Source organism: Coloeus monedula (assembly GCF_965178545.1).
Source record: "Coloeus monedula genome assembly, chromosome: 3".
Taxonomy (NCBI): domain Eukaryota; kingdom Metazoa; phylum Chordata; class Aves; order Passeriformes; family Corvidae; genus Coloeus; species Coloeus monedula.
In genome coordinates, this window is record NC_138783.1 from 88,279,600 (window position 1) to 88,423,778 (window position 144,179).

At 39.8% G+C, this 144,179-nt stretch overlaps 4 protein-coding genes across 5 annotated transcripts; 1 reads left to right on the forward strand and 3 right to left on the reverse strand.

Moving 5' to 3' along the window:
• Positions 1-6,199: 6,199 nt before the first annotated feature.
• COA5 (cytochrome c oxidase assembly factor 5) lies at positions 6,200-9,317 on the reverse strand. The gene is made up of 3 exons (XM_082277938.1): positions 9,109-9,317; positions 8,616-8,699; positions 6,200-6,491 (listed from the first exon to the last, which is right to left on the reverse strand). The coding sequence occupies exons 1-3, from the start codon at positions 9,208-9,210 to the stop codon at positions 6,450-6,452; spliced, it is 228 nt and encodes a 75-aa protein (XP_082134064.1). The 5' UTR covers positions 9,211-9,317; the 3' UTR covers positions 6,200-6,449.
• UNC50 (unc-50 inner nuclear membrane RNA binding protein) lies at positions 9,271-29,453 on the forward strand. Of its 2 annotated transcripts, none has more exons than XM_082277936.1 (6): positions 9,271-9,439; positions 10,151-10,434; positions 11,296-11,416; positions 13,254-13,393; positions 13,468-13,569; positions 28,971-29,453. In XM_082277936.1, exons 2-6 carry the CDS (start codon positions 10,155-10,157, stop codon positions 29,177-29,179), a joined length of 852 nt encoding a protein of 283 aa, XP_082134062.1. In that variant the 5' UTR covers positions 9,271-9,439; positions 10,151-10,154; the 3' UTR covers positions 29,180-29,453. The 2 variants fall into 2 exon arrangements, with proteins under 2 accessions (XP_082134062.1, XP_082134063.1); XM_082277937.1 differs by lacking the exon at positions 28,971-29,453 and adding an exon at positions 14,084-14,354 and having other exon boundaries at positions 9,303-9,439.
• Positions 19,924-89,787, reverse strand: MGAT4A (alpha-1,3-mannosyl-glycoprotein 4-beta-N-acetylglucosaminyltransferase A). The gene is made up of 16 exons (XM_082277935.1): positions 89,682-89,787; positions 85,684-85,998; positions 64,203-64,370; positions 61,435-61,575; positions 58,758-58,891; positions 47,679-47,725; positions 46,998-47,111; positions 46,309-46,384; positions 44,800-44,914; positions 36,754-36,884; positions 36,045-36,152; positions 35,443-35,636; positions 23,618-23,696; positions 21,349-21,415; positions 20,218-20,330; positions 19,924-20,060 (listed from the first exon to the last, which is right to left on the reverse strand). Exons 2-16 carry the CDS (start codon positions 85,775-85,777, stop codon positions 20,034-20,036), a joined length of 1,608 nt encoding a protein of 535 aa, XP_082134061.1. The 5' UTR covers positions 85,778-85,998; positions 89,682-89,787; the 3' UTR covers positions 19,924-20,033.
• A 17,339-nt stretch (positions 89,788-107,126) lies between these two features.
• On the reverse strand, positions 107,127-132,571 carry CRACDL (CRACD like; the record flags this gene model as incomplete). Its single annotated transcript, XM_082277743.1, has 10 exons — positions 107,127-107,272; positions 108,104-108,236; positions 109,866-110,065; positions 119,844-121,422; positions 123,649-123,879; positions 127,052-127,120; positions 127,744-127,908; positions 128,274-128,409; positions 131,379-131,544; positions 132,505-132,571. 10 exons carry the CDS (start codon positions 132,569-132,571, stop codon positions 107,127-107,129), a joined length of 2,892 nt encoding a protein of 963 aa, XP_082133869.1.
• Between the last annotated feature and the right edge of the window lie 11,608 nt (positions 132,572-144,179).

Consider the following 144,179-nt stretch of genomic DNA (forward strand, 5'->3'; position numbering starts at 1 on the left):
CCCTCCTCTGGACATGCTCCAGCACCTCATTGTTTTTCCTGAACTGAGAGGCCCAAAACTTGACACAGCACTCAAGGTGTGGCCTTGCCCATGTGGAATACAAGGGGAGAATCACTTCCCTAGTCCTGCTGCTCACACTGATACATGTTAGCATGTTCTTTCCATCCATCCATCCATCCATCCATCCATCCATCCATCCATCCATCCATCCATCCCTCTCCACACTTGAAGTTGCTCAATAGCCTGTCTCACTCACGTGCATGTGCTGAAATTGCTGTGTAGCTGGAACCAGAGCTCCATTTCTTAACCAATTTCTCTGCCATGCTGTTACGAGAGATTTATCATGCTTGAGCAGTGTTAAGAAACATTTGAAAGAATGTAGGAAGAGGTCACAGTCCAGCTCTGGCTTATTCTATTATCTTTACATGGTGCACAAAAGCCAAGGAGAACACAGGTTACCCAGAAATTATCTTGTGGGAACTCCCAGGAGGGAGGTGAGGGGCTCCTGCATGGAGGAAAGATGCTGAAGTGGGGAATTACGCACACACACTTGTCTGGATGCCTCCAGCCAACCGTGCATGACCTGGAGGACCACTGCCAAGAACCAGCTAAATCAGTCCCAACACTGCTCTAGTGTAAGAATTTTAATTTGCCTGTTGCAGTTCCCTCGTGCTGGAAGCTGCCAGCTGAAGTTCCCAGTACAATCTGAATTGGGATAGAGAAGCCAGGAGAGGCAGCTTGAATTTTTCATTTTTCTTTCTGCATGTCATTGGTGAAATTCCATTAAGGACTCCCTGCTTCAAAATCACACAGAACTTAGAGAGAAGAGGTGTTTTCAATCCATAATTAAAACATGCGGAATTTTTCACATTTACCTTTGCACATAGTTTAGCACAAAGCTAATGAATCCTGCCGCGTTTTTTAACAAAGAGACAGAAAATAAGAGTTCCTCTGCATACCATGCAAACTTAAAGCCATCCTCGCATAAAAATATTAAATATACTTGGTGAGAACAGGCTAGAAAGCAAGTAGAAATTGTGAGTGCCCTTCAATTTAAATACAGATCTGACAGCATTAAGAAGCAAAAAAATCATAGTTTATTTGCAGCTGATGACATTTTCAGTCATCATCAACCAAAATACAACCTTTGTAAACAGCAGCCTTGGACAGCTCCCCACCAAGGACTCTGGAAGAACAATGTTTACTACTGATATTAATTTAGTATTAGGGAACCGAAACAGCACTAAAGCCCAAGGGATCAGAAGGGCCTTATGTTGCACTAGTGTTGAAGGAGAATGTGGAGAATTACCATGTTATTTGTAGGCAGAGCAGTCTGAATTACCCAGGGCAAAATACAAGAAAACCCAGCCGGGTAGGAATGGATAGGCTAGAAAGGTTTCCCATTTACCTCATTTTTTTGTTAAGATTATGTTTTCTTCATCTGAGAAATCCGTAAGTAACAAATCTCACAAATAGAGGGGAGTTGTATTTCAGTAGAGTACCTAGAGAGCTGAGACCATTACCAGGTTTAAGATTATTTCACATTTTCTTCAAAGGCGTGTAAGTATGTATAAACTCACTGACAATTTTATTTGTGGACAACTCAACAGCTGATTCTGTGATAAACAAAAGAACTAGGCTATCACATAAAAGTTCTGGAACAGATGATAAAGCATACTGTTCAAAACTTTTACTATTTTTTAATAGCCAAATCTCAGGTTATACATCCAGGAAAAGAACACAATGCTATACCTTGGAGAAACAAGCCATACACTGGGAAAACATCACAGTGAAAAGCTACTGACTGAAAAAGGCATCAGGGTCATAAGGGACAGGGAACTGAACACAAGATACCAACTCAACATAGTGTGTTAAGCGACAAAATGTGACACTCACCTCGGAAGCACAATCAATAGTGTACAAAGAAAGCAGGGGATTTACCTGTATGTAGATCAATGAACAAATCTGTAATAAAAGTTTATCTCCTTCCTAGAAGAAGATTGCAAATCTGAGAGGGGACTAAGGAAGGCAGGTATAACACAAGATTTTAGGAAGTCAATCCATGCACTTCATTGCAGAATATTAAAGGCTTTTTTTTTCTTTTACTTTCAAATGCATTCCAGCAGGAAAACATAAGATACTACTAACTTCTTTGTAGAGCCATCCCCTCTTATTCTCCCAGATGTGAAAACTGAAGTCAAATTCTATCCACCAAACAGACATGCTCTTTCTGCAGAGGGTATACTGGCTATTGAAATATTCTATCAAAACATAATTAGATTTTATGCCCTTTTCAAGAGCTGATGCCTTTCTCTGGCATATAAACCTTCACAGGTCAGACTACATGAAAGATGTCAAATTCTTACCTTAACTACTACTATAAAGCAGGAAGGGACCTGAACGTCCAGTCTCAGCTGAAAAAGGGCTTTACGGATTTTCTGCCTTTATATTGAACAACACAAATTTATATACATCCGATAATCAATCGCCTCACCACACTACTTACCCTCATCTTCCTCAGCATGCCAGCAGTCCAACAGCCTGTAACAAATTTCTTCCTGCTCAGAATCCCAGAAATCATCCTGCTATGACTGTTAGTGACGTATGGCTGCTACAGAACCAAAAGCCTGAGACAATAGCTAACGCATCTTAGACCTTTGTGACCTCAGAAAGACTTCAAAACTTTCCCCACCAAAAAAGCCTCAAAAATTCCTGTCACAAATTGACTTGGAAAAGTTCATATTCCTCTTCCTTTGGGTGGTAATGAAGGACAACACAATACAATTTTACAGTAGCACAGTTTATCATTAGCACTTACTAACTGCAAGACAATTTCTGCTTTGCTATTTTTCCATAGCTCCTTTTAAAGCAATAGTAGCAATATTGCAGATTTTTAATATCTTGTTCTAGGTCACAGAGATTTACTTGTATCATTTCCTCTGTTACTAAAAATCTTTAGGGAAATCATTCTGTTTCATTTCACTGCAGCCCATTAGTACCTACAGGCCAGGCAAAAAAGAATATTGCACAGGAAAACCTCTGTCAGGACACACCAACCTCAGCTTGAAATAAAAATATATTTTTAATGTTTAGCTATGAGAATACATTACTACTTGAAATTTATTACCTTCTACTAACCTGATTAAGCAACTATTAAAGTTGCTTCTTCCACTTTCAGTGTTCAAGAGCATTATTAATGAATCTACTGTAAATCCTGAAAATAAAGCACAGACCTCTTCAAGAAGCTCTCTGCATTTACAGAATTTTCTTCCTACAGACTGTCAACCAAGTCATTGAGGAGTGTGCCACTTAAAGAAATAACTGGTTAATTATTTTCTGAAGATAATAAAACTATGCCAGAGACAGAAAATTCAGCAGGCAGATTTGGAAAAAGAAAAATGAGGAAGGATCTTAAGGTTTCTGGCTATTATTCTGTCAACTACAATTTATGACTGGAATTATGGTGTTGTGTTCTTCAGCTTTAGACAAGACACATATTTACAATAAATACATGTATTCTAAATGATCACATATCAAGGCAGCATAAAATTCATCATGTTAACAAAGCTGCTACAGCTCTGTATTTATAAGTTTTCTAACCACAAGCTTAAACAACAGATACTGTTTACCACCTACATACTGTGGCTGCATTTTTAGATTATGACTTCATTTAATGCTCTTCTTATGAGTAAAAGGTGTCAATCTAGTTTGTTCCAGGCTTTCACTGAAAATATATTATTTTAAATGTTTTCTTTGGAAAAAAGCATCTCATCCAATCTGCTACTCTCCAGAAACTTTAAAAGTGAAGAGAGATTTATGCCACCCAGTGAATAATGAAGCTCTTTGTAATACAAATGCACCCATTCTGAAGCAGAAAATATTTCAAAATTGAGAGTTTTTAAAAGATGCTTTGTTTTCCTTTTGAGATGCACAACTGAAATACTAAGTGTGTGATACTTTTTAAACACCAACCCCTTTTCTTTCACTTTTCAACATATGTACACATGGGCCTTCATTAAACAGACTCATATGCCTATTGCTCTGTACTAACTTGAAAGAACAGTTAACGGCATAAAAGATTTTCAGAGTAAATTACCGTAGCCTATTTTTTATTATCATAAACATGTGAGCAGGTCTGCAATATGTGTTAGCTCTGTAAATACAACTGTGTTTGCAGGATTGGACCACAGAGAGAACATTTTAATTGTTGAAACGAGATGTTGTAACACAGAGATGTCCTAACACTGATAGAGCCACAGCCTGTGAAGTCAGTCTCAACAGCATTTAGGACTCTGACTCTCCATCATGGAAAACAAATGGGAGGAACAAGAGCAGCAGTGAAAGGTCTTTGCAAACTGTGCTCTTTACTTATTCAATACAAATTATTAGCACTACTTATATTTGTGGTTCTAAAACCAGTACGAGCCTTTCGGTACCATGTCAACCATTTCTCCTCAACAACCCAATTTCACAGATTCCATCTTGAAAAATCTACCAAAAAATAGAAAAGTGCATTTTTTTTTAGTAAAAGCCAGTAGTGTAGCACAAGGCACAAGACAAAAACATCAATATGTTTAAATAAAAACATTTTGTGTATTAGGGAAAAAGCTGTAATCAAATGCATAGGACTTACGGCATTAGTGAAACAAATTATTTTTCCCAAAGGAAGCATTAATATCTCTCAAGTAGGACAGCACTCAAAGTCCAAAGATAATTATATAATTACTTATCTTAGACAGAGTATTATGTTACACTACATTGGAATTGAACAATAGTCCCTTGAGCAAATCAGTATTTTGATACCTTTACAGTATTTTCACACTGTCCTAGGTAGTTTAATGAACCATTAGGAAGTTTTGACATTAACATTCTATTGGATCAAATAATACACATGTTCTGTTAATTATTACATCCTTAAATATCCAGTAGATTTCATTTTAACGCTTGATCTCCACTGGACCAAGCCAATTGCTAAAAATAACTACGTGCTGTCTATGATGTAGCAATCTTCCGGCTCCCTTCCAAAAGGAGTTGATGCAGCACCATTACCTGAGGCTTAGTGATTGTGGCTGAGAAAGGAATACTGATCACTTGAACCATCAACCTACAAACCCCCGCAGTAGGGCAGACCATGGAAGAGTCCTTGACTACCAAACCCCTGTATCATTTCCACTCTTCTAACTGACATTTAAATACCTGCCATGTGGCTTTATATTTATTTTTAGTTCCTTTTAATTTTTTTTTCCCCATGGAAAAGGCTTGTGAGTAATACTTTGGAATTAGAGTGTAAAGTTAAAGAGACTCTTATAGACATCAATTATCATTTTAATGTATGTAAAGAGATAATATGGTAACTAGGTTGTGGAAAACAAAGGATGCTTACAGCACTTGAAGAAATGAACTAGCTTCCATATGATCAAGAGAACACAAAAATGTGAAATCAGAGTTATTTAGATGGCAAAAATAAAGTCCTATACATACAAGGAATATAAACATTCTCTGACAGTTGCTTAAGACAGACAGAACTAAACGTGTGCTCATTCACTGAAGTAATCAGTTTTAGAAACAATAAGTGTTGTATGCATCTGTTCAAACTGAATGTAAATCAGACACTTGACTATAAGCTTCAGCCAAGAAAAGAAGTTACTACAGCTCTCTCCCCTCTCAGTATTTCCTCATCTTCTTTCTAATCAGCTTGTCTGAAGTTATTTGAGTTTCCATGTGTAAGAGTTACACTAGCATTTATTTCTTAAAGGCTTGTAGAGGCAGGGACACTGGAGGAAGAAAAAGGCAATGTTCCTCTGGAAAAACAGTTCTTAAACAGAACCAGTTAACATTGACCACAGTCATGGTCTAAGCACTACATAATGCTTCTTACTCCCATAAATCCCACTTCCTTGCCAGTGGGGGACTGAAAAACATTACCATTCCCATCTATTACAGATTAATTGGGTAGAAAACCTACTGGAGAGGAAGCAGCTTGCACACACATTTTACAACCTTGGTCAACTCCTCATCTCTGAAAACAGTTCTGTTCTGAGGAACTGTTTGAGATACCCATCTACTAACGAAACTCTGCCTCAACACATCAAGTGAACTCTCAGTTCCATACCTTGTATTATTTCTAATAGTAAAAGATGATCAGAATTTACAGTAAAGTCACAAAAGACCACTCCAAAACAGAATGACACTCTGCAGCTTGTTCTGGATTTCACATTTTTATTGTAAGTACATGACAAGTACCCAGAACTTGCAGCTTTATGCTTGCCTTCTTTTTAACATTTAAATGCACATTGAGGTCAATCTGTTGGAATACTCAGGAGTAGATACCTTCCACGAAAACACTGCATGAAAGGATGCAGCAGGTACCATTTCTTACTTTAATCTCTGGTTTGTGTAGAGAGTTGATGAACCCCGAATTCCCATGGCTAGGTCTCTTGATGAGGACTTCAGTATCCCTTCCTTCCTCTGAATCTTGCCCTGGTATCCAACTGAAAATTGAAGTCAATATATTAAAAGCAGGTATTTTCCAAAAGAAGTATTGAGTGTTTGTGCTACGTTGGAACTTTGTACCATCAGAACAAAGGCCAGAAGAAAGATGAAGAAAACTAGTGATACAGCCAACAAGCTACAGGGGATTCCAATGAAAGAGAGATTATATGATCTTAAACCTCACACAAAATGAAAATTATGTGATAAGCTTCCTGTGCATTCTGAAATAAACAATCTAACAACATAAATGACAGAGCAGCAAAGTAGGATAGAAAGGAATACATAAAAAACAAAGTAGTGTAACTCTGCTTAGATCAGCTTTGCAAATGTAACTGATAAACTGAAGGAGGAAAATTCAGATTTGGTTTAAGTGGGAGTCACTGTAAATGTCCGTGAGGAGAGGGATAACTTAAATATACAAAGTTTCTGGAAAAAATAGAAATAAATCAGTAAAAACAGAAATAATATTCAGCTTGTAAAATCTGCAAGTTTATTCTTGGCAATTACAGGAAAAGCATTTCATGAAAGGCTGAAGATGAATGTAAAGCTAAAATAAAAGCCACAGAACTTACAGAAGCTAAACTGCAAGTTCTTTCTCAATGCAGCAGAAAAACACACTTTGATCTTGGGAGAAATCTTCTGAATTTAGATAGCCAGTCTTGAAGATGGCAGTAACAGATTGCAACTCAGCCATATTCTGATATTAGACTGAGGAGGTTTCTTCTACCACCATTAACCAACCTTCCAGAATTCCGAAGTGCAGCAAAATTTGTAAAGAGCTAGACTCATGATGACACAGCTTGTCCAATAACCAAGCAGCTTTCACTTTAAACCTTGGCCCTACTTCGACATAAAGTTTACTCCTCCGATAAGACTTTCTCCTTCCTTGAAAAGAAAACAGCATCTAGGCAAAACCCCTGATGATTTTAGCATACTGTAAATTGTACCTGCTTTTAGTGTCTAACATGGTTTTGCACACTCTTTAAGTTTCACTATTATAACAAATAACAAATTTGACTGAGCATGATTATTGAAATTTACAGAATTAACAGGACAAGAAGAACATCACTCATCAGCCTTAAAGTTTGGGAGAGTTAAATAAAATCATTTAAGAGCCAGGCTTCTTCCTGCATGACTGGAGACATGTAGCTAGAAACTTAGTTTCATTAGGCTCCCTTAACAATCCATAGACAGCAAAATACAGGCACATCACCGGCAGATACATATGTTGCTACTGCAGCTTTATGGAGGTATTTCAAACTTTGAATACACAGCATTTTCCCATCCACAGAAATAATAATTTGTCACTATGTGGATTATTATGGTTCATATAGGAGAGGTACAAAAGCTGCTATGACTAATACAAAATGGAAGAAAAATTTAAGGTACCATTTCAGCTGTACATTCTTCATTATGTATCACACCAGCTAAAAATATAAATAAGCCCTGCACTTCCCATGCTTAGAAAGTTTTAATACCATCTTTACCGCATCTTAAATATGTTTTAAATGTTATGGAAACACACGCAAAAAAACTCTGGACAAGAAACTCCTATCAAAATAGGGAAAACTTTACCTAATTACAATTTTAAAAATTACCTGTCATTACCCTATGGGATAGTTCATCATATAAAAACACAAACTGTTATTTATCATGAATTCTAGGACTCCAAGAAAATTAATGATTAAATATGAACTCAATGCAAGATCCTGTTTCAATAGTAAAAGTCTCACTTCATTTCACTGAAACGTTCTCTATATAGATGCTTTTCAATGACCTTACAGACAAGAAATAATTTGTTGATATTCTTCCAATTACCTGATCTACTATTACTTTTTAACACAAAACTTTACTAAAAACAATAGTGAAAATACCTACCTCACAGTTACCTGTGACATTCTAAGCCTAAGCCAATCTAAACATGCCTTTTTTTCAATTTCTCCTACTCTCCAGCTTCTTCTTCACGAGAACTGAGTACAATATCCATAGTTTAATCAGGATTCAAAGGCAAGAGCTGTTCTGCTTAATGACACCTGCCTTACTGAAATTGTGTTTTTCTTCAAAAGAGGGGGGAAAAGGACAGGAAACATCCAGGCCAGTAGCAGAAGATGCATCACACTTACCATTGATCTTTTGCATGCAAAGAATGTCACTTGCAAACTCCTACAGTGTCCTTCCCTCAAGCATTGTTTAGGGCTTTTGTTTTCCTAGTAGATGAAAAAAGAAGGGATTAAAATTTTGATTTTTGCAGCTCGTCAAAGAGACATCAAAATACTTCACAGAATGATAGAACAGAGTTGCCGAATATTCTGAGTTGGAAGGCACCCACAAGGATCATCTAGTCCAACTCTTAAGGGAAGGCCAATACAGGGATCGGACCCACGACCTTGGCGTTATTAGCACCACGCTCTGGCCAACTGAGCTGATTTGGGTTGGAAGGGGCCTTTGAGGATCGTTTAGCTCCAACTTCAGAAAAGTTCACTGGGGATTTCGCTTCGGTACGGTGACTTGCACTCTCCTCGCAGCTGTAATTCCCTAAGCTGCTGCAAAAACGAGGTAAGAGGCCGTAAAAAAGCGACCTGCGGGTGCCTGCCCCGGGAGGGCAACCGCGCTCACCTGCAGGACGCAGGGGCTCTCCAGGAGGCACTGCCGCAGGTCCTCCCTCACGCCGCCGCAGGCGCGCCCGTCCTCCTCCTTATCCTCGTAGTACTTGGGCATGGCGGCGAGCCCGGCGCTACGCCCCGCTGCCGCTCGCCCTGCGGCCACCGCCAACCGCGGCCTCCATCCCCAGCGCTGCGGCCGCTTCCGGCGGGGGCAGGAAGGGCCGGGGCGGCTCCGGGAAGGATCCCCAGCGCCTGCGCCGCGGACGGTGCCGGAAGGCTGCGGGACGCGGCCGTGGTGGCGGTGCCGGGCGGGGCGGGGGTCGCGCTGCGGACCGGGGCAGCAGGTGAGACCCTTAGCGCGGGGCGGGGCTCGGGGCTGCGGCGCTGCCCGGCCCGGCGCTGAACGCGGGCCCCGCTGAGGGGGGGCGGGTGTTTGTCAGCAGCGACGGCCGGGCCGCTCCTAAGTCACGGAATCGTACACTGTTAAGGACTGGAAGGTACCGTAAAGATCATCTGGTTCCAATCCCCCCACCATGGGCAGGGATGCCTCCCACTAGACCAGGTTGTTCTAAGCCCCATCTAAACTGGCCTTGAACGCTGCCAGGGTTGGGGCATCCACAGCCTCCTGGGCAGCCTATGCCAGTGCCTCACCACCCCCACAGTAAAGAATTTCTTCCTTATATCTAACCTAAACTTCCCCTGTTTCAGTTTGTACCCGTTACTCCTTGTCCTATCGCTACAGTTCCTGATGAAGTATCCCAGGTTCCCTGTTTTACCCCTTCAGATACTGGAAGGTGCTAGGAGGCCTCCACGCAACCTTCTCTTCTCTCTCTAGGGCTGAACTGCCCCAACTTTCTCAGCCTGTCTTCATAAGGGAGGTTGTCCAGGCCTCCCGTCAACTCCATGGCCTCCTCTGGACTTGCTCCAGCAAATGTCATTGTTTATACTTGTGCTCAGTTTTTGTCACTTCAGCATTGTGGCCTTCATCACGTGATTTTATTTGTAGCCTTTATTATGTGCAAAATCAAATACATCTTCTGAAATTCCTTCTTTAGCAAGATGCTGCCAACCACGCTGGTTAATTCTGGGAGCCAGGGCAATGGTGTGCTGAGCCCCCGAGATGCTGCGAGGCACACGGCCGGAGCAAAACGCTACAAGTACCTCCGGAGGCTCTTCCACTTCCGGCAGATGGACTTTGAGTTTGCGCTTTGGCAGATGCTTTACCTGTTCACGTCGCCCCAGAGGGTGTACAGGAACTTTCACTACAGAAAACAGACAAAGGACCAATGGGCGAGAGATGATCCTGCTTTCCTAGTGCTGCTCAGTATCTGGCTCTGTGGTGAGTGCAGGAGAACAGACAGCATAAGGAAGAGGGAGGGAAAGTTTAGGGATGAATGTTTATTTTCCTTCTAGTAACACACACAGAGAAAAGGCCAGTTTTTATGGATGATCTTTTAATCAAAGTAGAACAGAAGAAAAAGGCCTAGCCTTTTTAAAGTTAAGGTGGGAAGTAGAAATCAGAGTAGGCTTAAGTAGTACTCTGCAGTTTTGAATTGATCTCTCTGTTGCAACTCATTTTTTGTTGCATTTAAAACTGCGTAGTTCACTGTAACTTTACAGACAGTAAGAAAACCCTATGCCACACGGCAGTGTTTTTGTTAAAAAATACTGAATATTTGGTTTACCTGAATATTATGGATAAAACACTGTTTTTACCATAAAGGCCCTGATGAGATTCTGTATATTGCAGAATAAAGCAATAAAAAAAGGAGCTCATATAAATGACTGAACTGCAAATTAAATAAGTATTGTCTCAGTTGCCTTCTATTAAATAGTGTATTGCTGTTCGTAATAGAAAAACTCTTAACTGAAATAGAATTACACATGTGGTTTGGGTTAACAAGGAACTTTTATAAAACAAAGAATGTTCTATTGTAGCATTGTGTGAATTTAAAAAAAAATAGTTTGGGTGGAGCATTACAATTAAACCCAAGTACAGATGAGCATTCATATTATGAATAAATTGCATTATGTCTAGTTTTTGGTGGAAAAAAGTGAGCTGTTGGACTGAAAATCTCAGGGGAAAAGTAAAAAGGAAACTGGAGATTTTGTAACAGGATGCTCAAAAAAAACCCTATCAGTTTAAGATCTGATGCTTTCTTTTCCACAGCTGACTTTAATAATCTTTCTCTGCTTTCAGTGTCTACTGTAGGATTTGGATTTGTGCTGGACATGGGTTTTTTTGAAACAATAAAACTGCTACTTTGGGTTGTATTCATTGACTGCGTAGGCGTTGGGCTCCTGATTGCAACTCTAATGTGGTAAGTAGTGATTTCTGAAGCCAAATTCACTATTGCTGTTCAGACACAGAGAGTCCTCTGCTGTTTGTGAGACACTTGGTTCTTTCTTGGGGTAAACTTATACACAGGTATTGACCATAGGTTTTATGCTGTTGTAGTAATTGTTTCAAAATGATACCTTAAAAAAGAACACACCTCTTTCTTTACTATTTCCTTCAAAGATAAATGGTCAGAAGGTCTGTATTATAATGAACATTCCAGCTTTTTTTCTTTCTTCTTGAGCTGGTTCAGTAGTAATGCCAATTAAAAAAAAAGGTGGTTAAAAAAAAAAAAAAGCTGTTTAATCGAAATAATGAGTGAAAAAGTCACATAGCATGAGCCTGAGGATGATTCTGTTTATGTAGGGTGATATACACATGGCCCGTGCTTCTTGCTGAAGATTGTAGCTAGTGCCACTACAGCCACATCTGTTCTGTCTTGTGCTTGGCAGCTTTTTGCTTTGTTGGTAGTTGCTGCTAGTTTTATCCTCTACTGTCCAGACTTTCAGAAGTAGAGAGGCAGGAGCAGGTCATTTCACAACTCAGGCCTCGTCAGCACCATAGATGTGTCCTGCAGCAGTGAGGGAACCATGAAGTGACAGGAAGCCTGTGTTTCTGGGGCAAGGGGAGGGCACCAAAGAAAGAATTTTTATTTTACAAGGAACTTCAGAAAGCAAGGGCATTTAAGAGTTCTTAGTGATGGAGCTGACATCTTAAAGTGATGATAGTTGGAAAAGGGATAAATCCTGACAGTGGCCTCAGGAACTCCTGCTTGTAATTGCAAAATTGAGAATGAGGCACATAAAAGAAATATAACTGATAGACGAAAGGTCCACTTGACCTATGCTCCTGTCTGGGACAGCAACCCATAAATTGCTTGGGCTAGAGCTTATAGTGATGCTCCCTGCCACCATCCTCAGCAATTTGTGCTTCAGGATGCAGTCTCCTAAGCCAGGAAGACTTCAGCATCTGCTAATTTTCCTCTGTCTTTTGATCAGCCTCAATACCAGTCACCTGGCTCAAGTTTGGTTCAAGTCCTTTCTTCCAGTGCAGGCTCACCTTTTTTCCCAAAAGCTCCCCCCATTCCTAATGAGTCTAAACCCCTTCTTGCCTCACCTCTCCTCACCTTGCACCCAGGCTCTGCCTCTTTGCAACCCCACCCTTGGCACAAAGAGTAGGTCAGAGGAAGCTTCCATGAAAACTCTGGTCTCTTATTTCTGAGCATCTATTGACTTCTTGTTCCTCTTCTAAATGGGATAAATATTTTGATGTCAGCAGAATTTAAGCTGAAGGAAAGAGCCTTGAGGTCCATTCAGTAGCCTGTAATACTGGGCAGTGCACATTGCATTTTGCACTTCTTTTCAGTAAGAACAGGCACGTTATGACCACTCTCCTGGCCTCCTCCTGTCCTTGCAGTGCATCAGTTCTGTAGAGATGAAATAAACCATCTCTGTGTGAGGTGTGCTGATCCTGTACAAGCACTTCACTGGTCATCTCCCTGTGTGTACAGAGAGAATGAGCTTGTGGCTGCACTGATAAATTGTAGCACTGATCTCTTCTTTATAAAGAAGTTTTGTTTCTGTATTACCCGCAGGGTATTTCAGCTGCCTGTAGCATGCAGGGGATGTGATGATAGTTTTAACAAAACCATTTTAACCGTAGTCTGGTCTGCATGATTCTTGCATGTTTTTTCTCCCAGACAGCAGAAACTTTGTGGTGGAGAGTTGGGATCACATACAACTTACTACATCAAACCTATGTTTTGTCAGTCAGCTTTATAGCTTCATATTAACAACAGTCTCAAATATCTTTTCATGTAGGTTCATTTCAAATAAGTACTTAGTGAAGCAGCAGAACAGAGATTATGATGTGGAGTGGGGATATGCCTTTGATGTACATCTGAATGCTTTTTACCCACTTCTAGTCATTCTGCATTTTATCCAGCTGTTCTTCATCAACTGTAAGTAGAATACTTTGAGCTCTGCTTCAAAATGGTACACTATCAAAACAGCTGAAAGCAGTTATCTCTTGCAGATGTCATCATATCTGATTCTGTCATTGGGTATTTTGTTGGGAATACGTTATGGCTGATTGCAATCGGCTATTACATCTACGTGACATTCCTAGGATACAGTGGTGAGTAACATCAACTTATTTTGTATTTGTTTGACTAAAAAGAAGAGCATGTTTTCAGGCTATTGATTTGATCTTAGCATATTATTTGTAAAGCAGAGGCTTAGCTAAATGTTGAAGTAATTATTTCTTTGTGGTAAATGAAGTTTGACAGAAATGGACCAATCCATGGTTGCAGCTGGGTGGACATATTAACCAAAGAATTTATATTCTCCACCTCACCTTCTTTTGTTAGACCTGTAGCACCACAACTTGGTTTTCTTGTTCCTCTGTAAATCCACTTGAAGATGTTTGCATTAGATAAAAATTCTGTGATGAGTTTAAGACCATAGTTTTAGGTAAAACAGTTCCCCAAAGCATTTCGTGATAACAATAGGACTTGCAGGGCAGAGATGTCTGAGGAGGACAACAGAGCAGAACTATTTTTTATTGCTGCCTTGCCCCAAGGCTACTCTACATGAAGCACATTTTTAAAGAGCACTACTTTATACTTGCTTCAATATTGCTTCTGTTTCAGCATTGCCCTTTTTGAAGAACACAGCCATTCTTTTGTATCCATTTGCACTTCTCATCATGCTCTATTTGATCTCATTAGCATGTGGATGGAACTTCACCAAGATGCTTTGTTCCTTTTATAAATACAGAGTGAAATAAAACCAGGACTTCATGTATCTAATGTTTATTTTGTTTCTACCTTAGCCATTTTGACAGTAAAGAAAAAATTAGGAACATTTTGTAAATGGTTGTAAATTTCTCTTTATTGTAGATAACTGTGTAAAAAAGTTTGAAGTGTCCTTTTTTATTAAAATATTTACAACAGTAAACATGTTAGCAATTTTATTCAAATACTTTCGCAGTACATTCCTAAAAACAAGTTACTTGTACGTTTCTGTAGCTTAAATTTAACTGCAACAAGTCTATGTAGCATAACTCTTACTGCAGATACTTTGCACATACTGGCATAAGCTCTACATTATGAGGGGTTTAAGTGACATCAAATAGCAGTTTTATTGAAGAGTAATACTGGAATACCTTGCCCTGGGACTGTGTGAAAGTATAGATCTTAATACTGTTGCGATGGTAAAGCAACAACTGTCTCTAGATACAGATCTGTCCTCTCCTTGTATGAAAATTTGTGAGAACAGATTCACTTTAGTGACTACTTCAAATATACATGGACAATTCTGGCACACAGAAAAAACAGTGATGAAAGGCACAATTAACATGACCCTTATCAGGTTTCCAAAGATAGCAGCAAGTTTTTAAACCCAATCTCTAGCAGTCCGGTGGGTATTACTACATCCACCATTCGGAGTGGCAGGTCAATGAACATGGAAGGGAAGTACAAGTTGGTTTGGCTACAAGGGTGGGCTCATGGCAATGCCTGCAGCTGTGAAGTCCACAAGGCAGAAGTATAAACTGACCATTACAAACAATACCTTATGGAAAGTGAAGATGACAGCTTTCCAATGCAGTGTTCAGCATGAAACATGAGCACTAGGATTCAGTTTCCAAAACAACACAAGAGTAAACTGGTTACAGTAAGACAATTTCAATACTAGAATCTGATCTCTAAGGAAAAACTATAATTTATCTTAAAATACCAAATATGCTGGCAGTGCATCTTACAGTACTGTGTGTTTCAGCCACTGTTAAGGCTTGAAGAGATTCATGTTTCCCTCTCAGCAGATGCTGAGCAATGTTCTCCTTTAAACAAGGAAAGCCACTGAACTGCTGATCCATGGAAGGTGAAGGATTCCAGTCAGGATCTGCTCCGTCCCTGGCTAACAGCACAAGCTCCCGTCCTGCAGGCAGCTGCAGCTTAACTGTACATCTTTTCCCTAACAGGAATCCTAGCATCAGTGATCACCCACTTCAGTTCAACAGTAAAAAATACTTCATATTTAGTGCCCTGTGGTGTGATACCATTGAAGGACTCAGGGCCTGTGTACCTTCCCTTTAGAAATATCGAAGTTTTTCCCATGGAAAGAAGGTTACATCATTCTCAAGATTAAGCTACTTTAACTTCCAGTAGCTCACTGTTCACAGCAGAAATCAGCAAAACCCTTTAGTGACCACTAAGGTCGGAAAGGTGACACTCAAGGACTAATTCACCAGGTCTCCATGGGCTGTGTGTTTTACATCAGCAATCCATGCTAGCCTGAAAACACCAGTTGTTTAATAGCTTTTCAGCCTTATGCTGGTGATTGTAAAGATGATTTAAAAACACAAGGACTTCTTTTTTCCCCTTTCTAGCTATAGTTACTTGTTCTAGCTTTTTCAGAATACATCCTTCCTAGTAAGAACAAATATAGAACCTTGGATTCCTGTATTTTAGGGGAGCAAGGTTGGAAAAGATTCCATTTTTCTTTTCCCCCACAAGACTAAAATAATACTTTCCAAGTTGGAGGCGAACTACAAATTACTAGGATACTTCATCTGGAGGAAATATTTCCAACAAAATACAGAGATTACTGAAATTATAATATATTTGGGGAAAAAAAAAAAAGAAGGAAACTGTTACACAGTTGTTTAATTTTTCCAAAGACTAATTAACTTCAGGTCATTCAAGGAACTGTGTTTCACACAGGCAAAGTATAAATTGCTTTGCTCTAATCTGACTCAAGGTATTTAAAAACTGCTTTGAAACAGCTAGACAAGCAGTGATACAACAGAAGACTCCAGTCTTTTCTTGGTCCATGAATCACATCTATCTGAATTTTTCTAAGCCATCATTAAGTACAGAAAAAATGAATATATCTATAGGAATTTTTTCCATCAATGAAAACACACAGTTGAGATGCCTGCAAAAGCTCAAAGCCTTATACAGTGCTTTAGAAACACTCTTTAATTATCACATCCTGTTCACATTATTTACAAAGTTTTCAGTAGGATGACCCACTGAATGAGCAAAGCAAGATTATACTGACAGTCTTGTGTTTCCTTGGTGCCAAGCAATCCTTATCAGCTCAGAAAAGCAAGTGTTAGCATCAGCCAGTCTGTTTGGCATCCAGTGTAAGAAGTTCATTTGCCCAGATAATGAAGGTTTCTGGCTATGCCTTTGGTTTCACAAAAATTTGCTTTTTCTGAAGCTTTAACAGCATCAGAATGAGCTAACAGGAGCATAGGATAGTGCAGTTCATTTTGAAACATTTTCCATTATTGGATAACTGTAAGATTCAGCGGTCTCAAGGGGATTTTTAAGGTCACAACAAAAATAACTTGAAACTGAATACATGTACGGAAAAACTCCCCCAAAACAGTAATAGGCTTAAGATGCTGTTTAAGATCTCTTCTGGTAATACTGTCCCTTACAATGGAGACGTGCAGGAGACACCGGCCCCACTGGTGCAGGCCCAGTCACAAAGAGTGCCCGAGCTAGAGGCTGATGAGCCAAACAGCCCAAGTGTTCTTATTTCACTATACTTCCAGGAAGGAGACTTGCACTACTTTAGCCTGACTCGGGAATTGGAATTTAAAGGTACAAAGCCCAAAATAGCTGTCTGCAGAAATAATTAAGATAGAAAATATTTTCCTTGCTTTTTCTATTTCTCAGCAAAATTTCCAAGCAAATTTGCAGAAGTACCTGATTACACCAGCTCTGAATTTACCTGGATCTATGAAATATAATTTTTACTAATGTGGCACATTTATCCAGAGAGCCTATAAGCTCAGGAACATTGAAAATATTAAAGCAGCCCAGAGTATTTTCAACTCTTGCTACTACGACGTAATAAAAATGCACCAATCTTTAGAAAACAACCCACATTTTACCATGCACTAGTTAATTTGTTATCTTGGATAAATTTCTTCTCAACGTTTTTGAAAACTAAATATACTACTAACCAGAGTCTTGCAGTCAATGTGGTACAGATTCTATGTATTTAAATATATTAGCAGTGATTAATCTTAACTGCTGTGAAATACCAGGAACAGTGATGCTTTGAGAATAAGCACACAGTGTTCTTAAACAAGTGGTACCAGTAAACTTCTGGACTCATGCAAAAATGGAAAAGGTCACTGTCAGCAAAACTAATTATATTAAGAAACTGCAGTATCTAATGTATTTCTGCAGTCTGGATTGTAATAAATAACCCTCGTTTAAGTAACTTGCAGCATTCATTCACAGACTCAGCTGAGAAGAAAACCTAAATACTTCTCTCAGACCTTTGCTAGTTAATGTGTGATAAAAAGCCATTGCATGTTGATAATTTGATGGCAGGGCATTATACAGGGAACAGACAGGGCTGCAGCACCACAACAGGCTAAAAGTCACACAGGATTCAGAGCCTCGTGACCCACATTCCAAAATCCAAGAATAAGCTCCATTTATGTGACCAGTGCTTAGCTTATGCCCACAGTCTTTATGGGCAACACAAGCTTTCCAAGCAGCATTTTATTTACATCACCTGATGCAATCAGGAAAAGTAAACAAGGTCTGCCTGGTATCTAACTTTACTTGAACTTACACCAGTCGGTCTAAAGAGAAGGTCTTGTACAAATCTTGACTTCCTGTGTCCCCAGACAACACAGCTAATCTGTACAACAATCTGTAGAAGAAGTTAAGTTCTTCAACTTGAATATTGCTAAACTGTCAAAGCTATGGCACAATTCTCCAACAAGGCAGAAGAGAAGACAGGTTGATGCTATAACCCAGTGAAGGCTTGCAGTGCTAGAGAGGCAGGTTTAGGCTCCTGCTCCTTATAAACATATCATGAAAGAGGCCAAATCTATCAGCTGAACTTTAATGGGGAATTCAAGACCCCTGCTCTAGATCAGGGAGCATGCAACAGGTTTCGTGCATCTGTGCCCTGATCACAAAGACATTAAAGGTCTTTTCCAACTTAACTGATTCTGTGTTGGGGGTAGCAGAGTGTTGTTTTTTCCACAGAGAAAGCTGGCCAGGTTTTGAAATGTCAATTCCAGTAGGCTGGTTCACAGCACAACTGAGAGTACCCTAAGCCAGCGTGGATGCCTTCCTCCAATGACAGTCAGGTACTTCATTCCTATTAAAGAAAGGAATTCCTGCCTCTTTTTCCAGGCCATTTCTGACTAATTGAAATCTTCCCATGCCTGAGTCCTTACACATAAGCACCTAAGCAGAAGGACTCTTAAGAAAAGCAGCAGCATTAGTACTGCAACAATTCCACTCTGATTGTAGTCCAGATCATGTTCTGTTCCTGACTGAATTTCTGATTCATTTAAGATCACTTCTGTTTCCCTTGAAACAAAAAGGCAGGGTACTAACTTGAGGCCAAATTCAGTTCCTACTATAAAGTTAGTGCAAGTTATCATACTGATCCATAAAGGAGTCAAACTAAGACCTTGTTCTTGAACAAAGGAAGAAAAAAAACTGTAACTACTCACTAATGTGTCCAAAGTAAACACTGCAATAACAGAACTTTTTAAAAGGAGACTTCGGTAGGTCAAATGTATCTACTGTTCATTCTTTTGATAAAAGGTAACCTCTTGTCACTCCAAAGCAAAGCTGGAGAATGATTTTCTTCAGTACAGAAAATGAATTTGTTTAGCCTAGGAAATGTTTACAAATATTTTTAGAAAGAACTGATTTGGAGTAAAAAAAAATTATTCTAAAATGCAATGGAATCAATCTAAAATCACTGCAGATTTAGTACATAATATGAAACAAGACATTTCAACATGCTTTTTATGTGGCTACAAACTGTACATACTGGAATTTCATAGCCCCAAAGAATAATGCTCTTCAGAACTCTGTTTATGCCTCTGAACATCATTCAGATTCTGTGTATAAAACTACATAATTTAGAAACTTAATCTTGTTTTTTTTAAACATGGCAGTATATTTGAAACATGGTATTAATTTATGTTTGCATCTCCAAAGAAAAATGTAGAAAGATAACTTAAACTAGAGAATTCATAAAAAAACTATATCAATTTAAAATTTTACTGCATAAAAATATGTACTTTTCAAATTATTTTAATAAATTAAATATCCCTAACATTTTTAATATATATCCCTGACAGTCTATAAAAGAGGGTTCTTGTTATAGAAAATAAATGGAACTCCGAAAGGACCCCCTTCATAAAACTTATTTAACAATAATTATATTTTTTTCTTCTTCAAGGAATGTAATAATATGTACAACTCTATATTACTATACTATCAAAATAGTACAGGTTAAGCGTAGCAGGGTTCTGTAATCATAAGATGGTAAAGTCACATTACAGTGGAGGACAACTTGGGCCTCGGACGAACGTTATCAGTGTGGAGCATCAGTTTCTGGATGGATCAGATAAGAAGGGGTAAATACAATCTTCTCATCTACAGTAGATTTCACAAGAGGTAGAGTTCAAGTGAAAAAGAATGACATTTGGAATAAGGTGCATGCTCAGTATTTTCAATGTGTGACTTGCTAAGGATGTCAGATTTCATAGGAAGAGTTTTCAAGGATTCTTTTTTTTTCCTCTAAAGCAGATTTCCATGATCAGTTTGTAATCTTTTTAATATGAATCTGAAATAGAAATCAGAAAACATAAATCATGGTTTAGTGTATTACATTTCTGAGTAATAAGAAGTAACTAGTGTTAGCCAAAAGTCTGAGCTTCAAAACAGAATGAAGAAATCTCCCATTCACCAGTTATGTTTTCAAATGTTCTACCACTTCTTACCTCATTCAGAATTGCCCACACAGCTGAATTTTGTATCACTGAAAGCCGGAATGATGAAATAGGATTTAGGCTGGGGTCAACTGTTCCTTCAGCTACACCATTCTCAAACTTCCCTACAAAAGAAGCAAAAGTACATTCAGTTCAGTCCTGTTCAACAAACTGAAGTATGAAATCCAGAAGATGTATCTGTAGTATCATAATTCACAGGTGAAACCAGTATCATTCCTGAAACAAAAGGCAGTGAGTGATTTTGACATCAGATCCAGTTGTGCAGCAGCAAACAATATGGGGCACATCATCAGCACACACCAATCTGAACAGGATTGCACAAGAATAAAAGCTTTGAAACTGTCTAAAGGCATTGACACCTCAAACTCTGTGAAGATTTTGGCACAGGTATTCATTTAATATCATGGAACTAAACATGACGCCTTTGGTTTATGGGTTTTCAAGGAGGATTAAGGACAAGGAATATCATTAATGTGTAACATATTCCTATTTAAAGCATCTTCAATTATATTAGGGTGAGTAAGAATTCAATTTAAAAGCCCAGTTAGACTTTACAGTGAAACCATATATACAACAACTGTAATTTATTATGACCAAAAAAATGTGCTTCCAATATAACAGGATTGCCCAAGCTGTGTCCAGCAACTAATTAAAATCCATGAGTAAAATTTCTCTTCCTTGACAACATGTATCCAGGCACCTTCCCCAACAGCCACTTGGCTGTTGAAATGACAGTCTCATCCTATGATGAGACAGCTGATTGTCTGTAGGGTGGATTCACATCCAGGCCAAGCACACAGCTCACACCTAAGTACTTGTGCAGTCACAGGACAGAGGAGGTGATCTTACACAACCTGGAAATGCCTCTACCATAATCCAGGTGATCAGTCCTGGCAGAAAAGTTGGATGTAGCTGCACTACAACTAAGAGTCACAAGAGATCTCTGTTTAGTACATCAGTCTCTGAAAAGAAATAGTGGACACAATACTAAGTGAAGCCTACAGGGTCACATACCCAAAAATGAGTGATCAAAACTCAGGTTTAGGTTTGTTTTACTTTTAATGAAGATGTCTTTAACAGTTGCAATAGTAAGAATACACTTTTTTTTCTACTGTTACATACCTATCCTGAAGTAACCATCCTCTAAGCGTTTGTCTTTGGTTTCTTTGCTTAATACCAGTTCTTCATTCTGGAACAACAAAGCATAAATGAGATAATTTATTTTGACATATGACTTTGCCAGAGAAAGACAAATGTGTGTGCACTTTTCTTATATATTCAGCATCCATTTTTTCCAAATAATTAAAGAACAACGTGGAATATAGTTATTTATAGCCTTAGACAAGCCAACACAAAAAAATTAAGAAAGAGCAGCAGTGTTCCAGAACTGAACAATACTTGGCTTCAAGGGAGAAAAAAGAAGCACTCCAAGTGCCTCATGTAACTTGCATGGTAAGTGCCCTGTGAACAGAATACTTAGCAGATACTGGCATACACAGTAGGAGAAAAGCAAAGGCAGGATCCTGCCTTGTTTTTCTATGACTTAACAAGAGCTTTCTCTCAGACAAATGAAAACTTGCAGCTTACTTTTTGATCTAAGACTTTGGGTGAGATGGAAAGCATCAGACCAGTGAGGGAAGCACTGCAATTATCACTGCCTTACTAATATGGATAGGGATTTTTTTAATAAGCACAAAAAAAAAAAAGTAGAGTAGAGCTTGAGACACAGCTTGAAAATTACAACCATGATCCAATACTGAAAGACCCACTCCAAGAATTGCCCAGGAATTAACTAAAAATGCTTGACAAAACAGAGATTAAATTGATCCGCTTTTTTTTTTTTTATTCCTGTTCTGAAGTGAGGCAGCTGAAAAAGTGGTCGGGATTTTTTTTTTTTATTTATTTGGAGGACAAGTGTTTTAGTTTTCTTTTGTTGTTGTTGTTGTTTGGGTGTTTGGGGAAGTTTTTTCTTACAGGTTATCTTGAGGGTTTTTTAGTGTGCTGCTTGAGTCCCAGGCAAATCCAGTCTGGGGGCACTCTGGTTTCTAAGGGTTGCTTTTTGTTTTTCTGAATTCTACTCAAGGAAGATCAGGGTTAAAATACCTGAATGGACTTCTAGCTCTACTGATGTCCAGGGAGGAGAAACAGGGCCCTCAGGAGCTGCTGTCCTCCCACTGACAATATTTTCTGCTGTCATCAGTGGCTTAGGAACAGGCCAGCTGCAGAAATTTCTGTTTACCTTTTCCACAAATTGCATCAATAGCAATACAACCTCTGTAGCATTACTTCCTTAAGGGATGCTCCAGGTTGATGGACATTTAACAGCCAAGTAAAGCCAAAAACGATGATGCCTGATGCACATTTTTGCTCATTACCTTGTGCATTCTTGTATCTTGGGCTTAAATGAAGTGAGGGCTGCTGCTGTTTTTGTGGTTGAATGTATTTCCAAAGGTCTTGGGAAACAAACCCCTCAGATCTTATAATATCACACGTCATGTTGTATGATTACAATTAAACTAACAAATTTCTTTTTAAGTCTGGGAATACTAAGAATTTCCTATTTTTGCCTGCTTCAAGGAAGGCAGACTGGGAAAATGGAGATGTGAACTTCTCCATGATTCTTTACTTTAAAAAAATAAATAAAAAGGAAGTGGAAAAAAAAAAAGATTCAACACATGGCAATTTTGGCATAGATTTCACGATTCCTATACCACATATATGGGAGAAGATAGAAATACTTTGCTGTTTTAATACTAAATAAAATAAACTTGTCTGAAGTAGTATCATAATCCTCTCAGACTTTTGTGATATATATAGTTAGCTGTAATACCTAGCTGACGAAGAAGAACCCATACCATCTGACTTCAAACAAGAATATACTTTAGATAGTGTAGTGCTATCTTGTGGTAAAACTGACTGATTTATGGGGGAAAAAATCAGAAATCAGAGGAAAGGTACAAATTCTATTTAACAATCTACATATTTCAGTATCTAATGGGTTTGGATGTGTGTCAATCCCTGAACTAAGACTTTCTTACTAAATCAAAAAGCAGATTGATTTAGGTTTCCCATTTCCCAAAATACACAGGAGAGGGAAGACTATTTTTTTTTTTAAATAGTAGCAATGAACTAGAAGAAAATTACCTTTTTCACCTCCAAATTACCAACAGCACTTGTGCAGACTGCACCCTGAATGAACATCTGAATAGTTACAATAGTGTTCTGTGAACATACCCACTTAGAAGAAGGAAAAGTATGAGACCATCAAAACATCAAGTTCATACAGTTAAAAGAAGCATTTATGTCTCCTCACCCTGTTAAAAAAAAAAATCAATAAAGAGACTTTGCTTTTATCCTGTAATGGAGAAGACACTAATCAAAAAATTCATACCTGAAAAGGCAAAACTTCTACAGTTGTGTTTAGAAGTATGTCTCCTGGATGCTCTGGATTGCCACTGTGAAACAAGTACCTATAAATGAAAAGGGAAAAAAAGACAGTCTACACACATCAGTCAGAATCAGCTGTGTTACTGTCTTGCATGTTAATTGTCACATACAGATGTTACAAGGATAAACATTATTTTTATACTGGGCCTACCTCAGCTGGGGCTAAGATGGTTTCACATGTTACTGTAATTGGAAGGGGTCAGGTTTTTCAGTTGCTAAAGAATAGTTGGGCAATGTTGTACAGAGGAAGGGAGTTTGCATCATCTGCTCTTCCCAGATTGCATTACACAAAGCTGTAGTCATTACTGCCTGGCACACACTGGTATCAACTCCAGAAGCAGGAGGCCTGCCTTCCTTCAGCCTCTCCCCAGCACACGTCACCTTCTCCCTGTGCCCACAGGATGAACTCTGCAGATCCATTCTGAACCAGTTCTGGGAACTTAGCCAAGTCAATATTTTGCCAGGTGAGTGTTCCCCAAGTGCATCTCTCCACCATAGTTCATTGCAAAATCCCATTGATGATTGTGCCAGGAATTCCCAACCCACATCCACACCCTTCATGTTACCTGAATTCAAACTTCTATTCCAAAGACAGATTTAAGAAAAAAAAATTCCTCAAAAAAACAAACCAAACAAAAAAAACCCAAACCACAAAAGCCTGTTTTTGACATGTATACATACATAAAAAGGACTTTCTAAAACCTGTACAAAGACCCTCACTCAGTTGTACAATTAATTTTTTTTTTTAATTGGACAGAGTAAGTATGTTTGAACCATTATCTAAACCATCCCTGTCAGTATCAATCAGTGAAGTGTTCAAATTCTAGCTGCCTACTCTGAACAGCTTTTGCAGGACTGCACATGTGTAGATAATTTTACAAAAGAGACAGTTTAATTCCTCTTTTTTTATATATAACAGGAACTTCATGTTATTCTAAACACATAGTATGTAAACCAGTAATAATTTTTTTTACCACTAGGTGGAATCAATGCTTGAAAATTTTTCACTGCTTACCATTTTTTCTAGTGGACTAGAGTTAATTCAGATTACTGTCATAAACTAATTAGATCCTACACCTACTCAGATACCACTTTTAAGAAGCCTATTTTACTTTTATTATGTTTAAATGAATATTTAAAAATCTATCAACACATTTCAAACCTTTCTTCAATTGGAACTTAGATGGTGCTTACTGTTAATTTCTCTTTGACATTAAATATGTCACCAGCCAGAGACAAAATTAGTTCAGAAATTATAACTTGATTAAAATTACAAACATTAGCTCAATTTGGAATTTATTAAGATGCAGTTAGAGATGTAAATTCCAGTTTGTCTTTATCCAATATATCTGAAGCCAGGTTAAGTACCTACCATTAATCCATACTCCATACCTACAAGACAAGTAGAAGAAAACTGTGCTCTAACCCTGCCTCAGAAATGTCTGTGATGATAGAAGTATTTTAAGAAACTGCACACACACGTAGAACATTTTTTTTATCAAGGCTCAGGAAAGGAGTAACACCCCACATTGTGATACAAGAAAGCCACACTGATTTCTATTGCATGGGTTTCAGCAGAACCACACAATTGTACTGCAAAACAGAACTGGACTGAATAAGCCTCAGCAAAGTATGTGTTTCAAGAAAAACAATTTCCACACTGTAGGGTAATGTAAAGGTTAGTCAATTCCAAAGTACACAAGCTACCTAAAACATCCACAGTTCTTCCAAGACAAATCTTGTGACCTTTTCTAGACATTAAAGACATCCAGAAAACCCCAATGCATTATTTTTTCTAGGAACAAGTGTTAACTGTACATTTCAATAGTAAGCAAAACAAAACTCTCAGGAAAGCTGACCGGAAAACTAAAAGTACATTCTACTGTCTTTTGACCTAATAGATCTAACCAGTCATTCCTTAGTCTGTCAGTTATCCTAAGCAGTACTGGACATTTTTTCTCTTGAAAACACTGAAAATTCTAAGGAGACTTAATTTAAAATGAAAAGTGATCAAACATTCACCGTCTAAGGTATTCCCATCAAATGCTCCACCCAAACCACAGACATGCTGCTTTTCCTTAGCACTTCGTTCTGAGAAGACACACCTAAAAATCCACAAAGAAACTCCCTGTGATCACTGTGCTCTCTATGAACAGTAATTGGTTTTGAAGGTTTGGATGGGTTTTTTTGGGGGAAGGTGGGCAGAAGGGAGGCAGTAGCAGTGGGGGCTTCATTTGTTTGTTTGTGAGGGGTTGTCATTTATTTATTTGGGTTTGCTTGTTTTTAAAAACAACCCTGCAAGCACACAACCACAGCCAACCATTTTTCCTACTGTGCTATCTTGAGACTGAGACACAGCTTCCTCCCCTCAGCAGTTGTCACTCCATTAGAGCAATGCACTCATGAGTTGGCACAATGCCAAAACAATTTACAGCAGTAATTAATCAAACCCAATTTCCAGATTTCCATGTAATCAAACCTGCTATTTTAGTGTGTTTTCTATAGCTATCTGTTAATCCATATGCAAACACAAATGTAACACATGCACATGTCACTTTTTAAATTATGTTTAGAAAGGAAGGGATATTTTTATATCTGAGTCTTGCTTCAACACTTGACAGATAACACCTCCTTAGACATTAAAAGTTACACAGATTGAAAACAGAAGCCTAAATACACATACACAGTCAATCCACAGCTATGATAAATATTTTGTTTAGAGATAAAATTTACCAATTAGAAAATTTAATTTAAAATAAAATGTACCTTACAATCAAACAGATATTGTACAGCTCCTAAAGTAAGTGTCATTGGCTATTCTGTTGTAAAACTTGCTTTCCTGACAGGGGAGATTTTCCATGGAGATTCATTGGAAATGGGTTGAGAGAGTAAAACTCATTTTGAAACAAAGGTCAGTTAAACCTCCCATCCCCAAATCCTTGAAATGGCTTTTACGGAATCTGTCTTTACCTCCCTAAACCTTCTGAGTTTGCACTCTATATATTCCAAGACCACTTTTACATGACTTGCTGTCATGCTAGATATTTAACTAGAGAAGAGAGTATTATGGGTTTCTCCCTCCCAGGTGGGGGAAAGACTCTTATGTCCTTTAACTAATGAACTGATTTATTCATCTGACATTTCTTAAGTAAAACAGACTTTTCTAAAAACCACAGAGTCATTTGCAGGACATTTATGGTCCTCATTAAATCACTAATGTAGAGTAATCCAGTTGATAGCCATAGTATTACAAGGTTGGGGTTGTTTATTTAATTCCTGCACCAGTAGTAAGATGTCTGGCCCATTCCTTTTTTCTTTCAAGAGAAACACTGGTTTATAATTGGACTGAATGATCTTAAATGCCTTTTCCAACCTAAATGATTCTCTGAGTCTAAGGTTTTCAGACTATGATAGGTATTTCTCAATACAGATACTGAAAGACTTGGAAATAGCTTTGCTTTCAACTGTTGAATTATTTTGACACCTGTCCTGGGATTTACACATGACAGTCCATGTAAACAGTAAAAACATGCTTTTTTTCTTCCTAATTACTTGACATTTTTCTTTGGGTAGAGTCATTAAGATTTCCTTGTCTATCTGCTGCTTAAACGTAACACCTTCTGAACTATTCCTTCAAATAAAAATTCTGAAAGCCATGGATCTCTACATATAGTAATTCCAACCAAACACAAATTCACCTCAAGTTAAAAGAAACAAACCATACTATTGCCTTATGGAATATTACTTCACTGCTTTCTTAATTACAAAATACAAACATGAACACAATTGAACATTTTTGATCAAAGTCATCAGAGAAAACTAACTTACAACTTTTACGTATAATACTAATGTATCTGAATCTAACAGAACCTTTTCTGCTGGCAGGTTCTTTTTGAAGAGTCACAGGTCAAAGATAATAACCAGCTACTCTAGATATTCAAACACAGACAAACCTCCCCTCTACCACAAAATAATTAAATGTATGAACTCACATACATTCTGCTCGTGACCTCAATGTGGTTTGAGAGTAAGAGGATGCTAAGCATTAATATTTCATGTAGCATAAAAAAATACACAAAATTTCAAGAGCACTGAAGGTTTAAAAACAAACAAACACACAAACAGAAAAAAACAACACCAATCACCAAACTAAATGGAGCAAAGTCAAAGCCGCAAAGAAAACTTCTGTTTCCATACTCAGTGACTTCAGTATTTATCCAAGTTGAGAGGTTGACTTGTTGCCATGGAGCTAGATACACATACAAAATCAAGACAAATAGAGGGGGAAAACCCCCCAGCCAATAACCTGAAACAAATATTCATACCTTCCACGCACGTCCTAACACACAAAGGGAGGGGAAGGCAGAAATGTGATTATCATTAATACACTGACAGAAGATCCCATTAGTTTGCCAATGCAGTTAACTCTTAGGGTGCTTCAAAAGCCTACACTGAGGTTCAGAACTCCTCCAATAGTGAGCATCCAGAGAGATTCTCACCTTTTGTAACATGTCCCAGAAAACGTATAAATTAATATTACTAATCTGATCTGTTATCTTTAATATACTTTTAATAGCTAAATTTTTTCATTACTTGGGCTTTCAAAAAAACAAAACCAAAATAACCATACCCATTTCTACCCTTCTCCTATTTTGCTTATAAAGGGATGTATATGTATCTCTCTTCTTTCTGTCACATTGAAGCATATTTAGGCCTAAAAAACTATTATTCTCTCTATTACCCAGTTTTATTTTTTTCAGGTGTTAAAAAAACTTTAATATTTTATTTAAATAAAGTGACAATTATTTTTTAATCTATAGAAAGTGTTTTAATTAAGTGTTCTAATTAAAAAATAGAACTCAATACACAATAATTTTCTTAGTAAATTATGGCCGCTTTATAAAAGGAAATAGTATACAAAAATTCTATAAACAGCATAATTCACATCCACTGTCAATATATCTGCATTTTGTTTTGAAGGAAACAAGTTATCTCACCTGATACTAAACACAAATATTCTAAGAATATAAGAATGCAGGTCTTTGTGCTCTGTAAACATTAGGAATCAAATTCTTTGCTTTACATTTCCTCCTTACATCTCTTTTTAGCAATCTGATGTATTTTAGTATATCCCATTTTCAGAAAAGGAAAATAGGTAGGAAGGCAGAGAGGAAATGTTTCCTTCCACATTTGAACAAATTATCCATAGCAACATGCAGCCTAAGAGTTTTTAATTCTGCACAACATGAATTTCTATAAAAGCAATATTAAGTCAGCAATTTTTTTGCTCTCTACAGATGCCATCATCCACTGTAAGAGTCATTATTCACCAATTCTATCCAGCATTTTTGATCACTGGATGCAAATGTGGAAAAAGAAAACTAATCTACCTCCCTTGTCTCACTTTCTCAGAATCCTAATTAGGAAGTGTTATTCTACTGTCACTGGAAACCAGTATGAACCATTCACTATGTCCTCATGCAAAATACAAACAGAAGATGAATAATTTCTTGTCCTTGTCTCAAGCTCAATTTATTCTCCTATTCTTCACCTCTTACTGAGTCATTTGAAAAAATTGCTTATAATTCCAAAAAAAGTGTAATTCCTCCAGTCTATGTATATATATGCATCTGCCAAATACTCACAGTAGGTAAGCAACATAGCGGGAGCTTTTCCATCTTGTTATAATTCCCAATTTGGGAAAAACTTTTCTGTGTTTGTTTGGGTTTTTTGCTGGGGGTGATTGTTTTTTTACAAGGTTATTTCTGCTGAATTTTTAACCCAGTAAGATGTAGAAAGGCTTTGTTGGGGTTTTGGGTTTAGTATGTGTGCGAGTTTATATGTGGGTGTATGTATGTGAACATCTTGTACCCGTCCAGCTTGGCTGGGGAAGCACAGATAACTCCATTCAATTTTATTACACAGAGGCATTTGCCACCATTTGAGATTGCACTTGGGTGTGTGACCTCATCACAGGCCAGAAAGATGCAGTTATGACATCTCAGAGACTCCAGTCCTTCTGGAAGTCACGTGAAGTATTTTAGAGTATCTCAAGTGGCATTAGGGAGCTAACATTTTGGCAACAGCATTAAGCCTCCAAGATTTCTGACTAAGAACTATAAAGCCAGGAACACTGCCAAATACACAAATCTTGGATATTAGTACCATTAAGGAAGAAGCAGCATGTCCTTGGCTTAGGCAGCTCTTTTCTTCTGTCTCTGATCCATACTTTGAGGTTTTTTTCCCTTTTCATATGAAGTCCTTGCCTCATTGTTATGGGCAGAATTCCATGCCCAGAGCAAACAACATCAGTGCCTGGGAGCTTGCCTGCCAAATCCCTGCTGTCAGTGCATCCATTTGAGGATGCTCTACTCATTAGTACAGAAGTTTATGTAAACAGAGAAACCAAAGTCCTCAAATTCTCTTTTATGTACACTAAAAATATTATCCCGCCTGAAATGTACTGACAAACAGCAAAACATTTAAACAGAGATTTTCAAATATTTCCTATCAGCTGACATGACCATTACAAGCTTAATAAAATGGCATTGCACTTTAATAGCATATATATTTAGAATCAGAATTAAAGATTACTTCTAAATCATACACTCTGTGTATGTGCACTTCTATGCTTCTTGAGCTAAAACTGCCCCTAAAAGGTTTAATGTATTGCACTGAAGGGGAGATTCTACACTGAATAGGGATTATGAACGAAGAACAGCTTATACATCAGTCAAGTCACTGCTGTACTCATCTAAAACCAAAACAATTTTGCAGTTTCCTAGGTTTTGAGTGGTTGTTACTGCAAAAGCAAATGATGAGGAAGTTCCATTTCCAGTTTTGGAAAGCTGTTAGAAAGCCTTTTTTTGGTTGTAATGCATTTGACCTTTTATCTCTCTAGCCACAGGAGGACTTGCATCCCATAGGATGGATAATTTATTACATTTTGGATACATACAAGACTGACTGCTATAATACTTATTTTGTAACTTTTTTTATACTTAAAAAAGTTCTTTTTATTTTTCACTGCTAGAGAACCTGTTTAAAAAGCCACCTTTATTTTCCTTTCCAAAATATCAGCTGCGCATCTGTCACTTTTTATGCAGCTGTTTTTCAGCACTGTCACAATAATTTCAAAGCAGGCAAAATAATGTACATGTTTAGTTACCAGTAGCCCAACAAGACACTCAATATATTGATTTTCTAGCTTAAATAGTCAAATATATATTTTCTTGCATGACTATTAATTTTGTGTTGTGAGAAGATGCCATATAATATAAGTGAGGTTAACATCATGTATTCCTTGCGATTCTAATGCCAACAATATAGAAAATTAGATGAATAGTCTCAAATACTGCACATCCAGTATCTATGCCAATATCAGAGCAGAAGCTAGTAAATGTAATCTACAAGCTGGTTTGTCAAGGTATTAAGTTTTCACTTTAAAACTGACATTCCAGTCAGCAAGTTGTACCTTATAAAATCACTTTATTAATAGTCAATGTCACATTAGGATGACTACTCAGTAAGTTGCTAAAAGAAGAGACCAACCAAAGATGGGGCAACTACAGAGTTCAAAGCAGTGATGGGGGAGAAGGGGAAGGAAAAAAACCCAACACCACAAACAAAACCACATGGCCCCTCCCCTAAAAAAAGCAAACTGCTAATCCTTTTGAAAATATTCAAAGTAACACTACAAAGCAGTATTGCAGAAGAGTCTGGAGCACGAGTCCCGTGAGGAGCAGCTGAGGAGCTGGGGGTGTTTAGCCTGGAGAAAAGGAGGCTCAAACTCTCTGCAAATGCCTGAAAGGTGATTGGAGCCAGGTGAGGGTCAGTCTCTTCTACCATGTCTCAGTGGAAAGAACATGAGGAAACAGCCTTGAGTTGCATCAGAGGAGGTTCAGATTAGATACTAGAAATACTCTCTTCACTGAAAGAACAGTCAGGCATTGGAATAATGCCCAGAGAGGTGATGGAGTCACCATATCTGGAAATTTCCAAGAGGCAACTGTATGTGGCACTTAGGAATATGGTTGAAGGGGTGCTGGGTTGATGGTTGGACGAGATGACCTTGAAGGTCTCTTCTAACCTTGATGATTCTGTGAAGCAGTTACATACAAGAAACAATGAGCCTTATATTTTAAAAATATAAAGCAAATTTATATACGTGTACTAGTGAGGTTGGGGTGAGTTTTGGTTTTTAGTGATTCTTTTTTTTCCACAGTATAAAATACATGCTTGTCTTTTCCTGCAGCTTTTTTCTTTTAAAATAAAGATCAGCATTTGAAATCCATTTATACTGAAGCAAACCTGAAGCTCTTTTTAAACATATCCATTCTAAATTCCTATTGCAGAAAAGCTGACAAGTGTAAACATAGTCTAATTGAAACAGCCATAGGTTATGCACTTCCAAGGGCTTTCTCAAAGTAATTAGTGCATATGTTCTTTGAAAACAACATCAGATTTGTGTCAGTCATACCTATAGAGAAACTTAGTCAAAAAAGAAATGACTGTGATGATGATGGACACCAGTACACTTAACTGCTGCAATGGAATGTCTTTCTCACATGTGCTTTGACTGGTCCATAAAGAAACTCTTAAATATAACTGTCAGTTTTAATAGTTAAATCTGTGCTTGGAACAGCAGTGTACATACCAAAACAGCAAAGTGGATTTCAGTAATTATGTAACAACCTGAGGAAACAGAAATTCATATTTCTTATCTTTACAATGTAGGCTGTTCTGAGCATTTAGAGAACACTCCATCCCTTTATTTTAAAAAAAGCCCAAACAAACCAAAACCAAACCATACCTTCAACACTGTTGTGCAATTTGTTTTTAAGAGGAATATCCTTCAATCTACTTTCCTTCCCAAGGATCTTCTACTGAAAGAAATGTATGTATTTTCTTATTGCAAAGGATGAGACCCTAGATTACTTTTCAGGGACTTTAGTGTTTTGGCTGGAGAACTTTTGCTTGGAAAAAACCTAGAAAGCTTCAGTACAAGAGCTGTTACTAAAGTAAGCATTAGAATGTTTCAATTTACACATCCCTGTTCTCCAGGTATTATTCAGAACAAGCACCATCTATTTCACTGTTCAATATTCAGCAGGAATCTGCCAGCCAGGTCTTGCATGAAATAGGCACAAATGTACTTTCTGCTCAGTGAAGTGAGTTCAGTTCTCACTTTAAGTTATTAAGAGATCCTTGCCAGTGTTACCCCTGACAATATTCTCAGATCTCAAAAATTAAATATCTAAAGACTTAATGAAAGCTAATTACTGAACTGCAGAAAACTCAAATTCAGTTCATCAAAACATTTGGTGTGGAAAAATAAACTACAGGAACAAGTCAGTGCTCTGTCACAGTGTAATAGATGTGCCATTTATTCAGTCAGAGCTGTGGTCAGTATTTCCATTAAAAACCTTCTTCATCAAGAATTTATTATGGGAGTTACTAAGCAGTTACACCTCAAACCGACTTGGCAGACAAAATTTCCTTTAAATTCAAAGAGCTTTTCTTTTACTTAAAAGAGAAAAAAAAAGAAAAAAGCTTGTTGCATCTTTTCACAGACACAAGATCACTATGAAAAGTGTATTTTCTACTATTAATTCCCACCATCAGATGCATTTCCCCACCAGATTAGTCTTCCTAATGCTCAGTCCATTTTCCCTTTTCTGTGTTACAACCTGCCACTCAGTTTTATTTTTGACTGCCTCAGGAAGCATCCTTGAAATATCAGGAAGCTCTACTGCTCTGCTAGACCTCCACTTGCCAAATTCTGCAGCTGCTGCTCAATTTACACAAACAAAAACAAGTCCCCAACAATTTGAAATTGAAACATCTGTAAATCTAATCAGTCACTGACTTCAGAAAGGCAAAATACTGTATTTTTGAGGACCCTGTGGCAACAAAAGCTAAAATTCACAATAAACTTTGAAATGGCTTACAATGATAGCTGAATAGGTAGCATCATTCTAACTTGTGGACTTCCCTTGAGGAAGCAACAGAATGCAAGATGTTTCCTTACTTCTAAAATTAATATGTATTTCTTCAATAAATAAAAATAACAAAACAAAACAAAGAAGGAAAAACCAAGAACAAAAAAAAACCAAACAACCACGCAAAAAAACAAACCAAACAAAAAATCCCCAAACAACAAAGAAAAAAAATCCCACAAAACCAAAAAACCTCCACAAAAAACACACAATCACAAAACCCTCCAAAACAACAAACAAACAAACAAAAAAAACCCTAAAAACCAACATTCCCCCCCAAAAAACAAAACAAACCCCCACAAACAAAAAAACCCACACCAAACAAGATCTTGAAAACCCCCACTTCTTCCCCCAAAAAACCCAAACATATAATCTGTTACTGCTGAGACTATTAACACAGCAGGTAGACATAACTACCTTAGGCCTGGTCACAGTTTTCCAGGGCACAACAGTGAACATTATTTTCCCACCTTTTACACAGATAATTAGTACTTTCTCATTCCCCTAGTTCCCTTCAGCATTAAGGCAACAGGTATCAAAAAATGTATTTTTTAAACTATTGGCACAGAATAAGTATTTTGCCTTTAATCTAAATAAATATGGCAGTTATGTTCCTCAACACATACACCTCGGGAAGCTAACCAGGAAAGTCTTAAAGCATAGCAATCAACTGAAAGAGTAATCTAACATGTGTAACAACAGCCTTAAGTTTCATAGGTCAGACTAGTTTGGAACAACATAGTAATAAGGGAACTACTGATCCTCACTGTTGTGCTAAGCCAAGGTGAAGACTTAGCCTTTGATTATGTACCAAGGTACATGAGTTGACTTATTGGATTCAGTTCAGGACAGCAAAACGGGCTCCTTCACAAGAAAAACATCCAGTCAAACTAATTCAAAGAAACTTTGTTCTACCGGGCTATAGGTACTGGCCTAAAAAGAACACATAAGGTGTGTGAAGTAAGGAGAAAAGGAATCCACTAGCATAACAACACTTAAACAGACATTAAATAAACCATGTATTTTATACATCTTGGATTACTATGTTGGCAAGACAGTAGCCAGCAAAGCAGCAAATGAGTCTCATTAAAACTAAAGGATGACTACTGTCTACAGTGCTAACTCTATTATCTTTAATTAATCTGACCAGTAGTTAAAAAGAAGTCACCTTTAGTCCTCCAACAGATCCCAGATATTTGTATTTTGAAAGCACGCACCCCCCCTTTCTTTTTTGTTGCATTTTAATATCTTTTAAATAGGTCAACTTGGAATCTTAGCACAGTGACTTTTTTCAAGCCCTAAAGCTACATCTTAAAATTATTACCCTTCAGAGTTCCCAGCTTTCAGGTCTGGAGACATCCTTACATGCTCCAGCAAGATTTCCAATATGGACAACCAAGGGACCAAGGCCCCAGGGTCACAACATACTGTACCACATACCATGCTGTACAACTGCTCTGTAATTAGAAGCAGACTAACCAAATACAAATAGAATCAAACTGGCTTATTTTAAGTTCTCTGTGTCAGAGAAGCACCGGTTTTCCACTGCATTTTTCAAAAAGGCTCCAGATTAAATGAAAAGAAAATTTAAAAAGCAAGACAAAATTTACCATAGTAAGAGAATTAGAGGAAGTAATGATCACAGTTTCAGCTGAACTCCAAAGGTCCTACACCGTTTCACTTTAGGTTATAATGACAGCCCCAAATTCTGTCTTCAAGCATTCTTGGCACAAGCAACTTCATATGAGACCAACAGCAAGTATTTACTAACCTTTCTACATTGACTGGCTTGTCAAATTTAAAGAGAATATAATCTCCAGCAACTGGTGTGACAGCCCAGAAAAAATCTTCCCCTACGTAGGTTTTTTCTAGCGTATGCCCCTGGTAGACTTTTAAAGATGTCGAAACCTCTGCAGGTGGATTCACGTGGATTTTATGCAGTAATGGTTTCAGGAAGTCTTTATCCTAATTGAAAGACAGACAAACATGATGCTGGTCAGAAAACCTTGTTTATTATGTTCTTTTCCTAAGTGGTTACACTTAAAACAAACATTGGCATAAAATGGAAAATGAATGCATTACTCATTTTAGGTGCACCAGATCTTGTACTGATTAGTAAGATGGACATGCCATTAAAGTAAAAAAAATAATAAAAAATATCCCCTAGCAAAAATCCACATAAATAAGCTTGACTAGCACTTCTTCTACTTTATAGTAACCAGTCTGTATTAGATTTAATTCCAGCTGGAGAAAGGTACATCATGCTTGAAAATGCACGACAACAAGAAAAGGCAGGCCTGTTTTCTTCACTGCCACAATGTTTTTCATTTAATCAGCCTGCTCTGTAAAGGAAGGGAAATACTGTCTACTAACTGTGAGTTTCTGGATCTTCCCTGCTAGAGAAGAGTGGAGGCCAACATGCTGGAAAAGAGAAGGCCTGAAGCGTATCCGTAGGTTAGATTTCTGTCGATCACAATGCTTCTGAAATAGTGGGGGGAAGAGGTAAGGGTGGGATAAAAAACAAAAACAAAACAACACATTAGTATAAACCAACACAAGGTAAGAACCTAGGCCTATTTATCCAGTTTTTCTTGTTTTCATTCCAGAAATCTACCAAGATTGCTGTACAAATATAATACCGTTCAGGGTTCTTGCACAGAATCCATTTATTCAGTCTTTCAGCAATAGTGTTACTTGAGAAATGAAGGACCAAAATCTGAAGTTTATTCCCCATTTGGAACCTTCTCCAAGACTGCTATCCAAGCAGTGGCATTTTGCAAACCTCACTGGTGATTACATGTGTAAGTTTATTTTAGGACTGTTACACACAGAATCTAACTAGACTTTTGCTTTTCATCCTTACTGCACCCATCTCCAAAATCTTAAGCAATAACAGTTATGATGCACCTGAGAATTGTCTCTCTAAAGTTCTTTTTAAGATAAAAATCTTGGCAGGAAGAAAGACTCTTCCAGAACATGCAGTAACCATAATGTACACTTATGCTGGCTTTCAGCTCACAAAAATCAACTCAGTCATCATCGTGAAAACATTTTAGAAGCTTTATAATAAAAACAAACTTACAGCATCTTTCTCAGGGTTACACACTTTCACCCAGAGAATATGGTCCAGAAGCCAATCAATAGGTTTCTCCTTATAAAACATAAATATGAACTCTACAATAAGAGTGATATCTGGAGACTGGAACATTTTACCTGTGGGTGACATTAAGAATAACTGGAGTTACTTTAGATTAGAGATAACATTGTCTTTTGAAATCAATGAGATAGCAGATGATACCTTTGTGCCAAGGCAAGAAATGTTAGCAATCAACAACTTGAAATTTCAATGTTATTAGAAGTTCCATACCTTTCAATTAAATAAAACAACTACTCGAACAGAACTTGTTGTCATATATCTTGATGCTATCAAAATATTCAGTGTATATTCAATGTACCACAACACAGTCTCCTTAAGAATAGAAATTATCAGTTTGAAAAAATAGAGAAAGAAGAGTTATAGATTGGCATCTATTATTCCCCATGTCATGTGTAAGCTCAACCACCTGAGATGAGGAGCTGTTGCAAGTGTTATCTGCCCAATCATACAATTTCAGCTTCTGCAGGTACAAAAAGCAGGGATGGAACACCTACCACTAATTTCAGATTCTTTTGGGCAGAAAATCAAAGGGAAAGAAGGAAGGTACCAGAACATATACAGAGACAATGCAACTCAAAAGGAGACATCCCAGAGTGACCAGAGTTTTTTTCTGCAGTGCACAGGCCATCAGCAGGACTTCTGTGCGGCACTGTGCAAAAGGATTCTTGGGAATCCTGCAGACTGTGAGGCTTAAAGGAGGCCTTTGCAAAAGAAGGAAACTGACTGTTGATGAAGAGAGTCCATTTAATATCAACATGAGCAATCACCTACATGGTTGTGGAATACACTTCTCTACCAGTTGAGGTCTCTAAAGAGAAAGGTGGCCAATACACCAGGCTATTGTGTCAAATTGAATGCAGCACTTGAAAAAGGTGCCTTGTATGAAGACACGGTTACCAGGAGCAACACAGCTGGGAGTGGGGCAGTCCAGGGCTGAAGATAGACTGACAAGTGCTTGTACCAGGGACTGCACTGAAGCACTGAAACAGGCTGCTGGGGGGAATGCTTAAGGCACCATCCCTGGAGGTATTTAAAAGACGTGTAGATGTGGCACTTGGGGACATTGTTTAGCAGTAGATTTGGCAGCGCCGAGTTAGTGGTTTGACTCGATAATCTTTGAGGTCTTTTCCAACCAAACTGATTCTATGGCCACATGCCAGCTAAAATCCCAAAGGCAGTTGCAGATTTCAAGGCAGATGCAGAAAACACCAGGTTTGCAGATGAAGTCTGAAGTCTTTGGGGGGTTACAAGGGAGAAGGCAAGGAAGAAAGACATTATGTAACAATGGATCTCTCAGGAAGACACTGGCTGAAGTGATTCAGTTCTGCAGATGTTGCTGAGATGTGAGCAGCACTGGACTAAACAGGGATGGGTTCTTTGGGCATGTGTGCATCAATGGATCCGAGTCCAACAGAAGCTCTTCTCCAATGCAAGTCTTCAGTCCTTCCACGTTTTGGAGTCCTGTACAACACACTAACACACAGCACTCAGGCACAGGAAATGTTTTGGGGTTTTTTTCCCACTTGTGAAGAGGCCTTCATAGGCTTTCTAAATAACAAGTTCCACAAGTGGTAGATGTTCTAATCTTTTCTCCTACTCTTAGGAAAACCAGCTGGAGTAGACGTTAAGAGGAGATCACTTAAAGAACCTTGATAAGAACAAAGCCAGTGAAAGAATACTCAATGGGAATTCTGAGATGAGTTTGGAGGTGTCTGAGTGAGACTACATCATTATGCCATGCAACAAATATGGAAGAAGCATCTCATTAAAGTAGCAATTATTTCACCCATTAGAATGATGCTAATACTCATTATAGTAGACCATTTACACACTGGGACGGAAAAGTAAATGTGGTAAAACATTAACTGATTTGACATTACTATATCAAAGTTGTTCCTTACAGAAACTTTTCATCCAGCTCTTTATAAAGCAAAAATATCATCATCACTTTTAAGTGGCTGTTGCAATGAGGTCCTCAAATGGGTATCTCCACATGAAAATACTCAGTAACTAAAATTCGAAACTCCCACTACTAAAGGGACAACTCCTACTAAGCTAGGGATCATTTCAAAGCTTTATTCTTAAAAAACACAAGAAAGATGTTATTATTTTTATTAGTACATTGTTAGTATTTACACGCTATATTGCCACATTGTTTAACATTATTTGTAGAAGTAAATATTTAAAAATGGGTAGGAAACAATCATATGATTAGTTAAATGTTGTGTAAAATAGTCATGCAGAATAACAGCTTTCAGCTTGTCACACTTGGAACTAAACAGACCCCAATTTTCCTGATGATTCATCTCTGCCTACTGCTTTCAGTGGCATAGGGCAGGAGAAGAGAAAAATATGGTAAACCCTAATAAAAGACCAGCTAAAAATGGGACTAATCAGATGTTTCTGGGACTTTTATGGGACTGAAACCATCATTCATAGGTGACACCTGCTGAGGCAGTCTGTCAGTCACATCTGTTTCCATAGGAAGTGCACTTTTCCATGTGGTGTCAGAGAGAGGCACAATACGGTGAGAGTCAAAAGACAAATATTCCCACAGTATTTCTCTAATCTCAGTGCAAGCAGACTGAAGAGACAGTTTATCCTCTTCCAGGATGTATACACAGCCATGATGCTCTAGAATCCTTTTCCTTTTCTACTCAAAGACAGAGCAGAAGAATCACACTGACATTTCTTCCTTTGACTAACTCATCTTCTGAAGAACACAAGGATTATCATCTTTACTTGTTCCCACTCACAGACCATGTCACTTAGAACTTGGCACGAAGATACAGGATCCTACAATTAAGTAAGCTGAGAACAAGACTGAAAGTAAGAGTAAGAATCTACTCTTATCCCTAATTTAAGTTATCCTAATTTTATCTAAAATAGAAACAGGATATCAACAAATTATTTACTTCCACATGGCAGACTTGTCTAGGCCCAGAGGCAGTTTCCTCTAGGCCGGCACTCTACTGTCCACCATGCAGTCAACCACCCCAGACTTGGGAAATAGTCTAATTTCCATGTCACAGGGCACACCAAGGAAAAACAAGCAAACAAAACCCAATCAAAACCCAAGCCACGCTGATACATCCAACTGCAGCTCGTCAGCATAAGTGAGGTAAGCCGGCTGTACCTGCACTGGCATCTTTGGACCCAAGTGGCCTCTCTGCATTACGCTGCCCAGCACCATGGAAGTGTTCAACAGTGGAGACAAAGTCTTCTCACATTAATTCTAATGAACACTGGAGCAAAGATGAACAGGAAACACCCTGATCCCAAGACAAGCCCTTGTGTTCCTTCAGTAACCAAGGACAGACACCCACACAATCGCTTTCTGAAATGCTGTCACCACCTTCCACACACAGCTTGGCACAGTTTGGCCCCAGCCCCTTGTTCCTCTGTATAACACTGCCTCACTCATCTGTCATTTCTGTCTCAGGACACCACCAGCATAGCAGTTCTGCTGTGGATCCATGTCCTCCTTTTTTCCATCAGAACAGTCTTCCTACAGCAACTCCAAACCAGAGCTCTGCAGTGAAGTCTCTGGTAAAACAGATCTTCAAAGCTCTGGATCCCTGACTGTCCACACCTCACCCTTGTAATGGATACCAACTCCTGCTGCACTGATCCAACACCCAGCCCCTCTGAAACCAAATCAGTCAAGTCCTTGCCTAGTCTCTCCTAAGCAAGAGCAGCAGCAGCAGCCTGGTTTCCCTAGGGCACAGCCACAGCCCAAGAAGTGGCAGCATTTGCCAAGGTCCTTCTGTCCTGCAGCTCCCATGCAGCAGCATATGAGGAAAGTGCTGTGAGCCACAGAACTACTGAGATGCTGCCTAAATCCAGCCTACAGATTGCCTACTGGCCATCCCCAATATGCACTCAAAAATTGTCAAGCCAAAGAGACCTAAGCAAAAAGCTGCACTCAACACACACTGCCGCAAACTGAAAACTCTGAAAGAACTGAAGCAATGGCTCATCTTGCACCATGTTCATGCACTTGGTACAGTACATGGGAACAGACATAAAACAGACATAATTTGCTGCCAAAACTTCAGAGCTTTCAGATTCTGGGTGCATACAACCTACCATTGTGAAGAAACTTCAAAATCTGAAAGAATTAAGAGTCAAGAAGCAAAGCAAAATCTTGCTCCATAAAACTCCAGAGATACAAAATGTAGACTTTCTCCATATTATAGATCTATATTGATAAAATTGAAAGTCAGCACTGAAAAAAAACAACCCACCTGTGGAACACTTTCTGCTATGTCCTGTGCCCTGCCAAGACTTCTATTCATTTTTCAGTCCTTTTAAAAACCATCCTTAGTGAATCACTCTGGCCCTCTCAGTATTTTGCTGGCAAATACAGGGCACACACAAAATGAAACATTTTGTTTTCTAGTTCTTTGAACTGCAAATATCTGAATCATTCATTTTAATTCTTCCACATGAGCATCACTAATACTGAGTCTACACCAACAATAATTTTACACCTGCAAGCACATATTCTAGCTATAGTTGATGTTTTCAATGCTTTCCCTGTTAATGATATGCAAATTACTGGCATTAAAACCAGAACCTCTTTGAAGTTATTTAAAGCTCAAATGTTTGACTTGATCTACTCTTTCCCAAACTTCAACTATGTGCACCGCTTGAGCAAAACTGCAATCAGAACAACTTAAATAATCAGAACAACAGGCCTTAAAACATCAGGGCACAATAAGACTCAGAGAAACTGTATAAGTCAACCAAAAGGCCATTTCAGACCACTCCATTAAATGTTTGTGACAGCTGGCATTATAGCTACAGTGCAAGGATTGCAGTTCCTCTGGAAAACACTTCAGCTCACAGGCAGCTGGAAGACAAATCATTATTCCTCATGAAAAGCTAGTAGGACTTTCCTACATTATGTCACAGGGCTCGCAGTGCAAACCAGAATCCACAAGAGCGAAAGATACATCTCCTTCCAGAGAGCTTCTTAAGGAAACAGCATACATCTCACCCATTATTTATTAGATACTTGACAGCACTTAAGACTATGCTTTCAGTATTAAAAAAAACCCAAAGGAACAACGTCTGTTCTGTGGCAGAGGTGACAGAATTCTATAATCCTGCTGTCAGCCTAAATAGCTACATTTGCCACTTCCTCATGTAGCACTTGCATAAATTAAATTTTCAGTTCAGAAATACACTACAACAAAAAATCCCACATTTTTACCTCACAAACTTTCAAGCTAATCAAGGTTTCCAACAGCTAACAGTGAATCAGCCACATCTCTCTTTTTATTAATAATTTAATAATTAGAGATTATTTCTAAATTAGTAGCATCTAGACAATAGTTGCCCAGGGAAGCTGTGGATGTCCCACCCCTGGAACTGTTCAAAGCCAGGTTGGACAGAGCTCTGAGCAACCTGGTCTTGTGGAAAGTATCCCTACCCTTGGCAGGGGAGTTGGAACTGGATGATCTTTAAGGTCCTTTCCAAACCAGGCCATTCTATGATTCTGTGAATTGAGTGTTCTAGATTCTCTCTTGGACATCTACACATAAAACTCACCCTCAGTTACAAACTCTTGTTGCTCTTCCCAAAGCTGTCTGCATTACCAAATTACCACACTATCAGTCTGCATCAAGATCCATAAAGGGATAGCAGAGACAAGGCAAATCTGCATTACTTGCATAAAATTTCCATGCAATATATGGTTATAGCACAACAATGTGTCTCAGAGCCAAAAGTTTTAGTTGCTTTCATGAATACTAATTTTTCTCTCAAAATTTAAGAACAGGATAAGTAGCTAAATTGGGAGAAGAAAAAAAAATCTAATTTAATTTTCTAGGTAGAAAAGCAACATAAAGATGTGTAGCCATAGCAAAATGCATCTGAAATTCCACTGATTTCATCTAGTTAAAATGAGGCAAACAAATATGATACAAGAAACAAAGAACAGACATGCAAGCAGCAGGAGCTAACAACTAAATTTAACTACAGCTACTTTCAGAGCCCACACTGACCAGAAGTACACAGACAGTATAGAAAAACAAGATATTTTTAAACAGTTGTGCTTTTGATTAAGCGACGTCTCAGTATTAAGAACTATCTACCTACCCCACCAGGCTTAAACACTATGCCCTCTATAACAGCACAGAGAACACAAAATGGAGGGTGAAATACACAAATACTAAAATACACAAATAAGCAAGTTAAGTGACCTGAAATACAACTGCACTGCGTAGACAGTGTTTGTCCTAAAGTGTAAGTTGGTTTTATGCACATTTGATGTGTCATTCTTACAAAGTGGCAATTTGTGAGCACACTCTACTACTAAATCAGGCAAACGTAGAATAAATGTAAATTCTGTAGCCCCAGAAATGTCATACAGAATTTACACTTAACGTGCAATTAGACTGGAGCTAAAACTCAAATTGTGGGCTTAGTCTGGGTTAGTGTTTAACTGTTCAACAGTAGAAACAAAGTCTTATCAGATGCTTTATTCAACCGGTCCCTGTTAACATACAATGTTGTGAGGGGTTCCCCAACCAAAGAGACAAGTTTACTTAGGGCAAGATGTCAGTAAACTACTTAAATTCTTATTTTTCCATGATAGGCAGCACAATTTCCTATTTCTCCCCCCTCTGAGGCCACAGAACCAATCCCATAATGATTTCAGCAACAGTGTATCTCTGACAGTAGCCCAAAGCAGTTACACGATGGCCAAGTGTATAAGGAGACTTCACTCAGCCCACTTCCTTTTCTCCTCCCCATTGTTTCCGTAGGTTAAACTGGCAGACAAGTCTATGAAGTACCATTCTGTACCGTAACACAGCATGTATGGGGGATAATTACTGTCTGCCTTTCTACTCCAGGAACCTCTGAGACCCCGAAAGTCAGGGAACTATTGCACACCTGATGCTGAGCTGGAAATGGGATAGCACTTAATCGAGTAGTGCCAACATTCTCAGTTCTCAGTACGACCATTATGGGTGACTGAGCTAAAAATGAAGCCATTCTCTGGCAAGTAGATCCAAAGGAAAGAGAACAACAAGAATTTCCAAGAGAATGATAGCATTCAGGGCTGCACTTTTATCCATTACACATAGGATTTCCTTTCTGTTCTGAACTCAACTTACAGCCTTCATACTGGAATCGTTTGTGTTGACCACAGGAATCTCCAAAGTCTGGCCCAGCTTTTGATTTTTCCTTGCATATCTCCAGCTTGTCACTTTTAAAAAGATCATGACACATCACTGCAGCAATGAAATAACCTTTTGATTTGTAAAATCCCTTCAGAACTTCTCTTTCATTGCTTTTCTGTTAAGTCTAGTATCTCTCAATGAAAAGATATTAGTGTAAGAGCAAAGAATTGTAATTTCCACAGCACCCTGGCAGTCAATCCACAACAACCCGAGATCCTGTATTAACTCCTCTCACTGTTGCTCACTGCAAATGAGAGACTCTGACTGCATCTAGGAAGGAGCTGATTGTCATAACTTCTTCATGAAGTAGAAAGATGGAGATAGAATAGGCTTTGCAACAAACTGATGCCTGCTAATTCTTGGAAATTTTGGCACAAACACCAATGAATTTATTTTAGGTGGAGTTAATTTTCATGGTTTTTCTTTACTTCAGTCAGCTGTGTTTTAATTACATTTTCGTTTTAACAGCAGCTAAATAAAAATAAGACATGCCTTGCAGTTTGATTGCTAGTATTTTTATAAATTAACTTTTGGTTATAAAAATGCCCTCTTTTCCAACAGTTTGAGTTTGCTTCAGTCATACAAAATTATATTAAACAAATGAGGGGCAAAAGCAACAACCATAAGCTAAACCAGAGTTCCTAAAAAAAGGCCATTAATTTCTACTTCTTGGCCTATTTCCAGTACAAAGAAGACCGCTTTGAAGTCAGATCACTATTAATTCACAGTCTGAGGATGAATGTATTCTTTCAAACTGCAAAAGTGAACATTTTCTTACCAATGAAACCCAGCTGAGAAAATTCTAGAATCATCCAATCTTCAGAAGCGAGCTGAAGTGCAAAATTTTTTATTGTGCTGAAATAATTCTGCTTGACAACAATGTCATCTTCCAGCTAGAGGAAAGTAGAAGTGATATCAAAACAAATAAATAAATAAATAAAAGCACTAGCAAAGCAATAGAAAAAAGTATAGCTAGGAAGTACTGACTTATAATATATTGCTAAGATATAGCCATATATTTCTAATGCTAGCACGGATATAAAACATAGATGTCATAGCCTGGAATAACTATTGTAGGGATCAGTCTATTTGTGGAGAACTAATAGAGTACTTCTGTAGTAAGACTCCACAAACATATCTCAACTTCTTACTTTAGAATATTGCTTTTCCAGCTTCTTTCTTCAGAGGGAAATCATCCATGAAATAATGTTAGTCTAAGTGACATCATCAGAACAAGTACAATATCTGCATTATTTGTACACAAACATGTCTGTTTACTCACAAAAGAAAGAGCACTGAAAGAGTTTCTCCTCTGAGACAAGAGGCTAAGAGACACAATGTCTGCAGAGGTGGGATTCATTTCATCTGTCCAGCAAAAGCACAGGTGCATAGTCCATAACCACCGAGTCCAGGCAGCAGAACTGCCAACATGGGGTGCTACAATCCCTTTAATTCATAGTAAGTGCAGGCCATTGCTGCATTAAGGATCCTGCTTCTCCTGTCGCTTCTAACAATGCATTCATGCCTTCCCCCTTGTGCTGACACTAATATTTGTGCAACTTCCTGGTATCAACCAGACTGTCACATGTTATTGGCTCTGCAGCTTCCCAGAGAGCTGAGACTCCAATACTCTCAGAGAGGAGTCAGCATAGCTTTGTGAAAACTAGATGAGATGTGTGGGACTTTACACCCCAAGGACACAGGCACAAAATCTAAATAAAGATCATTAGCGCAGTTACTAAAATCTGCAATACCTGTAGGTAAGACTTCTACTTCAAAGCAGAAACACATGGTAGGAACAATTCTGAACTAAACTAAAGAAGAACTGCTTAACTCTGTAGTTGAAAACCTCTTCTAAAAAAAAGAAAAAAATACGACGTCTATACACAACAGTCATATTAAAGTGACACTGCACTTTCAAAAGAAAATAGATTTTAGCTTCATTTCCACTCAAGATTAAGCTGGCTTTTTTTGTCAAGGCAACTCAACAATAATTAATTTGGGGGACAAGGAAAAAACAGTAGTTAAGCTGCTTGGATTCCTTCACTTTTTTTGCTAAGCATCTTAAGATATGTGACATAAGACAAATTACTTTCTACTTCAGAGACAGTGAGAGTGTCCTGCTCAAATTACTTCCCAATATACCATAACCACCATATTTAATGCTCCCTTTAAATTATGGGATCAAGTTATCTCTGTTCTGTGTAGGTCCTTTGGATGTGTCCAACAACATAATTTCTGGAGACTCATTTGAAAACTTGTCTCAAAATAAAGAAGAGAAATTTACCTGAATGTAATAAACCCCCTTTTTCTGGGCATACATCATAAGAAAACAATAATCCAAGTTTTGTTTTGTTCTCCATCTGAAATTAAATTGAAAGCTTAAGGTTTATGAAAAAAGGTTATTTCAATACATGCTGGCAATATAAAGTAAATTTTACTATGAAGAATGATGCATATTAGTGAAATGTTAGAACAGCTGCTTTTGGCACTGTTCCCTCAGGAAATCCACTGTCTGAAAAAAAAAGGAACAAAGCTTTCACCTTAGGCTTTAATACAAACATGAAACTGGTTTAATTTGAACCTGACTTTGTTACAACTACCTGACATTTCAATAAAAACACGTGGGCATTTAAAATGCTAATTGAAGAAGAACTAGTTGGTTTTACCCCGTATTTCATGAAGAAAAACAGTAAACAAAAGAGTCCACATACAAGAATAAAAGTATATCAAGTCTCAGTTCTCCTCCCAAAATTTAACCCTAAATGGATTCAACCAAGCATAGGTGCTGATCATGCACAGACCAGCATGTAGCTAGGAATGAGATGGATTCACAGAGCACTTTTAGCATCCCCACACTTGCAAGAATTACAGTACGAAAACATTTCAAGAATTCACATCCCACTTGCTGTTTTATAAACAACAAAAGTGTGGGTGTGGGAGGAGATGGGAAAAGATCTGGGGGAATAAACCTACCTCACTCTCTCTTTTGAGTCTCCAAATGTTTCTTTCAAGTTTGTCAAGTCGGGATAATAAGTTGCAGGAGGGGCTATTACTTCCACCAAGCCAGAATTGATCTCTGTAGAAAACCTGTCAAGAGAAACATCCTGAAGTCACATGAGAGATTCTGAGTTCTGTAGACTTCCTGCTCGCTTGCTGTTGGAACAGTTATTGTGTCTGGTTATGAGGACTTGTTCAAATGAGGCATATAAAAGAATAGTAGTATAGAAAAAAGTATTGTTTTCCTTAGCATGTCCTTCAGAGCATTGTTGCCTCTTGCCAATCAGAATCAAACTAGATTCTAAACATTTTTTTGCCTTTTTCCCAGAACCTAGTGATTTTTTTCTGCAGTTCTCTTTGAACATACAGAATACAAGGCGCTAACACAGATGTCACAAATTTCCGTTCATGTTTAAACAATTCCATCTGTTTATGTTGCATCAAATAATTTAATCCCACTTACTGTTTTACAGTTTAACTGACTGAATCACTGCCTCTTAATTTGTCATCTCTTACTTTTTTGTTCGAAAGTCCAAAGCCCCAGGAAACAAAAAGGCATGATCTCTTATTTCCAAAATATTTTTTAATTGCTTATTGCAACCTGATTTAGTTTATCATCAATAAAAAAAGAAATCCCCAGTTAAAACTACAACTTACTCTCTTTCCAGGCTTGCAACAACACTGTTAACATAATCAAGATCAGTCTGCAAAAAAAAGAAACAAACAGAAAAAATTAATAGACAGTTCTGGACTTACATGTCAATAGAACGATGTAAAATAAACATCACAGGTGGCTGTCCTTGAAAATCACTTTCATTGCATAAGGTATTGGAGCAATACAAGAACGCATCACACATGTAACTATGTCTTACCTCTAATATGATAATTTTTTGGGAAATAATTATCTCAAGATATGCACTTAACAGAAAATTGTTAAAACTCATGCTCTTGATGACGAAATGATCACTGAGTGTTTGTGTAGGAAGAACTTATTATTATACAATAATAATAATATGTAAGAAAATATTACCAAAGAAAGCTTTCTGGAAAACAGTGCATTGAACACACACACACACACACACACACACACACTCTCTTCTTTCAAAAGTACATCTCCTAAACTTTGGATTTAAAGCAAATTCCCTAACCACGGACAGCAGTGAACCTGCTGCCTTTCTGACCAGGGTTGCTTTTTTGCATCAGAGACTAAACTTGAGGGACTACCAATCCTATCAATCACTCAGCTCTCATAGATGCAATGATTCTAAAAATTACTTGTTGGTGAAAATACAAATAGTGACATTCTGGAAAAGTCTAGATAATCTAAATTGCCAGCACTGGACAATTATTCAACCTGGCTGTACACACGCATTCCAAGAAAAGAGTCTGTGAACTCATAAATGACTGAAAACCCTGGTCTTTGTTGTACTTATTAATCTAATGATTTGACATACTGTTTACATTTTTGAAAAGAATAGTCTATAAATCAACCCAGATTCTGGCTCATAAGGATTCTGGAGAAAGAGTTGTCTTTGAAATGCCGGAAACAAAGGAACAGTTCATATTTTTCCTGATGAATTTGTAACTTAGGATATCATTAAAGGATTATACACAGAGTAAATCCCTCCCAAGCATTTCTATAGAACTGTTAATCTTGTTTGATAAAGGTGCTTACCCTTTGATCTTAAAAAATCACCATTTCTATTTTTTAAAGACTTATTTTTATGAAATCAAACATAATGCCAGTGATGCACGCTTTTCAAAAAGGACACCAACAGAAGTGGATTTCTTCCAAAAGCAGGTTTTAAATACCACAAGAACATGCGAGTAGAAAGTATTTCTCATAATTTTGTCTTGTATTTTCTTCCTAAGTGCTATGCCTAGTGCTGGGCAGAAGTTCTGGTAAGCTGGTAAGGTGTTCACAATTTAAAACTCATCTTGCACTGAGTTCCACACAAGGAGACTCACAAGTCCATATGGACCTTGATATATCATCGTTTAAATACTTTTATGGATTGTTCATACACATTTAATTAATAGAATGGAGTTAGACATAACTTTTTCTGGTTTGTGTAACAGTTGCAAATCACAGTAACCTAGTGACTACCTAAAAATAATTTTAGTATATCCCTCTTTAACTGAAGCATCTTTTTCTCTTTTCAAAACCCTTTAAACATCAAAAATACAGAAACTGCAATTCAATCATCATGTGAAAAGACAAAAATTTGCATTTCAGTTGGCATGCCAAACTTCAATTACCCAGTTCAGCATTAAGAACTCCAACACATCCAACAGAGTCCATACCGTAATTGCATAGAAAGATACAGGATTTATATATATCTACATACACACACTCAGCAGAAACACAGCTAGTTTCTATTCAGTTTTCCAGAGATTAAAATAAATGCCAAACTTCATGCCAACTGGAATCATATATTTGATCACAAGCCTGTGCCTCAGTGCACATCTCCTTAGCAGGAACATAGTTTTGACCTATTTTCCACACTACCATGAAGCCTTGCTACTGCTTGTAAAACCTTACACTCTTACACAGAAAACCATCACCATCAGAAAAAAAAGTCTGGAATAAGGGTTTTTTCCCTACTTCCCACTATTTGTTTGTGTGCTTCACATGAAAGGCTGGCAGTTTCCCAGACAGAGCCGCACTCACAATAGAATGACATTAAAAAGATGCAGCTTGTAGTCTTCCAGCCTCATACTGTAGTCTTGGCTGCTGTCACACAAAGTCAAGAAGGTCTGGTCTAGCTGCTATGAACATGAAATACAGCAAATACCACTGCTGCTTAGTAGGTAACCTCTCCTTCTCAATCAGCAATCACTGCATCACTGCAATGCAAAAGCAGATGACACTTTTAGAATGAAAAAGAACATGTAGATTAGAAGAGTTGATGCCATTTTTCACATGATCAAATGCATTAAAACACTGGTATTCTGCCGTCATTTTTAAATAAGCAGTTGTATTTATATCTACCAGCAGCATACAAGATTCAGAACCAGGATTTCAACACAAAACCCCCTTCCCCTCAGGACAGCAGGTTGACTGTCCTCTTTCCACATCAGAACTTCAAGAGACAACTCCTCTCATTGCCCAGTCTAACACTAAGTAGGATCTTTGCCAACACCCTTTGCTATGGACATGTCCCAGAAAGATGGCAATTCTAAGTTAATTCACACCACATCATGAAATAAGCATGAGAATATGCAGTTAATGTGATCAAGCTGTGACTACACCCAAGGGAAGAGTTAAGTAGACAGAAGACTTTGCAGGATAGCAATGGAAGGAAATCTGGAATAGCTGAATTAAATCTAAGGATCTTTCAAGCAGTATCAACAAATTTAGTCAGTAATTTAAAAGCAACAGAAAAAAAATCCATTATTAATCAAAATCTATTCCCCATTTTCGAGGAATAAAGTGCTTACTGCCTTGACAAAATAAGACACAGGGTCCTCTTTATCAGTCTGAAGGACACAAGACTGCTTGCCTCCAAGAACCTTAAACTGGACAAGATAAAGCCAGATTAATAAAAAGAAGTCACCCGTGAAAGAAAATGTGTAACTGTTCTTTGGGCTTCCAGCGAAAATCATCTGGTAGATACTAGATCAACTTTGGAGTACACATGATGAACTTAAAATCTGTTTCATGGTATCGGTGCTGCTTGTAACTACTGAAATGAAATGTTGCTGGTGATCCCAATGATACAGTTATGAATGCTTTTTGTCTATCAAATCCAAAGCCATTACTAAAACTATAATTTTTCTTACTAAAACTCCTAAGGTTGAAGATCCAAAAAAATCCCTAGGAATTTTGGACCCATAAAAAAGAAGCACAAATGAATATTTTAAGAACAAATCCCTTTAAAGCAATTAAGTGCAAAATTGCGTTAGGCCCCAACCAAAGCGTTAGCACCGCCAGCCACAAAGATGCATCTTATCAATGAATTACATGAAGCCTTACAAACAACTTTGTCCTGGTGAGTGGACCTCTGACAACTTCATAATGAAAGGCATAAGTAGGGATGGTTATTTTAGTATCAGCAGTTCAAATCTTTCGGTCTGTTCTTTCTTCCTAGTCATATGAAATTACTGATCTTCAACAGAATGCAAAACACTTGAAGTGAGACATCTTCCTTTAACTATTCATACCAGATCAAGGATTGATCCCCATCAGCATCTTGCTTCCAGCAGAAGCAGCCATGAAAAGATACATAGCAAAGAATAAGAACAAGACACATAACACTCCCCCCCGCTATCATCCACGTTCCAACTACCTTCAGTTCAGGTTGCTTCCTGAGACAGATGCAATTTTGTGTATTTAATATTCCTCAGTAGACTCATGTTCAAGGTACCTCATTAGCATCCCCCTGAGCCTATGTAAACTTTCAACAAGAAAAGAAGATTTTTAGCTTATGAGATCTATGGAGTTTCATAAGCCTGTGAACATGGCTGTATCTAAGGTTTAATTCTGCATCAACAATTTTGATGACAAATGCATATATAGTGCTTTGATGAATCTCTCTTTAAAAAAAGCCTCACAGTCTGTTGCAGAACAAACTAAAGTTGCAGATTGTCAGTGAAATAAGTTTTACATTTCCTCTGTTTTTGTAAAATGCTGTACTCCAATTCTCTAAAGCACTTTTCTGTAGTGCAGGTGAGGCTGCACATCAAGTTTGTGATTATTCCAACATCTGTCTGAACAGACATCGTTATTCACAACAAACACAGAAAGAACCAGAGAAGCAGTGAAATTTCCAATCTTCTTTACTGACTTTTAGGAGTGTGTGCACAGCAGAGCAGCAGAATACATTAGCTATCAGACAAAACAAGAGGTTAGAAAGTTCTGATGAACAGCTAGCCAAACATCATACAAAAACAAGATTTCTACTTTTAAGAATCAACCCTTTCATATTGTTAAATCCTAACTTCATACCCTCAAAAATGACAGAAGGTAGACTGTTTCTCAAAATGTAAGAAAAACCATGGCATTTAAGACCAAAGGTTTATTTACTGTCCTAAGTGGCAGATGCATAGAAAAAAAAAATGCAATCATAGAAACTCTCAAGCTAAAAAGGATCCAAAAGGATCATCAGGATCAACACCCAGCTCCTCACAGGACTACCTAAAACTAAACCATATGACTAAAGCATCACCCAAATGCTTCTTGAACTCTGACAAGCATGGGGCCATGACCACTTCCACAGGGAGCCTATTCCCATCACTGACCAGTCAGTGAAGAATGTTTTCCTAATGTCCAGTCTGAACTTCCCCAGTTCACACAGCTTCACACCATTTCCATGTGTCCTGTCACTGGTCACCAGAGAAAGGACATCAGCATCTCCTTCTCCACTGAACACCTCAAGGAAGCTGTCACCTGATGAAGTCACCTCTCAGTCTTCTCTTCTAAGTTTAACAAACCAAGTGACCTCAGCTGCTCCTCCAAAGTCTTGCCCTTGAGGTTTTTCACCATCTTGGGAATTCATCTAGTCTGTTAGATTATCCAGATCTCAATTCTTAAATTAAATCTATTAGAAGTAAGTCAAAGTTCAAGAACACCTTTCAAAGAATGAAAAAAGTATCTGAGAAACAAGCATGCTAATCTACATAGTGTGGTCATTTCATTGCTTACTAATTACCATTTTATTTGATCTTTCATCATCCCCATAGAATAGGAGTGGGATAATTTTATCACATATTTCATATAATGACAAGCAATATAAAATTACAGCCTTCAGAAAAGGCAAAGTAAATGTTTATTTGCCTTGAAAGAGTGAAAGTACATATGAGTATCATTACCTATATACAAGGCATTAAAATTTACATAGGAAAAATCAGCCACTAATGTGGCATTTGGACCTATTTTGGGATATTTATGCAGTGAAGACAAAGCCCTAGGGAATAAAAGTGCAGCAGTGGCTTCAGTGGTTGCAGTAGTGTGTGTATATAAACAAAGCCTGTGGAAAAAGGCAGTATCATCTTTTAGAGTTCAACAAATGCAGCTGAAAAAAAAATTATTTTCAGGAATACAGTGCCTTCTTTCAAATCTGAAGCAGTGAGTTCAAGTTAAATACAGAGAACATGAGACCAAGATGCAAAGCAAAGAACTGGAATGAGAATACTGTCATAACATAACCAGCTAATGTTACATAAGCAAAATGCAGCCTGTGTCCTACATGAGTTAATTACTTCATCTCTCCCTTACTGAAATTCCCCCCTCTACCACATAGGCAAGAAATTTCTTTCTGTCTCCAGTAATTTCTAATATTAACCCAACTCAATTCAGGACAGGGTTTCACGACACAAGTCTTTGGCAGCAATAGCAGGAATACAAGTATAGTCTTGTACCACTCCACTCTTGTTTCTCCCTACCCTTGTGCCCTGCCTGTCAGATTCTCAACCATGAGGGCACACGTCCATATGGATTGTGCTGTGAACCACAAAGTTGTGTCAAAGAACAAGCTGAGTTTTTAAGAAGGCCAGCCAGAGAAGAAAAACATCACGGGACAGTTCAAAACCAGACATTCAGATGCAAGTTATGCTAGTGTCATGTAGCCACTACTAGTTTTGTGCATGTTGCAGATGAAGTCTGGTTTGTGGAGACTGAAAGAAAGCAGCATATACTGCCTTGAAGAATGGGAAACCTTTTGTTGTCCTTGGGGAAGCCTGTAAATTGTTGAAATGGTCTAGATAGCTTATCTTCCAGAAGACAGGCAGTTGCTGTGTACAGTCTGAAGCACCCTTCTACAATTTGTGCTCTTTATTTGGAGGACAGAAGGAATTTTTAGGTCAAGGCAGACCACTGTAGCAAAATTTGATAGTGTTGTCCAAAATTCAGTGTCAGTTCACTCCACCATACAAGTATGAAGTCACCTGCTACAACGCTTCTGAAATAAGATCATTACCTCCCACCTCACAAATACCCTAGATGTCACCAGAGAGATCAGACATAACTCTGGCTGTCAATACGGATGTTCCCTTACCAGAAGCATCAGGTAGTTACTGTGGCCCAGCTGCACCTCAGCAAGTATCTCAAGAAGCACTTCAGTCATTCAAGCCTGGGCTTGAGGAAAGAGCACAATCCTGGATTTTATCTTTGTGCTGAGATACTAAATTTGTCTCAGGTACACTGAAGTTTTCAAATCCTGTCAAGGATCTTTTCTTAGAACTAAGAAGGATTTTTATCACTGGTTTAATTCCTTATAAAAACTTTGCTGGTCATTGACATGAAAAGAGGAGCATAAAATCCTATGTTGGTGCCCAGTATTAGCAGTCCATACTTCAGTGTACCAAAGCTTAGGTGACAAAGAAGCAGGGACTGCAAAAACAACATAAATATCTCAAATTCTCACAGACAGGTCAAGCTACCTTTTCAGATACAAGAGCTGGCAGTGTATCTAGAGGGTGTGTTCATCCTGATGAGTTTTGAGTGAGACGTCCAAAACAAAGATTCCCATCTGTGTAGGCCTTTAATATTATTTGGTGTAGATCATGTATCTTGACACAACAGCTTTGATTTTTTAAAAATATACATACATTACAGACATATACATGTATGCACACACTACGATCTACCAGATTTTCTCCAGCCCAAGATGCACAGTCAGATCTTTCAAGGACTAGGAATACACTCCCCAGAGCAGTTCCAAGAAGGGGCAGCTCACAAGTTTTCAACAATTAGCAGAAAGCACAAACATCTCTGTAGCTGGGGTAATGCTAACACATCCAGGTTGAGAGCAAGACAGTCAAAATACTCTTTTGTTTTCTATCAAGAGAGCTGCTGATCAGAGAGAACTACAATTCAGGCCCAGAGCAAGAAGAGGTGAAAATACAAGCTCATTTATTTTATGGAGAAGGTTTACATATTGCACTACAGTGTTAATAACTACAAAACAGGTTCAGCAAGGTTTGACCCAGTATGTGGGCATGACCCAGTCCTTAATTTGCTGAGGCTTTGTTCACACCAGTGCACAGGATGGTACCTTGCTGGGTGCTTGAGTCACACTGACCCAACCAGGACAGAAACTTTTCCAAAGAAATAATAAAGATTCTCCAAGGAAGGAGCACAGAGAAAACACTATTATAGTTAAACATCTTTTAATTTAGCAGTCACTGTAACATAAAGAGATAACACAGTGACAGTAAAAGATAATCAAGATATGCAAATTTTTCCAGCTTAAGTGAACTGTATATACATGAAACAACAGAGTAAGATTTAAAGAAGCAATATGTAAGAAACTATAACTTGTGGCCTAAGAGCAAATGGCTGGTCAATTACTGCCTAGTCAGATGTAGTCAGCAGCACACAGAAAGAGCAAAATGGTTTTGCATACCTGCAGTGTCTTCCAATTCTTCCTGAAATGATTTGTCCTTCTGATTTTTTTCATCAAATCAAGGGCTTATAGTCTTTCCAGCATGCACTGATTACTGTTTGTACAAAAGACTGTGCTAAGTGCAGTCTCTGATTAATGGACTGACAATAATTTCTGATATATTTAGAACAAGTCTAAGATGCATTTTCTTCATTGTAAATGAGATCTCCCCACAGAAAAAACCCAACATTTTGTTTAGATACCAGGAGAGTACTCTAATTTCTCTCATATTCAGTAGTGTGTATATGTATGTCTGTTGTTCCACTATGATCATTTAAAATACTTCAAAATTATGTTGCCCATGTTAATTACAAACCCTATTAAATAAAAATTCTAGACAACAATTTTAACCCAGAGTTTATGGTTTCTTAAGCCTAGAGTCTATGGCTTATTCTGAAAACAAGTTCTCATACAAAGCAGGTTGATGAGATTTGAATCGTTTGTTTTCAACTCATATGAGCTAGAAACTAGCTACATAGTGAGGGGGAATAAAAAGATTTTGAAGAACTAAGGTAAAATGAATCATACCTATTTATTAGTCATCCTAATGAATACCTGCAAATTATTCTGCCATAAAGCTATTTTAACAAATTAGAGAACACAGACATATGTCAGTAACTAGCACAGTTTACTGTCAAGCAATTCTAGTAATTACTTAAATTGGTGATTAGTTATCACATCATCTGAGATATTTCAGAGTTTCTTGAACTTCCAGTATGGAAATTTACTGTGTATAATTATACTACTGAGAAATATCCATACAGTAAATGAATATGCAGATCTCTTTATTTAGCAACCATAATGCATCTATATTTACTAGCTCATCTGTTTACACTGTTGATGCTGTTTGCAGAAGTCCATTAGCCTTCTAATTTGTTTTCTAGTAAAAAATGAAATTGCAAGAAATGAGTGAGATTGAACTAATCTAAAAAAATAGCAGTATTAGAAGAGTTTTGTAGGGTGCTTAGCACAAAGAGATTACAGTCCATGACTATGGCTCCCACCAATGCTCTTAAACACTGTAAATTTGATTTCTCGAATAAAGATAGCAAGAAATGTACTAAAATCCTTCTAAAATACTACTTTTCCTATAATTTTCTTGTAAAATCATTTTTGCAGTCTTGTGCTTCTTTTTTGGGTTGTTGCTACAAGATATAGACAAGACACAGATAGTAATTTTAAGCTTATTAGCAAAATTACATAACCTCACCCTATGACCATTTCTGGCTGTACTTAAACTGCACATATGTTTGAGCAGAGGCCATACCTTTTTTTAGACACTTTTGCCATCATTTTTAATACAAGCATAGTTGGTCTAAGTTCTAATGTATTTAAAAATAAGCCTTTATTATGGCACGTGTTAATGACAGCAATAGCCTAATGCATTTTAAAAGACACAGCTTTTTGGTTAAGGAGAAACAGAAGTCTACCAGAGGAGTAGGCCTTCCTTTAAACAGCCAGAGGAAATGCTTAATAAACCTACACTTTTCATCTTGCAGAAGAAAACTGAAATACACAGAATAACTCAGAAAAAACACAGCATAATTCAGGTGAAGCATTTCATGCACCATATTAATCATTTAGAGAGCTCCCTGTAGCAATTACAAAGCAAACCATAAGATACTGAGCTTAAGAAAATAAAAAACATGGTCCAAGAATAAAGAAGGAAGATAATAAACTGGATGTAGTAAAGAAAAAGAAATGCAAATCTAACAAATGATTACAACAGAACAAAAATTTAAACTTTGGTTTTTCAAATATTCCCATACATTCATGACTTGCAGTGCCCAAAACAGGTCAGCACACAGAACTGCTCTCAAGGAGATGGGATAAAGAAGTAAGACACAGAGGCTAACTGTACCCCACTCCAGAGCCAAGCACACAATTCTCCATGGGTACAGGAGCAGTAGCTCCCACATTAAAATGTTCAGTTCATCTGCGGTCACTTCTGTGAAATCACTCCTAAGGTGAGGGAATTCCACACTACCTCAAAGGAAGAAAGTTATTCAGCTATGCAAAACCCAGCTACAGCAATACAGCTTGTCTAAGGCAACAAAAACATTGTGCAGATGGGGACACTTCACTCCTATTCCAAACTTTGCAGAAGACAGGGAATCCAGAGATAACAGACAGTCTTCATAGCTCGGACCTCCTTAAGGAAAACAAGTGAAACTTCAGTTTTAAACCTTGAAAAGAAGCCACACTAACAGGCAAAGAAATTTCTCCAACTAATACAGTGAGGAAAAACACAGCATTCCAGTAATTCAGAAAGAATTCTGTTCCCCTGATATTCTCCACCAAGAGATGTTTTAAAAGCACTTTTTTTTCAGAAAAACAGTATCTACCCAGAGAGACAGTTTTTGACTGGCTGTCAAGAAAAAGAAAATAGAGCAATTTGCATTGGAGAACACTAAGAAATTATTTTATTTAAAGAAACACTTTTATAAAAATAAAAATATAATAAAAGAAACACTTTTATTCTCAGATAAAAGCAAAATGTTTACAAACTTTCCAAGGAAAGTTTTAATATGTTGATAATAGAACTAGAAGTATTAAAATGCCTGGCTTTCCACTGATTCCATCCCTAAATGGACACTGGCTCACTGAATTAAAACCACTTTCAGTTATAACTGGGGACTTGAATTTTCATCTGTGAGACTTATAAAAGACTATTTCAGCAGAGCACTACAGTTAGATGGATGAAGGTCAAACATAAATATAAATTTCCCACTGTCTAAGTCAGACTTCCGAGAAAAACATAGAGAACAAAATAGGTACATGCAATTCGCAGCATCCAACAGAATTATTTCTGAAAGTACTCTATCATTTTCCTAAATTTGATTTCCGTTAAATCAGAGCCAAACTGAACAAACAGTCCAACTGAACACTGAATTAATCCATTAAAAAGGTCTGGGCTTCAAACATCCACATTGTTCGGAAAATTAATTCGGTAACAATCTGTGCCTCACATCTCAAACTGCAGCACTCGTTTGACAGAGGACTAAGCAGTAGCATAAAGAAAATGGGAGGAATCCTCCCCCACGAGAGAGTGCCTTAGCCATTATTCTTATGTTGAAGGAATTAGCACATCTTTGTCACTGTGTATAAACATAAGAAGATTTGCAAAATAACCACTCCACTGAATCCATGTCCACTATTCCCCTGATAAACAGAAAAAACTGGGCTCTTCAGGATTCAGGTGTCTCAGAAACCCAAGACTCCCTTCTCCCGGAAGAAGAGAGTCATCTCTCTACATCTTGAAGAAAAAGTAGATCCTCATCAGTTCCTGAAAGGAGTGTTACTTGTGATTAAAGGCAGGTTAGAAATTGTATAAAAAAATTTAAGTGATTACCTCTCCTATAAAGACAACCATAACACAATCCAGTTTTTCTTCAGGGGACAGCTTATCAATAAGGGAGTGGAGAGTTTCTGTAAGGTAAGACTTGACTTTTCTTTTCACTGTAGGTATTCCCATTACAATGGAAACTGAAATCAAACAAACCAGAAAGGTACTTTCAGTGATTTCATACACAAGACAGAAAACAAAAATCTTGCAATAAGGCACTGCTTAAGAAATGCAAAGGATTAAAAGGTGGAGATAACAGTAATTAAAAATAGTTTAAAAATATGACACCCAGCATCAGGAGCATGACTAACAATCACCACCAATGCTCAGAACAAACACAGCAGCCAAAAAAAAAAAATCCTAGACCTGCCAGACTATTGGGTAGGGCTGATCCTGACTGGACACCAGGTACACACCAAAGCTGCTCTATTGCTCACCTCCTCAGCTGGACAGGGAGGAGAAAATATAACAAGAGGCTCATGGGTAGAAATAAGGGCAGGGAGAGATCACTTGCCAGTTACTGTCACGGGCAAAGCAGACTCGAGGAAGTTAATTTATTACTGATCAAATGAACATAGGGTAATGAGAAATAAACCCAAATCTTAAAGCACCTTCCCCTCACCCTTCCCTTCTTCCTGGGCTCAACTTCACACCTGATTTCTCTACCTCCTCCCTACCAGGAGCACAGGGAATGGAGGCTGGAATTCAGTTCATAACACATCATCTCCCACCCTTCCTTCTCCTCAGTGGAAGGACTCCTCAGACTCTTCCCCTGATCCGACATGGGGTCCCTCCCATGGCAGATGGTCCTCCATGAACATCTCCAATATAAGTCCTTCCCACAGGAGGCAGTTCTTCATAAACTGCTCCAGCATGGGTCCCTTTCATGAGCTGCAGTCCTTCAGGAACAGACTGCTCCAGTGTGGGTCCCCTGCAGGGTCACAGGTCCTGCCAGCAAACCTGCTCCACTGTGGGCTCCTCTCTCCATGGGTCCACAGGTCCTGCCAGGAGCCTGGTCCCATGTGAGCTTCCCAGGGGGTCACAGCCTCCTTTGGACATTCACCTGCTGTAACATGGGATCCTCCAGAGGCTGCAGGTGGATTTCTGCTCCATGGGCTGCAGGGACACAGCTGCCTCACCATGCTCTTCACCACGGGTTGCAGGGGTCTCTCTGCCCCAACACCTAGAGCACCTCTTTCCCCCACCTTCTGCACTGACCTTGATGCTTACAGTGCTCTTGCATGTTCTCACTCCTCTCTCCAGCTGCAATTGCCCTTGAGCAGCTTTTCCCTCCCTCTTCAATCTGTTATTCCAGTGGCACTGGTCTGGCTACCGGTTCTACTGGACACAGGAAAAAGCTGCTGGCACCCTCCAACAGAAGCCACCCCTGCAGCCTCCTTGTTGCCAAAACACTGTCACACAAACCCCAATACAATAGGAAATAATCATCAACCACGGTATTAATTGGGTAAGATACACTAAGAGTGATTAAACTCCCTAATTTAGTTTTATTTTAAACTGATATAACCATTCTTCGTAACTCAAGTACTTAACTTCTCAGAAGTCATCTTTGAAAACAATACTGCTGAAAAACTCTGTTACTTTCCTTGCACCTGGTTTTGGTTCTTCTAAAAAAACAAATCCAGGACATCAGAATTGCATGGAAGTTCCTCAACAAAATTTCTTATCTCTGACAACAGCACCACAAATGCAAAGTAATATGTCCCCAGCTACAATGTTATTAATACCATGTTTCAGCAGGCCATTTCACTCCTGTGTTCCATAGCTTTTCCACAGTTTTTCTTCTGCACTGTTCCCAGGGCTGGTTACCAACTGGGAACACCACACATAGCAGCAGGAATGCAGTGAAAGGATAAAGCAGACTTCATGAAGTCCTGAAACCCTGAATTTCCTCCCTCTGTTTAATTAAATAAACCTGATTCCAATTTCTATTTTGTAATTCCAAATTTCTGACATATATTCCCAGGGGGATATAATACAGACCTCACTTATAACAATAACAGATTATTAGATTTTTCCTCCCTTAATAACAACATTGAAATAAAAGGTATTTATAGTCAGAAAAATACACCTGTGGCCTAAGCCCACACACCTATCATGCACGCATACTTTCTGTTAAAAGAAGGAGCAATCAAACTTACTGAAGTAATGAGCCAGGAGTAACTACAACACTGAATTTTTTTTCCCCTCCAATGACTGTCCAGATTTTATTAATGCAATTTTATCTGATTATCTTAGTTCTCCCCACTTTTAATTTATACCTTGAAATACACTGTTCAGAACAACAGAAATATCAATGCTAAAATAAATATATCCATGCACGGTTACCCCGTAAATTTGAAAAGCCAAAGGGATATATATCCATTGGCAGTTCAGAATCTGAAATGCTGGAGCTTTGTTTCCTTTAAGTTACAAAAAATTCATCCAAACTAAATGCTTCTTAATGTGTACCTTAACACGGCATGGGGTGTGACTGAGATTATGCAGAAAAGAGCAAAGCTGAAACCAAGCTCCTTTCATCTCGGATTCAGTGCAAATTCAAAGGATATCAATATCACACAAGTTAAATGAGATGTCCTTGATCTACCAAGAAATGAAATAAATTCTGAGACTAGAAGGTCCTCCAGATATAAAACATGAAATAAACATCATATCAGCATACCTCCTGTCCTTCCAAGGCCAACCTGCACAGAAGGTTGAAGGCTTCCTTCATTTTTCAACAAATGAGGCAAATGGTAATAGATATTTGGCACTTGAAGAGATTTTCTACTTGTTAGCTCTTTTAACAATTTCAGCGTCTCATCTGCAAACATACAGGAAATCAGTAATGCAGAAAACAAATAATATTAAGTTTTAAGCAACAGTAAACAGAATAAAATTCCAAGCTTGGTCCTAAATGAAAGCCAGAACAAATTGTGCACCTTTCTGAGGCATTGTATCTTGTCTACAAAGGAAGCCTTTTCTTATTTTGATTTTTTTTAACAAACGATGGCCAAGACTATTTTGCACCTATAACCTTGTTACAGATACAGTGAATACTTACCTGATCATATCAGATTTAGTGTGGACTTTCAGAAGTAAGAATGCTCCATTCATCTGGGGTGTTGGTGGTTTTGTTGGATTTTTTCCAGTTAATCAAATGGGAGGCTTATTTACCTAGATAATCTTTTATTTTTGCTAACAGAGGTCATCACCATCCAGCAAATTTGCAGCATTACTGCAAATAACATTTCAGACCTACGAATACGTATTGGAATATACTGCACATACACATACAAAATAAAATAGCATTAAATATACAGCTGATATTATGGGTATTCCTGCAAAAAAATGAATTTTAACGCGAATTTAATTTAGTCCATTAGAATAAAATTATCCTATTAGATTCCATTAGACTCATTCTTGCTCTTTCTGGTACAACTGCCTCTCAGTATGTCCAGGTGGCTCTCAAAGTTGCAAATAACAGTTTTTAAAATTACCCTGCTGTGCGTGTTGATTTTCTTGCATCAAGTGTGAAAACAACTCATTTCAAATGACAAATATGATAGCATATGGATCTTTGAAAACTTATGGGCTTTGTAACATCAAGTTAAGTAAAAACTGCACACAAGGTTTCTTGAGATAAAATTGAGAAGAAGTAAGAAAAATAATGCCGTAAGTGTAATTTCTCTCAGATTCTGAGCAGAGCTTCTGCAAAGATAGATGTGTTTTGTTGTGGATTTTGGTTCTGTATGTTTGGGGAGTTTTAAAATATTTATTTTTAGGGGAAACTAAATTCCTAACCACCTCAAACCTTGCAAAAAGCTTTGTAAATAGATGCCATAAGTAGATATGTCTATTTTGATAGATTCCAATACAGGCACATTTTACTTTTCCTGCTAACAGTTCTTTAATTTCATCTGCAAACCTGGACTAAATTCTGTCCAAGTATGACAGCTCTTTGTCTGAATGAATAAGGATCTACACAAAACAATCTGGAATACTTTCAGCTTCAAAGAGACCAAATAATATTATGTATACTTAAGTGTATTAAGCTAAATAAAAATCTATCTAATACTACATTCTGAGCACAAAAGCTCAGTAATTCAGCTGGCTTCCCATTATGGCTCTACATGGAAAAACATGGATGCCCATCCCAGCTGGGATCCTGACATGGCAGAATGTTAAATGAATTAGTACTTTCAGCTACATCAGAAGAGAGTAACTCCCTATAATTGTATTGCCTATAAGCAAACTAAGTCCATTTTAGAAACAAGTGTGGTAAGAACTTAATCCTAAATCCAGAATCAAAATTATTTGACCTCCTCCACAGCTTACTTTAAAAGCAAAAACACATACATGAAATAGGAAGACAAGATTTACAGACCATGCTAAATGTAACCTTTATCTGTGCAATTCCTGGAGATCCAGGGGACTATTGAGACCAGGCCATTAAGTGTCAGACAGCAATTCATGATTAGCATCAGCTCTGGGGCCTATAATTATAACCACTTCCCCACAAAAAAAAAACAAAAAAACAAAAACAAAAACAAAAAAAAAAAAAAAAAAAAAAAAAAAAAACAAAAACAAAAACAAAAAACAACGAAACAAAACCTACTGAAAATAGTAAATCATAGCACAAATGCAAGTAGACAACAAATTCAAAAATCTTGTTCCAGGTTTCTGATTTGCAGAACACTTTGCGTTTCAACTCCTTATTAGACCAATACAGTGAGATTTCTGCAATCTACCAAGTCAGACCTCTTGACAGAAAATTTGTACTTATTCCTTATTCATTTTCCATCCACAAAAATCAGAGCAACTAAAGCAGTAACACTGTGATTTTAAAAGTTAACATCAGTAGTCTGGTGAGTATTGCAGTGTCTAATATTGCCAAACAGCTTTTTATAAACCTGAGCACCAGTCTCCAAAATGGGTAAAAACTTTTGGAAGACTTTAGCAGTTTAATCACTAGTTATTGAAAAGGCCATTACCTGTACTTTATACAAATCATAACCAGTACTTTAGTCTATATGATTTTTACCTTCCATTTGACTTTTAAACATATTTTAACTGCTTCAAGTTCAGCCATTTCTTCTGTTTGCTTACTTTTCCCCTCTAACTATTTAAAAAGCGATGTAAATTAATTGTCAAAATACATTCAATGTATTAAATAAGTAACCAGAAGCTCCAAACTTTGGGAGCTAGGTGTGGAGTAAGTAATTCTTACCACTTTAGGCACTGAATAAAGGTGGATGAATCATTAAGAACAACAACCGGAAAAAACAAACCAAAAATACCCACACCAGATATAACATATTACACGTTCTTTATTCACACTGCTGAACAGTTTCATTTGGCTTTCCTGGTAGCAATTTCTTTTTCTATAGTAATAAGAAGAGATACTGGCATTGCAGAGGTATAAAAAAATATCTCAGTCATAGTGTGTACCTGAAAAATTATTCATGGCATTCTTACTGCCGTTTGTCTCTGCCACCGCCCGCCTGAACTGCTCCAGGATCGCGTTGAGCTCGGACGAGCGCTGCAGAGTGCGGTGCTCAGCAATGCGCAGACGCTCCTTCAAAGCGTGAAATTCCCGCTGATATGCAATCAGCTTTTCTAGGGAGAAAAAACGTGATCCAGGTTATTTTCAGAAACAAACAGTACTGACAGATCTGACACTGCTCAGCTCTGCAGCACCTGGAACCCACCTGGGAGGGCAGAGCCCAGCATGGTCCCACCTGCGGAGCTGGGCGCATCAGCACCCACGCAGCACAGCGAGGGCAGAGCGAGCTGCACCACACTGGGATGCAGGGCAGGCACTGAGCAGGGGATGCCCCTCACCACAGCCACACACCAGGGCAACCCTGAGTCCCCAGCACTGAGCACCACAAGGCAGCTCTGAACCATTTCTTGGAACAGACGCCCACAAACCATTTGTTTTAAGAAGCCACACAAGAGTGGCCCCTTACAAGAGCACAGGTTACGTCTTCTAGGAGACCTCTCTGAATACTTTGCAAGAATGAGTGGAATGAGACAATATTTCAGACATATCAATTTTAAACCCAAGTTTTAACTTAATGATATGGTCAAGTGCCTGACAACTGAAGAACAAAACTTTTTTTCTAAATTCTGCTAATGTTGATACATACACATACTCTTGAAACGGGACCAAAAGGAGATGGAAACACCAAAACTGATTTGCTGATACATTCCCTTTGCCCTTGACATCCAGCAAAGTAAGTGTGCCTGGATGTTGTATCCTTCCTTCTTCCTATTGGTAATTTCCTCAAATCTGCTCACCATCATCACTATCACCCTCCTTCAACCAATCCACAGATACCAACTGGATAAGTGAATCTGTAACTCATAATCAATACTCCAACCACTCAGCTGACATCCATGGACATATCTCTTTTGTTATTTACCTATCCATTCCTGGTATTTTCATACTGCAATGGTAGGGAAGCAGAAGTTTAGCAAGCAATTTGAAACTCTTCCTGTTGCTATATTAGAGTCAACTTCCCTTGTTAATAAGGCTGGTTTTCTTCCAAATTCTTTCAATTTCCTTTTTTTTTTTTTTGTAGTTGAGATATACTGCTCTGATTATGTTTAGAAAACATAATTAACTAAAACGCCCTCTGTTTTAAAGATGGAAAAATAAAAACATAGTTCACTACCTCTTAAAAACATTCCCCTTGCTAGCTTTATTTTCCTTCTTTCATTAAAACCAAATGGTTATTGCTTTTGTGCAGATCCTGGCCCACAACACAGTGCTAGGCACACTACACACTGCTGACTGAATCCAGACTGTTATTTGAAATATTTAGTCAGCAGCACTTAGAAGACCAGGGAAATTTTTTGGAGTTTCTGGCAAGAAGGACATTCTTACTTGCCAATGATAACTAACAAAGTAGTTCAGTCCTGATGCTTCCAGTGAAGTGTACTGGGATTGCATTTATGGTACTTGAGAGCTCAAACGCATTAACTCCTTTAAGAAATACTAGACAAGTAGTCAACTTGTCACAGTTCCTTCAACCAGACTTATCTGGGTTAAGGAGGCTGCTCTAAAAGATACATAAACTCCTGGCAACTACCCTTCAAAAATATATGGCGGATTTTTTTTTGTTAGGCACAATATTATTCATTCAAGTAAAACTAGAAAATCCTAACATTATAAGTACAGTAATATTTTAAGTCTACTACCCTATGAGTATTTTTCTAGTTATTTATGCAAAATGACATTAAAAAATAATTCTTTGCTTAAGTGAACTTAGGTGATCTAAAACATTTACATCTCTAATTTGGCATTTTTGTACTTGCTTTATGATATGGCTGGCTGTACTTTTAAACTAAACAAATTAAATTTAAATGTCTAACACTTCTATCTTTAGCATACTTTCAGTACCTCAAAGATCAACTCGTCAGATATTTATTACTTACAAACAAACAAAAAACACACCGAAATTTATCTCATACTGAAAGGAACTTGCAAAGGAGAAAATACTTCTTAGACTCTTACAGTACCACCATCAGTACTGACCACATGTCCCAGACTTTAGAAAAGCATCCCTTAAGGCATCAGGAGCTTATAAATGCTCAAATTTGATTTTTCAGAGTTCCTAACTAAGTACTTGGGAATGAGCCTACAAGATTACATTTAAGAATCTATTTTTATTTAAACTTTGACTGAGCTAAAGTTTGGTAGAGAAAGTCCTATTTAACTAATTTGGTATCATTCTATGATAAAATCGCCCTCCTCATGGATGAAAGCAAGACGAAGGAAAGGCAGTGGATGCTTTTTTCCTTTTTAAATTCTTAATAAGGATTTTGATACTGTTCCTCACAGCATGCCTCTGGACACGCTGTCCAGCTGTGGGATGAGCAGGTTCACAGTGCACTGGGTGAAGACCTGGCTGGATGGCAGAGACCAAAGGGCTGCAGAGCTGACTGGTGTAAGCTGGGGTTACAGCTGACTGGAAACCAGGCACAAGCAATGATCCTCAGGGTTCCTCAGGTGATAGGACACATGGGAATGGTCCTAAGCTGTGCCAGGGGAGGTTCAGATTGGACATTAGAAAGCATTTCTTTACTGCCAGGGTGGTAAAACACTGGAACAGGCTTCCTAGAAAGCATGAAGTGTTTAGGCGGCATCTGGACAATGCCCTTAATAATATGCTTTAGCTTTTGGTCAGCCCTGAAGTAGTCAGGCAGTTGGACTAAATGATTGTTGGTAGGTCCCTTCCAACTGAGACATCCTATTCTGTAAGCATCGTATATACAAAAAAGTCAACAGTGTCCCTGATATTTTCAAAATACATTTGACCATTTAGTGTTTTATTGTTCAAAGAGTTCTCCAAAACCGAAAGAAACTGAATTGCTTTCTTGTCCAAAAGTATGAAAACACTTTTTTTTGGTTGCTATTACAGTAAAAAGGAAAGTACTGAGACTAAAATCACAGAGGAAACAGAGGTCAGTAACCACCATCATGAAAAAAAGTTTCTTTTTCTACAGGATTACAAATTACTGTTCTTATTTTCATGCTGAAATCTAGTGTTATTTAAGAAGACAGAGGAAGGAATTCAGACAGTAAGTTATTGCCCTTACAACACTGATGAAAGAACCCCAAACGTATCTGTTCTCTGACAAAAAAAAAAAAAAAAAAAAAAATCCCCCTAACAGCAGCTATAGCCAATATCAAAGACATTTGGTCTCCAATAATTTCAGCATACAAGCATATTTTTATTTAAGAATAATATACTATTTTACATTGAAATGAGAAGGTGATGTTTTTCCATACTTTTCTCTGGAAGCCAGAAAGATCGACTAAAATAAATACCTTGTTAAGAAATTACTTGAGAATTGAAAACATTAATTCTTCATCATTTTTCTCTTAAATTCTAGTTGGTTTAGCAAAACTCCAGAAGCTAAAACCTAAATATTTTAGCGGGCTGAATGCTGTGCAGTTCTCCCAATACTATGTCAACTGCACCAGTACTTTTTCAACTTTCTTTCCTTTGTTGCATTATGTTCTCTTTAATATGCAGAATCTAGAATTTAGACAAACTCACTTGAAAGTTGATGCAGTATCTTGAAAAGTGAAAATTCAAATAAAACTCTCGAGATTTGCAAGTTCTTGACCAGAGATGAAATCTCAGCTCTCACCCTTCTCTGGGTTATTTACGGTTCTCCTACTAAATAACTGCTAAAAAAAAAAAAGTTATTCCAAAAAGACACCACTAGCCCAGAAGTACAAACTCAGTCCATTCTCCTCTTAGCCACAGACAATCTTGACTACATAACTTGTTTAAGAGTTGTCTAAATTTGAAGAAAAATTCAAAGTTTGAAAACATGGAGCTTCTGAACATCTTAGCATGCATCTACTTTCTTAGTCTGGGCTTTTGTACTTCTTGAAAAATCTGTTTATGTACTTCAGTGTCTGCTTTTTTTAACAGCAAAGAGCTTTCCCTTGGGATAAAAAGGGACATCAAAGTAAAGGAGTAAGAAAATATGCTGTAGTTTGAGTCTAGAAAAAGATTTTGCAGAGTATTTCAGCTCAACTGAAATAGCCTGTCTGAACTGCAGGTAAATTACCAGCACTATCAGAACACTTGCTGTATTCTAATTCCAAATGAAATATCTACTAAACAACAAAACAGAAAAAATACTGTGGAAACTCAATCAAAGCAATCTTAAGGCTATACAGTTTCAATATCAATAAAAATCATCAACAGCTCAGTTTTTTGTTCATGCTACTTTTTTAGCAAAGTTAGATTTTTTTAACGCCCCAAGCCTGTCAGTGTTTAAGGGGCATTTGGACAATGACCTTAACAACACATCAGGCAGCTGCACTAGATGACCATTGTAGTTCCCTTCCAACTGAAACAGTCTATTCTCTAGCATGAAAAGTTTTTGAAGAAACTATTTGAGTGCACTTCTAAACTGAGTGGAGTGCACACATCTATACAATCACCAAGCTGCTTACATTGCACCAGGGAAAGGGGGTACAGGCAGCATGTAACCAGAGATGTATTCAGCCCCTGCAGAAACAAGCTGAATGGTGCACATAGAAAAAGGGCTAGAAACCATCTAAAAAGGGAAGTTGTCATTCCTGGCAATCTCTGTGAAGTCTGACTCCATGTAGCCTGCACCAGCCATACTATGATACCTTGTGAACACAGCCAAAGCCCCGCCAATCTCTAATTCAAAAAAAATAATAATAACCTGTGGCTGCTGTTATATACACACCCCCCCCCCCTTTTGTTTTTTTTTTTGGGGGGGGGGGAGGGTATGTAAAAGGAAACAGAATTGCCTGAAGACCCTTTCACAACCCAAGAATGTTTCAGCAATTCTCAGTTAGTATTGCCATTATTCCTCAAGGAAAGCCTTGACTGTCTGCTAAAAGAACTACAGTCTACAACATAAAAAGCTGTATGAAAGTTTTGGGAGCTGTTATTTATCTTATCAATCAAGCAAGTTCACAAATACATTAAATCATGGGCCGTTTTCACAACTGGAAATTGAACATGTTGAACTAAGATCACTGGACTAAGGCAGCTGTATTCACATAAATAAATAATTACATAAATAAAAGACAAGCTATCATTTACTCAAGAGCTCTGTGTTTGTATGGCTGATTGTACCCAAAGGCAGATGCATCAGACAAGATCAGGAAAAGCTTTATGACCTTCCCATATCACAAGCAGGCAGTTGAGTCTTCCTTCAAACTCCAAACCAGCTAAACACTCAAAGTGATGGATCTGCCACACAGACACAAGGTAACCAGCCACAGACTTGGCACTCAAAAAACACAGCAAGCCAAGCACAGAGGGCTTAGCTTTGCCAATTAATTGTAGGCCTGATTTATATTTTCTGCTCTTACCCAACTGAACCATAGCAACTTCACCCCCTTTTTTCATTAAACAACAACAGGAAGGGTTGACTGTGTCTGACACACAGACAAAGGGCTCTGGTTGACAACAAAGCATTGTACACAAATATTTAATGAGTAAAACACGTAGAGAAGGAACAGATACCTGGTAAAACAGGACTTTTCCTCTATCCAAGGGGGGAAACTTTAAATCAATATTCAAATCAACACTGTATCACTGGCAACATTCCTAAATTCACCATGTAACAGTTTATTGCCCACCCTAATGACAACCCTTTCAGCTTTTACAAGTTAAAGGTGCCACAGCAGATATCTCATTTTTCTGTACAACCTGTTGAAGAATTATTAAAATGCCATTAAATAAATGCTTGAGTCTGTGAGAACACACTGTAGTAAGTGCTAGTTCAGGTATTTCTGTGATTAGTTATTCTACAACTCATTTACTCCCATTATAAAAACCCTACAGTAGTCACCCTCATGCCATGGGTAAGAGACACTAACAAGCTTCATGTATTAATTCATTACACTCCCATCAAGGATGTTGATCGGTTCACAGGTTGATAACAGATATGGTCTTAATTGGCAGCGAGCTTCCACACGGGGTTTCATCCGGAGTCAGCGGTGAGGCAAGAGGAGGTCACTCTTGAGTGAATTCGGGATTTGTCAACATGCCAGCCAATTCACTCTGGCACGGCTCTTACAGGAACATTTCTTTGTTCAAGCTACAGGAGGTATAAAAATCAAGTACTGCACTTTCCATAAAATCAGTTCAGACGCTTTATGTGATTCATGAAGTTGTAGCATCAAGTAAATCAGTATCCAGTAAGTCATGATGATACCTGCACGGTCCTCCACTTCAATCCCACAGATGTAAGCAACATGTATTTTTTAGACCATGCTTGGTTCATAATACCCAAGTACCTTACAAGCCATCCTATTTTTAATATTACTGATAAAATACTCATCTTCATGTCATAAAAGCAGATATCGTTTTAAATTAAAATCCTGCTATGCTAATATGTGGCAGACTAAATTATTTCAACTGTCAGCCAAAAAAAAAGTTAATTCCTCTAGTAAATAAAATAAAATTCTTACTATGCTAGCACTTAAGTAATTCTAAACTTCATCTTAAAACTGACACTTTTTTTGACATAGGCTACACTTCCTCTTTAGCACAAGTTTTGCAAAATGTAACTGCAAATACAATTACCCAATACTGTGATACAAAATTCTGTTCCTACTGCACTGTACACTCATCCAATATCCACATAGTGATGCACAGACAAAAAATGCAAACATTGCTTCCATTGCCCTTTGGAAGTGACTCCAGAGCTCAGGAGATATTCACAAGGCACAAATGAAGCACTGAATTCTCAAATGTCCGACCGATGGGAGGCAAGCAGAGGAACTGTCAAACCTATCACAGAGGCACAGACAAAAAGCTATGTCCACACAAGACATATATTAAAGATGTTCCAGAATCCTCCTGTGACATTTAGACTTATAAAAACAGTGAAACCTTGTAGCAAGCTGAGCTAATTACCAAGTGTCAAAACCTGCACATAAGCACAAATTATATTTATAACCAGCAACGTCAAACAGTGAAGAGTAAAGAGGGTGTTAACAAAATTTTCCCCCAAAATTTTAACCTCAAGTGTGCTTACAAATCAGATACTGACTTATCTCAAAACTGGCAAAAAGCTGATATATGGTGTCCTTGAAATGTTACAATATATTACCATGGATGACTACTCAACAAAAGCTAATTAGCTTCCCCGCTCTTAAAGTGAAATTAAAACCTTTTATAAACAACTTATGATGAGTTATAAAATCCAAAGCAGAAAAGCAATCAACCATGCAAACACAAACACAAATAAAGCAGTATACTGTAAAGGCTAACAACAAGACATGCTATAAATAAAAGCTCTTAAGAAAACTGCTCAAGGTCAAATTTTATCAGTCCTCTTTGAACACTTGATTCTGTGGGCCTTTCTAGTTACAGAGTTTGTAGCTATTCATATTCATAAAGCTATTCCATTATTTTGAAGGGATCAGAGAATATGCGATTTTTTTAAAGTATAATACTCTGTGAAATTAAAGACAGGAAAATACAGTAGATGATTTACAAAAAAATACATCCTACTAATCATGACAAAACATTTTCTGCATCAGGAAACAAACAAAATCAAGATGCAGGAAAACAAGTGGGCAAGTCATTTTTTTATCCCTAATCTTGTTACTCAAATTGATGGGTCATTTCAGCAATTCACTATTTCAATCTACCAAAACAATCCAGCACAACTACTGTTTATTACCCTTGTTTTCCACATAGGATTGTACTTATTAGGACTGTAACTATTTTAAAAAATGCTTATTCAAGTAAGCATCTTCAGTGTGAAGAATAGCTTGTTTTTGAGGGAAGGTTCTGCAGGTTTTCCTAGTTTTGTTAGAAAAAAAAAACAAACCTCAATAATTTTAATTACTTAATTTCTCATTGCAATCTTTTCACATTTTGCACTTCAAGGATCTCTATACAGTGTTTTTTGTTCTCTCCAATTTTAGAGCACTAGCACAAGTCTGAAGTGCTTGCTTTGAAACTTTCAGGGCCTGATCCAATCTCAGTCTAGATACTTTTGTTTAAACATTCCTTTGCAGCAGGAGCTGAAGTTGTTTTCTCAAAAATTTTTAAAGCAATCTGAATACGATCCTTTGTCATATCAACTGGTAAAACCTTTCTATTTTGAAATGTAAATTTCAGAATCCATTTTCTTGTAAACAGTCCTTTGAAAAAAAAAAGCCCCCTGCATTCTCACAGATTCCACATACACAAAGCAGAAAAATGGGAGTACAAAAGAGATCAGACTCTGAGAATCTGCTTCCCCTCCAGTTTTCCATCTTTAATATAAATACCCTAAAAATGATGTAGCTTACCAATCAAAATGGAAGCATGAAATGGTACATTGTGTCTGTTTGATTTTTTTATTTTTTCTAAAAAGCCACAGAATACAACATTTTTCTAGAGGTAAAACAATTCTAAGAAATTAAAAAGCCAAAGAAGCCACACTAGAATTGTGACGATTGATGAATGATTTACTTAATGAGTATTTTCATAGCTGGATAGAACAGCCAGGAACAGTTTTAAATGTCTCCAGACGCAATTGCACACCTTTGCCTCTAGATATAATTTTTTCACTAGAGAAAGGTCACAATTCAGAAGATTTCCAAAACCATTATAAAATCTAGTATGACACCACATCCAAATCTCCCCTGATGAGGGCTGACAGAGAGTCTGAATTCCTTGTTCCTTCGGACACAAGGAATAAAAAGAATACTATAACAGAAAATCCAGACACCCACAAATAAGGAGGTCAAGTCAACAGAAGCATATGGTGTTCTGTCTGTGCACTGGCTTCAGACAATAAGGATAATTAAACCCATGATTTGTTTGAGAAGAGTTATTGGCAGCAGTTGAGCTGAATGTCTTCTTTTAAAGCAGAGAACAGCAAGCTACAGTGACGAGGAAAAAGCAAACAAACAAACAAAAAAAAGAAATCACACATTTGCAAATTATTTGTCCTGATCTGACTGTTAACTTTACTAGGATTCACACTTCCATGACTAGTAAACAGCACTGCCCAAGACTCTTTGGATAAATATAAACCTCCGGGCTTTTTAGGTTCCAGCTATTTCGTTCTGATTTTATTCCCAGTGCTAAGAAGTACAGACACCTCTACTGGCATTTCTTCTTTAAGGGGAAAGTGATATAAAAAGGTCACTGAAATCATATGCTAAATCTGTCCCACAATAAGCAATCAGTATTTAACACATCTCTATCTCTGAATAGAAACACTAAGGAATAAATAAAAGCTTCATATATTCTATTCTCCAAAAAGCAAAGCAGTACAACAACTATTGCAACTTCTGTTGTAGAAATTCATTGCATAAAGAGTTCCGTTTAAGAAATTGATAAAAGAAAAGCTCAGCCAAGTATACAAAGTACTGAATTCATGTAACCTGAACAGTAACTCTTTACAGTGAAAAAAAATTACCTTCAAGTAATTGCTATAAAAACCTCCCACTTTGACATTTCTGACATGTCTTGCACAAGATTTAAAGTGTACAACAGTATAAAAGAAACTAGGAAGCCTTCAACAACATCACAGTATTACCTCAAAACCACAATTTACAGCGACACCTTTTACAAAGATCATTATGTCACAATTATTTTTTCAAACTAACTGCCAAATAAAGAGCAATACTGTAACTATACTGCTCAAGCAGGCACAAAGCTCCAGTTTAAGCAAACATTACAACCATAACACTGAAACACAAGATACAGGACAGGTCAATAGCTAGCCTGCATTCTTGGCAACACTGAAGGACTGAAGCATATAAGGCAAAAGAAAGCATTTCTACTGCATTTTTTAACATATTAATATAAAAAAATCCATTCTACACTTCTGCAGAAACACATGTATGAAGCATACACGCCGCATTCATTTATTATGTTCACTTCCATCATTTAGTTTTGATGTGTGTCTCTACATACATTTTATTGTTACCAATGAACAAGAGTATCTTCTAAAAATCACAGAGCAGCTAATTACACTCATCCCTAACAGGACATATCAAAGAAGTCATAACTGTTGATCTGATCTGAGCAGTGTGGCTTTATAATCAGCATCTCTGTGGGGTATCATAATTTCAGCATTAAAATAAAAACAAAATCTAACCTTGATATAACACATTTCTTTCACATCTGTTAAAAGAGCACAAGAAACAACGCCTTCACCTGAAATACTTACAGATTTACTGACCATGTAAACAAATGTAATTACCCTGTAGGTAACTCGACCGCTTACAGTCAGTTTGACTACAAGTCATCTGTGACATCTCGTGTTTCTCTTCAGATCTCAATCAGACAATAATACTTTCAGCTACTTTCTACAAACAAGCACATATACCTATATTAAGATACCAAAATATTTGTGCTATCTAGTGGTCTCAAATTCCTACGCAGTTCTTTTGTGGTTTTTTTTTATTTTAAGGAAAAATATTTCTCTGCATACCACTTTTAGTAACCTACTGAACTTCTAATTCCATTTACTAATATAGCATGCTCTGCTGTAACAGAATTCATGGAAGCAGGGGGTTTGATTCTCCTTGTTACTGACTTGGTAAGTTAAAACTGGAAAAGGGATCTGAAAGAGAAAACAAGTTTCCATAAAATTACCAATTTGGTAATCATTCAAGCTTCCTCTCATCCTCTAACTCTCACCTCTTGCAAATAGCCAGACTTGCGCAAAACATTTGACACTGTCCTGCACAACATCCCTGTCTCCAAACTGTAGAGGCATGGATTTAACAGATGAACCACTCAGTGAGTAAGGAATTAGCTGGATGGTTGCAGTCAAGAGTTGCAGTCAAAGTCTCAATGTCCAAGTGGAGACCACCGATGCATGGTACCCCCCAGGGGTAAATATGGGGACCAGCACTTTTTACCATCTTTGTCAGTGACATGGGCAGTGGGACTGATGGCACCCTCAGCATGTTTGCCAACACCACCAAGCTGTGTGGTGTCTGATGCACTGGAGGGAAGGGATGCCATCTAGAGGGACCTGGACAGGCTTGAGACAAGGAACCAAGTGAACTTCATGAAGTACACAATCCCTAATGTTGTTCCCCGTGTATGTCTTCCCACACATAACAGATCTTCTACCCATGAGCAGCATCTGCCTTCAACCCCAGCAGCAGCAGTGCTGCAGCAGTTCTGCACCCACTCAGTCAGCAGAACGTGAGCAGTGGCTGCAGAGACAGCGAACCCCCACGCTGCTGCTGAGCTCCAGACATTCTCCCTTTGCCTGACCAAGAAGATGCTCTGTCCTCGTCCTAACAGCCTGTGACAGAGGGAAAAAGAGGATACAGCAGCATGTTTTAATGCAAAAGAAGCTGCAGTGACATTTCGAATTTTGAAAAAAAGCCATCCCACGCTCATTATCCAAGGTATTAGGTTATCTTATGACTGCACTTAAAACAACTTAAAGCACTTACTACAGTATATACATACTGTAAATGCCCTAGCACCAATTTTTTCCTGCATAAATACAAATTCTCAGCTTCACCCAATTCAAACCTTTGATCACTTTAATCTGTAGCTAAAATACCACAAAACTCAATTCAACTAATTGCTGGATCCCCAAAATACAACAAGAGAAGTCTTCCATTCAGTTACAGTTAAACACTTTCCTGAGTTAAATACTGTCAGGTCTAAAGCAACATACTACAAATACAGAGTAAAGCATTAATCCCTTTTTCAGGGTCTTTGTGCGATATAAAATTGCATTCTATACAACTGCCTTCTCAGTAAAGCAGAGTGGAGGAGAACAAGGGAAAATGAGCCCTGACCTGAGGGAGTCATCTCTATCTATGAGAAAGCAGTTTTCTACCAGCATGTGTGTACACACGTGAATTCCAGAAAGGTCTCCCCTATTTCTTCCAGAGCCTCTCTCATCAACAGAGAGTGCAAACAACCTTTGTGCAAGGCAAAAATGTTTAACCCTGATGCTTCCACACAAACAAACTCTACAACACATGCACGTCTAAACATCCTCCAGATACAATGCCAGTATCCCACAGCACATAAAGCAACCAACTGCGCAGTAACTGAGTGGCTGACCCCTCTCAGACATCCCAAAAGCACATGGACTTGAGCACTATTGTATAATTGCTCAGCAACTACTTATCACAACTATGCACTTACATAAAACTTCCCACAGGTGTCACTTACTGTGCACACTTGATCTGTGTGTACACAACTGGAATTTCTGGTCATGCAGTAACCTTGTGACTAACAGGATGCCTGTGCAGCAGCATCCACCCATCCAGGCTGCAGGCTCTGCATCTGAAGGATTTTTGCCCAGGCAAAATTTCCGTTAAGAAATTGACGTCATGTCCAGGAAAAGCCAGGTATATCTGTCTCAAACCTTGTCCAAGAATTATCACATTAATATGCTCACATACTCTTGAACATTCAGGGCTCAAGATTTTTGAGGGTTAAGATGCTGAATAATCTCAGTATAATTAACTTAAGAGTCCAATGTGGCAAGGAAACAAAGTACACAGCAAAGCAGAACGCTAGCACGCAGAAAAAGCAACTACTTCTGACAGCAGGAAAGCTTCCAAACACTTTAACATGATTTGTTTCTACAACAAATTGTCAGTAAATCAGTGAGTTTCTGTACATGTAAATCAAGATGCTCTTACTTCAAACTACTCCCTTCCCTCCCCTCAGAAAAAAAACATACACATACAAGGCAGGAACTACAGCAAGAAAACGCAGCTTCCTAAACTAAAAAGAGATACGTAATGATCGATCTACAGCCAAACATTTAACATATTAATACAGTAGAAGAAAATTCACCTAGTAAAAATAACTAGTCAGAAGAGTGCTACAACCTCACAACTAATGGCACTATTTTAAGAGCTGAAACTTTTAGAAACTCTTAATAGCCTGGGCACAAAGTTCAAGCCACCACGGAAGTCTGGTTATTGTTTCCATACACGCTAGCAGGTTGAGGTTGCTGATGCTCCTTGTTTCTTTGTGCTTTGACAACTGTGTTGAACAAACTGACTCTGAGAACATACTCTTTCTAACTTGTCCTCCTTGCAAGCAACTCAGGATCAAAGCTTCATCATGCTCACACATTGCTGCAAATTAACAACAACCTTGTAAGTCAAATATAATCCCATCACTTTTGTTTTATTCAAATCTTTAACAGTACCTCTACAGTGTGTCTCCAGGGGCTGTGCAACCAAGTATGAGGGCTGTTTATTGGCACAAGTACTTCACTAGTAATTTGTAACAGAAAAAAAGATTTAGTTCAGCCTATCTCTGAACTGTCTGAAGAAACTTACACGTTCATGGCATTGATACGTGTCTGCAAGCTACTATAGCAAAATTTATGCTTGATAAGCACTGAAAACTTTTAAATTCTTTTTGAGCATTACATAGTAAAATTATATACTGTCACAAGCAAAAAAAAGGGGGATTCTGCTGTTTACAGTTAGATGGATGGGTGGCACATCTGTGAGAAGCATCCACAGGAATAGGCAGAAAGCTGCATGAAAGCTGAGGAGACTACCAGAAAAACAGCTGGAAGCACAGTTCTAAAATACTGTAGAGTAATTGCTTTTTAGGCAGAGACTAGCTGGAATAAAGCCTTGCACTGTGAGCAAGGAAACTGCTTTCTATTCACTTTCTGCCATGCTCAGGAAAACAAAATAAAGTGCATTATAAACAAAACTAAATTATAGACTTACCAGTGCCTCATCTTAAAAAGAAACAACTTTCAGGATTCTAACCCTAAAGATTGTATCAATAATGAAAAAAGCTTTTTTGTTATCACGGCAGCAAATAAAGTCATAATTACACAGCAGAGATACTGAGTCAGATACTACTCTAAACTGTGAGAGTGAGAAAAAAAAGGAAAAAAAAAATCACACTTGAAAATAAAAGTAAGTCATTTTTTGATGTTTTTCTAACACTGTATGTTCATGGCTCCTAGCTATAGAAGTGGCTGTTTATTGTTAATAACAGTAAGAGATTAAAAATAAACAGATAAGGGAATCTGCTAAAATACAAGCAAATATTTTATGTATTTTAAGGGATCAAATTATATTATAATAAAGGGCAACTCTCACATATCTCATGCAAATATCAATATTATTTAGTAATGAAACACACTGTCATGTTGCTCTTGGTATAAGGAGAGATAAACCTGGCAAATGTCAAGAATAATTTAGGTTAGAAGGGACTTCTGGGGGTCATCTAGCCCAATCACCCGCTCAAAACTAATTTCATCACAATTGCTACTTCAAAGCTGGAGCATTCCTGCCAGCTGTAGGTCTTCCCTAGCTAAGATTTATTTTGGAAGTGTCATATTGACTTTAAAAATCAGTGTAACTCACTCTTTTTGTGCTAGCGCAAATCTCTATTGGTACCAATTATGGTCCATTTACTTGTCATTGCTGGTTTAACTTATTCTTGAAACTGCCTACATGGAAATTCTTCACCATCAACCCCTCCCCAACAATCTACTCCAGTATGTAACTATACTTACCATTACAAAAACTGTCCACTGTCTAACCTTCCCCTCCCACTCAATTTCAGTCCCTTATATCCTGTTATTCACTATGGCCACAAACAATAGATTATGCCTTTTTTTTTTTTTTTCCCTCTGTTGGCAAGAAATTCTTGGCAAGAATGTTTAAAGCATTTGAAAATTATCCTCCTGACTCTCTTCTCACACCTCTCCCTTAAAGTAAGGAATGTCAAGACACTGATCCTTCCCTTACAGGGTAGACCTGGATCTTTGATCACTTGTTGCTTCTTTGAACCCCATCTAATGAATGTATTTTCTCTCCAGTGCAGCATCCTGAAGCAGACCCAGCACAAAGCAAAGCAAAAAGAACACTTCCTGTGTCATGCTGGAGCAGTAGACGTCACACTTATTTCCTTACACCTCTTTTTTTTCAGCAATAATGTGATGAGTCACACTTAACATGACCATCACTCCTACCTATAATGCCAACATCAAATTTCTTCCAAATTCTTCATGTATACATTTTATTTTCTTCTTCTTCTTCTTCTTCTTCTTTACTGAACCCCATGTTTTGACTGAGGCACTTTCACCTACCTTCAAGCCACCGTTCACTCTGCTTCCGGACTCAGTCTCCAATTTGCCTAATCTATTTTAAACTTCAACCTCTTTGTCTACCTTTGTTGCTCCTCCCATCGTGGTGCTGTTTGAAATCCAGCAAGAATTCTCTGCCTCTAATAATCTAGATTTACTAAGTATCAACTACTGTCAAAAAATGACAGATCATTGCAAAGCCCCTTTTACTCACTTAAAAATGTTACAGTAAGGTATGAGCAGCTCTGTCAGATGCAACTATCTTTCCTGGCTTGGCTAAATTACCCCTATGATAGTCTCAATAGTCTCTGGTTGTGAGCAGCAACCAGCATTTTGGAGGAGTTGTTACCAAAAACTGGTAAAAATAAAACTCCTTAACACCAATGTAGCATTAAGAAGCAGGCAGTCTTTATTTGGCTGGGTGCACGAGAGGATATCTCATGGAAGCACAGAAGACTCAGGCTGAAGAAGAATTAAGAGAACCCACACTGGGGAAAAGAATGGGCTTTCCCCAACTCTAACACTAGTCTGTAATCAAGAGCAGTACCTCAAGATGTTGGCTGAGCCAGATCCCATTAAATACTCTGGTAGCAACCAAGTTTTATAATCCCATAAACTGATGAGCTAACCTAGCTAGCAGGTTACAAAAAATGCAAGGAACAAGGCAGTGCTGCAAAACCCCTTTGGTAGCAATCCTTTTCACTGTAGTTCTCCAAAAATCACTGGCGGCAGATATTATAAACGCATATCATAATATTGGCTTCTTGCAAGTATTAAGGTGAATATTATACAATGTTAGAAATGCTTTTGCTGTGTGGATGTAATTTTCTATCTTTTCAGCAAGAATTCAGCAAGTGTGAGTGGGTAAGATAACCTCCAAGCAAACAGAGGATGAGGCCAAAGCAGCTATCAACACTCTGCCCGGAGAACAAAGAGGCCTAAAGCTGCTATCAACCCTGACTGTCTGGGGAATTAAAAGGCCCACTCTACTATCAACTCTTACCTATCGAGCCCAGGCCCAAGAATCAAAAGAAATAAAACCGCAAGGCAGAAAAATACGCATGCTCTAAAAAGGTGGAACCAAGGAGTGGCCATGCAGAACAGTTTCTGGAAATGTTGGAATATGCATAAAGAACAGACAGTAAAAATGGTATAAAAAAGGACTATCCCCGAGCATCAGGTGTGCTTTTGGCAGAGCGCCAAGGCATCCGGCCATTACCTCTTTGCTTTATGTGCCTCTTATTGTGTTTCTATTAAACTTTTAAATTCTCACAGGACAGTGAACCTCGTTTTTCACACAGAGGAGATCTGCTGCAACAGTCATAAGACAGACACAAAGATGCTGCAGACTTAAACACTGTCCCACCTGAACAGCTATACAGCTTTTCTGCCTTATTCACCTGGGACAGGGTGCTCACTACATGTACAGGACTCCCAGTAACCATACCAAATCTACATTGGCTGATGGGCTTTAATGAAGTTCAACTACTTTTAGTATCAGTAAGCTATAGGCCAATTTCTTGTTGAAAACAAGCTTAAAGTGTATTTTAGATAAAGAACAGAATAACATTCATGTACTAGTGTTAAAAAAAAAAAAAGGAAACTCTTACTTCCTTTAATTTCAGCTCCTGGAAGATCTGCAACAGAATTTCCAAAGGAAAACATTTCCCTTCTGTTTAATAGAAATGAAAGAGCTCTCTCTTCTCCAAACGGGCATAAATTGTTATAAGCACTTTCCACTTTAGCATCCCAGCCTGTCCCTTCCCTTCCCTTTGCCTGTCCTCACTCCTCCCCGTCTGCAGTCCCTTTAACTTTTTTGATTGGCTGCTCTTAACTCATATCAGTGGGAAATGAGCGTCTAACTCCAAAAATCAGAACACACAGTCAGAAGGCTCTAGCAGCATTTACACACATAACAGCTTCTTTTAGGATCCACGTAGAAACTAAGGTGTGTTATGGATGCAAAATACTAACATGCAGCTCTCAGATTTCTCACCTTTTCTTAAAGAGAATATGCATAACTACTGCCAAGGGTGAAGATAGATAGATAGACAGACAGACAGAAAGAACAAACAGACTCTGTCCTCCTTGCCTTGTTTCCTCTGTGGTTCTTCCTTCAGGACTCTTCCTCCTCCAAGGATAAATATTCCTGTTTCTTACTCCAAAATTAGCCACCACTGGCTGAGGCTTTTTGTTTTAGTCTCAGTTAGGTTTTGTTACCCTTGCTAAGTTTAGATGCTTTTGAACACTTACGATTATTGTGGCTGAGAACCAGCATGGTAATTCTAATTTTGTGAAAACAGAGGAGAGAGAAGACATTTTTTCTATAAAGTCCAGGCCATTTTCTCTCCAAACGAGAGACATCATGCTTAAAAGAAAACACGCTCAGCCTTCATTACTTAAGCATGAGTGAATGTTTCGTGAACTAGGAAGCTAGACAAATATCTCAAAAAGTTCTCCTGGAGGTCTTCACATGGGAATTTGCACAGGTGCACCAAAATAAGCCATCCCCATGCAGTGAGGAAACCCTGCAGTTATGATAACACCCTTGGAGGAAGTGAAAACCAGAAGTTTTTCAACTAATTCTTCATCATTAAAGAAGAATGATGAAATACACTAATGGTTTCAGAGTGCTATGAAAACAACATTGTTTAACTAATCTTGAAGCACTAAATTGCATCAGGTTTTCACAATACATATTGCATACCTGTTCTTACCACTTCAAGTAGCCAAACATCTTCTAAAAGTGATGCAAGACACTGCCAAAAACTGTCTTTGACCGAGAATAAAAGTCATATACTTTAAATGAAAAAATACTTGAATTTCATCCTACCATGCCTGATTAATTCAGTAAAGTTATTTACCCTCCTTCCCAATTTCCACAGCCATCAGGAAGTTTGTTGATCCAAGAAGGGGAGGTTCTTTACCATTATGGAACATAGTGCTCCTCCTGGAACACTATGTACTCAGACCAGCAGTCACATTAAAGATCAACGCACCAAGACTGCACACTTTACACAGCATACAACAGCTTTGATGTAATTTTTGTGACTGGTCTAATAGATATACAGTACTGTTCTGTACTGGTTAGATCTTCTTAAGAGCAGTGTCTTCAGGGCAAAAAGCCCACCACATTTCTAGAGCTCACAAATGAGGTGGTGAAGACCTGTGACCCTGAGCAGGTCAGTAGTACCAGAAAACATGATTCAGTCAAAAGAGATGGTATTAAGCACAAAGTTCCTCCTTGCGTAAGAGCTCAGTTTTAGGAGGAACTCAAGGACATTTTACACTGAACTAACTGTGAATGTGAAGTGACTGCAGATCCTTTAAAAGTGTTTCTCCTGTGCACCACAGTAATCAACATTTTTAAGATTCCATTTCCAACATCTACTTCATACATGCTAACCATAGCACAATTTTAATGCTAGAAAGTGGTCTTGAAACTGATGTGCAAGAACCCCCCAGGAGAGGTCTTTCCCAGGTGCATTCAGGGCTTGTACTGCTTCCTTACAAATACCAGTGCTTCTACACATTGCATAAAGTCCAGAAAGCCACAAAGATCTTGGACTGATTTTGAAGACTCTCTCCAATGCCCAAAGATATTTTAGCAAATCTTCTTCAAACACAGTTATATTAAAACCAAAACCATGCAATTGGTCATTTCATGCAAACAGCAATATCTGCCTTGTGAAATGTTATTCACATAATCAAACCTCTGGGTAAGATACAGCCATACTCTTTCCAGCAATGGCACTTCAAACAGAGTATTTCCTTCAGCTCTGACAACTTCTCAGCATATCTTAAAGTTTGTAAAGCATTGTTCTGCTGAGACAAACTTTTGTGCTTTAAGGTAGTACCACAGTCTGTATCACTTAGAAGTGTCTAAATCCTACCCTGCATAGACAAAGACTACATATATTTACTAGAGAAATATATGATCTACAAAAATATCACATCATCCCAGTCTAATTGGTATTCTACAAATGATGCTGCATTTTAAGTGACAATTATCCAAGATCTTAGTTTCAAATTAAAGTAAATCACTTGAAAACTGATTAGGGTTGTTAAAAAAAAGCATTATGCTTCTGCTTTTAAAAGCAGAATTTGTTTTAGTTATCATTGAGCAACTTGAGGGGGGTTGCTTTTCCTTTAAGAAAGTGTAAAATGGCATTTTCTTTCTAACTGTAGATTTAACTTGCTGTCCAAAGATTAACAAATAGCTACAGGAACCTAAATGTAATATAAATCTAATGAACAATAAAATATGATGATCAAAGAATGTGACATCCCACAGCCTTTCAGTGAATAGGAACAGCAAGCTATGCCTGCTTCTAACTCAGCCACTCAACAATTTGTAATGAAAACGTTATCAATGAATTAAAATATCATCCCACAAGGCTATAAAATTACATTCAATTGGAAAAAAAGCCTTAGCAAATATTTATCATCAGACTCTGAAACTTTTCCATTGTGCATTGATTGGAAATGTGGTACTGAATTAACTCAAGTTTGTTTTGATTTTGAATAACCTGTGAAAAAATTAAAAGGAATGTTCTATGTATAAACCTCTCTTGAACAATATTATTTAGACTTTAGTTTCATAACTGTGATTTATGATTAATTAACACATTATCGATCTCATTACACTGATTTTTATTTCACAAATTATCATCTTAATGCTCAACAGCAAGATCTCAAAGAAGATAAACGCAGAACTTTCATACCAACATTAAGAAAGTATTGATTCTGAGCATTCAGATGGAAAACAAAAGTATAAAAAAAAATAGAGCAGTCTAACTAACAAAAGCTTAAATTGTTGCAAAGTGTCATATATTGTATGCTCTCCAAATAGCAAGTTTTTGTTAATTTAGGAGCGACTTTCCTTTGTGTCATGCTTTACAAAAGAGAACAAGACTTGTATGTCATGTATCAAGTAAGAAAGAAAAAAAACTGAGAAAGAATGTCATAGATAAATATCTGCTGAAGTAAAAGAAAAACTCTTATCAGGTTCTGAAGCAAGAAATTAGTAAAAATGTAACTACTGAATTTGATATTGGTCAAAATGAAGAAAGTACTACTTACAGTGCTATTCAGACACCCTTTTCTTCTCTGTCTTAGGCACATCTATGCTTTTGTTGTCCAATTAAAAAAATCTATATATTACCATAACCTTGAGAACTTGGCATTTTTCCTGCTGCTTGCATTCAGAAGAATAGCCTACCAACCAACTGCTACAGCAGAGATTGCACCACAAAGCATCTGCTTCTGCCACAAGTGCCCAATGGAAAAAAAAATTCAGCATGCCACAGAACTCAGCTGCTTCTGTTATACTTAAATAAGGGTTACAAGTTGGCCATGCTACAACAGACAGTATTCCTGGAAAACCTCAGCTTCCTCTAATTTGACCTGAAGCACACCTGAAAATATTTTCTGCAGAACAATCAGAAAAAAACAATCACGGAAGATGAAATTAGTTTTAAAATTACTTGATCTTTAAAGGACATAGTCTGCTATTTTTCAAGAGATCAGATGTTTATAAAATAAAAAAACCAATCCTTTCTTCTTTTAGAAAGCATTGCTGAATGAGTTTATTTGTTTTACTGAAGGACAAGGACAAAACCAAATCATCTTACTATCATAAACAATCCCAACCCTTAGAAAAACTGAATTCTTCAGGGTTCACAGGGAGTGCAGTAAGATCAAAGATAGATGAACAGGTAAAAGTCTACTACACAAAACAGTTACTTAAGTATTTTATAAAATTGCTCATGTTATTTTAATAGATGCATTTCCTATTGCCTAGTACATTTGCTCATATTATTTAACTTCTTATACGGTACTTTGACAAAAAGTGTTTTAAATAATTTTCAAAGACAGCAAGAAAAGTCTTTCAACAGTGTTAATTGGCAGTTTGCCATTGCCATCAGTAAATCACCAGGGAAGACAGAAAGCAGCACCAAAAATAACATTCTCTAGTTCGGTCCATTGGCCATATGGTACATGTGAAAAAAAAATAAATAAACCACCAACCAAAAACAAACATATGTTTTTCCAACAACCATAAACCAGGAAACAAAAAATAATAAAATCAAACCACAACTCTTCAGCCTTGACCAACCCCTTCCTCCAAGAGCAGCATTTGTTTTTATTCAGGTACTTTTTTTTGTTTCCTTTTTAAATCGGGACCACTCAAAGTTAATTTTCCTTTACTTACTAGCAAGTGTTTATTTCTCACCAAGGCAGTACCTTCTGTAGCAGAGCTAGCCAACAAGCAATTTACAGATTGCTAACATACAGCAGCAGCACACAGCCATATGCAGGTCAATTTGTTTTGGAGCTTTTTACTTACCTTTCCCATTTTGCCATGCAGTATACCAGGACAAACTGAGGAAAGTAGTGATGAATACTAACACGGTGGCCACAGTTCCATTTCGGAGCCTCATCTCATTTCAGCATCACACTTGTTTATGTTCTGTTAGTGATGAGGACCTATCTGTTGGGCTTGGTGCAATGAAGTCAGCTGAAGTACTCCAGCAGCAGCTGGACAACAGTGACACAAAATGCAGCTCTCATGTATCAGACATATCATAAATCAATCCATTCCAAACTGTTGTATGCTTTCTTATAGTTCTCATCAATCCAGCTTCTCTTTATTCTTCTAGTACTGTTTAAAGGAAACAAAATTTTAACAGATTATGCCAAAAATACTTAGAAGAGTACCCCAAGAACCGAAATACACTACACCCTCGTTGTGTCTTACACGCACCTCCCTCTCACTGCCTCAGTCTTGGCCAAGAGAATAGAACTTGTTAGATTACTGTGTGCCTTTTCTAAGACTGTTTGCATCTGGGGGAGCTGTATTTCACAGGAATTTGGTCACTGAAGGACAAACATACCCATCACCAACACTACCATTTTATTCTCAACTCAAGGCAAGGTCATGTGTCACCTGGCAGGTGTCAAACTAACACAAGAGCTGCTCTCAGGATGCAGCAACTCAAGGCCCCACTCCTAAGACCTCACTTCAACAAAACCCCTTGGAAATCAGTGAGGCCTCATGTAACTGCAAAAGCAGAACTGCCTCCAGCGAGCTGGCAGACCAGAACTTTGAACACCATGTTCAGTTTTACCCCTGAGGAAGGTTCCATATGCTGGTATCAGAAAATCATCAACTGGCCGAACACAGCCAGCATCTAATCACATTGTCCTAAGCAAGACAAAGAGAGTATAGGGCAATAAATAAACCAACTTTAAAAGAGAGGGGAGAGGTTTTCAAAGTGTTAAATCATCCTTTACAGTAGTCGAACACTAGCAGTCAACATCTTTTCAAGGCACTGCCAGGATTTTTCCCCCACTATAAACTGTATCTGAAACAAGTATGTTACTCAGCAATAAATAACTTGCTCTGCATTTTCCTTGGAAGCAATCTCTGTCACCTTCTTGCCTTGCTGCATTCAGAACAGGGGAAAAAATAATTTTTATTATTATGGTACCAAGAGATTCCACTCAAATCTGAACTACTCTTCCAAGCTTATATCACAGCACATATTACCTTTACCAAAGGGCTCACAAAACAAGGCATAACCAACAGGCATGGTTAACAAAAGAAGAGAAGCAAACAATAAAGTTGCAGAACTATATGCTCTTGTGTTCAAACCTTGGTCACAACATCCAGGTTACAGGAAGTGTTTACCTTTGGACCACAGTTATCTCACCCATAATGCTAGTAACGTAGTCTGCTTTGAGGAATTTCATGCACAGATAAGTTTGTGGCTTTAAACATTAACTCAGAAAGCCCAAAGTACCTACAAGGAAGGGAACAAATGCAAGTACGGGAAGCAGACAGAGTGGATGGTAAAATTCAGTGAGAAACAAAATAATCAACTGGAATAGAAAGAACTGCAAAAGGCCTTATGATATGAGAAACCCGAGCTCAACGCAATGAGAGATAAAGACAACTGAGACACCTATAGAGAGCTAACACAGAAAGCAGAGTGCCAGGAAATATCATCAGTACCAGCACTCTGAATAGGAGATGGACATAATAAAAGCCAGAAGTGTTAGCAATAATAATCAGGTGATAAGATAAAAGTCTTGAACTTTAACAGCAAGGAGAGGCAAAGATCCCAAGTCCCAAAGTTTTATGAGGACTGTCTATGTGAATTTAGGAAGTTCATGTGATTCCCACACTACCAGAATAAGCAACTAGGATACTGACACTAACAGTTTAACTCAGATGAAGTGTCTCTGAAGCAAGGATGGCTAAATTCTTATCTACCTTCCCCATTATTTTAGCATCAGTCAGATCTCTCTGGAGCAGCTCAGGTGTGCACAAAGGACCAGGCTGCAAGCCAGAGGGATCATCCCAGTGGGGGCAACTGACAGCTGGTCCAATGTGCTAACAAGAGAGGGCAACCAGGCGAGTAGAAATATTATCTGATAATGCAAGGAAAGTGAACCATCTGCCTTGCCAGAAAATGTGGGCATAATTTTTACATTTGCTGCAACAAAATCAAGATGTTGCGATCAGGGCCTCTCACCGTGCTATCTGAATCTTCAAAAACACAGTCAGAAAAAATTCAGAAAGCAAAAAAGTAAAAAGAACAGTAGCAACATGATTCAACCAGCAGTCAGTATGCACAAAATTGTGTCAAATCAATAATTATCATGGGTTTGAGTTGGCTGGTTCTGCTTTCATCCTTCTCTTCTAGTGTTGTAACCACTCCTCTTAGCACAGGGACCAGCAGCTCAGCTACAGCTCAGCAGTACTCAGATGATTATTCAAGCATTTCCCTATATCAAACTGCATACATCAAGGCCATGCATGAATCAGACACGTTTCAGCTTTTAAAAATGCATATACCTAAACCAGCAGAAATACATGTGTAGATGCACGTAAATTATTTAACTCCCAGGTGGTCACTTTAGGTTTGTTCAATAATTTACAACACAATCTAAACAAATTTAACTGAGGGGTAATCCAGTTTGAGATGACAGTATGATAGCGTATAACTAGAGAGATGAAGCCTATGAAACTTGCCAGTGCCATTATGACCTGAACCTTTCCCACTGCAGACTGAAGGGAATGACCCGGCTGGATGCTGAAGGCCATGGGTGCTGAAGGTGCCGGCACCTCTCGGACGCTGAGCAGAACCCTACTGAATCACGTCTCAAGTAAACTAAGAAGTTTCTACTTGTATCCAGACATTCCCAAAATACATACAAAACACATTCCCAACCGCAAAGCATAAAAACTGATACACTCCAGTGCGCCTGCAAAGGTTCTTCACATAGTTGCTGAAGGGTTGGATGGCGCAGGAACGCAGCACAAAGAGTGCCAGACTTCCGAGAGGACGAGCCAGACCCCATCCTGCCGGGAGGGTGCGAAATCACCTACCGCGGTAGCACTGAAAAGATTGCTCTTGAAGGCACGGAAGAACGGCCCATGAGGAAACGGCAGCTAAAAGGTAAAGGCGGCGGGGACCTGCTAAACAGGGGCTTTTCCACCTTATTTCCACTGACACGCTCCAGCACAGCCCGCGGCGCGCAACCGGCCGCCGCCACCCGCTGCCCTGGCATCCCGCAGCCCTCAAAACCGGGGAAGAGGAATCGGCTGCCTCCGTGGAACCTGTCCCGAGTTAGTCAGGACCTTCCACGGTGTCCCTCCGCCCCGGTCGCAGCTATCTCGCCGGGGAAGCGAAAAATCGGGGGGGTAGGGTACGGGCACCGGGCGCCGCCAGCTCTGCCGGGCGGCAGAGGGCGAGAGCTGACGGGGACGGAGAAAGGGAGGGAGAGAGGGAGGGAGAGAGGCGGGGAAGGAGAGCGCCGGTCCGGGGAGGTGCGCGGCGCCCGGGGCATCGCGGCGAGGCTGCGGGGGAAGGAACAGACACAGGAAACTGCAAACTCTGCCGAACGCCCCTGCGATCCCAGCGCGCGGGGAGGAGGAAGGGTGAGAAGAGGGCTATCCCCCAGGCACCCCAGCAAGAGAGGAAGAGGGCGCAGCGCCGCTCTGCCCCGGACCCCCGCGGGCACCCCCGGGCAGCGGGCGAAGGGAGAGGGCGGCAGGTCCTGCGGAGGAGCGGCCGGCGCTCCCCGCATCGCCACGCAGGTGCACGGGAGCACAGAGGGGAGCGGGCAGGCAGATGACGGAGCAGGACGGCCCCCAGCCTCCCTCCGGCGACACCGCAGAGACCCGCGGGGAGGCGAAGCGCCTCCGCCGCACTCCCGCTCCAGAGGGTGCGAAGAACCGCCCGTCCCTGGATCCCTCCCGGAGCCGAGCCGGCGGTCCGCAGGGGCGCGGAGCGCGCAGGGGCAGCGAGACGCGCTGACCGCCGCTGCCATCCTCACCTGTGCGCGGCGCTCCGGCACGGCGGACCCGCGGGGCACGGGGGCTGTGCGGGCTCCGCCGGGGCTCTCGCTCCCCTTCCCCGCCCGCCCCCCGCGTCAGCGGCGCACCCGGCCCCGGCGACCGCCCCCCGCCCCGAGCACCATGGAGCGCGCGGAGCCCCGCCCCGCCCACCCGCCGGTGCCGCGGGCAGCCAATGGGCGCCGCCGCAGATGGCGCCAGTCATTGGCTGGGCTGCCTGTCGCTCTCTCCGGCCGCGGCTATAAATGGCGCTGTCTCGCAAAGCCTCCCTCAGCGGCTGCGGCGGGAGCCGGCAGCGGGGGTGGTGTTCTTGAGTGGCGGTTTCGACAGCGTGTTCCCTTTTTTGGAGCCGCTTTTGGGGGTTTAGGGTTTCAGGAGAGCCCCAGGAAAGGCCTAGCTGTGTCACCGCTTGGGTGCTCATTGCTCCCTGGTCAGCTGCGGGTACCTTGAACTTTGGTCAGGACTGAGCCCCTGGCCTGCTACGTGGGTGTTTCTCCATCTGCCTGTCAGTGCCACACAAGCCACATGTATCAGTGCCTCGTGTGACCTGCTTGCTCACGATTTACAAGAAGTCACAGTCTTGGATTTCACCGTTCGAGTTCATACCCTGCTAATAAACACCTCCCGGAGCTTAGATTGAGAGCTGTTGAAATTAAAGAGCAGCTTGTTTCTTCATGCCAGTAAAAGAAACCCTCTGTGCTTTGTCCCGCTCTGGGCAGAGTGTTCTCATGCAATGGCATGTGGGCTGCCCACGAGGTGGTTACACAGGTACAGCCGTGTGAGTATGGAAATGTACTCGGTTTCCTCCAAAGGTTCCTGCACTGCGCAGTCACTGAGAGAAAGTCAGTGGCAGCTTTACTCTATGGGTTCACTATTGAGGGTCATGATGTTGCTGTTCTGTAAGTAATCCCCTATCTTCAGTGGTTTGTTTAATGTGTTCCAGGAATTCCATGCATCTTTTAGGGTCTGAAAACTCCCATTCAGATCAGATGGCACTCTTAGCTTAGGGTAGGACCCTATCTACCTCACAAGAGCTCTGCTCTTGATGTGTAGTGCTAACGGGTTGGTGATGTTCAATCCTTTTCATGGACTTGATTTCTTCCCTTTCTCAGCTTATCTTCCCCCTACTTCAAAGTCCATAGTACACATTTTAATCTCCATAGAACTATAGAATCATATAATGGTTTGGATTGGGAGGGACTTTAAAGGTAATCTACATCCGATGCCCCTTGCCATGGGCAGGGATACCCATCACTAGACCATGTTGTTCAAAGTCCCATCCAACCTGATCTTAAACACTGCCAGGGCTGGGGCATCCACAACTTCTCTGGGCAGCCTGTGGAGTTTTATTCTCCATTAAGGCTCTTAAGCTGGATATAGTGGGATAGCTCCCCACTAGAACTTTAGAAACTGTGGAAAAAGCTTGCAATTTATTCTGTCTGAAGAGTGACATTTAACAAGTTTCCATATGCTTTCATTTTTTCTTACCAGTGCTTCAACACATTACAGTATTTTTACACATTTGGGTACCTGCACAGTAGCCCTCAGTGATTTTTCTGTCTTTCTCGAAGATTTCAAAGAGGGTCTGGTGGCAATTCAGGCAGATCGCAATAAAGAAGCTCAGGAGAAGTTTGCAAGGTCTTGACACCCAGGCTGTTCTGTAATTTTACTCATTGAGTGGTGAGAATTTATTATGTAAATGTGTGCTTCAATCCTCCCTTTAACAAAGAAGTGGAATGAAATGGATTTTTTATTGAAAAACAAATTTAGCACAATAACTTTCAAACAAAAATTAGAGCGTGCATGTCCTCATGCACATGGACACATCTGTAGCAGAATTTTCTGTAGAGATCCCAACGAGCTAAAAACATTAAAGGCACCACTGTTTGCATCTAATAGATTAGTGCTGCTTAGGGATATGAATTTTTGCATTTCTGTGCTGGAAAAAAACTGGCAGAGACATTTTCACATAAAAGTCCTTTTGTCAGGAGAGCTTAGTCTGCTGAAGAAAAGACTCTGTTACAAGATGAGTATAATGACAGTTATTTCACAAGGACTCTCTGAGCTTTCCTACTTTTTGTCCTTTCACTGATTGAACATTTGCATTAGGAAGGTTTACCGACTGGACCTTGACAGTATCCGATTAACTATTAACTACCCCAAACAATAGAGTATGTGTAATGTAGTTGTTTCTCTGACATCTTCCCCTCTAGTTAGTTTCCTGAGTTAGAAGGCAAAGTTCAAAATGGGAAAAAAAATCAACATTGCCCTCATCTGACCTACTACAGCAATAATCAAATGCTTCTTGGCGTATTCCACGGCTTGATGCATGGACAAAGTGCACAGTGAAGGAAATGCTGGAGCTGCCAGTGGAAAGGAGTTGGGACAGGCACACTAAAACATCGCTTACTTCTGGTGAGGGTTGAAGCCCCCTTTTAGGCCTGAACAATATTTAGTGCCGGCAAATTTCTGAATTTGTTTTTCCTCCTGAGTTATTCTTTCATCCTACAGCCGCTGCTGTTCAAGTGGAGAATCCATCTGAAATGGGAGATGATTAAGCAATCCCAAACTCCCAAAATTGTATTTGAATACAAGTGTAAGGTACATACACTATAACAACCTCAACAGGGGAGACTTGAGGGGAGAAAATAAAATTTTAAAAATACAGGAAGTTTAAATTCCTAGTATTTCAGCTTTGGTTGCTGGAAAAAAAAATTTCCAAGAAGCTTACTATTCTATATCAGCAGGAAATACAACAACACAAGAGAGAAATTAATAATAATGTTATAAACATATATTATAGTATTGGCTTCTCGCAAAGTATTGAGGTAGATATTATATAATGTTAGAAATGCTCTTTGCTGTGTGGATGTAGTTTTCTCTTGTTTTAGCAAGAATGTTAGCAAGTGTGAGCAAGTAAGAGAACCTCCAAGGGAGCAGAGGATGAGGCCCAAGGAGCTGCTAATCAACACTTTGTCCAGGGAACAAAAGGGCCCAAAGGCTGCTCCGCCCGGAGAACGGGCGGCCAGGAGGGTCCGAGAGCTGCTATCACCGCTCCGCCCGGGGGACAAAGAGGCCCAAAGCTGCAATCAGCCCTGACTGTCTGGGGAATTAAGAGATGCACCCTACCATCGACTCTTACCTAGCGGGCCCAACTCCAAGAATCAAAAGAAATAAAACCGCAAGGCCGAAGACTACGCATGCTCTAAAAAGGCAGACCCAAGGAGTGGCCATGCAGATCAATTCCTGGAAAAGTTTTAATATGAATAAAGAACAGACAGTAAAAATGGTATAAAAAGGACTCACCTCGGGCATCAGGTGCGCTCTTGGCAGAGCGCCAAGGCACCCGGCCGTTATCCCTTTGCTTTATTTTATGTGTCTCTTATTGTCTTTATATTAAACTCTTTAAATTCTAACAGGAGAGTGAACCTCGTTTTTCACAATAATATTTCAACAGAGGGAAGATTTCATGGTGAGAGATTTTTGCTAAGGTATTACCTAACTATTAGAGTAAGGACAAAGTAGTAAAAGATGCTCCAGCCCTGCCATAATTTTGTTTATACTGCAGTGGCTGCACACCTGGACAGCCAGCTTCTACAGAGCTGTGTGGTTGCTTCCATTCATCAGATCTGGAGCTTATTTTATCCAAGCATTTTCCTGACTCCTTCAGAATCACAACACTGTTGTTGTTCTTGCATTTCACTGTGTTAATGTTCTGGCTTTCCCAGACACTGGGAAAGATGCAAAAAAGGTAGAGGTGGTTGGCAGTGGCAGCAAAAATCTTAATGGTTGTTTGGCTGAAAAATGGCCATCTGAAAATTGTCCGCATCTCCCAACCAAAAATCAAGCCCTCTCTTAGAGACAGGGTTTATTCCCAACCTGCCACTTACTCTTGTTTTTTAACAGAGCGAATTCCTCTCAATGCTTCTACCTCCATTTCACCTCAGTTTTTCTTTTTTCAGCTGTAATGACCAAATCTTTTTTGCTTTATGTTAGCTGAGCACCTCACTCAGAGAAGCTGTATTTCTGCTGGGTCTTTTCTACACTCCCATATCAACAATGAACAAAGAGGGGCACAAATACACCCAGCGTGTGTCTCAGAAGGACTGGCCATGGTTGCCCACTGCCCCTGCAACTGGTCTGGGCCCCAGGCTGGCTCCTGCTTAAGGCCACGTGCCATCCCTACAGTACATGGATGGGGGAAGTAAAAGCCAACTACCCTTCAACCACCTTCTTAAACCTGGTGTGCTGAGGAGCTGAGCTTCAAGTCATGCACAGCACAGGAAGGATTTGAGGCCCTCACCTGGCACCATGGCAGGGCAGCAGAAGGCCAGGCTCGGGAAAGGAAGGGAAGGCAAGGCAAGGCAAGGCAAGGCAAGGCAAGGCAAGGCAAGGCAAGCTTTCCCATCCCCTTCCTATGACTAGGTTAAATGGTGTATGCATGACCATACAGAAGATTTTTCCATCTCACAGACTGATTTCATGCTCATGCAAATTCAGATCTCATTCCAGTTTTGTAGATGTAAATTGAAACAAATGAATATCTCAGTTGCTGAGCTAGTTTGAAAATACAGTTTTTGGTTTGTAGTATTGTAAACTTACTTTATACACAAAGGTGCTGTAAAGTTCATGGCTTGTGTAGCACCTGTTGTAGTGCTAATAGTCAACAAGTAAACGGATGTAGAAAATCATATTAAATATGATGGTATATACAAAATGCTTAGTAACCATAAAATGCCACATTTAGGTAATCTTTATTCTGTCTTTTCTGTGGCAACATTATGACATAATCTTCTGTGTTGTGATGCCGCATTTCTGTACAGAGCTGTTTCACTCAGAAATCAGGTGTGATCCTTTCCAGTAGGTAACTAGTTGTTCCACTTTAACAAGATAAAACCTGAGGTGTGAGAGAGAGCAAATAATCTGTCTGAGAAGTCTTTTGGGAAGGTAGGAGCAGAGCTTGGTCTCCAAACTTACAGAATCATAGAATCATTTAGGTTGAAAAAAGACCTTTAAGATCATTGAGTCTGTGTTTCTTTACTCTCACCCCCACATCACTGTCATTTCCCTCTCTGTGGAGATTCTGTCTGAGCTACAAATGCCTCTGCCATATGCTCAAAGGTGAGGAACATTTACATTTATTCATCTCCTTCTGAAGGCAGAGACTTTTAAACACATTTGTACTGTTACATAAACATGAACCCAGAAACTGTGAAGTTCATATTGTGCCAATATTGCTGATGGTAGCTGAGGTCCAGTGTCTGGGTAAAGAGCAGTCAGATACACTTATATTGAAGAGGGAATGCAAGTGAAAGGAAATCACATTAGGAATTAAGGATTTTGACTGCCAACTCATTTTCCAGTTGCCTGCTTCATGGTACTGCTCTCCTAAAAGAAAAAATTTTCAGGGAAATTTTGATAAATAGACTTCACACACTGGACATCTTCATTGTAAGCGAAATCCACTGTGAAGGTGCTTCCTTTAACTTACCTCAGGGTAACTTGGTGGATGATCCACTGATGGCCAGGAAGCTGCAGTTAAAGGGAAGTCTGAATTAGGTCCTCAGCAAGTGTGGGTTTCTGAAGCTCTTCTTCTTCTAAAGGTCTGTTTCACTCTTTCCTAGGTAAACTGAATGTAGGTCTAGACAGCACGGCAAAAGAATCCAAGGCAACTTGCACAGGCAAAAATAAGATATTTTAGAAAGGTCTGTCAAAATCCAGCACATTGTCTCACTGATAGATGAGCTTTGAAAGAGAGAGTGTGTGTCTCCTGTATAACTCTTAATTATTTTGTGCAGAATTTTTACAAACGATATAGGTTTTCTAGCTCCACTCACTGCAAATGCCCAAATACCTACTTGAATAATGCACAGTTAAGGCTCTAGCATATTTTCCAAAGATGTGAAGATTTGTAAAGCTGGATCTAAAATTTGCAAAAACAGTGCCAATCTAAACAACTGACTGCCAAGGGACACAAACTGAAACTTTATACTCCAGACTTCTGGCACAGGCTCCCCTGCCAAAGAGTGGGCTGGTTGCACATTAGTCTTTGCATTACTTTCTTTGTCTCACCTCTCTTCTTGTCTAACCCAGCCTGCCTCTTTATCACCGATCCTTCTTCCCACAGGAAGGTGGGGTTATTCAGGACATGGTTCAATCCACTTTGTTAGAACCAAATATTAGTGTCAAAACCAGGCACCAAGCTATTGGCTAAAATCTAACTCTGGAGCAAGTAGTTCCCTCCTACTCTTGCCCTGTCACCCAGATGTCTGGAGAGTGGACATCTTTTCCTTCCGCTGCTGACTGAATGGCAGATCTGGACATCTCATGCAGACCAAACTGGAATAAAGCATTTGCTGCCACATCACTTTATGTTCTGTTTCTGACGGGGGTCAATAGCCTGTGAAAAGCCTCATTATGACAAGAGCTCTACAGGTGGAGGAGCAAGGGAAAGCTTCCTGTGCTTCCTCTTGTTGACCTGACCTCTTTCTTTATAGAGAGGGAGCACTAGGATGAACATTTTCTGCTACTAGAGACAGCATGGGGCAGGGAATGAAGATTCCTTCTCACAGCAAAAGATTGACTGGGAGGTGGGTAGCAACAAGTTAATAATGGAATGTTTCCAAGGATAGAGCAGGCTGCATGTCCATAAATGACTCTAGCTGTATGGCTATATGCATTCGTGCCTAGTGACCTAATTCCCAGCCCTAAATGTGTACGTGGAACCTGATGCTGGAGATGATGGTTGGGTGAAGATTTGTGCTAACCGCAGTGATCACCTGTGGCCCACCAGCACCTGAGTCTGTATCACCTCAAGGGGCAAAGCAGCAGAACCCTTCCTCTTGTGCCTTCCTTACCACACCTGCTGCTCTGATCCTGTGCCACTCTCCTGTCTTCCCCAACTGCTTTGCTTTCATGATGCTGTGCCAGTACTGTGAAGAACAGGCAGAAGTGGTTGATCCCATTAAAACTGGTATGAGTGGAAGAAGAGACAGATTCATGAGCACCTTGAAAAACCATGACCCTGAAGCTTGCACTCTTCTAATCATGTCCAGCCCCATCCCATCAGATATGGATAAAAAGCTCAAATCCAGTTCATCCATAATTGTTGGTAAGGGGTTTTTGGTCTCCCCATCCATCTGCCTGCTCTAAATTTCACCCTGAACAGTGTATTCACTGTGCAAGTCATTCCATACCACAGCAGGGCCATGGACCAGTGGGCTCAAATCCAGCCTGGAGAGGATGAGGTCTGTTGCTTGAACCTGAGGTTTATTTGGGGTGGGGGGAGAAGAAATAAAAGAATTTATACCTTTAGACCTCCTTGCTCAACCTGTAGTACATATCATTAACATTAACTTCTGTTCCTCCAAGACACATCAAATGTCAAGATAATCACTGTGAGCCTGTGAACTACAGCACTGAAAATAATTATCAAAGCCACTCTCCATTTAAACTAGAAGAGCTGTTGCTCTGCTGTAATGAAAAGATCTCATGCTTTGCCCTATCACAGCAGGGATCCAGGCTGTATTAAGTCATTCTTACTGGCCTTAAAAGCTTTAGTGATGTTTCTTTCATTTGAGCGTTATCTTTTTGCCAATTTAGAATCCCATCTCCTTCCCATAAAGCAAACCTGTAGTTATCCAAGCAGTAGTGGAGGATGGTAGGTGGCAAGGAAAACATAGATAGCACAGGAGCATTCTTCATGGCATTTAGAAATAATGAGTGCAATTTCCCAGGTCTTAGGACTTTTTAGACCATGATTTTAGGAAAAGGAGAAGTGAACCTCAGTCAGACAGGAGCCCTAACCATATAGCTGTTAATACCATGTAAGAAGCAGCAAGCTAGGCACTGCTGCAGCTCCAACAGGCAACAAAAATTATAGTAATAATATAAGAGCTTTGGGACTATCAGGCAGCTCCCTCTCCCAGGAAGGACACTGAGGACATACATTTTTTAATGAAGCAGTGTACTCCCTTTCTTCACTGATTTAAAAGAAGCTTTAGATTCCCATCTCCACTTGCAAAGTAGGTGTTCAGCCTCCTCTCAATTGCATGCAGATTACTCTCCTGGCACACAAAGGGAAAGCAGCAGTTTAAGAACAATGTATTGATATTGTATTTTATTCCCAAAAAGTACTTTTCATAATGACAGCTCCTAGTGTGATCCCACGTGCTGTGTAGCCACTTGGGCAAATGCTAATTCCACCCACCAAATGTGCAGGTAATGACAGTGAATGGGACAGGGGTCAGGAGCAGACTCCAATCAAAGCTGTTGAGTACCACTGGCAGATGGAGCACACTGAGCAATTAATAAACCCTTTCTGAGGTTGGTACCGTGTTGGTGATGATGAGTTTGATAACTGCAACAGCTGTATCACTGGTGTATTGCATGTCCTGCGTAATACTGCTGTTCTCCCTGTCCTGAGAGAAACAGAGCTGAAACAAATGACAAGACTGACACATGCAGAGTCCTTTGGTTTTTAAGGTGATTACAGGCAACAGAGTTAGGGCACATGTGCAGCAACGTGTTCCAAGGATGACTCCTGGTAATGGATAATTAAACTTTAAAACCATCAAGGACTGGGTGTTGTCCCTGGCTGCCAGAGCTGAAGCAGGGGAAATGCAAGGACAAAACAGAGAGCTTCACATTGGGCACAGGTGAAGTGGACTTGTCTGGAAAGCAGTGGCTTTCCTCCCCATCTCTCCCATGCTGCAGGCTGTATCTCCTCTTCCCACAGCATTTAGGTGAGGTTGCTAAGTGCAAGGATGTGAGCCCGGGGCTGGCCTTGCTTCTCAGGGAGGACAGCTGAGATGGTATGTGGTCAATGGGGGAAACACATCTGACTTTCTTCTTGCAGAGCATGGCTGCAGCCTGGCTCTCAGTCTTAACATTGTGCCCATCCTGTTCCATTAGAACCTGTTTATATTTTTAATACTGTACCTGCTGCTAATTACAGCCCAACAATACTAACTCAGTGTGCAAACAAGGCCATCATCCAAATATTGTTTTGCATAACCAGAATGCTGGGGTTGCAAACATTTGCATAATGTTTAATTATTTAGTCAGAACATAAATTTGTCTTCCTCTCACAAGCATCTTTGTGAAATGTCTCAATAATTAAACACCACTATGTTTATTAACAGCAGGGAAGATTCATGAAACATATTAGTCAGAAAAAAGCAAGTAGCTGCATCTACAGTAATCCAAATATGCCTTTCCAAAGTAGGTCCCCAAGCACGGCAAACACCAGCATGAACTCCTGTGTGCAACCAAGCAGAAGACAATTAAAAGCGTAACAGTTCAGCAGCTGTAACTTGGAGGGGTCAGGGAGCCAGAATTCAATGGCTTAATTCACTCTTTAATCAATATGTAACATTTTGAGAAGACTGGTTCAATTCTATTGAGCCAGCTGAAGTGAGCCTTTTGTCTATGAGAGGTAAAATTTGAGGTCATCTGGAGGCCCACACATGGTCCTGCAGCCTGGGAAAGGCGTTTGCAGGCTCCTGCTCTGACATGCTGCCCATTGGAAGATGCCTGGGCCCATGCACCAGGTGACAGGCCCACGTTTGTCCCACCCCAGTGGGACCTGGGACAGGGGGTGGTTCTTCATAGGGTTCCTCTAGGCACTTGCCTAACAGGCTGGAAAAAAGCAAAACAGGATCTAGTAAAGTAGCCAGAGGCACATAATAAAAAGATCAGCCTTGATGGCATAAGAAAGGGATTCCTTCTGCAGCGTTTCTGCACTATTGCTTGCTGACAGGGAAGAGGAACCAGTTTTGATCTCAGTCATTTTGGTGTGTAAATAGAAAAATTCCCCTAAAATGAATGGTTGGAGAAGGGGCTGAAGTTGACAAATATGTTGGGATATCCCAGCACCAGGCAAGACTCAGAGGTTCTTTCAAGCAAGTAAAATTTGCAGGCTGCAGAGGAAGAGACAGGCTCTGGCTGTCACCTACTGGACTCCAATTTGATCAAAATAGTTTCTTTTGCCCAAGTATAAAAGCTCCAAATTGTAATACGCTGTTTGAAAGGAAAGCAGATTTCAGGACCAGAAATTGTTTCTCAGTTAAAGGAGCAACTGCCCACTAAATCAGGAGGAAGTATGTCTTATGTCCTGGAAACAAACATTCACCTCCAAAATCAAATATTTTAATAATTTGAAAGGATGAACTTGCATATAAGAGAAGCATAAAGTTAAAAGGTTATTTTATTTGGGCAAGATTGAGGTTTTTATCATCTCTTTTAAATCTGACTTTATACTTCAATTGTATTTCAGTAATGTTATGCAAGAAACTAAGCTTGTGTCCTTCTGCCCTCTCTGAAACTCATCTGTTACTTGCTAACAAGAACTCTGCATTACTCCAGCCAATTTCTGAGACATGCATATAGTTAAGAGGCTCCCTTTTTGCTCATCAATTACATAAAAGCAGCCAAGGAAACCACCTCTTCTCCAATACCCTTGGTGTAACTTCCAGGGCTCAGTCTGAGCATTACTGTTTTGTAGCACAAGGCCGGGGTCCTGTCACCCAGGACGTGGTGAGGGGATGGCTTACTTTGGTAGGTGAATTTGGGGAGGTTTTTGTGCAAAAGGATAAAGCAATTAGGGAAACCAGCACAAGTCTACCTGCTGGAATAACCACCCTCTTCTTTCCTTGCATGAAAACCTGAGCCCACATAAACAGGCTCTGACAGCAAATGCTGTGTTTTTCCTAAGCCAAAGCAAAACTCTCCTTCCCATCCTGCTTTCAGGAAGTAGGTCACAAATCAAGATCTGCTTCCCCAATCTCTTGCCCATGACCACAAGCTAAGATAAGATATATTCCCACATTAATTGGGGAAGTTGGGATGTGAGAAGGCAATTCAAGGGCTCTCTGGTGAGCAGCTGACAGCACCATCCACTGTCAAAAGTCCCTCACAACCCTCTGCCCCATGCCTTGCACTCCGCTGGTGGACCAAGCTCAGTAGCTGGATCTGATGCTGCAGAAACACAGGCAACCTTGGGTGACAGGCAGCTCACTCTGGGCTGCTTCAGCACACATGGAAAACAAACAGAAAATCACAGAGGAGGAAGTAGCAAAGAAACTGGGCAGTCAGAATTCCTAGCTGAGGTGGAAAGGTTCCCTCTGTTACCTCTAGTTCAAACTTCTTTACTTTATATTGCTTTTCTTCCTTCCAAGATTGTAGCACCACTGTAGCCAAGCTGTGCGCACCACATTGCTGTGCTGCACAAAAGCACAGGCAGCATGTCAGGTGTTGGAGCACATCCTGTGAACACTGGGGCTGGATTTAGTGAAGGAGCTTTGCAGTGCCACAAGGTTGGGGGCCAGGGAGTGACTGGTGCCATGATTTGTCTTACTTGGGACTCTCATTGCTGTGGTTCAACATAAAGGCATAAACCAATCTACAGGCTTCATTAAGCAAAAGCAATCTTTTCTGTGTACTTGAGGTGAGTGCTGCAGGAAGAGGCAAAGGAGTTAAAAGAAGGCAAGTCTTGTTTCAAGGAGTGGCTAGATGGGGAAGATGATGTCTGTTTTGCCTGGACAGGCTCAGGACCTTATTCTGCTGCCTTGTCTGCAGGCAGCCTGCCCATCAAAATTATCTCCGGTGCTGAGTGCAGAGAGGATGAGCCAACAGCTTATTAAATAGGAGTCTCTGTTATTTCTGCTGAGAAAGGTGGCTTTTATTTTCCTGGAGGGTTATTAACCTGAATTCTTCTCTTGTCATAACTCTGGTTGTTTTCCTCCACTTTTTCCAGACAGTTCTCCTTGGTTCTTCAATGTAGGCAATGACTTGGAGGGATTTACTGGTAGTCTTGTTAAATTTGGGGCAGGAGGAATAAAAATAATATGGAAATAGGATTTCTTTGGGAGACACAATCACCAGAGCCTGACTTTGAGGCAAACTTGGCTCTGCAGTTCAGCAACTGCCCATTTCTAATAGAGTGCTGAAATCTTCACAGCACCTTGGACTGCCACCTGCACAAACAGTCCCATGACTGGAGCTGGACCCTGGAGATGTGTAAATAATGTTGGCCTCAGCACAGTGTGGTCTGGGGCTGCTGGCTGGGGAGGGCAGCACAGATCGTGGTGGGCAATAGGGTTTTGCCAGATTCCTCTGCCTCCTCACCAGCTCTGATGGGGCCATGGTTTTCCACTACTTGGCCCAAGAGCAGCATGGATGTTGTCCCAGAGCTGCCAGCATGGGTGACAAGTGACAGTGTAAAAACCATGTGCTGGTAATTGTTTCAGGACCCATTGGTGCAAAGTGTCATTTTTCAGTAGACAGTGAACAGAGAATTCTTTCTTTTTCCTTTTTTTAATTAGAGGTTTCTCAGGAAGAGCTGACTCTCAAAGGCAGGGTAATAATTTGCATGTCAATTCTAAACTTAAGAAATCAAGACATATTTGGGAAAAAATGGGGACTAGTTGTTACAATGAGTTAGGATACCACAGTACTTGGCTCGGCAACCTTGAATAGGCTTCAGTGGAATTATGAACCTGCAAAATGACACCATTTCACACTTATTTGCATAGGTAAATGAGCAAAGCAAAAATGAATCAACAATGAAAGTATTCAATGTGATGGTGTGTGAGATGGAAGGAAGGAAAATTGTCCTCAATCACTTTGCTTCAGTAATATCTCATATGCTCTTAGCTGCATTCCTAACAATTCTTAAGAGAGAGATTTGGGATCCTGGAGAGGGAGATAGCTCAGCATTTCCCAGAATGATCTCCATTTAAGCTGCCTTAAGTGAGCTAGAGTGGTTTTCTTCTGGGAATACAGCCAGTGTACACAGAGAGTTAGAATCTGCAGCAAAGGTGCTGCAAGATACTGCAAAGGAAGGAGATCTGAATGGTCTGTGAATACATGTCCCATCAGTCCCCAGCTTCAAAGTGAATTATCTGGGAGTAATAATCCATTAAAAAATCTATACGTGGTTTTTATTTTGTGAAGTCAGACAGTAAAAGATCCCATGCTATAAAAACTCAGTGGTTTCTGTCACTTGTTGAGCATCTTGGCAAACATGGGGAGTATGTGAGCCTGAGTGAGACCTGTGCCCCATTGGAGCTGAAATGTCTTCTCCTGCAAGAGTTAATCCCATGCAGCCCCATTGTGCAGGATCACACAGGGTTACATTCCCCCCTGGGGTTTTTACAGACATGCAGCACTGCCCAGCATTCACATTAGGGTCTGGGGTTTTCTTTGACTCTCTAACAGTACAAAAAGTTATCTTCTAACCACAAACACAAAATCCTGTAATTAAACCTTTGTTACCCACAGCAGAGGGCTCATCATGTATACAAAGCAAACATTTTGGCAAGTTTATTGTGCTCCTTGAGACTAAGAGGGAATTAATAACATGGCAAAATTACAGCAAGCTGCTTGCTATGCTGCTGCTGGATATTTTCACTGACAACAAGATTTTGTGTTCCTCTTCATCTTGAAAAAAAATGCAACAGTTTTTACTGTCAAAGGCAGCACAGTGCAAAACACCATAACAAAGTAAAGACTAAGGGGATATTTTGGCCTTAAAAATTTGCACTTCACTGTCCATTTAAAATCATTTAGTTGCAAATTTTTTACATACAATTACTAAACATTGGGAGGTAGCTGATTAGGGTAATCCAACTAGTAAACTCCATAAATCATCAAATTTAGGGGTTTTGTGCTCAAAGACGCCTGATAGACGATTTCATTTGCATTATATGAGGCCCTTCACTGCTGGGAAGGCACCTTGCTCATTAAACAGAAAGCCAAAGGTGTCTCATGCAGCACTTCTGGGAGAGGAAACTTCTATTTTTTCAAGTCCATTTTGTTGTTGTTCTTTGACTGTAATTCCAACTCTTGTTAGTTTATGTGCATGAGTCATGAAGAAAAGGTGAATTTTTACACTTTATTTCCCTGTTAGATGTTATATTCCAACAGTGTATATTGCAGCTGCCTGAGCAAAATGGATCAGCCCGAGTTAGTCATATTGCCTCTCAGCTGGAAAAGTATAATGATGTCCTCAGGAAAGCTGATTGGATCTGAAAGGCTTTTCTGGTGGCATCGAGTGTGAAACATAACTCACTGTTCATGCAGAGGAGAGAACTATATTTTTATTTGCATCTTTCTATTTCCACAAATGAGCCATTTCCCCAAAGAAAAATACATGAGTTCTAAAACTATTTTCTGCCTACCTGTTGCAGGACACCTATAGCAAGTTCTGCTTGCATGACCCTTTGTCTAAGAAATCTGGATACAGAGCAACACTGTGAGAAAATAAAAATTCCTCTGGCTGTCATATCAGAGGTGCAAGCAGCCAAGTGGCTTCTCTTGCACAAAGGCCAGGGCCATTTCAGTGGTAGGAGAATATGAAGAAGACCACTGATACTGCCTCCCAAAGACTTTCACAGGCTCCCAAACCAAGGCCTTGGCTTTTTTGTTGAGCAGCTTCAGGGATTTTTTCCTTCCACTGGTTTGTTTTTTGGAGCCAACTAAACCTTTGGTGTCTACAACCTCCTGTGGCAATCACTTCCATTGTAATTGCGCACCATGAGAAAAGAAGCACATAATATTAGTGATTCTCTGAAGCATATTTTGAGACACTTGAATTGGTCCATAATTATGGCAGAATTGGTCAAGATCCTGAGTTTGTTTCAGGTAGGCCTGAGCAGCCTTCAGGGCTCCAGTCTTGCCTTGTAGGTCAGATGAAGGTTGCTCATGAGCTCATAGGAATCCACAATGCTGGTTGTCACCACGCACAGCAGTCATTTTCACCCACTTGGCACTGGAAACTTGAAGGCGAGCAGAACCACTGGAAACCCTAAGGCAGCAATACCTGGATCATGTCACAGTTAAAGGCAAAGCAGAGGCTGACGTGCAGCCCATGCTTCCCGCCTCGGCATGCTCCCAAATCTAGATCCCAAATCACACAAGGAGGAGGCCTGTGTCCAGTGAAGAGCCGGTTGCTCCCTCACCTCCTCTCCTTGACATGTCCGCAAGGCGGTTGGACACAGGCCTTGTTCCCCTCAAGGTGGTGCAGGTCTTGCCATGATACCTCCACCTTTCATCTCCATTATTCCTGAGCAAGAGATTTTGTACTCTTCCCCATACAGCTGCACAGATCATGCTCCAGGAATTCAGTCATGATTCAACACAGTTTTAATTGTTTTAAACAGGGAGGGAATTGTAAGAACACAGAATGTACCTTTAACTACATTTCCTGAAAACATTTTCATGGGGTGGCAATAATTAGAGGGTACAAATTCAGTCTTTTTTTACATGTTATATTCCTTTAATAGAGAAACTGGGTTTTTTTCAAGACTCCTACAAAAGGTAATAGCATATCGTAACATTACACTTTATGCTAATTAGTTATTTGTTTCAGAAAGGGTGTTTTGGAAAGAGAGGGAGTTAAGATGGTTTTTATTGTATCTGAAAATGTGCCTGTTTCTACTGTAGGTCCTAGAATATGAATACCAAAAAAGAAAAAAATATTACTTGAGATTAAGGATTGTTCATGCTTGCTTATGGGGGAGAAGCGTGAAAGATTTTTGCACAACCAACCTTTGGGCAATTGAGCCCAAGGTTGCAGATCCTGTAATTAAGTTACTATTTCTGGTGTGGATCTGGTGTGGATCTGGTGTGGACAGAGAGCTGTCTTGCCACTTCTGATTTCAGTGGGTATCTCACACTGCCTTTTACCATCTGCAGGAAGGAGAAAACCCTGCAACAGCTGGCAGAACCCTGTTTGGGTCGGGACTACTGGCAGCTCTGTGATGGGCTGCAGCAGGTCTGTGCACGGCCCCATCCAGGCCCCCAGCAGCCATGCAGGCTGATCCCAGCAGGGATGCAGGCTGACTGGTTCTGTCCTAAGGCTCTGACAAACACAAAACTAGTTTTTCCTCCTCCTATTTTTAACAGTGAAAGACAACCTGACTGAAAGCCTTTAACAGTGTCTTGGATATTCACGTGCCCAACTCTCTGTTTCTTTATTCATTGCAAAATGCAGTTGTCATGACTGAGAGGGCTTGGGTTTTCCTTCCCACGTCTTCAAAATTGCAAACGCAGGTGCTAGAAAATCCTACATTTCCTAAAATCTCCCCACATATTTCCAAAGAGAATGTAATGTGACAAGAAAAACAAAACCACTAATATAAATATAAATAAACCTAGGGATTGCAGTGCTAAGGTAGTACTTCACCCATGCATACACAAAACGAAATGTTTGTCTTAGCAGTGGGGTATCACAGGGCTTGCCCTTTGCTTCTGTAACTCATAGGGAGGTCTTAAAATATGTTCAGAGTAGTTTCAGTCAATCAGCAGCAAATGATTTATCTTGTCAATCTTGTTAAATAAGCGAAGGTGAAGAGCCTAGGAGACTTCATGAGTGGGAGTCACAAGCTGGTGGGGGAGACTCAGGCCAATGAGCACGAGGATGTTACATAAAGGTAGTCAAGTACAGATGTGCTATCTGTATATTACTGGATTTTAATGAGAAGAATTAAGATTATGTGGGGGGTGATATGTGAAGCTGATGCCGTGATGAAATTCACAGTTTTCCCCAGCATTTCAGATTGAACTATAGCTCCAGGATTTTCAGTTCTTATTTTTTAATTAAATTCATATTGACCATTGTTATTAACACCATCCTCCTAATTGGGCATGAGGTTTGACAAAATGGAAAGCCAGTTGCAGCCAGATGAATTCAGGTAGGAAAGCAACTGTGAATGCATTGATGAGCTTCTAACTGCAGTTCAGTCTCCTTACTGCACTGTGCAGCCAAGGTTGCTCACAGAAAGAACTGAGGAATTTTTTTCATGGTCACACATAAATGTGTGTATTTGTGCCTCCTGAAAGGCAACCTAACCCCAGAAACTGTACCACTGGCTCAGCTAAGCAAACGTGCAGCTCAAGCAACACATTTTAATGGAGTACTCACTAGCAGCTATTCAAGAATACCTTGAATATTCTAGAATATTCAAGAATAGGCCTAACAGCTTTGGTAGAGAGTGTGTCATGTGATTCCAGTGAAACACATCAACAGAGTCAGGACGTTAATGCACAATTTATAAATGTAAACAGAGAAAACCATAACAAGAATTTTCCAGCAACAACAGGAGTTCAGCAAAGTTTAGCAAAGATCCTGTTTGGATGCAAACATCATTAAAAGCAGAAAATGCAGGAAATACGTAAGGCAAAAGTTTTATTTTCCAAAGGGTAAGTATGTCCTTAGCATAATTTAAGTAATCCATTGCCATTGCAATTCTGATTGCTACAAAACTGAAGGTAAACTTTTTGACTGCACCTATTGCACACTTTCTCCACAGCTGTATAATAAAACCCTTCTGTATCAAGAGATTCTTCACTGTGATTAGCTGGTCTGTAGGAGTTCAGTTAAGTAGTTGACTTAATTATGAAAGATGCTACTTGTTTGCATCATTCTATTTTATAATCTGCGGCATATCACTCCAAGCTTGAGATTTCTTTTTGGCCAGCTCCATCCATGATGGCTGATCTGGAGCAGCATTACTGACTTTCTTCAAGTGGTTTATTTCCTCCTTACCCACCAGTGCAGGTGATGGAGCTACTGTGAATAAAACACATGGACATTTTACACTTACTTGCTGTGCAACTAAACACCCTCTTTTATTGAATACTTCCCATGCCTTGCCCTGTGGTAGAAAATCTTTACATTTCACATGGAAGCTGCTTCTGCAATAAGTTATTGAGGAAATTACCATTCTTTGCTCTAAATAATACAGTTTTTTCATCACTAATATCTTTTGATCCTTAAATTTACCAAAACTCAACATGATGACTTGGATTCCTTACTGTGCCTTATGTTAACACCCAGGGCAAAGAAGAGAGTGTCTTTTCATTAGCTAAAGTATTTACTTGTGAATTCCTCCTTTACTCAGCCCCCACCTCACAGGAATTTTCTTACTTCAAGACTTCCACCCTTCTTTGAAATTTTAATTTACCAAAGAGATTTACAACAAACTCATTGTGGGAGGACTGATGGTCAGACAGTTTGTGATCACATCATTCCAGCTTGCTTAGGAAGCCACATTTAAATTGAATGCTACTGAAAATATTCCTGCTTACATTTTACACTGGGGTAGTGCATTTGGGCTTCTGTCCTGTGAAAGAGCCTGGAGTTCTTGATTCACATTTCTTTCAACACAAGTTTTTGGCTACCCTTTGTTACTCTTTTATTTGTAATCAAACTGGTCAAAAGAATATGCCACCAAATAAAACCCCAGACGTGAGTGCTGAGAAAACTCTTTGCCCTAGCTGATGTGGGGCTGAGGAAGAGATTAGGCTCTATCCCCTTCTCCTTTTGCAGCACACTCAAGCAGGATTTCTTCTGACAAGGTTGTGAGGTAACAGCCTACATTTTAAGCATTTTGTTTCTTACCAGGGGCATCATGTGACAGTGAATTGGTTCTCAGCAGGGACTTCGCTTCAGACTTTGTGTCTTTCCTCTGCTCTTCAGAAGTGGTTTTAGGTGCCAAGTATGAAGGTTTGCTCCATTGTGGCTTCACTGGCCCCTAGGCACAGAGAGGGATAAAATCCAAGTAATGCAGGGAGAATGAGTTCAGTTTGGAAGAACATGAGCAAAGGTAGTGGATGGGGTGCCTGCCACAGTTCAGCAGACATTGGTCCCAATCGTCTCCTGTGAGCTGATATCTGTTCAGAAAGTTAGTGTTTTCATGTTAACATCCATAATACTCAATTTTACAAATTAAAACTATCCCTCTGTATATCTTATTCATAATGGTGTGAGTAGATAATGATAGTCTTCACTGCAAAATGTATTCCAAGTCCTTTGCACATCTCTACTAGCATACATAGGATTTGGAAACAGCCTCATTCTCTCATGTTTTTCTTCCATCTCCCAAATTTTGTGGGCTAGGGCACTGTATTTTTGGACAGTTGATGGTAAATGGATTTTTCATAAAGAAGGAATCAAACACATCCTCCAATAGATTTTCTTGCCAGTATCAAAAGCTACCCTAAAGTGATAGTGCCTGGTGCCATGTGGGAGAAAGAGAAAGTGGGAGTAGTACAGTGGCACCAAGCCTCACATGCTGCAGTCAGAAGCATCTTGGCATGTTTCTCTGTTAGCTGCTATAAGGAAATAAAGTGCATGGCATGAATTTCAGGGATCATTGCCAGCTAAAATCTGGAGTTTCCTGTTCTGACATAGGAACTGTATTTTGGGATTATGTTGGGCATTACTGCACTTCAGAAGTTTGCCTAGACATCTTATTAGGTATTACTTCTTGTTAATCTAACCACTGCTACTTTTCATCATCTAGAAATCTTCTCTTATTCCAGGATATAATACACCTGTCTGGGGTTCTAGCAGTACCACCTGAAGCAAGAAAGTAGGCCATTTGCTCTGGGTGTGCTGCACGAGTACAGGACACACATTCTCCTGCATCAGACCAGGGCTCTTACTTGTGCAGGATGCAAAACAGGCAGCAGGTTAGTGTTCTGGATTCATGCCAAGCACTTCTGCTGGCACAGCTTTGTCATCTGGGAAGATCATTTCCTACAGGTATCACCCTGTTTTGCATGGGATCTCTGAAGAGGCAGTGTCAGCCCATATTCCATGGTACCACATGGGCTTCTGAATTATCCATATACAGGGAACCAGAATTTATATCTTGGCATTCTCTGCAAGTGTGAAAGTTATTTTTATCCTATTTCACTTCTCAAGGCTCTAAAAATTCTTACCTAGGAGCTTCTGGGACCAAGCTGTTCATTCAGTGTTAAATCAGTCAGGAGGTATAAGAGGTTCAATGAAAGGCTGTGCTTAGAAGGATAGTTAGAGAGAACATATTTCCTCTGCATTGAAAAGGATCAGAGACTACAATTTAGCACCTCACTTTGGATATTTTGGCATGCAATACACATGTTAGATCTGGTAGGTATGCCAAGAAATATTACACACTTCACATAGTTCCAGGATTTCTTGGAGATACAAAATTACATATCTGAATAGTCAGAGAACTTTGAATCTGTAACACATTTATGAGAGCAGTGTCTTTGTTATTATAGTTGCACTCATGAAGTATCTGTAATCACTATGGCATGACTGGTAACATAGCAGTAGATCCAAAGAGTACTACAGGAGGTGATACAAAAGCATCACAAATTTGTGCTGCAAGTACCTCTGTTTGTTCGTTTCCTTTATTCTGTTTCTCTGTATTCGATTTATTATTTGGAGCCCCAAGCTTTTCTCTGTCGAGTTCCTTCTCCTGATGCATGCCCCTCTGCTTTTGCCTTGCAATGGAAATCCAGGCTGGTTCTGTAGGAGTGTCAGGATCTCTTCCAGAGTCTCTGGCAGCCACGGGGGAAGGCACGCTTTTCTCTGTTGACAGATTATTTATGTACATGGTTATAGGAAAAAGAGTTGTAATCAGCTTCAGCTCATACTTTCTCAATATACTGATTGGTCCCAGGATATGAAATCAGCCTGGATAAATAGGAATTCCGTTTAGTTTGGTCTCCAGAGAGCAATTTTCCTGTGCTCACAGGTTTAAGTTATCATTCTACTGATAAGAAATGCTTTGCATCTTTGTTCAGCTGGAGTCACAGTGTCACTGCCCTCACATGCGGGAGATACAGAAACATTAATCAAACTTCACTAATCTACCTATTTCCCAAGGTCTGCCCCTTTTGCTCCCTCTTCCATGGCATCTTAGAGACAAGCAGCAGACAATTCAAAGGTGGACACAGAGGGACTGTGTTATTGCAAAGGCAACCTCTTCCCCCACTGTGGCTGCCCTTGGCTCCTGCTCTTCTGATGTCCACGCAGCAGCAGCCCATGCCTTAGTCTGGTTCCTGCTTTCCTTCCATCCCTTCAGGAGCAGCCTCCCTCCCCAGCTCCCGGGAGTCTGCATGTGCTATGGGTGCCTGTGCACAGCAGTCTGTGGTGTCTGAGCACACAGAAGTACTGCTAAAACCTCAGAGTGGCTTCCTGGTCTTTTGATGTGAGGTTTACGTTGACTTATCCCCGCTGATGCTGACCATGCTCTTCACTGGAGCCAGTAACTTCCATTGTGCTCTACCAGAACTGAGACTTCAGTGACACACAAAAAAAGAGACAATTTCTGGAGAAGAAAGTTAAAAGTGTTACCCTGCTGACCTCACAATTGCTACCCGAGGACATGCAGAATCCAGGGTTATGGGAAAGAGAAATACCCTGTATTCAAATAGTCTGTGGCAGGAAATCCTGTCTATTCAGTGAACAGAACTGGGTCAAGAGAAGAGCCTCAGCAGCTCCACTGGTTCCATCCCCCTGGTTCTCCATTTTTTGACTCACACTGAACACAAAATTAAGTTTCCCAGCTAATGGTAGAGCTTCTCTGTAGTTTAAATGAGGAACAAGAACAGGACTAACAACCTTAGACCCAAGAAGGTTGATTTTATCTTTCCCAGCCATTTCTGGCCACCAACGTACCAAAATTTACAGAAGGCTCTTTCGGAACAGAAGTTAAGCTTCTCGTCCTCAAATCATGTGTGGTCCTGCTCTTAGGAAAAGTTTGTTACTTAGTCAGCACCCTGTTCAGGGACCTGGGAGGAGGCAGATCCAGCCAGAAAGGATTACTGCCCTAGGGTCCCTTGGGGGCTCAGCTACTCTGCTGATGTAGAGCCAACCATGGGACACTGTGGAGCTGTCAGACACATTTGTGGAGCGCTATGGGCTAGTTTGGCAGAATGTGGCCCTGATCAGGAAAGCAAGCAAATATCTCTGAAGGCACATTTGAGATGCTCTTGAAAGCATGGGAGATGAAAGGGATGATGCTCTCCCAAGAGCTGGAGTCTGCCAACACAGGCATATTATGAAAGCCCACAAACTTGCTTTGCTCAGGGATCTTCTCAAGTCATTTTTATACCTCACCAGAGACTAGTTATTTGAACAAGAAAACATTGTAAAGCCTATGTCAGCTGAAAAATGAAAAAGAGAAAAAGCTCCATGCTTTAATGCCAAAGCAAGATGTTTTGCGAGCTGATGCCTGCATTTCCTTTCACATTCACCTCATGCCATCTTGCAGGAAAACCTCTGGAAGAAATAAACCAGAAGTCCAGCTGTGCAAATGTGGCACAGATAAAACAGAGGCCCTGAACACTGAAGGAGCTTCTTGCACAGCCCATTACTCCAATTCTCTGCATCCCACCTAACCCCATCTTTGCATGACAATAGCTGCTCCTCCCATAATCTTTTTCCCATCACTGTATTTTTTTTGCCTTCCATTGGCTCTTGTCACTTCATTGTTATCTCATTTTACAGGATGATAAAGAATAAGGCTGAGAGAGATCTCAATATGTCATGTAGTCTGTCCCTCAACTGCAAGGCAAGATCAGCTGAAAAATCAGTTTCATAGAAACTGTTTCCTTACAAATATGTATCTATATAACTCTCCAAAAACAGGACAGGTCTCAGAGTCTCCCTAGGCAACCAATCCTATGGCACAGCTCTTTTTTTCTACTTGGTTGGTTTTTTTTTTTTTTGCCTATTGGGTAAGTTAAATCTTCCTTGCTCTAATTCAAATCCTTAACTATTTCTCCTACACACTACGGACACGAGCAGATTACTCATAGTCTCCTTGCAACAGCCTGTTATGCATTTGAAGACTTAGACCATGTTTTCCCTATTTTTTTAACTTTTCTGATTAATCATATTCTCTAGATCAGTCTTTCTTTTGTAGGAATTGTCCTAGTTTGGTTCAAATCTTCTTCAAATATGATGGTCAGAACTGGCACTTGAGATGAAATGGTGTTAGCATCAGCTGACATGGAAGGACTACACCACTTCACCTGGAATGGTTTTCTGTACACATCAGTCAGTTCCCCTTAAATTCCCCAGCTCTCCAAGACAACCACTAGTAAGTCAGTCTCCTAGCCCATCTTCTCTCAGTATCTTAGGACAAACCTCATTAGGATCTTCATAAATGAACACACACAGCTGAAATTATGTGATGTCTGCTAATGCATCTGCCATCACATTCCCTCCTTTGCTTGCAGCCATGCTCGTGAGCCCATCTGCACCTTTTTAGGTGATGGGCAATTTGGGCAGGAGCTATTAGTGCACTGCCCAGTAAAACCAGGCACTACACTTGAGCAGCTCCCAAAGCACTGCTGCGGCACACGGATGAGCTGCCACGACTGAAGGTGATATCCAGAGTTCCTCAGAGCTGAGGAACAGCTCTGGCTGTACAGCTGCAGACACACCACCACATGCATCCTCTTCTACCACCTCTTTACCTTCCTTCACCGTCTGTAATGTCTTGGTGCTCAAAAACTCCAATGTCTTTATCCTGAAGGTCCTTTTAAATCCAGCCACACTTTTTGATGATACTGGGAACCTGGCTTCTGCCTTGATGCTGCTAATGATGTACATCTTAGTTGCTGTGACTCCAAATCCCCCTTTGTGTTTTGTCCTATTTTCCCTGTCACACCACGGGAGCTTTATGTAAACATCAAGGTTGTTCCTCCTCTGCTTCCGCCACACAATCCACACTGACAAAATGACTGTTATGCCCAGGCTCTATTTCTGACATGTAATGGTCTTACTGCTACCTGTGCTTCCATTTCTCTGTCATCCTCATGAACTTAGGATTCATCCTGCTGTTATTTCACTGTGCATTGCCTGGCACAACAGGGTTCCCAGTCCTACAGTGATGTCTGGAGGCTGGTATTATAACAATGTTTTTCATAAGGCAGACACTCTAATGAAGTCACCAAGCACCCTTACTCTTCAGGCAGTTCTCTCTCATGAGATGCCAGACATCCTAGTCATGCCAATTAGAAGGCAGTCAAATTAGAGCCAGGTATCATTCCATAGGAGATGGTATCCAAATGTCGCTTTGATAGTAGGGGACAAAAGCTCTTTATTTTAATATTAAAGATTTTATATGTATCTGTATGGGCCAACTTAGGACAGCAGAGTAGTATCATGTACAGAGGATCATGACCTGATCTGCTGCTGGGAAGGGCTTTCTTGTGTCTTTAAGCAATTACATTCTGCCCTCGTTCCTTTGAGAGTCTTTGCTGCAGAAAGCCAGACAGGCAGACAAGGCAGGGGAAATGCCTTATCTTCAGAAAAAAAACCATCAGATGCAACCCACGCAGGATTTGCTGCCTCATCTGGCAGCCAGAATTACTGTAAGGGGTAGAAGAGGCATATTCACTATTTATTATCTTTCCCATTGCCCAGAGGTCCTTTACATCCTCCCACCTCCAATTAGATAAGGTTTCTTGGCAGCATATATGCACCATTGTTCCAGCCAGAAGGATGAAAGGCAGTGAAGTAATCCATGGTGAAGCGAGCTGGCAGTTTAAGGTGACCTGAGACTGTCCTAGGAAGCTCTTGGGACCCTAAGGGACACAAAGAGGCAAGAAGCTTTCTCAGGAAGTGACCGTTCCCAAGGGAAGTGCCATTCACACATCTTTCTTGGTTCATGACTGATCACCTTGAACAAGCTCTGTCTTATCTAGTCATGGGATAGTCCATGTGCCTTTATGGTTCACCACGTGGCAAAGCACAGCATTTAAGGAACTGGGTAGCCAGAGTGGAACCAAAAGTACTCAAAAGGATGATTTTAATTCCTGCATCTGCTGCATGTCACATGCACAGCAGCTGGCACAGAAACTCCCAGCTGGTAAATGCCACTCTTAGGGAGATAACAAAGTAGTACAAAATGCAAGCAGTGGCATCCTCCATCCAAAGCTGAGCCAGTGTTGGCAGATCACAGCCACCACAAATGCCCTGTGTTTCATTTCTCTTTTGTTGAAGCAGGGCTGTGCCTCATCCTTCCGTGTTACACTTGGGAGATTTTCTGAATAAAACTAAAGTCTAAATAATATTCTTAATTTCATATTACAACATGTTATTTTAAATCTTGTGCTATTCAACTCCTTACTTAATAACTTCATAAGCTAATAAAGGATATTGCTAGCAGCAATTTGTCTCTCATTCATTCAGTTTTAACCTCATGATTGCTTCTTTCCCTGGTTTCCTTGGAGCTGGCTTGGCCTCAAGCTTTCTTGAAAGAGAAGAGTCCCTTCTTCCCCTTGGGATAAGCCACCAACAATGGAAAGATACCAGGTCCGAACTTGTCAAGCCAGTCTGTGCATAATGTCACTAGGTATTAAAACCAGCAATTAATGTAAGCTGCTGAGGTCTTTTGCTGCCACTTGAAACCACACCCAGAGGCTGCTGAAGCCTTCATGTCTTCCCCACAGCCACCCAACACACATGGGACAGTCACAAGATCAGCTCTTCTGTCTGCATTCTTCACCACTTCCACAGCTTCCAGATCAACCACTGAGGATAGGCTCTGAAGTGAATCACAGCCACCTTCTCAATTCCCTCCTGCAGCTCAGAATCCCCTGAGCTCTCCTCCACAGGGTCGGACAGCAGCAGGGCTGGCTGCCTCAATGGTCCTCCAGAGGGGGTAATTTCTCTGTTGCAACCCCATTTAATGCAGGTATCTGTTTCCCTTAGTATCCTACTAAAACTTTTTTTTAATTAAAACTTCTTTTTTTCCTCGGTCTAAAGCTATGATCTTATAGATGAAATTTCTTCTGCATAAATATTCTGGAAATAAACGTGTACACTTCTCATTGATATTTGGATATTATCCTGTAATGTGGGTCAGACTGGTTGTATGAACAATAAGGTGAAGATAAAACATTAATCTATATGTACAAAAGGAGCTATGATTGACTTGTTATTGTGCATGGGTTTATAGACACACATAGAAAGTGAAAGAAAAGTATGCATCTGTTTCTGTCTATTGACAGACAGATATACTTCATGTATTCAAATGTACCTTTCTCTGTGTGCTGCTTATATGGATAAACACAGCAAAGAGATATTTAACCATTACCCTGAGATTTAGGGATTAACTTTGTCTTTTTTAGAGATGGCCTCAGGTTTCTTTGAAGCTGAGACATGTTTTCTTTAGATCTAAAAGCCTCTGTGCACACATTGTAGCAGAGGTTCTTTATGACATGTAAGTCTCATACCTGGAAAAGAACATCTTATGCCTGCAAGGACTGCAAAGAGTGGTTACTCTTGCTGTACATCTGTGCAGGCGAAAGGTCAGAGCCAGAATTTAGAGTCTTTTGAAAGTCAAACCACTAACAGCAAGCAAAACTAGCTTGTGGATTCCCTGAGTGTTTTAAAAGCAAACATACTCAAAACTAATCCAAACAACTTTACACAGGGAGATAACACCCTCTGCATGTAAGTGTCATTGTTTTATAACACTGCTTATGCATGCATATTTAATTCCACACTGTTGTATCTTTGCTCATTTATAAAACTCCAGTTATTTTAAGAAGGGCTTTACAAATGCATATAGCATTTAGAATATCCTGGCCTACATATTTCCCTTGTTTATTAAAGCACTACATGCATTCATGTCAGTATACACACCCAATTCCTTAATTTCAGACAAAGCTATTCTAAAAGATTTGGTTAAGTATTTCTGACATTTCTTTCTTCCCTAAGCTGCTCTGTGAGGTATCTGACTTTTGATTGGATCTATACCACCGATGCCAAAAGAGGTTTTTTTACACAAGAAACTGCTGTTTGCATCAAAGTCTATTTCACTGCTGGAAAACAGCCATGTTGCAAAATAGCCTGACACAACTGAGGAAGCAACTTCTTTTGGAAGGGGGGAAAAAAAAAAAAAAAAAAAAAAAAAAAAAAAAAAAAAAAAGGCTTGTTTTTCAGCTGTAGCCAGGACAGCATTAAAGCAATGTCTTTTTGATGTAGAGAGAAATATTTTTCTTGACATTTCAGAGCCTGTATTTGCCAGACAATACACACCAATTTCTTTTACCATTACATCCATCATTCTTCCCTGCGATCTTTTTCTCTTTTTAGAGGATGTCTCCCCACTACAGCTCCTCAGTCACTGGTTTTTGTTTATCCCAACACGCAGATTCACACAAGAATTGCTTATGGTTTTGCTCTTGTAATAACCTGTTAACATATGGTAATTGTTTCTGCCCTTTATAGGATTTATAGCAAAGTGTATCAACTCCAAACAACACAGCTTAACCTTTTAAATCTTGCAAGGACTTGAGCCTTTAGCTCCAGAAACTTAAAAATTACTCCTTCTGGGGTGACTAATTTCACACAGACATTAAAGAGCCTCCTTGCAGCCTGACAGAGGTAAAGCAATCCCTCACTAGTTCCCCAGAAAGCTCTGGGGAGCAGGAGTGCTGCTTTCACCTGGCATGGTAAGCCAGCATCCCATCAGCTCTCCTGTTCCTTTGGTACCAAGAGTGCTGAAAAGCTGAAATGTGAACTGAATGAACCACATTGCTGCTACTGACTTCATGATGCAGCAAACTGAGTTTTTTGAAATGAGTGTACATGAGAAGGGAACTGCATCCCCTTGTATCACCATTTCACAATTGTCTTCTTGTTCAGCATGGGGATTTCCTACCTGCAGTGGGAATAAACTCCGACAGCATAAAGTGTCTCCTGATGGTGACTGCAGCTCTTTGAAAGGGCTGATGAACTCAAGGGCTAGGAGAGGGATAGGTGGTTGTAGGGGGAAAAAAAAAGTGTGTGTCCAGGCAGATCAGGAGGCCAGAGATGCCTGATAAGACACATGATCCATGAAGGGCTATGTTGATTGTGTTCATCAGATTTCTCCTGTTTGCAGTTGCAAAGACACAGTCCTGACTCACCAAGCTGAGAGAAACTTTTCATAGATCTTAAGATGACGTTTGGGCAGGGCTATTGCCCTGCTAAGTCCTCACTGCATCCAGTATCTCTCCTATGCCTCACAGAGGGACATCACTTTTGGGGTGACTGTGCAATTTTTCCCAATAAAGCTGGTGTGGTGCCAGGGCACTCAGAGGAGGTGGGCACACCTCATTCACCCATGACTTCAGGTGGCCAGTTCAGGCTGATGTGGCAACTTAGAAAAAGGAGGTGCTTGGTCAGGTGTCTAAAGAGAGAGGTCTGCAGTGGGTCAGGTCAGCTTGGAGAAGACTGGTTTTTATTAAGAAAATTCTGAGTCCTGGCATGTGCTCATATCAAAACCCATTACCAAATAAACCAAAGCTGGAAATACATGGAAACTGTCACAGCAAACCTTTTAGCAAAACTGTTTGCTTAAGTTGATACAGTAAGTGTGGCAGTAAATAAGGAAGAAAACTAATTGCCATCACAGACCAATCTGAACCATCATTTTAAGCAACCTCAGGCCAGACAGATTTGTTGTAAAACTCCCAGGTGGAGGGGAACAAAGCAGGGATTCTTAACCTTGTTTCAAATTCCAGGTGCAGGCATCCCTACCAGGGAGACCGAGACTCAATTCTCACCCACAGTTCCTATTTTGCAGAGGGCAGTCCTGCACCTCAGGGCAGGAGCCTCCTTCCTCCTAGGGCTGAGGAGCCACAGAAGAAGCCTGGAGGAGAAATGTGCTCCCCGGCTTCATTTCTTCCTCCTTCCTTCTCCAGCACTCATTGTCTTTCACTGCAGGAAGACACTCCAGTCCATCTGCAGGCACTCTGGGACTCAGCAAGAGGGATGTGATAAAGGGCTGTGTGAGGGAGCACTGGTACTCCCACTGCTCTCCTCCATACCCTGCCAGAACAACCCTACTGTGCTAGGTCTTCTCCTCTCTTGTCCCACTATGACCCTCCCCAAAATCTCAATCCATCAGAGATGTAGGCATCACTACAAATAATCAACTATTCAGGACAGCACAGAGAGGAAAATGCCTTTAAAGGGAGTGTTGGGATTATATACACATATATATCTATATATCTATATATATCACCTGCCTTGCCTGCAGGGTGTGGGGAGGCTCTGGCTGGATGGCTGTGGGGATCTCATCCAGCTGTGGATCTTAATCAATCCCCTCCTTTATGATGGCAGGGAGAACAGGAAACTGTGGACGTGGCCAAAGTCCTACAAAAATGTCTGTGATGCTGCAGCAGAGGACTGCTGAAATCAGATGTCACTCAGGGCATCAGCAAGTTGCCTCTGGGGCCAGGAAGAGACTTTTGTCACCCTAGAGGACAAGAGAGGGGAAGCACCTTCTGTCTTGGTAAGAGGTGCTGACCAGAGACTCTCAGAGAATGACCCCAATCAGAGAAGAGCAACCAGATGGGGGGAAGCTCTGCAATGACACAGAGAAACTTTATCATTTTCTTGGCCAGCATTATCTCACATTTTTAACATCAAACCCATGCCCAGACAGGTCCAGGACAGGGAAAACATTTCTTCCACGTATCAGAAGACCTAAAGATTCTTTTTCCGTTCTTGGCTGTTCTCTGAAGTGAAGAGCAGAGGTCTTCTGCTAAAACTGCTTTAGTGTGTTTCACCTCACTTGTTTACTGTCACTGCAAAGAACTCAGCGGTGTCACTTCCAGCCTTTTCTGTTCTCTGCCTGTAGCCCACAGTATATTAGTCTCCAGACGTCTGATCATTTTTTTAACTCTAACCCAATTATATAAGACAGACAACAGGGTGAAATATAACAGTCTGCAGTAGACACGATCTTGTGGTCTCTCCTGGCTTTAAACTCCAGGAAGCTTCAGGGTTGTTAATTTTTGTTTTAAACAAGGAATGAGTAATGATAAAGATGGATAAATGAATAAGAAAAGCTCACAGGAGGCAATAAATAAATGGTGTGTTTACCATGGCAGGCAGTGACTGTCCTCATTGCATTTCTGCCTTAATGCTATGGTGAAAAAGAAGGTCTAGAGGTCTGAGTCACTTGTCCCACACAGGACACTACACTTAATATGTGCTCTTGAAATTTGAATTGTCATACAGCAGCTCTAAATGGGGACACTTAGTGGCCTGATATTTCTGTTTTCCAGTATTTGCTAGTGTACTTTATTTTTTGAGTGTCACTTTGAACATCCTTTAAACAATACCCTGAAATTTAAAATCAGAGGTAAAAATATCTTATTCTGTCTGCTGTTTCTTCCCTGCTGACATTTTGATAATCTTTTCAGCAAGGGAAAGTAAGGGAGCAACATCACTGAAGGAAGAGCCATCAGCTCATGCTCACCAGACAGATACAACAGTTCTGCCTCATGCTCTCGCACGGGTAAGGTCACTCTTTGCAAGTGAAGGTAACTTTATAAAGTTTTGGGAGTCTTACCAGGCATTTTACAAGCAGTTGACTCTTTCTCCAAGTCTCTGTCTTCATTTCTGGATTCAGGAGAGTGAACAGCTTTGTCCTGCTTATCCTTGCTTGCAGTAGTGTTTGGAATGGTTATGTTTTGCAACGCTGGCTTTTTAGGCAATGGAGGTTTGCTACTAAGCTGTTCAGAGGACTTTGCTTTGGGTTTGATCTTTTCATTAAAAGAATCACCAATATTTGTACTGGCTGTTTTTCTGATCTCTGCCTTATCACCTCTTAGAAAGGAAGTCAATCCCTCATTTTCTAAATTAAATTCTGCACTGTATCTTTTAATCCCTTTTGACTCTGGTGGTGAGTTGTCTCCATATTTCAAGGACAGTGAGGTGGATCTAAGTTTCACTTGTAAAGGACTTTTATCTTTACGACTTGGCTGATTCTGAGATACCACTGAAGAATTGCTTGGCATTGGTACTGCATCAACAGCCAGAGAAACATAACCAGCCAAAATTTCTGTAGGTTGGCCTGTGTTCTCAGAGTAGGACTCTGGCAGCAAAGTCTGCTTTTTGTTGCTACTTTTTTCCTCGTCCAGATCTGATCCTTTCTGGAAGTCTTCTTGCCACTTCTCATTTCTTGAGGAGACCTTTGCTTTGGACAGGAAGAATCCAGTATTTAATGAGCTTTCCAACTCTGATCTTTCTGGGAAATGCAGGCTTCTGGTGCCTGGCCTCTCCCGTGCAGAGGAAACAGAAAACTTTTTGAAGGCATTGAGTTCATTGGCTGCTTTTTCAGCTTTCTTCCCCAACTGTTCCTCCTTGTGGACCAGTGACTGACTGTTCTCCTTACCAGAAGCAGCTGCTTCCTCTGCAGTCTTTATTTTCTCTAGAGAGCAGAAAGTAGATGATCCCATCTGCACTGAGGAAGCAGGATGTGAAACATGGAATGAGTCTGTGGGCTGAGAAGAATCCATGAAAAACTCCTTGCTGGACTCTGACAATAGAGTAAACTCTTTCTTTGCCCCTTCATTACAGGGCATTTCCACAGGTACCTGATCATCCTTCTGTTTATTTTGTTCCAACCTTTCCAAGCAAACAATACTATTCTTACTAATTGAAATATTTTCTTCAGATGGTAATTTATTTAATGGAAACACAGTAGGAAGCTCCTTATTTTCTTGATTTAAAATATTGATTGACACATCCCCAGACAACAGAACCAGTGTTTCTGAAGAATCTTCTTGCTTTTGTAGTTCTCTGTCTGAAATGGAGTAGGAAGAAGTTGCAGAGCCTTTGTCTTCTGTCAGCAGTGAGGACTCAGACTCCTCACATGTCATTTCCAGTGGTGGTTGGCAGTCCTCCGGCTTATTCTCTGGTAGCAGGGTTTCCTGTACAGCAGCAGACTCGGAAGCAGGCTGAGTCATCACTGGTCTCAAAGCAGGGGGGAGGTCCTCAGGCATTATGGGCTTTGGCCAGGAAGCCACATTCTGTGTTGCAGCTGTGCTGCATGGCAGTTCTTGATTGCTGGGTTTGAATACAGCATCATCTTCTTCTTCTTCCTCTGGGGTACAGCTCAAATCAGTCAGAGATTCAGACTCGGTCCTCTGTAAAAAAGAAATTCAGAAAGCCCCGTCACCATGTACAGCTTCACTTTTTTTCTTAATTCATCATTACATTTACAACTGAGATCTCAGAGAGAAAGGCAATACTTGCCTCCAATGCTGAGCTTGCGGTTTTCTTAACCTACTGACTGAATGCTTTTTTAATTAAGCAGATCCTGGAATAATGCATTTAACCAATATAAAGGCAATGAGTGACATTTCCTTCTGCACAACTAGTGCTTTCATGCCTTTGTAGATGGGAAGTCCATCAGAACAATGGCCATTCGACTGTCCTTGGCAATTGGTTCTCCAGAGCATACTGCCTATGTTGTGCTGCTCTTAGGCAAAAAACACCACTTGAAAGAGAAAAATCTGTCCCTTTGTATTTTGCTACTCCACACTAGCATTAAAAATAAAACAACCCATTCTTCCTAAAGCATGACTCTGAAGAGGAAAGAGTACATAGAAGGAAGAGCAAAAGCCTAACAATTCCATCTGGTTATGACACTCCATTCCAGCTGAGTATCTGACCCGTATGGCAGTCTTGTGTCTAATCCCATTGTCATACAACATTACAGCCTTGCCTCCTTTGTGTAAAAGTCTTTTTCTTTCAAGAGTTAAACTATCTGATAGAAGTTTATAAATTCATATGCGGCTAAAAAGTTTACAAATTCATATGTAATTGTCTGTGAGGTCTTGTGATTAAACTTGATGTGAGGACTGGCTAAATACACAGGATTATATGAAAGCACAGTACTGAGCTGCTGAATATGCCTTTTCATATGGTGTCTGTATTAGCTCACTGTTTCGCTGTAGTTTGTTGGGTAAATACATACTTTGGATGTGGGCCCTAATTCTAAGAACACAACAACTGCACTTCAAAAATATTTTAAGGTGCTTGTGACTTCTTGTTTTGCAAATGCAATTGCAAAAAAGCCAGTTGCAATGCCACCTGCATTCACAATCCGTATACACAAGAACATGAAAGCAGAAGATATCAGTTAGCCAGAAGCAAGGTGCACAGGCAGAGTTGGGCAAGAAAATATTAAAAATTGTATTATCAAAATATGTGAACACTCTCTGTGGGAATCCAGATGGGCTCAGTCAGCTGGCAGTGCATAGGCAGCCTGGACAAAGCAATCATATTTCAGTAACCACGTTAGAATGGAAGAGGAGGATTGATCGGTGAATTATTGCGTTACATGTTTTTCTAAATAACTGGCCTCATCATTGTGCTGCTCACAGCACTGCTCTACCGAGCTGAAAGGTCACTCACAGATTTGGAGAAATACAGAATATCAGCTGGGTAATATTTTGAGACAGAGGGAATAATATTTCTGGTAATAAGCAAGCCAAATTAATGGTTTTACTGTATTTAAAACATTGAAAAAACCCACAAACAATAAAGTACAAATAGTGTAGTAAAAGCTGAAAACTTCAGTGCTAAAAGAGAGGAAGGAAAAAAAGAAAGAAGAAAAACTAAGGTATACCCTTCACAAAATATGACCAAGGATCAGATAAATGGTGTTTAAAAAGACGGTTTACAAAAAAAGATTTTTTTTTTTAATACTGTACACTTTTTAATAACCTTTTAAAAATAGTTTTGATGACACTTTCATTTTTATTATGGGGGTTTTTTTCCTATTAAAACTTATTTAATATCACTGTAGGACACGTAAAGGATTTACAAGTTTTGGGGCAGGGAGAGGTCTGAATTTAAAACAGTCCTAATGTACAGAATTTGGCTCCAATTAATAGGCCAAAATTTGCTCTTTCTGTACTTTTTGAAAATACAAGACAAATTATATTTTGGAAGTCAAAACAGCTCCTCCATGAGTAGTCTCCCAAGGACTCAAGATTTTACAGATTATTCCAGACTAGGAAAAGTACACAAGTTGATCATAACATTTAAAAAAAAAAACTTTTAAGTAAGAAATGAAGCAGTCAGTCCAACTTGTGCATCACAAACAGGATACTAAATTGTATTGCACAGTGAATGCAAAAAGAAATTGTTATATAAACCACTGCATCAAGAGCTAACAGGTAAACTCATAATGTTTAATCTGTTCCTAGTGTCTAGTTCAGATACTCATCAGATAACAGCTATTAAAACCCAATGAAATATCCACGCTGCAAACTGACTTTATAATACCTGAGTTTGAAGTACAAAGTCCAGTAAGAGCTTTCTGGGTCTGTGTCAAAAGTGGCACTGTTTATTTTCACATGTACCTGAGAAAATTTTCTCATTCTACTGGATCTCTGGTTCCGGGGTTTTATTAAAAGCTTATGTTTAGCAGCAGAACTATCCAAGAAAGCAGAAAGCTCAGGTGGAATGTCAAAATTGGCTGTAGGGGAGATGGTACTGTCAGATGTCCGGGAAGATCCAGTTTTGGTACTTCCATGTCTAGTGAACAGCTGACCATCTGTAGAGTGAGATCTAGAAGAAGAACCCAATGTAATCTGGAAAAAAAAAAAAAAAAATCCCCAAACGGACAATCAAACAAAGAAACAAACACACAAAAATAACAATTCTACAAATAAGTAGCCATGTTTAATACCATTTTAAGTTTGCCTCTTTTTCTTTTTGACATTTCTTTAAAATACATTGCATTTCCTAATGTTGCATGTGATGTACTGGTGTTAGCAATTCTGCATTTTTAGCTGCTTCAATATTATGATATACTGTCCAATGGGAAGGAGCAAATCCCATCTAACTGGATGATCTAAAGCACACAAATACATGGCCAGAATGTTTTAGAAGACAGATTTATGAAGAGTGCTCAGTTACAGAACCTAAAGGGCCATTTTCCTTTCTGGGTCTGTCTTCCAGCATCTTTGTCTAGGCTCCTACCCACAGTTGTTTTGTGCTGAGCATCTTTAGCTTCTTATATGTCAACAGGTCCCTTCCAACTCTACAATACCTTCCTAAAGACAAAAGAGTTAAGAATTAGTGGCATTGCCAATTAATTGTGTTTTCCCCTCATGTATTTATGTCTGCATTTACTGGAAATGTAAAGTTTCATTAGTAGACTATTCTGGGGAAGGAAGTGGTGGAGAATTCCTACTAGAGGTCAATAAGCCGTCCAGAAACAGCTCCTGAATGCTGCAAGGGTATCGTACTTTCATGAAGCTGGAATTCAGCTTGCCTGTGAGCTTCACCAAAAACTACCGTAGTTCCAGGGATGATGCAAAGAGGACACTGGAAAATTTATTAAAAATTACTCTAAAAAGGGGTCTTCCTTTCTCTCAGATTCAGTTTTGCAAATAGGCAAAATGGTATTTCCAAACTCTGTCACAGCATTAACATGACCTTTGACAACTCATGACAGCACTCATTTTGTAGCCTCGAAATTCTGATTCATTTCATGGGAAATTTCCTCCTTTGTCATGCTTTCTTCTGTGGGAATTTGTCTTTCTTATTCTTTCTTTTTTTTTTTTCTGGAATTGGTATTTTACTAAGGAGGTTGAATGGGAGAAGGGGAGGGCAGGTTGGTGTTAATTTTATTTTGAGAGGGAAAAGGCATCAGTATTTTCTGCAAGTAGAATACTGCAATATGCACTGCAGCCAAAAGATACTCTGTAGTGTAGTGAGAGCCTGCTACAGCTTGCTCAATGGCCAGGGGAAAAGTCCCATTCCTTTTAGCAGAGGCTGGATCCACACCTTCTACTCATACTTTCTACTTAAGAAAAAGAAGGTAGCTCAGACATGCTGAATAATGGATGCTCTCATTAATTTTAACTCTACAATATCGGCAGTCTCGTAGTCAAACATGACTAATGTACAACAAACGATAGGTGGCTGCATTATACGTTAGTGCCTAACAGTGAATACATTGACATTTCAGCTCCATGATAAAGACACAGCACATGTTCTCTTTCAAGGCACGTCATTATTTGCCTGCCTTTCTTCTGGCTCCTGCTTTTCCTCGAAAACTTTGCATGTCTTCTTGTTGGCAGTGCACAGAGTTGGCCATTACACTGGAAAATCCAAAATCTGGTTTGTTACTTAAATTTCAGCAGCCTTAGTGAATGCTAGCTCTGAGCCGGCTGCAGAAGCTGTTTGTCCCATGAAGTCTGGCTTTGACAAAGCCTACTGGAGAAGGAAAGAGCTGGCAGACCCCTTTCTCCAAATCATGGCTCAGTCATCCTTCAACTGGTCATGCGGGGTGGCATAAGGTGGGGGGCCATGAGGAAACCCCATCCCCAAAGCCCAGACAGGAGAGTTGTGATTCCTTTCTTCAATCCCAAAAGGCTGCCAAGATGCAGCAAGGTGTCACTGCTGCCCAAAACCTCAGGGCTGTGTTGTGAAAAATTCCTCAGCCCTGTTAACTGCTCTCCTCTGATTTCTAGAAGCAGGGCTAATTTCTCCGAAATGCCAGGTAGTAGATCCTGTGGTTTGGGAAGAAAGCCTTCAGATGGAGCTGCATTCTGGCTGCACTCTCAAACTGGCATGGGATGAAGAGAACTCTGAGCTAAATGATAGGGCATGTGGAAAAAGCTAAGCAACTGTGTAGTCAGCGCCACGACTCAGGAGTCAGCAAGTGAGTCAGAACGTAATGTTAATGGAACAACAGGGAGACATAAATCCTCTTTTAGCAAACATGCATCTGGACTGGACACAATTACAGTAAGACCATAACAACTTTCATGAAATACTTTCTTCATGTGTTCTGTTGTTTTTATTTTAAAAATATTAATATTGCACTGCATATAAGCAGTTTTTCAAGCAGCTTCATGTGGAATCTAAGAAGTAAGGCCAGAAATCTTTGCTGAGCCCTGCTGCAGCTGGTCCTGAAATACATTTTGCATAATTACCAAGAAATGGTCAGCTCGGGACTAGTTTCTCTATTTCATTTCTTCAATTTCCCTCCACTCCTCCTCCTATTTCTAGAACATGCTCTTCCCTCTACCCCCTGTGTTGTTTCCACCACGACTCCAGCTGCAGACAGCTAAAAGGGACTCTTCAGAGCTTTTCAAAACAGCCCTTTAATCAGCCAGAACGGCTGGCTGCTGATTGAAGAAAGCCATCCATGCGCCTATACTTGAGCTCTGAAAAACATCACTTCAGCAAAATTCACAGCCGGAATCCGACTGACGGCTGAACTCAGACTCCTAAGCAGCAATGTCAGCCACTATCATCAGGCAAACACTTTCTGTGTCAGTGTGAGGTAACTTTGTACTTAAAGCAGGATCTGGGCAGATTTCAGAGGATCTAGAGCTTGTTCCCATCTCTTCAATAAGCTTTCTCCCTTATCCTATGCATATAAGTCAAGCAGCCTTTACTGCAATTTCCCGTCTTTCAAAAAATGGGCACTACTTCAGTGTCTAAATCTGGTTGGTTGTGCTTGGAGATAAAATCATGTCTATAAAGTCTGGTAAAGGATATGAGCTTTTCTAGAGACCTTAACTATTATCAATGGGAGATTACTTTGCATCAGAATTATGTGGATAAATAATCATAGTTTTTATGTTAGACAGTCAGGCATTAAAACAGCAAACAGTCAGGCAGGCAATTACATGCATACAAAGCTGTTTTTTGCAGCAGACAGGCAACAAAATAATATTTTTTCTATTTCTTTTAAAAACTGTTATGGATAATTGCTTGTCCCTTAATACATTTGGCAGAAGTTACCTGTTCTTCTTCTTCACTGCCTGTTCCAGCTAAACTCAAAGAGCTAAGGTGCTTGTGAGAGTCAGAGAACTGTGGGATGGAATGAGGAAGAGATTCAGTAAAAGATGACAAACAAGGTGGATATAATTGCAGAAACCATCTACACAAAGTGCACAAAGGTACTGACAATGTAAGTTGGTTTTCTCTATAGTCTTAAGAATTAGCAAGGACACTGCAAACATAAAGCGTCAGACATGCAGATAAAGAATTAAATAATGTCTAACAAAACTATCATAAAAAACAATTCAGATTATTTTATGTTTCTTTTTCCAATGACAACCTAGAAGAACATTAGAGAGCTCTCTTATCAGCACACTCAAGGAGGAATACAGATTTTTCAGCTGTATTTTTTTTATGCCTGGCAGCTCTTTGTAGTCTCTATAAAAAACACAGCACTGCCATGCATGCACACAAACACATACTCTTCTTCCTAGTTCTGCATTTTCTGGTGTGATACTTATATTTCAATAGGACACAGACTCTAAGTAGCTGTTTACATAGAGAGAGAGTGTTTTCCCAGTTGGAGCAAGGCATTTCTGAATTGCTCAGAGGTAAAACAGTGATACATAAAACCAAATACTTTATTCTACCTTCCACATATAGGTAAAAGAAGTCATTAAACACACATTTTTGTCAACACTGGAACTACTCACTCTTGTTTTCACGCCTGAGTTTAGGCTTTCATGAAGCAAAGATATTTCTGGAGGGCTTCTGGGTAATCCATCATCTTCAGAACTGGTCCCAGCATCCTCTGTTCGCTTTGCATGAAGTCCAAATGGAGGTGGAGGTCCCAATTTCATGGTGGGCTGGAGTTTCAGCTTCAGTGTGGCATAAAAAACATTAGCTTATGATAGTGATGGAGTTTTTCCCAGAACATTTTTTAAGCTGAGGTCAATGAGTTACAATTATTTTTACTTCACAATTGAATGATTCAGGGCACAGGACATCTGCAGTTACATATTCTCTAAGGGAGCCAAATAAACTATCCATTTTCCAGCTATCATTTACGTAGAACCACGACAGGATAGTGCTGTCTAATTAACAAATGCAATATTTGATGTAAGCTGCTGACAGATATTACTTACTAATCAAATGTTCAACCACAAATAACATTAAAAAAAATCAAGCCTGGAAAGGCATTCCACTTCTTGCATTTAAAAAAAAATTATGTTGTGTAAATTACCTGTAAATCTCTAATCCGATCAGAAACGTTTTCTTGAGAAAACACTCTTACTGGCCTTGCAGGCTCTTGCCCAGTCTCAAGGATGAAAATGCTATCATGTGACAAAGCTCTGCTTCCCATAATGCCTTTGTGTGTCCTAGAATAATACAACAAATGAGTGAAAACATGCAAACTTTTTTGCCATTTCTCTTAACTCACGTAGTCTATTGAATGTGGAATGGGAGACAGGCATGCACAGCATACATCACAAACAAGATTCCAGACTTCTCCATGAATACAATACAGTCATTCAGGCTAATCTAAGTAACACTTTTAAAAACAACAAAAAAATTTGTAAATGCTGTTATCTGACATGTTAACAAACTGAATCAAGGTTAAAGACAGTTTAACCCCAGAGGATGAGTTATATCTTATGGAAAAAGCTACTGCCCCTTGAGTGGAAGCCGGCAGCTGAGTGGTGTCAGAGTGCCACAGGCAAGCCCAGGTGCAAAATGAAGGGAGTTCACATAAACAAGCCTGTACTGAGAGTTCTTGCTAATGTAAGAACATGTCTTGCAAATGAGTGACCATTACCATCGGAAGAATAAGTACCTTTTACTATCTAAATGTGGTACAGCATTTAATATATCTCTGCCATATAAATCATTAGCAAAAACATTTCAGGCAATGTAGTCCTCACATGGAATCATTTGCATATATCCTTAAAAGGTGCTATTCTCTATATCAAGATCCCTCGTATCTTCTCTTATGAGCCTGTGAGACACATTTTTTCATGGACAATCTTTGTGGCCTAGTTAGAGGAAGTGGGAGACGCTTTGTGGGCAGTTTCTCTCATATTCTGTTTCCTGCTTCTGATGCGTCAGGCAACTTCTTTTGCAAATGGTGCATGTGGGATATGAGCATCTTCTTTCCTTATGGGAATGGTAGAGAAGGCCCACAGACAGAGAGCTAGCTGCTAGGAAGTTTCTTGTGCTCATTTTCCTCAGCTTAGTTTGTACCCTGACTGAGCAGGGACAAGAAATGCGCACACAGAATTTTTTTTAAGAGTACCCTTTTAAAATTTTTTAAATCAGGGAGCTGTGAAATGGCAAGTGAGTGCAGAATACAGAATTGTTCAGGTTCATGTAACTATCAAGTTAATTGAGCAGAAAATAAAAAAGAACTGTATTTCTGGATCCTAGATACTGTCATAGGGACATTGAGGACAAACATAAACAAACATGGCAGATAGTAGTATTTTTCTCATAATGGCTGCTATAAATATATTTGATAAAACAATAGCAGGAAAGAGTTGATCTACATTCTTGCTGCAGAAGGAAGGAAGGCCTGCTACTTCTGCTTAATGCATTAGAGACATTAGAAGAACAATTTATCGAAGTGCAAATGTGATCTCTGCAATGCATCCAAGGTCAGACAGATCTATAGCAATTTGCAGAGCAGGTGCCAGTCAGGGCTGCAGTGGTGCCCAACGCACCAACATTTAACAAGGGCGGCAGCCACGCTGGCAGTGTCGTTGCATGGGCACATTTACCCCAGCATTCCATCCTCATTTCCCCTTTCTAGTAGATGCATCCCTCCCAGACACATAATGGAGGTACTCTACATGTCTCCTCAGATTAAGTGTGTTCGAATTAATTTTCCTTCCTTTCAAATACTTTCCTGGTCTTTGTCTACCTAAATAGATATTAAGAAACAATAATGTAACAACCCTTCAAGTTACAGCACAGGAATACGGCCAAAACAGCCAGAGATGGCACCTACTCAGACATGCCCTTGCTGAGTCATACACGGGGGAAGGAAAATCTCACCACCCATGTCTTGTAAATAAGTTGTCAAACAACAACACTACACACCACCTGGTGCTGCCAGCCCAGAACTCCTAGGGCTTCAAGCTGGACTAACTTTGCTATTGCCGATGCCATGAAAGCAAAAAGATCAAACCAAACCAAACCAAACCACCAAAGAAAAAAAAGGAAAAAAAAAAAAAAGTAGTTAACAATTTCTTTTGGTTGTTTGGCGCTGCCTGGTGGCCACATCGAATAATGTCGTTTTAAATGGCTGGGATGGTTTCCTTTCCCACTCCGGGGCGCAGCAGCACCTCCTGCTTGAGGACCAGGAGGCTTGTTGTGAGAGGCACAACATCCACCAATGCAAAGAATTGCTTTTTAGTTAGCCAAGGGGCTCTTCAGTCCACCTCTCCATCCAGAGACATGTCTGAATGTTTAGACCGGGTTTCTCATGGTTACCTTTCATAGTGGGTAATGTTTTTGCAATGTCTGGATGAAGACAGGGTTTTCAGAGGCAAAGAGATACATAGGATGTGACTCATGTGGTCTAACTTCAGACACCAAATCACGCTATTTACATTGGAGTTGGTTATCCCAAGCTCCTGTTTACATTCAGTGGGGAGATACAGACACTTCCAGAGCCTATTTCATGGATAAGGATGATACAAGCTTTGTTAGCAATGCTGTCTTCTCTCTGATTATAAAAGGCAACTGGTAAGTAACTATTCCTGTCCATGGCAGAGAGGTTGGAACTGGATGACGTCTAAAGACCCTTCCAACTCAAACCATTCTATGAATCTGTGGTTCTATAACTCAAATGCAGACACTTTTCCTTTGGTGAGATGAATCCCATGTATACAGAGGAAAAAAAGGCTTCAGAGCCTCTAGATCCTACTGATTTCAGTTGCAGTTATCCCATTAGTCCTTCCTTGCTTTCAAACTCTGGCATAAATGGCTACATTTCTCTAACAATCCTTAGCAGTTACATTTTAGGGGCATAAGACAATCCTGGTAGGATATAAACTGAGTATCTAATTCATTTTTGAAGATGTAAATGACATTTTTTTGAAATTATAACCCAAGGCTTAATCATAAATAAGTGAAAGCTTTTTTCATTACTAATTTCTTGCTACACCCCATCCAATTCCCTTCTGATTTGCCTTGCATCAGCCATTTTAATTTGTACTTTCCTAGGAAAAGCAACTATTTGGAAATACAGCATTCTGTACAAGGGGAGGAGGCAATTTTGGGGTGTCTTTAATCTCCAAACATTGTAGCAATTTTGTATTTGTTTACGAGACAGAGTCCAAAGACTTACTCAAGTTCATCTTCAGAATCGTAACTAACGCGCACGTCATGAGAGGCTGGGACATCACTTGTTGACTGGCACAACTTCAGACTGCTGCTCACAGAAGATGATGTCTCTTTCCTTTTCTTTTTACCAAAAAACTTTTTGAAAGACTTGAACTTTGACTTTTTCTTTCCTAAGTGAAGGAACATAAAGAAGATACAACCAGCAGCATGTGAAAATTTTTGAACAATAACATTTCTTTATAATTTTTTGCATAAGTGATTTTTTTTCCTGGAAAATTCAACACAGTCCACTCTTGCATTAATGCCTTTCAAGACTATACTGATAGCATGAAATTACCGTTATCTTGGAGAATGGATTGCAATGTTTATGAGACATAAGAAATAACCAATGGTGTAGAATCATTCCTAATAGAGTTTCTACTTGCCTCTTGAGGTAATTAAACTGTGAAGGAAAAATTTGGTCTTAACTGCCTAGGATACAAAAAAGAAATTATTACTTGGAAACCCACTGCCTTTGTTCAGCAAGCTAAGCAGTAATGGTAAGAGCAATGCTACCAAAACCAATTTAAGTGTAAAAAAGGCATACACAGGTGAACGCGCCATGTCAGGAGGCTAATGCCTTTTAAATGTTGGGTTTATAATACATCGAGAATATTTTGAATGCTAATTACAAGATTCAATGGATCACAAAGTATTCATCTAGGAATCAAATGCTAACCTTGAAAAGCAATTCTACTCTGCTCAGTAAGGGAAGACCTAAATTAGGATCAGTTGCAAGCTCTGTGAAGGAAACTCTTTAAAATTAAATCAGTGTTTTGCACAAGAATTCCAACAACTTGTGCCTGGTTTGTTTAAGCTGGTATGACAGCATTGTGAGGCATTCCTGTCAGCATTTCACTTACTCTTGGATCTTGTTGGGTAAAAAAGTTAGCTTGTTCACAAGATGCTACAAAAATCTTATTTCAAGCCTCTGAAAATACTGAAAACATGTAACAGCTTTTGGAAACAGGTGAAGAGAAAGGCAGAATGTGTTCTCTAAATGAACAAATTCACTTCTATGACAGAGCAAAGGCATAGAAGCTCAAGAAGTCACAGCACTTTTCATTCACTGGGGAAGGAAGAAATTCTACCTGAATTGTCCTCTCCATCTCCTTCAGCCTCTCTCATCTTAGAGTCCATTATCCTTGAGGAACTCATGTGGCAATCACTAAAGGAGGTACAAAAAGGGTTAGTCATATCAACAAAATAACAGTACTTTACTAAATATATGTACACATACAGGCAAATTACTAAAATATAAAAATATAGAATAGAATATTATGTGTATGCTTACATAATATATGTCTCCAGATATGTCTAAATATATGTGTGTGTATATATAAATATACATAAAATATACATAATATATAAAAATATCTCATATGGTACTTAATAGGCTAAGATATAATAGATTCCACAGACTATTTCCACTTCCAGAAGACAATAGTACAGGACAGTTTAGTCGACCAGCCTCTCCTGTCTGAAGACTGAGTTTGGTGAATTCTTGAATGCTTCTAAAAACATGCATCAGAGGAAGTGGGCTTCTTTGATCTCCCTTTCTCAGCCCATTCAGGACCAGAGACAAAATGACAAAATTACAGCATTTGAGTAAGTGTACAAGTAACAATAGTAGAGAACCCCATGTATTTTCCCCTTATTTATATCCAATTTGAAGTATTCTACAGATTGTAGTTTTTCTTCCTTCTAAAGAAACATGCAAAAAGATAATGATTCTTTCTATTCCTTTTTTTATTTTTAATAGATAACAGTTAGGGAGAATTAGTAACAGAGAAATACAAGTAAAATATAAAACAATAGATTTTCTTATTTTCTTCTCTCTTCTTAACTTTTTGAAAGCAAAATATTATTTTGCTTATTAAGGTTCCCAAATTAAAAAATAATTGCTAAACTGTACATGTCCAAAGCCTGAAGATATTATATCTGTAATTTAAATTGCATTTCCCATGCAGTAGTCTGTGCTCTCTTTTCTTCATCTGGAGAGCAAAATTCCATGGTCAAGGGAGAATAAAGTCACAGATGCCATTGATTGGATAGTGAGTTAAATGTTGTAGAGTCACTCTTCGGGCTGTAATGGTGACAGATGGTCATGCCACAACCCAGATGGGAGGGTGAGTAGATTGTGGCTCTTTTGATCCACTGAAGTACCAGGAGACTTAAGAAACAAGGCTCGTAAATTCAACAAGTTAGTGAAATGGAAATGAAACCCTTATTACTCACATCTAAAACACAACACATCGCCTGAACCATCCGCAGCCACCTGAGCCTGGCCACAGCACATGGCTGCAGGACAGCCACAGCAAAGGCACCTCTACTGCCTGGCAGCTCTGGGACTTCTGCACCAGACGGACCCACACCTTGGGTGTAAAACACCCCCTGCCACCACCCACCAGGTACCAAATCACAACACAAACATGAGAGTGAGCAACTTTTGGTCAAGGGCATCTGCCTTAAGTGTAGAGAATTAATGAGGAACCTACCCTACAAAAAAACATGGATGAGGGTGGTGAGGCACTGGAACAGGTTGCGCAGAGAAGCTGTGGATACCAAACCCCTGGAAGTGTTCAAGGTCAGGCTGGATGAGGCTTTGAGCAATCTGGTCTAGTGGCAGGTGTCCCTGCCTATGGCAGGGAGGTTGGAACTAGATGTTCTTTAAGGTCCACTCCAACACAAACAATTCTGTGATTCTAGGATACCTTTATTTTTAAAGTAAATGTCCACTGGGAGGTGACAGATAAATATGTATTGTGGGCTGTGGCTGTGTTAAACAGGGGGTCTCAGATTCCTGCTGTCACGTTGCAGTAGCAATGGCAGGAATGTAAATCAATACCTTTAAAGCTTCAGCTGTTATATGCATGCCCTGTAGCATCTATAAGCTACACACATCCAGAAGTGGGATCCTACAGTCTCTGTATAAATTATGGATGACATAACTCACATCCTTATCTGTGGCTCACTGGCATCACCCTGCTGCATCCAGCTGCACTCAGGTGAGGGTTTGGGTTTTTTTATCCAAATGTTTGTATGCCATACTTCATTAGTTCTCCATAGTAAAGCCACTGGGGGATAAATCCCCACACAGTGACAATATTTGTTTGAAACATGCAGGCAAGTATGAACATGTTCCCTCTGGCAAAATTCAATCAGACAGTATATTATATTCCTGACAAACCAGAATTGTGTCCCTGTCCCAAACCTTGGCAGACAAATTTCTAGAGAATAAAACCAATTAAAAAAGAAAAGTTAGCTCCGCCATAATGCATGCAAAGATTTGTGTGATTTATTTTGTGACATCTGAGGTCACAAAGAGTGTTTCCACTGGATGCCCCAAACATTGAGGAACACTAATACGTGACCAGGGTTGCAGCATAAATCTCCTGACTTAAGAGTAAACAGAAGGACACTTAACCTTAAAGGGCTCTCTCCTTGCCAGTCATGCACCTTGAAGAAAGATACTCACTCCCCTTCTGCCCTCATGCAGCAATTCTTCAGACCCACCAAGTTTTTGCTGTTTCCTAACATATTTAAGAATTAGTGTCTTACCAAAATGCTCCCAAAACCCAAGGAAGGCAGCCCTCCACTGCTGTGTCTCTTGAAAAGGTGCAGGGCTGGAGCCCTGGCTTGTGAGGAAGGAGGTGCTTGGCCACCGTGTGTGTGTGTGTGTGTGTATGTGGTACTCTTATTCCATCACCCCTGGAATCATGGGGATTTCATTATGAGGGGAAATCAAATTCCTAGGTTAAGGGAAGATGCAGGTCAATGTACATCATTATTTTATATTATTTGTTCTGGATATGACCCATCCTGGACCAATGCTGGCCTGTTGCTGAAGGAGTTGTGCCATCCACATGAGCAAGATAAAACAATTGAAAAAAACATGTGCAGTTGACCCTACTGGCAAGGGGAAGTTGGGCTGTCTGACCTCAGACTGATCCTGGCTGGGGTTGTAATAATCAGACAGAGATAATTGCCGAAGTGTGATTAGAGCTTGTGAGGAGATGAGTAAATTGACCTAAAGTACAGGAATATAGACAGAGACCAGCATAACATCCAACAACTACTAGAAAAGATTGTAATGGGTTCTGTTGAGATACAGGGGAATGGCTCTCCAGAATCTTAATAATACTTTATTATTATTTATTATGATAAAATATAATAGCAAGTGTATTTGTGGACCCAGCTGGCTCTGACATCTGCAACTATTTTAAGGATCACATGTCAGAGTGACAAAGAGAAAATTAGGAAGATACTATATTACCTGGATGTTCTAAACCTGTCCAACACATAAATGATTTGTTCCTTGCCAGCAAAACACACAAAGATTGTTTGAAAGATACTGTTTGTCCATGTACTGCTTTAGCAGGTTAACCAGGGATTTCTTTTCAAGGACCCTCTTGAGAGATGCCCAACTCAGGCTGTAATGCTATTAATAAAAAGCACATTTATAGAGGAATCTGTCTTTCAGCTTATTGATTCAGCTGAAACCCAGTATTGCGGCTGGCATGCGTAATTTCCATAACACCAGGTTCCACCACTGCTGCCGGAGTCATCCCTAGACAGCTCAGTATCACCTGGGGGAAAAACTGGCTGCTTTGCTGTGGGAGAGCTGCCCAAGAGACCTGGGCTGTGTACAGGGAGGAAGGTTGTCCAGGTAGGATAACTTTGGAGTGAGGCAGAAAGCAACCCAAGGTGCAGGTCAGAGGCACCTGTGTGCAGGAGACACTGGGCACAAGTACCAGTGGCCTCTACCTCCGGTGCAGGAGCCCAGAGACTCTCTCATCCTCAGCAAGGAAATGGTTATTTTAAATTATGGCAAATAAATCCTGTAAGTTTGGGTCAGGTAAGCAATACTGGGTTTGCAGCAGGGTGACTGTAAAGCTTTTATAAAAACTGCCTCTCAACTCATCATGCAACTATAAGGATTTGGTTTTCAGTTCAAAAGCCAAGTTTCCAGCGCAAACCCAGAGTTTCATGTGACTGTCCCAGGCCAATGGTGGGTGACACAGAGTAGGAGTGACAGCAGCCCTTGCAGCAGTCACCATGTTGTGCAAACATACACTATGACGAGGGCAATGAGGTGCAGCCACCCACCCCATACCAAGGATGCAGAAGAGTTTTGTGCCTGCTGTTACCAAGGGGAGATTTGTTTGCATCAAGGGATGAATGGACACATCCTTCCTTAACCTGAGAACAGAACAGGGAGGGGAATCAGCAGGTACCAGAGGGGACTGGAAGAACTTGCAAAATGTTTCTAGGCAGTGTGCTGGTGTTCAGGTTTTCAGAAACATGCTCAAAAGTCAACAGATTCATTTTTAGCAAACCCTGGTTTTGAGCAAACACTGAAGCTGACACTTAGCTGCTTACTTGAGTGTTTTGCCAAGTGATGCTTTGCATTGGAGCAATATCCCAAGACAGTGTGAAGAGATACTGATCCTTGCTGAGCATCCAGCAGCTGCCGGAGATCCCTCTGTGATGCTCTGCAAGCCAGGCACTGCCTGGCTTAGTGTCTCACCAAACCTCGCTGTAGACAATCACATTCATTTCTACCTTAAAATTTACTATGATGTTTTTATTAACCTGGGGGAAGCTGGTTTTCCTTTTAAATGCTTCCTTTGCACTGTCAGAGAAACACTGGTGTTCACCACCAGGAGATAATCCTATTTTCTTTCCCAAATATATAAACTCAGAAAACCCTACTATCTATGTCTTCCCTTTTTCCTTCAGTGTAATGTATTTTAACAGTATCTTTCAAGACTTTTGCTCAACATCTGTAACAAACTTTCCAGTATTAATACATTCATCATAGGAAAGATTTGATTCAAACATGATACTTAGGAGGAGAAACAAAAAAATCCAGAGTTTACCCTTCATATGACTGTAACTGCTTGTCATTTCCCTGATGTAAGCAGAGATTGGAGTTTTTGCTCTGGAGCTAAATTTTTTCACCCTCAAAGCTTTGTTTAAAGTCTACAATGGCCTACAAGTTTAAGAGCTGTGCAACGAAATACTGACAAAATCCAGCAGCTTTGAATCAGCACCCACTGGGACGGGTGGTATTCATTGCACAGTTATGCTTGGATCTAGAGGCTTGGCTGCTGAGCTTTCTCATTTCCAGTTTCCCCAAGGATTTACTGAAGCCCATCACTTAATTAAATCATCCTGTGGTCTGAAAACTCAGCAGGATTTTCATCCTAAAAAAGCAACCTTCCTCGGTTCTCCCTTGTTAGCAAGGGCAAGATTTGCCACACCACTGGTAGTCACACCTTTTTCCTCTTTCTTTATTGTATTTGTGGTTCTTTTCACAATGGAATACTAGAGGTACTTGGTTTATCAATTTATTATGAGCTTTATAAGGCAAAAATGTTGGATGACAAATTCCTAAATATTACTTCTTTATAACACTATTTTTGCTATATTGGACTTTTCCCAGCAGAGACTTCTTTCACTCTCCTTCCTCCTTCCTAGGTCCTTTCTAGATAAGCTACGATACAAGAAATATATCTAAGACTCTGCCACTGCAGAGAATAGAGATGGAATATAGCAGCACAACAGGTTTTTATTCCCCTTCCTATACCTTCCAAATGCCAGTACACTCAAAATTGTGTATCCAAAAACCAAGCAACAGCAATTAACACCTTTCATTTCTCTTTTGTATAAGAATATCTCTTTTCTAGTAGACAAATAAACATGAGGAGTTAAAAAAATCTGAATTGAGGGAAATTATTTCACATGAGAGGAAGAGCTGCCCTTTTCTCTGAACATCATGATATACACTAGCATTCCTACTAATATTACACAGCCTTGGAGACTTGGAGAGGGGTAAAAAAAGGAAGGAAAAAAAAGCAGGGATTCTGGGGATATAACAAAAACCCAAATACTCAAAGATACTCCTCTAGCTGAGAGAGTAACCAACTCAAAACCATCCCAAATGCCAGGGGCAAAGGCTGAGGCAGCTTTTTCTCATCCTCCCCCTCTCTGAGGACTCAGACCTAAAATGAAGGCACCATCCAGAGGCCACACAGCCTCTTCTCCTGTCACTTGGACTCAGAAATGGGACAGCTCAAAGTTTGCAGAGGGAGAAAGTCCAGGGTGCCTGCCATGGTCCTTGGCCATCCCAAGGCACACCAGCAGTGCTTTCACAACCCTGGAGATGCTCCAGCTCTCTGGCATGTGCATTAACAAGAGCATCACCTGGACACAGCCCCAGGGTGCCATGCCTTGGTAAAGCATAGGCTCAAAAGTGTGTTGTGATCACCTGCCTCCCAAGCAAAGGTTTACCCCTGCAGCCAGGGGAGACCTCATGCTGAAAACATTGTGCAATGGGGTGTGGCAGAAGGAAAAGTGTAGGGCAGCAGGCAGGTATTCACACAGCTCAAGAAACCCTGCTGTTCAACACACCTCTCTGCTCAGCCCTCCTCCTGCTAACAGAGATCATTGTCTCCTCCTTTCAAACTCCCAAGCAACTGTCAGTACTCCCAAGTGATAATGCTTGAGCCTAGCTAAAACTAAATCTCTCACAGTATGTCCAATTATAAAATCGTTTCCAAAAGGCATCCATCATCTTGAGCTTTTGTTTCTAAGATAAACCACCTGCAACAGGAGGTCTAAGAAGCATAGTGAAGTGCTGCCCCTGAGCTAGCACAGCACGTATGAGCCCAGGTATTAGGAATGTCCATATGTGTGACATGCAGGTCTCTGGGAATCTGATTTGTCTGTATAAACATATCCAAAAATCTCATAAAAAGGACAGGAGAATTTCATAACAACTGCAACCTCCTTTCCAAAGCTATACATCTTCCTGCTTCAGACCTCTCATTAGGTCAAAGGAGTTTCACTTTTCATTTTTTATTTGGCCTCCAATTTTTAAATCAAGTGAACAAATGCACCTGAGTGCCTGCTTACGTACACACAGCCATCCTAGAAGCTTTATCCAGAGTCCCAGCACTGGGACTGAAGGGTCACACTGCCTTTCTACCATATGTCAGCATCTCTACAGTATCTGTACATATTCTGCCTGTGTCCTCATCATGTGTGAATTATTAAAAATAACTTACCCAGAGAAGACATTTTCTGAGAAAACTGCACTGGTTTCTACTACCAAGTCCATATAAAATATCAAAAATAAACTTCATGCCAAACCAGAAAGAAAAACATCCTTTCAGTTTTTGTATACAACTTCGCATTTTGTTTTCAAAGTTGGGCAGACAATCATCTCCTTCAATTTTGTTCAAATGGTGTGAATCAGTAAACAAAAAGTATTGCTTTGCAAAGTCTATGACTTCATGTGTTCTTTGCTTGTTTTAATAATTTAGTGCAGATGCTGTTAGCACCTATTTGTTTACACTGACTGATGTCCACGGGGACACCATCAAAATGTGGTATTTTCACAAACAGTTCACTGTCTAAATGATAGTTTGCTATCCATTTTCATCTGTCTCCCACTGAAGCTCGTACACCTTCCCCATCTTTTCTTATCTGCATTATTGGCTAATAAAAGCGTTTGTTTCTTTGCTTGTGGCTAACATTTTTCTCCAGCTAATGCGATGTTTGTGGCATGCTCTTACATTAAAAGAAAATTTGCATATTGCACAACCACATTGGTGTGGTGAGAGCCTCTGAGCCACTCCTCATGCTCAGAGCAAGGCTGGCTCACATATCTTTGCTGCCAGCATCCTCTCCATGGCTGCATGGGTCCTAGGCCAGCATCCAGGTGAGAACACCCAACCTGAATACAAAGTCAGTGTCCTTTTCTTTTAAAACTCTGCCAGTTGGGGATCCTCTGATCCTCTTCCCACCCACTGTCAAAATGAATAGAGCTAGCTGTGAGTGATTTGCCTTTTCTCTCAGAAATAATTAATAAAAGCCAGTTGCACCAGCACATACCTCTTCCAATGCTGTTCCTTGAGCCAGTTTGCTATTCTTCCACCCCCAGTGTGGGTGGAGGTGGAAGAATACCAAGCTGTCCCACACAGAGCAGCAACGCATAACTACTGGAGTGTGTATAACTACTATACACACTACTGCCCCTCTGCATCAGCCCTTGCCTTTGCAGTACTTCATCTATCACTCTAATTCCTGTTGTATACGATGTAAACATAATGTGGGGCTGGATGTCCCTGGGATCACTGAGAAGAGACATCAAGGGATGTCATGTAATAAAATACCTGCTAAAAGGAAGATTGGAGAGAGGAGATAGGATAGAGTTTGCTGCATGGGCTTTGAGCCCAAGCCTTTGTGCAAACAAGGCAAGGTCTGCCACGAATAGCATGTGAGGCTTTATGGGCTACAACAGAAAAATCTTCCCAAGCCTTTCAGGGTTTTCTGGACATTCAGTTGTTTTCAGTCTTTCACTGCTGTTGGGCAGTGTGTTTTTTCCTTTGCCTAACCAGGCCAAACTACTCTCTGGTGCATCTGCCCCTGTTATTATTCCAAAGGCTGTGCAGATTCTCATCAGATCCTTCATCAGCCCTTCTGCCACAACCCTGCCAACAGCACATTCCTTTCTCTATTACAAGCACAGTGCATTTCCAAGGGATGGGAGGGAGAGGGGAAAACCTTCCTTTTCTACCTTTTTTCCCCCAAGAATTAATAGTCCTTCCTTTCCTCAGCATTTCTGAGAGAAGTGAGAAACACTCCATGAAATAAACTTTCCTCCTAAGCAGCTTTTGAGGAGTGAACTTTTTGTTTTTTAAAATAGTGCATTGCTGCAGAACACACAAACAGGCCAGAAGGCATAACTAGGACTGCCCAGTCTGGTGTCCTGGATAGTGCAGGGAATAGGCTGTTCCAGAAGGGTGAAGGGAACCTTCTTCCCTGATAGAGCCCAGTAACCTGAGGATGTACACCTTCACAAAGGTCATATTTTGTTCATGGGAAAAGCCTTAGCTTGACTTGCATGCTTTCTTTAAACAAACAAGAAACCCCAACAAACCAAAACCAAAGCAAAGCAAAGAACCATATAAAAGAACTACAGGAAGGGGGGTGGGGGGAGGAGTCTGCATTGGCAGAATAAAGAATAAAGCAAACTCATGTGAAATGTCTTATTCCTATGCCGTAACCCTTTCCTTCTTGCTTTTGGTCCTTTATTTTTTGTGATTTAATAGAGCGGCCAGGAGATTTATTCTACCAACATGGAAAGCATTATTATTAAGAGAACTGTTAAAGTAAAAAAGCCACATTGGCTCTCCTTCTTCCTCAGCATGCAGGGATAATAAAGGCATAGCTGTTTTACACAAATACACAAGATCTCCCCCAGCTAGCTGCCTACCAGAGATCCTCTGCTATATTTATGAGCACAAACAGCTCAATAGACTACCAGACTTTTAGGTTTGTACCAGCCATTTTTACTGATGGAAGAACAATCTGTATTTTTAACTTAAATAATATCAAGTGTTCACATAGAGTATTTTGCTAATAATGTTCTGAAGAAGTTCATACCTTTTTTTACAATAGCAAGCTAACATCACTCAAGAGTCAAGGGTCAGTGAAGTATTAAAAATTCACTGTGCCTCACCTTGAAAAGCAATGGAAAAAAAAGTAAAATGTCTTTCTTCAGTTAGAACAAAATTACATTTGATTCTACATGTTGCGATTGCAATTACTGTTGAATTCAGCACTGGGAACATTCCTGAAGCTATTTCACAAAAATAATTATACCAGGTCTTTTGGTATTCAGAATGAGTAGAAATATCAACAGTGTTATAAAGTCTCCGTGCCTTTAAACTCATGGAAATATAACAGGGCTTTCATTGATCCTTTCTTGCTTTTTTGGAACCATGAATACAATAAATTGTCTATTCACCTACATACAGACACACACACTTCTTTTGTGGTAAAGAAAGAGCAAGTCTCCCCTGGAAGCACAGCAAGCCCTGAGCAATGGCTCACTGACACCTGCTGCCCCATCAATTAGCCTAATGTAAGGGTGTTCTTGTACAGTGCAGAGGTTAATGGGAGTTTAAGATACAGAAATGTTTAGCAGTACCCGGAATGAGATCCTTGTTCAGCTTTATCTGCTGTTCTGAAGGAGATTCGGTGAGCCAAGTTAACCAGACAAGGAAGTCAGTTGCTAACATCTAGAGCTGAATTTGGCCCAGTTTTCACAGGTCCATAATGTGGGTTGTAGTCTACAAAGTAATTTCAACCATTTTGTTAAGTTTCTTTAAAAGTTAATGACAAATCTTTGAAAATGTTGCATTCAACTGAACACAGAATATAGTTATATCCTAGGCCTACTTCCAGATATTTTGCCATTAGAGCAATGAAAATTAGGCAAACGTAAGAAGGAAAGCGAATAAAATAAAGAGACTAAGCTGGGCTTTACCAGCTTCCTTGGGAATTCCTGTGCTGGAAGGATGAAATAATTATTGAGATCATCCATGAACCATGTGCAGAATAGTTTTAATATTGAACATTTAAAATAGACAGAAAAAAAAGAAAGTAGGAAATGTGAAATGAATGAAACAGGTATTTCTAGGAGCAGCCTGAGCCCTTCCAGGCAGAGATACACCAGCCTACCAGCTGAGACCAGCCAGAACATAACACTTCCAGGACCTGCTCATGAAAGGTGCCATCAGGGGCCCTCAGTCCTCAGCTCTACACCTCATTTCAGCCCAGACTGCTCTGCTGAACCAGCTGCAGCCATGTGCTAACCTGGAGTCCCCTCGGATGCAGGGATAACAAGAAGCCATGTCTCCAGCCCAAGGACCAGTTCGCCTTCCTGGGTCATCCTAGCACGAACAAGCAGTGAGAATGGAGTGAGATCCAGCTGAAGCGACAGGATGGCAGCGGGACATGGTGGGGAAGGGGAGCACCATTCCCCGTGTTCCCTTTGTAGATTGTAAGCTTCAAGACCAGTTTCCTCCCCAACATCCACACGATCTGTCCAAAAGGTACAGCCACTGTCAGCACAGTCACAATCCTCTGAAATTTCCCCAGGCAACAGCACTCACATATTTCAGCAATAACTGCTACCTTGTAAACACATTCCACATTCCTGTTGCATTAAACCCCCCAGGTCAAATGCAAAGCTGAACAGCTCTTGTCCAATTGTTGTACAAGGCTTGCTCTGAAGTAGTACATGTGGCAGACTTTTATTTGGAAAGGACCTTATTTAGCCTCTTTTGACCCTTCTTAATTTAGGCTCTCTCAGCCTTCAAATTATAATTATTTTCTTGAGCCCTGATGGGAGACAGATGAGCCATGGGCTCCTTTATCTTTCCTCCATACCAGTAATATTAGGATCACTTCGGAAAAAAAGAGCATGAGATTTTTAACACAAGGTGACAGTAATACATGGCTTCCTCAGAGGTTTCAGGTAGGAGTCCAGCTAAGCTGGATTTAATAATCCAGATAATTTCCTACACAAAAAGACTAGAAGACTGCTCTCTGTCCATGCCACAATAAACATCATGTCTCAGTCTTTTCATCGTTGCTTTGAACCCTTCTCCACAGTCTATAAGAAAAACAGTCAGGATTTCACAAATTTAAGAACCCTAATTTTTTTCATTTACTCCCTTCAAGACAGGAGTTTGCAAAATTTTCATTCCCACTATCCATTCAGGATGTAATTGCTATTTTATGTTTGAAAGAGAGGAAATATTTTTCTGTAGCTCTTATCTCATTTACTTGCAGGTCTATGCTCCAAACCACACTGTGCTCCAAAACAAGGACATGAGCAAATGGAAATAACTGCGACTTGCTCAGATTCTTGTTTTCTCCTTCACTCCTTCCCTGCAGCAATAATCTC

What these genes read in the sequence shown, in the direction of transcription:
- COA5 (XM_082277938.1), bottom strand. Translation starts at nt 9,210, where the DNA reads ATGCCCAAGTACTACGAGGATAAGGAGGAGGACGGGCGCGCCTGCGGC. An exon ending in AGAGCCCCTGCGTCCTGCAG is followed by an intron (nt 8,700 to 9,108) that starts GTGAGCGCGGTT and finishes TTCATCTACTAG; the next exon opens with GAAAACAAAAGCCCTAAACA. An exon ending in TTGCATGCAAAAGATCAATG is followed by an intron (nt 6,492 to 8,615) that starts GTAAGTGTGATG and finishes TTCAATTTTCAG; the next exon opens with TTGGATACCAGGGCAAGATT.
- UNC50 (XM_082277936.1), top strand. Translation starts at nt 10,155, where the DNA reads ATGCTGCCAACCACGCTGGTTAATTCTGGGAGCCAGGGCAATGGTGTG. An exon ending in CTGATTGCAACTCTAATGTG is followed by an intron (nt 11,417 to 13,253) that starts GTAAGTAGTGAT and finishes CTTTTCATGTAG; the next exon opens with GTTCATTTCAAATAAGTACT. An exon ending in CCAGCTGTTCTTCATCAACT is followed by an intron (nt 13,394 to 13,467) that starts GTAAGTAGAATA and finishes TATCTCTTGCAG; the next exon opens with ATGTCATCATATCTGATTCT.
- MGAT4A (XM_082277935.1), bottom strand. Translation starts at nt 85,777, where the DNA reads ATGAGGCTCCGAAATGGAACTGTGGCCACCGTGTTAGTATTCATCACT. An exon ending in TGGCCTTGGAAGGACAGGAG is followed by an intron (nt 58,892 to 61,434) that starts GTATGCTGATAT and finishes GTTTGATTTCAG; the next exon opens with TTTCCATTGTAATGGGAATA. An exon ending in GGAAGATCCAGAAACTCACA is followed by an intron (nt 35,637 to 36,044) that starts GTTAGTAGACAG and finishes TCTTTCAATTAG; the next exon opens with GATAAAGACTTCCTGAAACC.